Source organism: Equus caballus, chromosome 9, assembly GCF_041296265.1.
Source record: "Equus caballus isolate H_3958 breed thoroughbred chromosome 9, TB-T2T, whole genome shotgun sequence".
In the NCBI taxonomy this organism is placed as follows: Eukaryota; Metazoa; Chordata; class Mammalia; order Perissodactyla; family Equidae; genus Equus; species Equus caballus.
In genome coordinates, this window is record NC_091692.1 from 82831377 (window position 1) to 82975555 (window position 144179).

Here is a 144179-nt window from a genome sequence, read left to right on the forward strand (position 1 = left end):
GACAAGAAAGACACCAAGGCCGGCTTCCCTGAGAAGGGAAGATGCAGGCTAAGCAGCCCTCATGCTCTTGAGAGAAGAGTCTAAAAAGATGTTTCCCTTTCTGTGTCCCTGAAGTGCTCACGGGGCGGGGAAAAGGGGTTTGCGAGGTGTGGGAAATGGAGTCAATCCTGACTGTGCTTCCTGCTGTCTTCTTGCAGCCCGAGAAGTAGCTGGAGTATGAGAAAATGCATTAGGAGAATTCCGCTTCAAGAGCTCTACACGGGGCCCCTGGCTGAGGGTCAGCGACGCAGTGTCGGCATTTGTACTCATCCAAGAAACCGCGTAGGCGTGAGTTTCAGCAGCGACACTCTGCAGTGGTAGGAATGCGTGGCAGAGAGAGTCCCTGGCAACTGTCAGCTGAACAGACTCCAGTTCCTCCAGGCCTGGTGTGTGAGAGGGCCTATTTTTGGTTTTACCTGGCCTGCTCCCAGGGCTTTGGGACAATTTATTGGGAAGGGAGGAAACCTTCGGAGGGAGATGCTGGGCTTCCTGCTCTTATTGGAGGTGAGTGCTGAAGAGATTAATTGGAAAAATAAGTGGAATGTGACCACATTTGAGCTCTGAATTTATGGAGCGGTTCATACCAGTTATACTAATTATCCCACAGGGCATTGTGAAATACTAAGAGAGATTTGGTCTTAATTAACTTTTGTTCTTAGGATTACAGGATGAATAGCTCTTTTGAGGGCAAGGGAGAGTCTGTTTCCTGGGCATGGAGGTGGTGAAGAAAAAGGTACATTTGGGATCTAGACAGAAGTTCTGTCAAGGGAGTAGTGGGAGAAGATGCAAATACAGGTCACTTCTGGACCATGGAAGGCCTTGGGGGCTTCGCTAAAGGGTCTGGAGTAGCTCCTGGCACACTGGGAGGAGTGAGTCTATCTGGCTATGCTGTAAGGGGTTTGGGGACTGAAATAGCCATGTTTCCTCAGGGCTGAGGCAGTCTCCAAGATGGCCACCCACCTAGGCATGCCAGCGCTGTCAGCCCTCAAACTCTTTATCCACAGTCCGTTCTCAAAAAACAGCCAACGCGGCAGCTCCGGGTGGCCAGGATTGCAACACCAGATGTGTTTGTTCCCCGTGTTTGTGAAATACCTCAGAGGCACCGTTCCAGTCCCACCTGACTAGTTTTCTGATTGCCACACGGCGCTGGCTCTATCTGCCAATACTCAACCGGGGCTGACTGGTCAGAGATTTCGAGATGGTTGTGGGTTCAGAACTTAAGAGACCTCATTTCTGTCTGCCCAAGTGAGCAGATTTTTACCTTCCTGAAGCTTCTCAATAGCACTTGTCAGGTTTGGAGGCAGCTCCGGTACCCTGCAGTTGACCTCTTGGGCCAGATTCTTGACCTCTTCAAGCTTTCATCTCTTCAACTGCATGAGGAGGATAATAATTCCTATCTTGCAAGCTTGTAACCCACAAGTATACCACCAAGTGGAAAATCAGGGTACCAGCTCACCCCAGGCTTCCTGCCCCCAAAGGTCACTGAAAGCACAGTTCACCTCAAATGTCTGAGTCGTTAAAATTCAATCTTGCATTTAATTCTTGCAAACGAATATACTGTCAATCTTTGACTGAGAGCAGGACGAAGAGGCCTGACTAATATATAACATCGTGGGCATTCAGAAGCCCCTGGACGTTGGCTTAAGAGGATGGTTTGTGGTACTTACTCAGCCCAAGCAAGGAGGCTGCAAGAGGCATGTGACCTTATGCATCATTTCCTTCATTGACCTCCTTCCAATACCACAGGGGAAAAAACTCAAGTTGAGAGGGGAGGGGCTGACAAGTACTGGGCTTCTATTTCATGCCAAGCACCGAGAGAGTAGTTGTGCATATATTTTCTCATTTTGTCATCTCCTCAACCCCAAGAAGTAAACAGCAGCACTGTCCCCAAATAGCAATCAGTCATTTAATAAATATTTATGGAGTGATTATTATTATTATTATTATTTTTTAAAGATTGGCACCTAGGCTAACAACTGTTGCCAATCTTCCTTTTTTTTTTTTAAGGATTGGCACCTGGGCTAACAACTGTTGCCAATCTTTTTTTTCTGCTTTATTTCCCAAACTGCCCCCCCCCCGCCCCCCGCATACATAGTTGTATATCTTAGTTGCATGTCCTTCTAGCTGTGGGATGTGGGAAGCCACCTCAACGTGGCCTGATGAGTGGTGCCATGTCTGCACCCCGGATCCGAACCCTGGGCCGCCGCAGCGGAGCGCACGAACTTAACCACTCGGCCACGGAGCTGGCCCCTGGAGTGATTATTATGTACCAGGCATTGCTCTAGGAACTAGAACACTTGAGAAAATCGAGGCTCGAGGTGGTGATATGACTTGCTCAAGGTCACACAGCTGGTATGTGGGTGATCAGGATAAGACCCCACCTTTTCTGGGGTCTATTCCATGGTGGTTTTCATTACGGGATGCTGCACAGATGCAGACACAAATATACATATACGTGTCTGTACATACAAACACTTCCACACTCATATGCACTCACCTGCATACACACATGCAAACACTCACCATGCAAATGCACACTTTCTCACAAATGCGCTCATGCTCACACACACACGCATGTACACAGACAAGTATACCTACAGGTGCACACACACACATCATTCTAGCACACAAACACAGATACATGTGTTCTTGCATATATATTTGCAAACACCATTCCACTCATTGGGAAGAACTTTTCCAAACTGCTGGAATCTCTGAATATATTTTAGATCACTAATATTATAGATACAGTCTCAAAGATTTCATCCTTTTTCTCTCTGTCTCTCCTTCTTTCTTTCTCCCTCCTTTTACTCTTCTCTTTCTCCATTCTGTGACCAAACCTCTCTTTCTGCTTTTTTCTAGCCATGAAGTCTTAGAGAATTCCTAGGACTGTGAGGCTTAGGGTGGAATATTGGACCAGAAAGTAAAGACTCTAAGGCCACCCAAAGTTGAACCTATTTGCCAAATTCTGCCTTGCTTGGGCTTTCCTCCCTGCAGCTCTAGTAATTTCCCGAAGACCCCTTCCAGCCCCATCGTCTGTCTCTCTACTGCCAGGCATGGCACGCTCAGGTTCAAGTCGAGCCCTTGCAGCTGGGTGTCCCCAGTCCTAGCACCTACCTCCTCTGCTCTCTCATGCATGTGTCAAGCGCCCGTGAAGGTTTCTTCCAAGTATTTCATCACGCCTCGGGGTGGGGATGCATCTATTTTCTTTTCAACACTTTGCTTCCACCTGGCATTTCATTTGCCAGCTAATAGGTGAAGTAACATCCTGATGCTGGTGGCCTTGCCGGAGGGGAGCTGTGCTCTGATCTGTAAAGTGTTGGTGGGGGCATAGCAAGTCTGACCCATGGTCCTTAGTGATCACCCAGGAGGTGGGCTGGGGGGCTGGGTTATAGCTCAGCTCATCAGTGTAGGAAATTCAGACTCTTCAGAATATTTCATCATCCAGGCAGCTTAAGGTGAAGGTGGTAAAATTTGAGAAACTTTGGCAACTCCCATGTCTCGGTCCCTGAGGAGTGCCAGAGAGTCACCTTACCCAACGCATCCATTTTCCTGATATCAGAGATCTCTATATATATCTAAAACACTTTTGCCTTTACCATTAAAGGATCTTGAAAGCGTGCTTAGGGACTCCAAGAACTTACTGAGACCTTTGGACTCCAAAATCCTGCATTTACCTTCTCCCTGGCTGTTTGGCCATGTTGCCCAACTGAATGAGTTTGCTAGAGGCAGGCTGTCAAGTTCAAGCACTCCTTAACAATCCTTGGCATATTTTGCATATGCCGAGGGACTGCATATTTTGCAGACACCCAGGAATGGTTTTAGCAATGTGTACTTTGTCTGGCGCAACACCCCTGTAAGACCCACCCCCCACCCCGACTACCACTGGAGACGATAAAATGGGAAGATGGAAATAGGAGATCCAGTGGATATGGTGCTGTGAAAGAGAACACTGCCCAGTGAGAAAGAAAACTGAGCACCCAGGTGCCTCATGGGCTTGATGCCAATCTTTGGGATGGTTCGATGATAAAGATGGAATTCTGGAGGTGGAGTTCTCTTGGGCACATAGCTGATAGTCTTATATGGTGATTACTTATGGTTGAGTCTTAGGCTGTAACTAGATTATAAACTCAGTGCATAGGGGTCAGGGCTTAAGCATAACTTCCCTCCCCTGTACCACTGAACTCTGACCCGTATGGGCAGAGAATGTTCAGTCAATGCAGGGAAGGAGGGGAGGCTAGGCTACATTTATATGATGCTACGTCATGTTCAAAACCTTCCACGGTGAGTCAGCCCTTCTGGTGGCTGAGCTCATTCTCAGGCATGTGAATCCCTCACCTTCCTTATCTGGCCCCCATTTTTGTATAACAGTGTGAGGCCTGGGTAGCTGTCTTCTGGCAGGGGAGGCAAGATTTCCCCATACAGAGCAGAGTGTGGGCATGGGCTGCGGTGGATTTACTGAAGCATTGTAACGTTCAGAGAACGTTTCTCATGGTGGCTTTTAAGAGAAGGGTCTGCTTGTGTTACAGACACCAAGGAGGGCTTCTCAGAGCAAGTGGGACTCCAGGGGGCTTGTGGGTAAGAAGAGAGGAGGCTGGTCGAGGCCAGAAGAATAGCACCAGCTAAAGCACAGCCCAGGTCTAGCACACATGTTCATTTGCTCATTTTTTCTCTTATTTACTCATTCATTCACTCAAAAATATTTCCCGAGTCCTGCTCTGTGCCAGGCATTGTTCCTTGGGGAGCAGAGCAGTGAACAAGCCCGGTTTATAAAGTTGTGCGGGAGCCAGAAAATGAGCAAATATTCCAAGTGAGAGAAGGCTTGGCTGGAAAAGAATGGGTGTCATGGGGGCGTTGACCAGGTGGGGGCAGGAGGAGGGTCAGTGAGAGCTGAACCCTAAAGGGTAAGTGGGGGTCAGCCCGAAAATGGGACACGGGAGGATGGGAGAAATGGCAATAAGTATTCCAAGCATGAAATTCCAGGCACAGAAAGAGCCAGCTGTTGCAAGACGCTTGAAGAAGTCCTGTGTGGCCAGAGCACCGCAAGTCCAGGGTGGGGGAGGTGGGACGAGGGGGAGGAGTGAGTGAACAAGATAGGGGTGGTGAGGTGAGCTGGGGGGAGAGCAAGGCCAGGTAGAGGTCACACAGAGCCTTCTGGGCCATGATAAGGCTTTTGGACTTCATCAAAAGCTGTCTAAGCAAGAGATGCTAATAACTTGAATTAGGGTACAGGTAGCATAGAGTCAAGATGTGGCAGCTTGATGAATTATTTTGGAGGGGAATGTCCTAGTCACCAGAAGATTTTCTGTAAGGCTGTTTCCAGCTCTGCCCTTTTGTGGCTGCACGCTGTGCTGGCCCCAGGGGCTTGTGGAGGAGGCCAGGGCTCTCCCTGGGAGCCCTCTCTGCTCCCTGCACCCCTTCATGCACCAACTGCACCTCCTTCCTTCCACACACAGTCCACTTCAAGTGGCCTGTGCCCTTATCCAGCCCTGCCACCAGTTACCCCATCATTTTCCCCAAGGGACCTGCTGCTCCCCTGCCCTCTGCCTGAAATCCTCCATTCTCTCCCTCAATCAAACCCTTTATTTTTGCATCAAGAGGGAGTGCCCCTCTGAGCCTGCTTCTCCAGTTACTAGCTGGGCAGCTGGGCGCTCTAGATTTTGATGTCTTCAGCAGAGAAGGAGGATGGTAGCAGCGCCTCCCTGGGCTGTTGTGAGGGTTTCCCAGGTCACCACTAGGAGAGCACCTACCCCTGGCCTGGCTCCAGGTTGGTCCTGTAAAGGCTGCCTGTGATCGTAGTCACGGTGCACCCGGCCCTTCACCATTGCCCCTCACTCCACATCGGCCTCGTTTCTATCCCTCTCCCCACTGCCCCTGCTCCCCAGCCATATGGAACTTCTCCCCACGCCCCGAGCACTCTGGTTTCTTTCTTCCCAACACATTGCTCATGCTGTTCCCTCTGTTTGTGAGGCCCTTCCTTCCCCAGGTCGTGTCTGTTTACTCTGGGAACCTTCCTCACTCACGGACATCGTGGTCCTGCCAGTCCAACCCTAAGGCAGATAGAATTCTTCCTTCTGTCGCGTTTCCCCAGCACCTGGGGCATGGCTTTATTATAGTAAACATTAGGGTGTGTTTCGGGGGAGTTGGTGGGTCCGTGTCCCCTGACAGGTCTGTTTCCTGGGGCAGGGACACGGCTCTGAGCACTGAGCATGCATGGAGCCGGGTACGTGGTGCTGTGCTCAGAGCTGGTTGGGCGAGAGAATGAAACGGCCTGCCACCCTCACCTTTAAGGCAAGGTCTAACTAAGGTGTCTAACTAATCTTGGTTTCCCCAACGCCTGGCACCCAGGAGGAGTTCACTGAATTCCCTTTGCCCTTAATTGGAGGACAGATATGGCAGGGGTGGGTAGAAGCAAGCAGAGGTATGAAGGGCCAAGGGGAAGAGGAATTTGGACAATGGGATCAGGAGCCAGGAAATGATTCAAAGCTCTGTGGGGAGTACCTGGGCTGGGGAGCTGAGTGTCCTGGGAGGCCCAGCCTCCTTCCCTGGCTGGACCCTGTCCTAGCCGTGTGGGAGGAAGGAGACACCACCCAGCCCGGAAGAGGGTATTAACACATCAGGATGACCCGCGGTGTATTGCACGGGCTTATCTGTTAATAATAAAAATGAAATTATATTAAAAATACAGCCATGTGTGGGTTGCAGGACAAGTTAATGATCCCTCAGGTAGTCAGATGCGTGTCCCTTTAATTGAGGCAGCTAATGACCGTGGTAATAATACCCTGGATCTGTTTAGGGTTTCTTTCTTCTGAGGAGCTCAAAGCACTTTCTCTTCCTATCTCATCTCTCTCCTTGACTTCCCAGGGAAGTGGGTCATCTTATGTCTGTTTCTCAGGTGTCTGTGTGCTGTGACTCACTCCGGGGCTTGGGAGCTCCCCTCCTCGTCCTGGGTGGGGCCCACATGCCTCTCTCCCCCTTGGCGCTGGGCCTGGAGCACCCCACTTCCTGAAAGATGGCCTGGCCCACTGAGAAGGGCCCTCTGAACTGCAGGGCCAAGGGGAGCTAAGGCTCCAGAGGAAGCAGAGGGATAGGGCAGGTGGAGAGGGGAGGGAGGAAAAGAGGGAGGGCTGGCAGAGAAAATGGGAAGTTCAGAGAAGGCAGAAGCCTGGAGCCAGCATCGTGAGGGCGGGCACCTGTCGTCTTGATCTTTCTATCCCCTGGACCTAGCACGGTGCTTGGCACATTGGGCGACAGATGGCGATACCTATGCTATCATTGAAGACCCAGCTCAAACGTCACATCTTCCAAGAAGATCTCCTTGGTTCCTCCCCAGGGTCCCCTCCACACTCTCACTGGACCCTCTTAGTCCTTGGAGCCTCTGTTTATCCTTCTTCTCAGGCAGTTTTGCGTTAGAGTTAGCTGTTTATGTGTCAGCCACCCCCATTCAGGTGTCAGCTCCTAGACCAGGCATGAGTCTGACTCACTGCATATCCTTAGGGTCTGTTTGCACAGGGCTCTCACACAGTAGGGTTCTCACACAGTAGAGGGATACAGGCAAGCCTGGGCTTTGAAAGTCAGAAAGACCCAGACTCAAACCCTGGTTCTGCCTCTTACCAGCTGGGTGGCTCGGGAACCCCTCTGACCTCTTGGATCTTCCCCTTCCTAATCACACAGTGGGGCTGAGAAAGCCCACATTGCTGGGCTGTGTCAAGGTTAGCTGTGATGTCACTGCCTGGCACCTAGTAGGTGCTCTGTGTTCATTTCCTATGATTAATTTCAGATGTGGTGGTTCCCAGCCCCTCCTCCTCATCGGAACCGCCCTTCTCAGGAACAGACATTCTTGGAACTCCCCGGGAAATTCTGAGCCCGTGGGTCTGCAGTGGGGCCGAAGTACCCACCTTTGAAAACAGCTCCTCTGGTTCTTCTGATGTCGAGGGTCTTAATGTTTGTCAAATGGAACATACAATTAAATATTAGATAGTGCAAAAGTCATTGACTTCTCTGGTTTCTAGGGTCCAGTGAAGGGACAGTAAAAACTCATGGATAAAATGGTCAGCAGCCTCTTCTTGATGGAACCACAAGTGGTTGCTTGTGGAGGCAGATGGCGTGGAGAGAGGAAGTTCACCCCGACTTTACCTGACACCAGCTCTGTGACCCAGGAAGCTATTTGCCATCTCTGAACTTCATCTTGCTGCTTTCTTTGGGGTATAGTCCTAAGTGCTGATTTCTTGAGTGAGCATTCTCCACTTTTTTACATTTGAGGACCAGATCTGGTGGGCAGAAGAGCCCTGTAGACACCATGACCCCCAGTCAACAATGTCACGAGGTGTTGCTTGGCCTTTGCTAAAATTTCCCAAGTTGATTAAGAATTAGAGATGGAAGTAAAAGTTCATAACCATTGACAGCTCCAGCTGGAATCTGAGAGACCTCTAAAAGGGAACTTTGTGTAGACTGAAGTGCCAGCCTAGCCTTCTTTCTGAACAGGGGCCTGGAACTCTCCAGCCCTGGGAGGGGATGACCCTATAGAGGTCAAGGGTCAGACCTGCAGAAGGCCCCCAGGCGGTGAAGCCTGGGTCCAGGCCGGACTCTGCTGCCCACTTGCTGTGTGACTTTGTATGGACCAAAAAGCCTCCCCAGGCCCTGCTGACCTTGACACATGAGGTGACACAGAGAAATTCTTTCTCTAAGGCTTATGACTCTGAAAAAGAATTTGATGTAGTGAAGAGAGACACTTGTCCCAGGGATGAGAGTGGTAAATGGCCAACAATGGAAGACCTGAAAGACCCATGCCACAGGACAAGGTGGGCATTGTGAGGCACTGGGGATGCTGAGCCTAGGAGTGTAGGGCTCATGAGAGGATCACATCACCAGAAGTGACAGCAGAGAATGCTAGGTGCTAGATATTTTCCTACATGCTATTTCCTTTAGTTTTTTCATAACCTTAAGAGACATTACTGCATCGTTTTTCAACATTGGTGATAACCAACTCCATTTTAAAGATGAGAAAACTGAGGCTCAGAGATGTGAGGGTCCCCAAAGTGACACAGCAATTTGGTGGCACCAGGATTGACTCTACTTCTGTCTGACTCTGGTATCTGTGCGTGTGTTTTTCCACACTACAGTTTGCTACCATGATGGCTGCTCCCAAGCACTTGGGCTAATTTAGATGGACTCTGGAGTGGTTCTCCAGATGTTTCCCCCAGGTGAGGCAGACACCTTCCCTTTCCTGGGAACAGGCCACCGTTGGTGTTTGGGAAGGTGTTTGGGGGGGGTCAAAGCCATCAAGGCACTGGTCCGGTCATTATAGGCGGGAGATGAGGCTTGTTCTCAGGATCCTGAGCGGGATCTGGCAGTGGCTCTCTGCAGCCAGGGCCTGGGGTGGCGGCCCTGAACGGGTGATTGTTGTTGCTACTAATCAGGGAGGGTGGACAGCTTTGAAGTCTCAGAAGGCACAGATTTCCAGACCGGGTATCGCTCAGGAGATTCAAAGGGCAGGATTGCACAAGGGCGACCTCTCCTTGGGTCCAGAGGATGGGAAAGTTGGCTTCTCTTCTGCGAAAGGTGAGTGAATCAGCTTTCCAAGAAGCCAAGCGATTCTTTGGTTCCCTGCCCCCGACAGCTCAGAGTAGTGGCCCTGCCAGGGCAGACTGGAGTGGGGAAGATGAAGAGATGACAGTGGCACCCTGCTCTCTCTTCTTTCCTTTCGCTATAGGGAGCATGGAGCTCAGAGGATTAGCCTGGGAATGGCCCCATCACACATGTGGAAGCGTCCCACTTCTGACACTGCCATATGTCACTCCATGTGGTCACAGCTGGGTACCGAGGCTGGCGTAAGGAGGATCACTGTACCCAAGGTGCAGAAGTGGGGGGTGTAAAAGCCACAGGGGCCATGGTACAACCTGAGGGGCAGAGAAAAGCCTTCCATTCCCCAGTTCCATCTTTCCTGCATGGTGTCAACAGTCTTCAGAGCCAGAGATCTGGGTTCGAATCCCAATCTCCCCTTACGTTCCCTCCTCTGCCACCTGCTCCCCAGCCCTCAGATCTCACGGTTACACAGCAACCTCAGGCAAGTCATTTCAATCTGCCCGAGCCTTAGTTTTCTCATCTGTGTAATGGGGATAGCATTATCTGCCTCACCGAATTGAGAATTATCGAGCAGATTAAAAAAAAGAGGTAGCCTGGGTTTAAATCATAGCCCTGTGCTCCCTCACTAACCCGCTGGGCGACTCCTACCCTCCCTGAGCCTCAGTCTGATTGTCCATTGAATGTACCCTCGTCGTGGATTTGTAAGGGTCAAATGAGATGATGCTCCTGACGTTTATAAGGTGCCCAGCAAAAGTGTTAATTGCCTTCTCCTCCCATGCTCATTCCCTCATGATTTTGTTGAGAAGAGAGATTTGGATCTGAAAACGTCAAATTACTCCAGACATTGATCTTTTCTATGATCCTAGTTCATAAAATGGGATAAGAATAGCGTGTATCTCTAGAGTTGTTGTGAGGTCAACTGAGTTGACACAGGTACCATGCTAGAACAGTGCCCAAAACACACGAAGTACCCCTAAAGGTCAGCTTTGTGGCTGGCTATGTAGAGTTCTTTCTGCTGGTGATGGAGCCCTGGCCTGAGTGGTCAGGCCTAACCTGGAATGGTAGTTGGCAGGAGCGGCTGGGATCTTTCCCGAACCCCCAGGAATAGCTCGGGCCTTATCTTATAACAAAGATTGCCTTTGGCCTTGACCGGTCCTGGAGATGGTGGGAAAGAGGGATGTCCATGATCTTTGGCTGCTCCTACATTTTTTCATGGCCAAGGAAGCAGATGAGGGCAGTGGCAGGGCAGGCTGTGGTCCTTTACTGAATGCTGACCATCTAGGAGGCCACAGCTGGATAGCAGCTGGAGGACCCCCTTCCATGGTACGAGGAATGGGCACTGGGCAGAGCCATAGAGCCTGTTCCTGGCAAAAGCAAACAAGATGTGCTTCTTTCACAGGAACTTGGAAGGGTGAGCTGGACAGTTTTTCAGAGTTTGAGTCCATGTGTCTAGACTCCAAGGCCAGTGCTCTTTCTAAGACATTGACTGTAGCCAGAGTCATGGACCCCTACCCGGGGAGCTCAGCCATTGATTTGTGGCAGATGGCCCCTGGATGCTCAGGAGGCACAGAGGAAGAAGAGAGATTCAGAGAAAGTTTGTGGAGGAGGTGACATTTGAGCCAGGCTTTTTAGGTGGAGATGAGGGACGAAGCAGTTGTTCCCACTTCCTCACCTCCCACTCATTTCTCCGTGTCTACCCACCGCAATTTGGCTTCTCCCACAACAGGAAACTGCTCTCATCGAGGTCATTGGCGACCTTCTTGTGACAAATCCAATGGATGTGTCATAGCCTTCCTCTTAACTAATGTGGGGGTCACATTTGACACTGAGCTCACTTCTCCCTTGACTCCTGGTTCTCCTCCTACCTCCTCCCCTGTCCTTTCCCTCCAATTTCCCTCGTGATCTCATCTTTCCCTGCTACCTCCCTATCTACTATCCATCCTCCATCCATCCATCCATCCATCCATCCATTCATCTTCACATATTTATTTATTCTCTTTCTTTCTGCCTCTCTCTCTTTATCTATCTATCTATCCACCTACCTATCATTTATCTATCTCTATCATCTTTGTAATCAAGGACAGTTTAATGAAGGCATTGTTTACAAAAGTATACAAGGATTAAGGGAATCCAACAGGAAATAGTGCCGCTCTCCAAGATGAATAATACCAGGGAGCCATTACCAACCCTAGGCTTGAAGGCCAAGTGGTTATCAAAACCCAGAGAGTGTAGCTACAAGAGGGCATTTCCTGTTAGGGGTTTCAACAGAGGGACGCAACTAACCAGGGGCATCAATACCCCTGACTCTCCTCCTGCCCTTGGGTGCATTTCACAAAGGTCAGCTTCCCATGCCCCTGACACTTTGATGTTAGCCTGCTGCTGTCTGAGCCCCTTGCTTCCTTCCACTACATTCTCACCCTGATGACTCTTCTCTGCTCTAATGGCTGATGTCCCCAAATTGCTATCTCAGGCTTAAACCTCTCTCCTGACCACCTGAACACCCAACGGTCTGCTTCCTGGACATCTGTGGCTGTCCTTCAGGTGTCTCGAACTCAGCATGGCCACGGTGGAACTCATGCCCTTCCCCGAAACTGTTTATCTTATTTACATATTTCTGCTCAGCATCAATGACATTCCTGACTCCTGCCCCTCCTTTCCTCTCTGATCCCTAACCAAGTCCTGTCAAATCCACACCCAGACATTTGACAGATGCAGTCGCCTCTCCATCTCCCCCCAACTCCCTTCACTCAGGCCCTCCTCATCTCTCCCTAGATTATGACCATCACTTCCTAATTAACCTTGTGGTCTCCGTCTCGCATCCTTGTGGCAGGGGCTGCTAGCTGCCTCTTAAGGTCCATTCCTTCTCCCTTCTTAGTTAAAGAATCCCAATTTTTAGTTAGGTACATTGCCAAAAGACAACATTTGCCAGCTTCTCTTTTAGCAAGGAATGACCACGTGCCTAGCTTTTAGCCAAGGAGACATAAGCAGTAGGTCATGTGGTAGTGCTGGGAAGTTTCCTTAAAATGGAGAGGGTGCACTCTTCTTTCTCTTGGCTCTGTTCTGCCGCCTGGACCATGGATATGGTGGCTGAAGCTCTAATAGCTACACTGGGCCATTTAGAGAGTGGCCTTCCACAGCTGGAAGAATGCTCTTCACAAGTGTACCAGCCATAAACCACTATTTCTGGACTTCTTCACGCAAGGGTGAAAGAACTGTCTAACTTGATGAAGCCACTATTCGTTTTTGTTTTTCTGTTATTTGCAATGGAACATAATTCTCACCGATGCACCTTGTACCCAGGGGGATGGCTGCAGATGTTTTTGTGCCCCACACGCCCCTCCCCCCAGCCCCAAACCACCTGGTCTCAGCACAGCCATGAGGACAATTTCATACTGTGAGTATCCTATTTCAGGCATGCAGGGCTTGTTCAAAACCACAGAAGGCCAGTCAGCCCCTGCGCAGGTACAATCTAGAAGAACGATGGGTGGGGGGACAGTTAAGTCTTCCCAGAGGCGACCCTCAAGTAGTGGGGACTGAAAGTTGGTGACAATGGGAAGTTCATTGATGGTGTCTCTGGGGGTCCCCAAGCAGGACTGAGTTCTCACTGCCCACAGAGGTAACCAGCTCAATAACACACCCCCTGTTGCCTTTTCCCCCAAGAGTAACTCAGTCCCCTCGCCCTGTCACTGCTGCTTCCTGGAGTCACCCCACAATAAACCGCCTCCACCCTCATTCTCCTTCTCGTCTCAGTCCGGGCTGCTGGGGGAACCGGCAGAGTTCTCTCTAAAAGGTAGCTCTACTTTTGCCCTTCCTGTCCCCAAAGTCCATCTCCGGAGCCCGTTAACTCCCGGATGGTGATACGATTCCTAGGCCCAGATGGCCCCACAGCTCTGATCGCCTCCTCCCCCACAGCCTATTCCTCGCCTCTTGGCCCCCTGTGTGCTTTTTGCTCCGGCCGTGCCAGGACATAAGCAGTTTCACGCTCTGGTGCCTTCTCACAGACTGGAACATTCCTTACCTTCCCCCAGTGCAAAGGCTCAGGTGCCCTTCACCCTTGCTCTCACGTGCCTCATCTTCTGGAAAGCCCTCCCTGACGACTCGAGTTCATCTGGCGTCTCCCTTGTCCAGGGTCTCATTCTTCCTTTATATCATACTCGAATCGGCCAATTAGCTGCCTCTCTCTCCGTCTTGACTTTGTGCTTCTTTCTGGAGCAGACTACACGCACCCTATGCAGTTTTATATGCCTGGCCTAGCTCTGAGCCAGGACGGAGTTGAAACTCAGTGTTTACCGTGTGGCAGCGTGAGTGGGGACAGGACCAGGTTGAGCAAGGCCCAGAGAGGGGCACATGCGTGGTGCATTCCTTGACTGATAAGCAGTCTGCACCCTTGAGGCCCCTCACTGTAGAACCCATTTCTCCGAGATTTGGTCTCCAGTCTTTTCAGCCTCAGCCCCTACAACCTCTCCTCCTGCTCAGAGCTCCAGCCACACCATTCCTTTGCCCAACGCGCATGCGCCCTTAAGCCACCCTGACTGATCACGATCTTCCCCCCCCTGCCCGGATTGCTCCACTCCCCCGACCCCGGGAATTTCTCCCTGCCTTTCGAGGCTCCTATTAAGTACTCCTGCATGCACCAGCCTTTTCCTGCTAGGAACTGTGCCTTGTATATTGTGGGTTCTTAGGAAGGTTGTTGTTGTGTTGGGTACGCTGGGTGGGGTGGGGGGTATGTATGCATATATGTATTTAACACATAGTTACATAGGGCTTAATATATTCTAGACCCTATTCTTCCTGCAGTGCACATATCAACTAATTTAGTAGATGTAACAATCCTATAAGGAAGGTCTTGCTATTGTCCCCATTTTACAGATGATAAATCTGAGGCACAGAGGGGATAAGTAACTTTTCTAAGGTTACACAGCTAGAAAGTGTTAGAGAAAGGATTTGAATGCAAGCAGTTTGGCCTGAAGTTCCCTGCTTCTAATTGGGGGCCAAGGCTGGGAGATAGGCTGCCGCACTGAGGAGGATAACGTTTCTTTTGCAGACTTGGGGGCCGTAGAAGTGCGCACACTATGGATGGACTGAGGGTGGCTCTGGAGAGGACTGGATTACACTGACATCAGCTGCTCACGTCTAGGCTGTGCAGGCTTGAAGAGGCTATGGGGGAGCGGATGCAGGGGACGTTCCTCAGGCCCCCAGGGCAGAGGTGGTGGCTCTTAGCTCCTGGGAAGCCTTTGATGGACTGAAGCAGAGCACTTGGGGTGGCAAGAGGGTCCTTTTTACTGACACTCTGGACTGGAAGAACATCGAATGCTTGGTATTTCAATCAACTTCCCCTTCTGGGAGCTCCAAGGCTGAGCTCCGGTGACCAGAAATCCCGCAGGTGGCTGGGAACAGCTCCAGAGGCCGGGGCTTCACTGCAGGTGAGGTGTGGGCATTGCCTGGCCTTCACTGATCGGGGCCAAGGTGGGGAGCTCCTGGAAGGAAATCTGCTCCTGACTCCCACCAGCCTCTCTCCTGCCTTGCTGGGGTGAGTGGGGTGGGCGCTCAGGAAAGCAGAGAGGGTGTTTACAAATGGATGCGGGATCACAAGAAGACCCCTGGACCAGCAGTCAGGAACTTTGACTTAATTTGCTGGGTGATTTTCGTGGCAAGCCTCTTCCCTTCTATGGGCCTCAGTTTCTCCATTGTGAAATGCAAAGACTGGGCAGGATGCTCATGAAGGTCTCTCCCAGCCTGATCTTTAGTGACTCTAGCTGTATGTGGGTTACTTCGGGGAGCAGGAGGAGGGAGGGAAATTAGGGTGTGTTATGGGCTGAATTGTGTCTTCCCAAAATCCATATGGTGAAGTCTTAACCTCCAATTCCTGAGAATGTGACTGTATTTGGAGATAAGGTCTTTAAAGAGGTGACTAAGGTTACATGAGGTCATTGGAATGGGCCCTCATCCAACCTGTCCAGTGTCCTTATAAGAAGAGGGCACTAGGACACACACACACACACACACAGAGGGACAACCATGTGAAGACACCAGAAGATGGCCATCTCCAAGCCAAGGGGAGAGGCCTCAGAAGAAATCTCCCTGCTGACACCTTGATCTTGGACTTCCAGCCTCCAGGGTTGTGAGGAAATAAATTTCTGCTGCTTAAGCTGTGGTACCTCAGTCTCCGTGGGGTCAGGCTGACCCAAACGTGAAGGGCGTGCAGGCAGATCAAGGGAAGGGGGTCAGTGCAGGTCATCTTGGACATTGTGCATTGAGTCTGCTGTATTGTCAGGGCTAGATGAGTAAGCCCTAGTCTTGCCTTCAAGGAGCTCTTAATTCCATGAGAGAGACAAGCAAACATTGAGATAATGCTTGGCCAATGCAGTGACGAAGCATGTACACCGTGCCATGCAGATGTAGGACTGGGAACGGAATAACCCACTGTCCGGGATGCCTTCACAGAGGAGACACTTTGAAGGGTCAGCCATGGGACCCACCAGTCCGAGAATGGAGGGAAGAGCATCTCAGGCAGAGGGATCAGCATGTGCAAAGGCACGGAAGCACATCTGATTCATGAGGGCTGTGGGATATGACACTGGAGAGCAGGGCTGGTGCTGGATCAGACAGGACCATTCAATCCAACCTGAGTTGGGGAGGCCATGGAGGGTTAGGATGAGGTTGACAATGCGTCTCAGGCTTAGAGGGGATACAATTTACAAGCCTGGGGCTCTCGAGCCAGACCATCTGAGTCCCAGCAGTGCTACTTACTAGTTGGGTGACCCTGGGCAGGTTACTTAACCTCCTGGAACCTCAGTGTTCTCATCTGCAGAATGATAATGATAAGAGGACCTACCTTATAGGGCAGCCACAAAAATTAAGTAGGTCCTACGCCATGCTCTGAACAATGCCGTGCATGTGGACGGCTCTTAACACACTCTGGCTGTCAGCTCAGCCTTGGTTTTCGCACCTGCTCTCCCACGTTGTGGCTGAAATGATTATTTCATTAACCCTCTCTGCCTGGCGCAGTGGGGAGTGAGGTCAGCGTAGGAAATCAACCGTCACACACTGGAACTGGGAACTGAGAGGCGCAGAGGCTCCTGGAAATGCAAGGAGAACTTGCCAAGACGCCTTTCTCTAGGGTTCCAGGAGGCCCAGCCCTCCACGGGGCACCCTCTGAGGCCTCATAGGTTAGTGACGCACGTGGGGGAAGGAACCGAAAAGGGGACCTGAAAGATCTGTTTTCTCAGAAACAGGCAAAGGGGGCATCAGGGGTGGAGGGGCAGTGTCTTGGAGGCTCCTTCAGGACCGCCCTTCAGGACTGAGAGGCCCTGAGAGGTTATCTGGCCTGTAGACACCAAAATGGCAGCCACTGGGCTAGCCTTGGCTTGAAGACCTGCTTTGTTTAACTTTATAGAGTTTGATAAGATTAACAGATCAAATAGTTACCATCTTTTTTTAATTCAAGATTTTTTACAGTAAATCCATTTTGACTCCCTCCACCCATTTCGCCCACTCCCCACCCCCTGCCTTGCAATCACCAATCTGTTCTTTGTATCTCTGAGCTTGGTTTTTTTTGGATTCCACATATAAGTGAACTCACTCAGTATTTGTCTTCTTTCTCTGTCTGACTTATTTCACTCAGCATAATGTCGTCAAGGTCCATCCATGTTGTCACAAATGGCATGTCCAGCTTCTGGTGAAAATCAGAACATCTGGGAACAGTGGGCTGGCATTCCCACGTGGCAACTGTCTGCAGGAAATGAATGGTAGATGCCCCCACATTAGGTCCATTGAGCTCATTTTCATTTCCTGCCCTGTCCCAGTAGGCATTCCCTTGTAAGACTGCCAAACCTAGGCTGGTATTCCCATTTTACAGATGGGGAAACTGAGACCCAGAGTGGCGACGTGACTCATCCAATTTTACACAAGTGAGTGATCATGCTCGGATGGGACCCCCAGATCTCCTAACACTCGGTCATGTGTTCCACACCTCTGGTTTCCTTCCTTTGCCTCAGTGCCCTGGTGGGAAAGACAGAGAACCAAGGACTACTACGAAGTAGACCATGTCACTTTAATGGATAATAACTTTAATAATAATAGCAGCTATCTCCTAAAAGTCTACAAAGTAGCAGCAGCTTCACACACATTTAATCCTCATAGTGACTCTGAAAAGTAACTATTACTATCCTAATTTTTCAGATGAGGAAACTGAGGCTCAGAAAGTTTTTTAAATGCTTGCCTAAGGTCACCAGGCCACTGTGTGGTGGAAGCGGGACTTGAATTGTGGTCTAGCTGACCCTAAAGCTCCACAGCTGGGTTGCAGGCCGATTATCAATTGAGTGCTAAGTGAGGTTCTGAAAGATGAAAATCTTGGAAATTTCTGGAAGCCACAATCTGAGTGGTTTACCAATGGCCAATTTGGACAGTTGAGGTCATGTCAGGGGGAGATTTCGAGTTGTTGAGTGTCTCATGAGCTTCATGAGAGTGGGGTGACTTGATCCCCTGCCCTGGGACTGCCCCCGTCTTCCCTCTCGGGCATTCCTTGTCATGAGGAGGGGACACCTCGAGGGGAGAGTTGGGGGAGTTGGTCAAGGCTCAGGAAGGAGGAAGAAGCTGTGAATAGAGAAGCCCAGCTCATCTTCAAGACCTCCCGAACATCCCTATGCTGGGTTAATGGCCCCGGCTGAGGGCCCCCCAGCGCCGTGAGCTGACCTTGACCATGGCAGTTGTCACTGGGTCTTGAGGCTTTCTTTAGTTCATCTGTCTCCCTCTATAGATCACCTGCTCCCCTTGGCTGGGACCCCAACTCCACTTATGTCTGTATCCCCATCATGCAGCATAGTGCTTGACTAAAAATGGGCACAATGACCATGCGCCTCTGGAATGAATTAATGAATGTATAATGCAGGCACCATTTCTTCCCTCTGGGCTTAGTCTGCTGGGATTTGAATCTTGGCTCCACACTTACCAACTCAGTAACTTGGACAAATTATTTAACCTCTCTAGGCCTCAGTTTCTTCATCTGTAAAGTGGAGATGATAATCGTGCTTACCTCATTGTTTATTGTTAGAACTGATGCATTACCCAGAGAGTAGTTAGCACAATATCTTGTATGTGCTAATATGGTAGCCATTAGTCACATGTGGCTATTTAAATGAACTAAAATTAAAAATTCAGTTTGCCTATTGCACTAGCCACGTTTTAAGTGCACAGTAGCCCAGATGCAGAACATTTCCATCGTCACAGAATATTCTATTGGACAGAGCTGGTCTAGAACATAGTAAGTTACTACTATTCCTATCGCTATTGTTGTTCTCTCTCAGCTCAATGTGGAGCAAGATACCGGGGCTCTCTTCAGCACTAAAGGGGGAGATTTACCCTCAGGGCACGCCAGGCTGACACTGTCCCCTGCATGTGTCCACTTCCTGGAATGCCTTCCCCATGACCATTACCTGGTGACATTGCACTTATGTGGATGCCTGAGCCTCAGGCTTTGGGACCCCTCCTAATGGGAGAGCCCAACAAAAGAGTCCTCCCCTTCTCCACGAGGCTAGGCTCTCTTCAAGGGCTGGGCTTGCATTTTATTCATCCCTGTCCCCAGGGCCTGGCATTTGGCAAGCAATCAAAGCAAGATTGTTGGGGAATGAAGGAGCTGCGCCTAAAGGTTTCCAAGGACCCAAGACAGTGTGTCTGCTCAGCTTTGTGGCCACATCAAGGGGTTTCATACCAGATGACTTCCAGTGTGGAAGAGAGAGTGGCTGGAAGCAGGCCTGGGTGGGCGGCCAGGAGGCAGGAGCGCAGGAAATACTGGCAGGATGAGCAGCCTTCGTGAACGGTGGCGGCTGCCATGGAAGTGACTGGAAGCACAGGCGAGTGGCAAAGGAAAGGTGAATGGATGTCACCAGATTAAGGGGAGAACTGTCTTGTGCATGGGAGGCACCCCAAGCCCTCCTTAAAGCTGAAAGGAGAGACCCAGGTTTCAGCAGACCTCTGGCGGAGGGCGAGCCCCCAGCATCGCTTACTTTCTGTTACCGTATCCACAGTTGTCTTCGTTTTTATTCTGTACTCACGGGATCTGGGGACAAGAAGTTTAACCAGAATCAAATATCTTTAGTCTGTAACCTGAAAGACTCTTTAGTTTGACTTCTCTCATCAATGGAGACTATTTCGTTTATAGGCGTGTTTTCTCTGACAAGTCTCTCTTGTTTCAAGGAGAAGTGAGCCCAGACGTCTGAGGTAAACTGTTATATTTAACTTGAGGTAATCAGGCTTAGTCTCTAATCAACCTACAGATCTAGAAGCCCATTTAGGGGAACAGATGTGCCTTTTGCTCCCTACAGTCATTGGAAGCCACCACTCCTTTCCACGTCTGCTCCTGCTCAAATCTCTATGTGGCCCTCCCTGGCTTAAACCCCCTCAGCGCCTCCCTGGGTCTGCTCCCCTTTGACCTCAGAGTAAACCCCAATTCCACATTAGGGTCCACATGGCCCCATGGCATCCGGCCCTGCCATCTGTCCACCTTAGCTCCCACCCTTGCTATCTCATGTTTCCCCCACCAGCCTCACTCAGCTGTCTGTTTTCCTAACCGTCTGGCTGTCAATCACCCATTGAGCTTTGCTCTTTCCACTTCCTGTTTCACTCTGTCCCTGCCTTGTCATCTGGCCAACTCCTACTCCTTTGTGAGGCCTCAGCTTAGATGTCACTTCTCTATACTGCCCCTATCCTCACCCCAGGACTCCCACAGTGAGCTGGCCCACACCTGCCACCTGCCACCTGTCTTGCAACTACCAGCTGAGGCCCCTCTGCTGTCCAGGCTCTGAGCGGGCAGGGCCATGACTGTTGACGTGATGATTGCGCCCTCAGGGTCTGGCCCGAGGCAGAAAGGGTGCTTGGTAATACTTGTCGAATGAGTCCAGAAGGTGAATTAACGAACGTTATCATCAAGTTCAGAAGCCAGTCTCTGAACACTGGCTCTGACGGTCTTGATGATGCTTTTTAAGCTGAATGTTGAACTGACTTACTCACCACAAGAGTTGATTCATTTACTTGCTCCAAAAGGATAAAATTATACCGATGGCTTTGTGTTCTTTTGCTTTTACAGCACAAAGGTTAATACCATCAGCTTTAGAGCCAGACTGTCTGGATTCAAATCCGGCCCCACCATTCAGAAGCTATGTGACATCTGGCAAATTATTTAATTTTTTTGTCCCTCAGTTTCCTCATCTGTAGATGGGGATACTAATAATATTTATCTAGTGAGGTTGTTGTGAGGATTAAATTAGTTTATATTTGTAAAGATCTGTATCCTCTAACACATAGATGTACTTTATAAAATTTGTTAAATGACATAAATAGAGAATAAACCTCATAAACAGTATGGAGGTCTCTTAGATGATAACAGTTTTTCAGAGTAAAGCTTTGGCATGGTCTTAGTACAAGGCAAATTCATGAGAGAGGTAAAGTTTATTATCAGCATGTGACAACCCTCTGTTCCTAGCCCTTTCACACCCTCTGTGGTATCTTGTCCCACTTGTAACTTCCAGAAGTCTCATCTTCTCCACTTTCTCTATCTAACACCAACTGCTTTTAGATCGGTTAAAAAGGCCAATTCATACTCTAGTGTAAATGACTGCTGGGTTTTAATGTTCCTCTTCTCCGAAATTACTGTCTTAACATGAAGTGTTCTGATTCTGGGAATCCAGAAGGGCAGAAAATGCATGTTATACACCTTATACGTGTCTAAGTGCAGGAGACCTCCGTCAGCCTCGTTTATCATGTTCCCCTGAACAAGGAGTCAAGAGTGGGAAGGTTAGACCCGTGTTGCTTAATGTTGAGAATTTTGGAGACTCATTGGAGGAGAAGGGAAACACGCCACTGGGCATTCGATACTAATGGATGAGTTAAAATGAGAAATCAGCATCCTGGCTAGCCCACACTGCCATTCCAAGGCTACAGAGCCTCAGATGCCATGTGACGGGACCTCAAAGGAGAGCTGCGGTTTCAAGGTCAGAGGGGCAGCAGCCAAGGATTTAGAAAGCAGAGCTCAGCGTGGGACCCAAGGCAGGAGGCCACCAGGGGCCGGTCAATGACGCCATTGTTTGAAGTTACATGCAATCAAAGAAAAAAAAAATTGGGCAAAGAAAGAAAGAGAGAAAGAAAACCAAAACACTTAAAAATTTTTGGGACAACATCCCTTGCCAAACTTTTTTTTAAAGAAAAAACCAACCTGAAGCCAATGAAGCGAATAGGACAGCGGCGTCTGGGCCTGCTCGGAGGGCAGACGGCAGCCTCTCGGGTTTCAGCAGGAGTCGATCATTGCATAAACAAGGTGACCTCTGGATGGGGACAGCCATTCTGTAAGAGCTACCCTCTGAGCAAGCCTTGGGCATTTCCGTGGCCACATTCTTCACGCCTGGAGTTGCCCCATCCTGCAGCCCCCTGATTTTGGGCATTGTTGGGTAACTCACAGCGCGCTGTCATGTCCGTCTTGTTGTTCTTTGGGATGACCCTGCCAGGGTGGCGCAGATTGTTAGGTTCCGTTTATGGAAAAGGTGACGCTGAGTTTGAGAAAGGTGACCTTGCTTGGCCAAGGTCAGGAAGTGAGGACCTGGCAGAGGCAAGTGCAGGACACAAGTCTCTGCTTTGTCATTTAGCCAGGAAAATGCAGACAGGAAGGAAAGAGGGAGGCATGCCTGACCTTGGGGCAGGCTGAGAGCCTTAGCAATAACGTTACCTGGGGTTTGTTGAGTGTGCCGAGGGATAACAAGCACAGATTCTGGAACAAAAGAGTGTGAACTCAAATCCTAGATCCATATCCTACTAGCTGTGCAAACTTGGACAGTTACTAAATGTTTCTGAGCCTCCGCTGCCTCATCTGCAAAATGAGGTAAGGGCAGGACTTGCCTTATAAGGCTGTGGGGGCATTAAATGAGCTACAGTGTGTAAAATGGCAGAGCCACTCCTGGCACACGGTGCGCGTTGGCTCTTATTACAGCATCCTTCAACATAAACTCTTTTGTTTTGGGTTTTTTGGTGAGAGGGAGTTATTTATTTTCATTCCCATTTTACAGATTATGAAGTGAGGCACAGAGAGGTTAAGTTATTTGTAAAGAAACAGAGCTGGGGGTTGGTCCTGGGCTTTCAATGCTAAACCCACGTCACTCCTGGCTTACCACCGTTCATTCCCTGCGCCAGACGTCTTGGACTTTCCTGCCGTTCTTGACCCCGGCTGTCTCGTTAGGAGCTTCCCCGGGACCAACACTGACCAGAGTCATGACCGGAGCATCAGCGTCCCCAGACTTCTCTTCCTGCCTAGTCTCCTGTATTAGCAGAAGCCGCCAACCTCCCCTCCCAGGTGCTCGGTGTTCTGCAATTGCCTGTTCTCCTGCTCCAATGGATATGAACTTGTTCCCAAGGCCTAGAAAATATTAACCACCCCTCAGCAGTCAGGAGGCTGTGGCGGTGGGCCAAGTGAGAACTGACAATACCTTGGACCAAGGGGGAGGTGGTGGTGATGGAGATGAATGGATTTGAGGGCCCTTTGGCAGGTGAAACAGACTCTTCTAGGAACTGTGATAGGCACTGAGATACAAAGATGAATAAGACATAGAAACTCATCTTTAAGGGGCTTAGAGTCTAAAAAGAGGGAGGCACACATGTAACAAATACATACACACAAGTGCAACTGGCTATGGCGGAATGACTGTGGAAATGGCCACAATTCTTTGGCCTGTGCTACATCCATATGCTTTTTGATGTTACTTCCTAGCTCCTGCTATCAAGAGACCTAGGCTGTTTCCCTACGCCTTAGATCTGGGCTGGTCTTGTGGTGTGCTTTGTCAACAAAATGTGATGCCAGTGTTGGTGGACCAGTTTTAAGCCTAGAACTCAATTGGCCTTGCGTGCCTCCACCATTTCTAGGAACCCTGTAGAGCTTCTAGGAGAATAAACCCAGGCTAGCCTCCTTGACGAAGAGAGACACATGGCCCAGTTATCTGTCACCTTTGCTGATAGCAGGCCAACTCTTAAGTTTGCAAATAAGCACCTTAGACAAGCTAACCACTAGGCATCTGGCCAGTTGACCACAGATGCCCAAGTGAGCTCAGCCAAGATCAGTGGATTCTGGCCCAGGTGAGCAGATTGGTTCAGGCAACTCATAGACTCATGAGTAATGATAAATGCTTATTGCTCAAAGCAGGGATTGGCAAACTATGGCCTGTGAGCCTGCCAGCTCCTTGTTTTTGTAAATAAAGTTTGATTAGAATACAGGCACACCTGTTTATTTGTGTATTGTTTATAGTTTCTTTTGAGCTACAAAGGCAGAGCTGAGCAGTTGCAAAGGAGACTGATCTGCAAAGCCTAAAATGTTTACTATCTAGCTCTTCAAGACAATGTTTTCTGATTACTGGTTTGAAGCCATTGAGTTTGGGAGTGGTTTGTTACACAGTGATAACTAACTGATACCTGGGTGCTGGGACCAAGGGGCCAATGGGAGCACAAAGGACGGACTGCTTAGTTCTCCATTGCCTATGACATGGAACAGTTGGGAGAGGCTCTGTAGGGAAAGTGATGCTAAATGTGTCGTGCGTCAAGTGTAGACTTGGGCTTAGAGGGAAATGATGAGAAAATCAAGGGTCAGAATGATTGTGACCAGGCCACAGTCACATGGGGGGGGGGTCTCCTGGTTCCTGTCCAGGGAACTGACCCCTTGTTCAAGCAGACCATTTAACCTTTTGGGTCAAAGTCAAAGGGCCAGGGGGCCAGAGAGACCTGGGCTTGGATTCCAGCTCTACCGTTTCTGAGATGTGTGATCTTGGGCAACTTAATTTTTCTTAGTTTCCTCATCTTTAAACTGGGGAGTTGTTATGAAATTAAATGAGATCTTGGGCACAGGTTCTGGTATATCACTTGTGATTATAAAGAAAGCTGTAGAGATAAAGACAGCTTAGACGTCCACACCATGGGGCTTTCCATTCTAATCAGGGTGAGAGATTAGAGCTAAAGGAAAGTTGATCTACTGCTGGGATTCCTGGTGGGATGGATGGTTTTGGACCCATGAAGCCTACAGCACATGGGCCACCTGCTTCCTTGCTGGAACCGTCTTGCCCCAGGGGCTCCCACCCCTAACAGCTTATGGGGCCCCACTCTAGGCTGCCCTCTCTCTGTTTCACAACCCACCACAAAAGGTGGGAGAGCCTGTGGGCTGAGGGGATTGGGTCTCTTTGTACTTATCTCCAAGTTCCTGTTTCTCTGGTGCAGGGGCTGCGCCAATTCACATGAGGATGAGGGCGAATGAAGCATATTGAGCCAGATTCCAGAAAGTGGTCCCTGGAGCACCCATTATATGTCAGGCCCTGTGCTGGGCTCGAGGAATCAGGGAGGAGCCAGACAAGGTCTTCCCAGACCTCAGAGTTTACTGTGGGAAGTAGGCCAGAGAGCAGATGTTTTCAACACAAGGTGGTAAAGATTGAGGTGGAGGGAAGCATGGGGCTCCAAAGGGGTGCAGCATAGCTTGGGGCTCAGGAAATGATGCTCAGGGTGAGTCTGAGCTCTGTTTTCCAACTTAAGTAGGAGCTGGCCAGAGAAAGCCTGAGGGAGAAAGGCATTCCAGGAAGACGAAACAGCATAAGCAAAGGAAGGATGATGTTGTCTGGCACGGAGATTGAGTAAAGGAAAAGGAGGTGAGGCTAGCCGAGTAAGCAGGAGCTTATACCCTGTAGTCATCGAAAGGACTGAAGCACAGAGGGCCTAACAGCTTGGTGATAGGGTAAATGTGCAGTATAAGGGACTTGAGGGACTCTGTCCATGGGCCACCATAACAGGTCATGGTTTCTGTTTTCTTGGTCCCCAGGAAGGGCAGGGAGTAAGGAAGTTTCCAGCATCATCGTGGGCCCATTCAGCTCTGAAGCCCACTATGGTTTCAACATCAGGTTACATTCTATTTCTTACCAAACCCAACAGGAGATTTTATCATGTTGCTTCATAACGTATGGGGGTACATGGAGGGGCTGATAAACTGCGCTGAGTGCGTGAGTCGGGGATGGGCAGAGGAAGAGGAGGTGGAAACATCCCGTCCTGTGGTTCCGAGAGGTGACAGTCAGGGTCTGGGACAAGGCCAGCCTTCTGTGCTCAGAGGAGATGTTTGGTAAGCATTTGGAAATCCTTTCTGCTCTTCCAGATGAATGAAGAAGTGAATCCAAACCTGGAAGTGGAAATTTAAAAAAAAAGTCCCATCATCACTTTGGGAGCTAAGACGTCCAAGTGTCACAAAAGAGAGTTTCTCAATGAGGAACTGGCCAGCAAGGGAGAAAAATACCCTTTAAAAATACTTCCTGCTAGAAGTCAAATGGTAGGCAAACAAGAGTTGCACCATCAAGGCAGTGTTCTTTCTGGGTTCATTTTCTGAGTTTTGAGTAGGTTGGTTTCTACGAACCCAGCATTGTGTCTCCCATCACCAACTCCCCCAGACTCTAGCCACAGGAGTGGGAACTTCCAGCTGATCAGCTTGTGCGGGGGCCCAGGCCAGCGCCGACAGGGTCCTCAATGATTGTTCTGTAGGGAGTGGGGAGGGAGGCAAGCACATCACTGGTTATCCCAGAGTCAGAGTGAAGCCTGCTTGTGGGGACCATCTCAAACCAGCCGAGAACAATCCGTTTTGCATCCAGTAACTTTGGACTGGAGACAGCTGCTGTGCAGAACTGGGCTCATAATCTCCCACCCGCATGGAGACCGTAGGGAGAATTCCCTTTGGCCACTATTTGATAACTTCCCATCACCTGGCAGGCCCCATGTGAGGCTCAGGGATGCAGAATGTGGTGCTTGAGGGCATAGACCTTTGAGTTATGCTCGCCTGGGCTGGGGCCCTGGCTCTGCCCCTCACTATTTGAGTCATCTTGGGAAAGCTATTAACATTTTTGAGGCTCAGTTTCCATATCTGAAAATTCGGGACAGCAAACTCACCTGATAGGGAGTAAATGATACCATGAATATAAGGGGCTTAAGCCATGCCCAGCACATAGTAAGAACTCAAGAGGAGTGTGGGTATGTGTGTGTCTGTGAAAGCTTTTAAGCACCTTTGGTGCTTGTGCTGAGTATTGAGGACAAAGCAGTTTGTGGAGGATGCTGGGAGTTGGGGCTGGGGGATGCCTGGCAAGCATTTATTAACTCAGTCATTCAACAAACACATACTGAGGATCTAGTCTGTGCCGGGCTTTGCACCAAGCAGTGGGAAAAGCTCTGCTGGTTCTTCTCTGTGGTTCACCCGGATCCATTTCCCACCCTGCTCTGTGCCCTGGAGGCTGACCCTGACACTGCATCTCCCCTGCTCCCTGTCAACCAACCTGGTTGAGGTTGGCCTTGGAGGCCTCTGGCAGGAGCCCAGAGGGCAGAGAGGGAGCCTCGCATCTGTGGCGGCAGCCGTGCTTCTCCACTACGGCAGTTCCCACCACCCTCTTTGAAGCCTCCAGCATCACTGCCTCCTCCCCCTGCTCCTTTCCGGGTGTGATGGCTTCACACCACCGCTGGCCCCGGGAGCCTCAGGTCCCATCCACATCTGTAAATGGGCCCTTTATTAAATGCTCTTCATCTGCACCATCTGGGGTAGATTCTGTTTTCTGCTGGGACCCTTATGGCTATGTCTGCTGTTCTTGTCGTGGTCAATGCTCTGTTAGGCTTGAGTTTCCTTTTCTTGGGCTGAACTCCCAGCGCCCTCCTTTCCTTCACCTCTTTGTTGGAGACAAAGCAGTGAATCAGCCGACCAGAGGCTCTCTGAGGCTTGCTTCACCTCTGAAGACTCCAGGTCTGGCTTTCGGTTCTCTTGCCTGCTCTGGGGCGGGGCTCAGCTCTGGGTGGTTCCGGAGTGCTCTCCACTTTGGGGAGGAGAAGCGGGAAGATCAGCATCTGCACCCAGCTGTGCCGGGCCAGGGGCACCCGCGGGCAGCTGTCAGCAGCCCTGGCCGTTCCTCCTTCACAACTGCTCTGCCTCCCCCTCTCGCCCCTTCCCGCTTTGCTCAGCCCCTGCTTTCTGCGTTCTTCCTCCCTCTGCCCACGATGTGCAACAGAGCCTAGTAGTTCATTTTCTTATGCAACAGCCATGCATAGGACACCTACTGTGTGCCTGGCCCTGGTCTAAGCAATGAAGATGCAGCAGGTGATAAGGCAAGCAATGCCCCTGCCCTCAGGGAGCTAATATTCTTACGGGAAGAGATGGATGACAAACCAAGAGATGGACGACCCCAATTTATCAGGTGGTGGTGCTTGTTTAGATGAAAAATGAAACAGGGTAAGGAGATAAAAGGTGATGGGGTGGGGTATGGGAGCTATTTGACAAAGGGGGTCAAGGAGGGCATCACTGAAAAGGTGACATTTGAGCAGAGACTGGGAGATGTACGGGGAGAGGAACAGCAAGAGCAAAGGCCTGGAGGTGGGAGCGTGCATTCCGGGAAGAGTGGCTGGAGTGGAGTGGAGCAAATGACAGGAGAGAGGAGGAGGCGAGGTCAGGGAGGCAGCAGAACAGCTCTTGAAGGCCGCGGGAGTGGCTTTGGATTTTGATCTGAGTGAAATGGGAAACCTTTGGAGGAACAGAGAAGTGATAACGATTTAAGGGTCACTCTGGCTGTTGAATGGAGAACATGGAAGGCAAGAGCAGAAGCAGGAACCCAGAGAGGGACCATCACAATGAGAATAGACCTACCCCACTGCTACCACCGATGTATCTGAAACACAGGACAGGTTACATAATTGGCTCAGCGTCCACATGAGATGGTGGTTGCTATTGTTCTCATAATCAACAACGTCATTATCACCCCACGGGCTGTGCAAACTCATGGAAGTGATTGTTTCTGTCTGAGATTCAGTTTCTTCATCCTTAAAATGGGAATAATAATATCTACCTTTTAGGGTTGCTGTGGGGATATGCATCGCTCACATCCATAATCTTCGTAGAAAGTGAAGGAGATGATAACTGTTATTCCTATTGTAGCCGTGAGGAAACTGAGATTCGGTTACTCGACTGAGGCCATAACTTGCCCACCTGATTCTAAAAGTTCAGGCCTGTTGGGAAGGAATGGCCATAAATCTGGGGCTTAACAGAGAGATGCCTCAGATCTGCACCTTATGTTCCTTTGGGGCTGAGGTGACTGCATGACCTTATTCTCCTAGTCCAATGAAATTCCAGGCTCCTACCCCCTTAAACTAATGAAAGCCCAGAGTCCCACTCTCCTTGACCACTGTAAGTTCCCAATCCCTTCTTGTTGGCTCTGAAACAATGCTCATCACCTCCAGAGGGGCAAGTCCACCTCCCCTGTGCTCCGTTCCTCACATGGGCCTCATGGGATGAGTGGCCTCATGGGATGACCACTATTTGTTCCATATTTCCCGGGTGTCAGGAAACATCTTACACGCGCTGTCTCATTTAATGCCCACAGCACTACGAGATTAATATTCTCGTCTGCATGTTACAGAGGAGGAAATGGAGGTTTAGAAAGGGTAAATAATTTGCCCAAGATCATGCCCTCGGGGCAGAACCAGGGCTTGAATCCAAGACTTCATAACTTCAAAGTCTGTGCTCTTTCTGCTAATCTCCTTTGCTTATCATTCCTCTGAGTGCCTGTCTTGGTCAGAATATTCATATGTGGGTTAATTAATTAGTTAGTTAATGAATTTGTTTGATTGAATGAATAAACTTTGCTGACTTGGTACCATAGGGAGAGTGGAATAGAGCAGGGAAAGAATGACCATGGGAATGAGATAGGGGCCCACCTGGGGCTCCCGAACTCATTAGCAACGTGGTCCTAGGCAAGTGTGGTTGGCAGGATGAAGGCCCTCCGAAGATGCCCACAGTTGAATCGCTGGAACCTATGAACATGCTGCCTTATGCGGCAAAAGAGACTGCAGATGCGGTTAAGGCTACAGACCCTGAGACAAGGAGATTATCCCAGACGATCCTGGGGGTCCAATCCAATCATATGAGTTGTTAAAAGTGAAGAATCTTTCCTGGCTGTGGTTGGACGGAGAGATGCCAAGAGAGAAGAAGAGTCAGAGATACACTGTGAGAAGGACTCAGTTGCTGTCTTTGAAAACGGAGGAAGGGGGCCATGCGCCAAGCAGCGGATGGCCTCTAGACCTGGGAAAGGCAAAGAAATTGATTCTCCTCTGGAGTCTCCAGGGAGGAACACAGCCCTTCTGACGCCGCAAATTGATCTCCAAACCTACAAGAAAATAAATCTGTGCTATGTAAACTACTCAGATTGCGGTGGTTTCTTATGGCCACAATAGAAAACTAATACAGCGACTTATTTCAGGCCTTGAGGCCTCTGGTCTCTCCTTGGCAAAATGGGCACCACAAACCCTGCATTCTTGGGGGACTGTGACAATCACATGAGACTGGGTGGGGAAGTTATCTGACCCGGAGCCTGGCACATAGTAGGTATGTAGGGACTGTCGGCTAACCTGGAATTTGAATGATAAGATGCTGAGCCTTTCTCCTCTGAAACCAGACTGTGGTTGACAAGTGTCCATCAGGGTGTAGACGGCAACCCCTAGAAGTGTTCAGAGGAAGATAGAGGGCTTGGTGGACTGGGCTGGTCAGAGAAGTTTCCTTAGAAGGTGGGACTGGAGACATGAGCTGGAGGGACATTAGGAGAGAATGATTTTGTGGCTGTAAGAGATTGAAGTCTATGGTGAATCCAAATAGTAGAGTTATCGTCCTATGCACGTAGGGTGGGCAGCTCTGGGTCAGGCGCGGCTCACTGGAGCAGGAGTATGGAGTCAGGAAGTGCTGACTTTGGGTCTTCTCTGAGCTGCTGACCAGCTTGTCATTAACTTCTCTGAGTATCTTAAAAAATAAGGATGACAGGGGCTGGCCCCGTGGCCGAGTGGTTAAGTTCGCGCGCTCTGATGCAGGCAGCCCAGTGTTTCGTTGGTTCGAATCCTGGGCGCGGACATGGCACTGCTCGTCAGACCACGCTGAGGCAGCGTCCCACATGCCACAACTAGAAGAACCCACAACGAAGAATATACAACTATGTATCGGGGGGCTTTGGGGAGAAAAAGGAAATAATAAAATCTTTAAAAAAAAAAAAAAAAAAAAAATAAGGATGACAACACCTACCCTGTCAGTTTGATAGCAGGATGCCATTAATTGAGATGATGTTGATGGTAAACATTTCAAAGGCTGCACAACAAATCATCATTGTTCTTTCCGTTGCCCACGGTCAGACAGTCTCGCACTGCCGCGATGAAATGGCCCAACGGAACACCATTTGGTTTTGGACCATTTTCCCAAACAGCTGTCCTCTGCCCTCCTGGAGCGCATGCCAACTTCCTGCCATTCTCTCTAAAGACCCACTTCCTCCCCAGGAGCCTGCACCGTCAGGGAACGGTTACCCAGTTTTTTTCTACATGCTTCTTCCCTTCACCTCTCACTTGCCATGTGACCTGGGGGAAACCACTTTCTCTTTCTGGACCCCGTTTCCTTGTCAGCACAAAAAAGATGTTGCTCTGGACCAGCACCTCTCAGGTACCCCTTAGCTCTAAGAGTCTGTGAGTCTATGTGTTTCCAAAAACAAACAAACAAACAAACAAACAAACAAACAAAGGTAAGAGCAAAAACACAGACATCACCATTTTAAGACTAGAATAATCAGGGCTACCTCTACTTGCTAGAAGACAGCCATTATTCACTTAATTGTTCATTTAATCCTCACAAGAATTCTAAAAGGTCAGTGCTATTCCAATTCCCAGGCACAGAGAGGTTAGGTTTCTTGTCTTGGATCACACAATGTGCATGTGGCGTGATGGGCTTTACTCTCCGCAGTTGTCCTCCACAGGCCACGCTAGTTACCGAGAACCCTGGACTACTTCCGTCCTCTCTTCCATTGTTTGGGAGTCATCATGTATCACCACCAAGAGCTGCTCATGTCTTCCTTACACCCCATCTTTTCTTGGCTGTACCTCTACTTTCCGAGTATCATCACATTACACTTTGTTTCCCAGAAATTTGGGGCTGAGCTGGAAGAATATTCTGAGATGTTTAATACTGTGTCTTCATGTTGTTAGGTAATATGCGAGCCCTACATTCTAAACAAGTGTGTCCGTAACTGACATTTATGGAGCGTTAACTGTAGACAGAATCCATCCTGAGAACTCTCCATGTGTTAATACTTTTAATTCTCACATCCACCCTGTCTGATGAGGTGGGTTGTCTTATCATCAACATTTTGCAGATGAGGAAATGAAAGCACAGAGCATGGGTAGAGCTTAGCGCTTGTGTCACAGAGAGGGAGCGACATTGCTGGGACTCAAACCCAGGCTGTCTGGCCACAGACACCAGGCTCTTACCCACTTCATTTTACTGTCTTTCTTGAGATAGCCTCTTCTGGAAAGGAATTCTATGGAATGTTTTTAAAAGTTCTGTAATAAAAGAGTTCTGTGGCCAAGTAAGTTTATATCAATGAGGTTAAATGAAGTGAAACAAGTTGCTTTACTTTTGGGTTCTTTAGAGTCTTGAATAAACAAATGGTGATCAAGATCTTTAAAGGCAGGACAGAGCATGCACACTTTTTAAACTCATTTGATCATAGGAACTCTTTACTTCCGGTGGATCAGCTCAAGGCACATATTTTGTGAAAATCAACTCTAGAGGCATTGCATAGGAAGGTTTTTGAGGGGAGGAGTCAAGTTCCAGATTCTCAGGAGCCCTCCCCAGTGCTAGTTCACCTCAACATCACTCCACCACCAACTCTGCTGACCCTGCAGTGCACCTGGCATGTGTTTAGGGAAAAACAAACTTATGTGTTGAGTCTTTGAAAACTGTGCACTTTTAGCGCACCATGTTGGTAATTTCCCATTTAGAGAATCTTTTTTTAAAGTAAATGATTTCTGGCAAAGCAAATCATTACTCCTAAATGACTTATACTCTTGGTGAATCTGGATTTTCACGAAATAGGCTTTTAAGGTGAGGTACACTTAGATTTTCTCCTGTGGATGGGGGGAAAAAGTTGGATGGGGAGGGAATGGCAGAACAGGGTGTGGAAGACATAGGAATAGAAGCTGTGGTTTTCCCCAACAGTTGCACGAAATAATAATATGACTTCTGCTTTTCGTCCACTGTGCGTGGCAACTGGGGAATCCAGCAGCTTGAGAGGACAGTTGGTTAAGTTGGAGGGCAAAGTCTGCTAAATCTTGGAAAGTCTTTGTTGTCTAACATCCTGGCCTTTCTTGCTCCCAGTACTTGCTGACGTCTCCTTAGCATGCTTCACTCCGAGATGCAAGTGTTTCCCCACACGGTGTCTCATTTTGTCAGTTTCCACACCCAGTTCCATTCTGCATATGGCTGCCAAGCACCCACCATGGGCTTGCTATGAGCCAGGCACCGTGGGTTTAGTACTCATTTAATCCAGACATGAAAGCCAGGCCCTGGAGATGGAGAGTTGACTAAAGCACGGTGTCTGCTTTGGAGGAAAACTCACTGAATACAGGCAAATACACCAAATACACAGCCAATCCTAACTTTTGGTAGAATGTAAGGGTCAACAGAGATGGACAAAGACAGAGGTTTGAGAGATCATGCCTAGGTTTCGTGGTGGGGGAATTCTGGGAAGTTTTCTTGATAGAGGCGGCAGTGGAGTTGGGCTTTGAAAGATGAGTAGAGTGTAGCTACGCAGAGAAGATGGTGGGAATGACCTTCTCGGGGAGAGAACAACCTGTGCACGGAGAAGGACATGAGAGGGTCTGGGGGTGTGGGGGGATTACCAGCTTGACAGCAGCAAAGTGCCACCGGATTTAGGTTCTTTTGCTATTTCTATGACAACCAGTGACCCCTTTTATGTTAGATGCCCCCCAACACCAGGGGCAACAATGGAAAGTTTTCCAGATAGAGAGTTTCTAAAGAGGCCAGAGAAGTTATTTACCCTCTTGGTACCCCAATGTTTTCATTAGCAGAATGGAGAGAAAGTATTTATCTCATGAAGTTAAGATAAGGATGAAGATTGAATAATGTATGTAAAGCTTTAGAACTGTGGATGACACTTAATAAGTGTTCAGTAAACATTATTATTATGGAATGCTTGAAGATTTCAACAAATTGCTTGACCATGAGATCGCTAGGGGCAGGCACACTTAATTCCTTCTGCATTTCCTGCATTTTCCAGTTTCTGAGCTGGTACTTTCGCAAATGTCTTTCAGATGACTTGAATGGTTGCATAAATAAAGATGAGAAAAATATCCCTTCTCTCTAGGATCCATAATGTGCCAGTTGCCCTGTATCCTTGAGGCTCCAGACATCAGACCCCAGCCTGGGTGAGAAGACCATGCTCCTAGGCCGCCCCTCTATCTTCATGTGCATCTTCTGCAAGTTACTCTCGGGTAAAGAAGAACATTTGACCCCTGTTTGGAAAGATTGGCTTTCACAATCTCCTAGTTCCCTAGATGGGACTTGCTGAGCTGACAGAACACACAGAGAAGAGCCAACTATATTTAGGACGAAAGAGAAAGATTAGAACTTTGTTCCCTCCTCAGATATCTAACCTGCAATCTGTAGGAATCCAAACCGAAAAGATTGGGGAGTTAGATGCAGAAAGTTATTCATTGTACCCTTATTGCTTAAAATACCCGCATAAAAATAATAATAGACCATCGATGTTGGATGCCTACCATGTGCCATGCACTATGCGAGATCCTTTACGTGCACGATGTTGGTTAACTCTTACAGCAACCTCGTGAGCTTGGTTTAATTCTTCCTATCTTGCAAGTAGGAAAACTGAGGCATAGAGACATAAAGGATCCTGACCAAGGCCACAGAGAAAGGGTTAGTGAAGCCGGAATGCCATCCCAGTCTGTCTGGCTTCAAGACCTGTGCTGTCTATGAGCACAAACATAGGAATGACACAAATCAAAACAAAAGGGAGAAAAGAACCAAGGGCCACTGGCTGAAGAATGAAATCATTCAAGTCACAACGGGTTTGCTGAGCGCATCATCGTGCTGCAGATTCACGGATGAGAAAATCTGGGGTTCTGTCTCTGGAGAGCTCACATCCTAATAAGAGACCTAAGGACTTGTTTCTCATCTGCCCAGCTCTCTCATTGTCTTTTTGGGATCTCCCCTTTTCTCATGCGTGACACACTAGGGGGCTTGTCAATCAAAGTCCCTGTGCTCCTCTGGCCAAGGGGTGGGCATTTGCCTCAAACTGGAAAATCACACTATGGGAGTGTAAATTGTGACCCAAGAACTGAAAATGGCTAGCACTGAGCGAGCTGGTGAAGATAACCGCTCATTAGTTTCCTCCATCTGGGTGTTCAGTTTTTCCTTCTTTCTGAGAGCTTCCTTGCGGCAGATACTATAGGTTGGTTCACTCAGCACGCATTCCAACTCCCTTCAAGATACGCTTTCTCTACTCGAGAAAGCGGAAAGCTCAAAGCTCCCTTTCCCAGACTTCTTTGCAGTTAGAGGTGGCCATGTGGCTTAGCCAGTGAGATGCAAATGTACTGGGGACATTTCTCCTTTTTCTCCTTCTTCCTACTGCAAACCTGATGGTTGCTGCTGTGGCAGATATCTTATGAGCATGAAGATAAGTTAAGAGAATTGAAGAGACATCAGTCTTGCTTAGTGACATGAGGCAACAACTTCCCTTTGGACTTCCTGCTGAGAATTCCTTGCTAATTTAAGCCACTGTGTTTGGGGGTTCTGTTACTTGCAGCCAAATGTACCTCTTAACTGATATGCAATCTCTATATTCCCTTTGCATTTTTTTTTTTATAGGGAGTGTTCTTGAGGTAGGCAGAATTTCTTTGTGCAACCAAAACCACCCTAATTGACACAAGGAAGGGAGGAAAGTACACAGCAAACCACAGTATCAGTCAGAGTGAAATGTGCTCTCCTGAAGGGAAGAACTGTCACAGTATGAATTCATGTTGACACAGTCTGTTACACTTTTCTCAGCATACTCTCACACATTGTTTCCGTTCACTCTCTCAGCCACTCTGTAAAGTAAGAATTACTATTACCTATCTTATAAGTGAAAAAAAATCTGAGTTTGAGTACTATGAAGTGAAGAAAAGGAAGTGACTAATCCCAGTTGAAGAAACTGTGGCAGCCTCATGAAAGGGGAGGATTTGAGCTTGGGTTTGAAGGATGGACAGACTTTCAATACATAGAAGAGGTGGTGGGAAGGGCATTCTTGGCTAAAGCAAGAACTGCAAAGCCTGGAGGCATGAGAGGGCTGGGCGAGTTTGGCAAATGTGACTGGTGTTTGGGGCTGGGGCCTGAGGAACTTGAGAAACAGATAGAGGAGGTAGGGTTGGAAAAATCAGCAGGGGGACAGGTCATAAAGGCTTGGTGTGTTGGCAGCCTTTTTGGGCTGAAGAGGCATTCTGGTAATTTCAACTAATGGGATAATTGTAAGGATACCTATAGAATAAAGGTGCTTCCAGAATTAGGGCGAACCTTCTTGGGGAAACAGGAGTATACCACAACCAGCATCACAGAATGAACAAGATCCTCAGGGCAGCCAGACCTCATGGAGGCTGGAAGATACTTTGGCAACACAAAATTGTTCAGAATCGAACCCAGTTCCTGTAATTGAGTATCTCATCTGCTGCTCAGTAGTAAAAACATGAAATACTTTTGTGTTCAATTCTCTGTGTTTATCTTCAGTTCAAATTCTTGAGGGCCTCCCTTTGGGTCAATCACTATTTGCTGATAGGTGGACCTCAATGGTTGGCTTAGCCAAGGTCCCACTCCTGGAGTGGGAATCAGCTTTCCCAGAACCCCATCAGTGGAAATCAGCAGGAAGGCATACAAGGAATGAGTATGGGGAAGGACCACAATTGTCCACGCCACTTCTTCCCTCAGTATCTTTTTTCTTTTTTTTTGAGGAAGATTAGCCCTGAGCTAAGTACTGCCAATCCTCCTCTTTTTGCTGAGGAAGACTGGCCCTGAGCTAACATCCATGCCCATCTTCCTCTTCTTTGTATGTGGGATGCCTACCACAGCATGGCTTTTGCCAAGCGGTGCCATGTGCACATCTGGGATCCGAACCGGCGAACCCTCGGCCGCCAAGAAGCAGAATGTGAGAACTTAACCTCTGTGCCACCAGGCAGGCCCCTCAGTCTATTTTTATTTCTCTGTCCTCTAAGCCTGTTTTAATAATGAGGGATCTTAAGTCGGGCTTTGGAGTGGGTATGTGAGCGCTTGGTCTTTGTTTTACTAAAGAAGGACTCCAAAGAATTGTTCCTTTCGGTGCCTTGCCTCCTCCATCTAAGACTCTGGCTCTAGGAGACCGAGGCTGGATTTGGACCTCACAGAAGCAGATCGTCTGCTAGAAGGGACGTGAAGGTGGCCTTGTTCTGGTGTGGAAACTGAGGCTCAGAGAGGAGAACGCTTAGTCCGGGGCCCCAGAGTCACAGAACCCCAGTTTCCTCTGATACGCACACGCTAACATCCCTGACGAGAAGCTTCTCCTCTCTGGGACTCAGTTTCCCTCCGTGTAAAATAAAACACCTCCTCTGGCTCTGGGTTCTGTGGTGAAGCAAGTGCGAGTTAGCTGGAGAGCTTGTCCAACATTCCTCTGCGCAGCTCACCCGGAAATAGGGATGGATCTGGAAGCAAATGTGGTGGGTACATGCATTTTAAACAAGCTCCTCAGGTAACACTGAACCCGGCCTTCCACAACTTTGAAACCATCACGTTGGGACCCTTCCACTCTGGCCCCGAGAACTTTGACATTCGCCTCGGCCTGTGGGCTCTGGGACTCAGAGAAAGGGAAAGGCAATGGATACCCCAGGGGAAGCTGCATCCCAGGACCCAACCACAGAAGGCAGACAAGAGACCTGGGTATGTTGACGAGGGGCCAGAGCGTCAGGCCAAGAATTCGCAAGGGTGCCGCTGGCTGGGCCTTGCTGTTCTGATACCCTGGGCAATGCCGTCATGCAGCAAGGCTGCACGCCTGCCAGAGCCCTTTGGCTGACCAGGGGAGTCTGCGAGGCAAGGCCTTTGTGTCCCTGCCCGCCACTACCCCCGCTTACGGTGCTCAGGTTACTGGATGTTTATGGAAGGAAAGGGCTTTAGAAGGAGGACTGGAGTTGGAGTGAGGACCCCCAAGTACAAGTGCAGACGCTGCTATCTATGTGCTCTGTGACCCCCAGCATCTGTGAGCCTGTTTCTTCATCTGTAAAGAGAACTAACAACCCCTCCCAGCCTTCTTTCCCAAGACATGAAGGTTTAAAAGGCAGTGCCGCCGTGTAGTGAAAGGACTGGGTCCACGATTTACGTGTTAGAGGATTATTATTGTTTTTAAAAATAATAGCCGGCTTCCAAGTTGAAACCCGGATTCTCCTGCAGAACCCAGCCACTGCCAGCAAGCTGCCGCCTTTCAGATGGAGAGGAAGATAGGCGGAGAGGCAGCGAGGAAAAGCTGCTCCTCGAGGCTTCTTTCTTGAGACCTCTTTGTCTTCTTTTTCTCCTCGAGGCCTGCAGGGAATCTGGGAGAATTCCAACTTCCACAGCACTGCCTGATAGAATAATTTGTACTGCCTCGGCACCTGTCATCACCTCGGGGGAGACAGCGGCTGGAGGTGGGGAAACAGAAGCCGCACACCAAGCGTGGCTCTCCGCCCTGCCCTTCCCTTTGCTTGGGTTTCTCCTTGCTTGTTGACTCTTCTGGACTCTCCAGTTCTCGGTTCTCGGTCTCCCCAGCCCAGGCCGTGCAGGTGCTCCCTGTACCATGTTGGCCACATCTGTTTCCCATCTGTAACATCGCTTACTTGATATTTGAGATGAAGTCACGCCACTTTTTCATTCTTAAATCAATGTCTTTAACAGAACCATTGCTGTCATAAAAGTAAACCCAGCTCACTTGTGAGACAAGGCAAGTTGCCATGCGCACATAAATACATAGTTGCTAAAGTGGAAGTGTGTGCACCCTCATCAAAGTGGTCTCAGGTCGTTCCAAGGGTTCCTGCACTGCCCTTTGGGAAGCCCTGAGGCAGCAGATGCCATCGATGCTTCAGGAACATATGCAGGCATCGAGATCTGTGCACAGGTGCTTACAGCCAAGGTAATGGACTCTGATTCAATCCAAGCCTTGGGGCTATTTTGCAGATGTTAAGTGACTTTTCCAAGGTCTCCAGCCAGGAAACAGTTGGAGTGGAGACCAAGTGGATCCGCAGACCCCAGATCAGACATGCTTGGCATCATGAGCAGCATTTAGCACCGAGCTTGACACAGTGGTGGCCAAGAGGAATGAGGAAGGCAACCTCGGGGAAGTGGGGTGCTGCGGATTAAAAGGCAGATGTAGGAGTTCTGGACTGTCTATCTGGATCAGTGGCTTTCCAATGGCACTGACGAACCCTCTCTCCTCCTCCTGAGGGCGGGTTGAGGTGCTGTGCTGACTGCTGTTCAGTTTTCCTACTTTTCCTTTATCAAGAGCAGGTCCTCCCCCAACCTTTCTATATGATGGTTTTGAGTCAGATTTCATTAGGGAAAGGAGAAAAAACAAAGATTCCTTTGCTAAAAGCAGATGTGAAGAGCTCTGTTTTGGATGGCCTTCAAGGTCTCCCCCTCATCTCATTCCATCTATGATTTTGTAATTCGAGCCTGGGCACTACCCTTTCCTGGCTGTGTGGTGTTGGATGAGTGGGTCAGCATTCTGAGTCTCAACGCCTCCATCTTTAAAATGGGCATAAGGAGAGACTCACCACTTAGCTCTCGGGGTTATTGTGTGGAGGATGCACGTGGACGTGCCCCAAGAAGGGCAAAGGATTCTGCAGGAGGATGGGGTTGGTAAAGTCATGCAATCATTCAACTTTTCTTGAGTGGCAGCTCTGTGCTGCACCCGGGCTAGATGCTGGAGACACAAAGAGCCATGGGGCCCAGAGAATCCTGGGAAATAGAGAAATAAACATGAGCACAGTGTCTCCTGGGAGAGAGAGAAATCAGCAGACAGTTTCAACTCGAAAGAGGTGTGGAGGGTCATCCAACCCAGCCTGGGGTTGGGGCGGCAGGAAGAGGGTGGGGGTGGGGTAGGAAGTGACGCACAGTATGAGTCTTAACGTGGAAACAAAAAAACAATAGTGATACTGGGTGTGTATGTATGTATTTCATTCACACGAGATTTCAGTCCCACAGAATGAAGACTTCTGAGTTTCCACTTCCCCTTCTGTGCAAGGATCTTTTAGAGACAAAAGTAAATGCAAAGGAGACTCTTGGGTCAATGTTATAAACTCTGTTAGTGAGTTTTGCTCCACCTTTTTGCAAACAAATATTATTCAACTGACAAATGTGCTCGGCCCTGTCCTTTTGAGAAAATTCAACACATTTTTAGTACCGTCATCTGTGGGAGCCCAGAAGATGCTCTGAGTGGTTTCTGTTCGACAACATGTTTGCCCAAATGAGAAAGATGGGACCTGAACAGGCGAAGGGTCTTTCCCAAGGCCAGGAAATCGAGGGGTCGGGTTCAGATCTGGGGGCTCCTGGGTCACCACAGGCTCCTAGGGTCTGGAATGGGAGTGATCGTGTGTACAAGGGGACATGCTCAGTCTACAGTCTGGGGCCAGAGGTTGAGTTCATCACCGATTTCATCCAGGGGCTGCATGTGTGGATGTCAGTTAGCAAGCTGTGTGCTGAGGGTACCCTCCTTGTTTTAAGGAGCTCATAGGGCAAAGATACGTAAGGTGTCAATTAAAATCCACCATGCTAAGTGCCAGTGGAGTAACGTGCAATGTGCTTTGAGAGCAGTGTTTGCATACGATGCACTGGAAGAGACACAGACTTTGAAGCTGGGCACACCTGGCTTTCAGTTCCAGCTCTGCCACTCACTGCATGACCTTGGGCAAGTTACTTAACCTCTCTGAGCTTCAGTTTCTCTATTTAGAAAAGGGGAGGAATAATAACCTCTCTGTTGGCATCAGCGAATGAAGAGCATACCATTGAGATACCACTTGGCTCAATCGATGGAGACTATCGTCATCAGCTATAAGAACTTTGGCAAGACTTTCAATTTCTCCAAGCCCCCAGGAGCTTCGGATGTTGTCATCTCTACAACGAGGTGATGGAAGTGAAGTGTGCTTTGTAAAACTGTGACACTTTAAGCAAACGCTAGTTTTCACTCAGAATTCTTAGCCAGCGCCAGTTGAGATAGAGAAGGCGATGTGGCAGGGTGGTTTGTCAAAGTTCAGAGAGTAACTGTGGGCCAGAAACCAGGGCAGCCTCTCTGATCTTGAGACCCTCTCACCCACTGCCCTCCAGAGCCCCCAGCATTTCCCCTCCCATCGTCTGAAACCTAACCGTATTCTGGACCAGGACCTGCAAATCCTGGGCTCGGTTTCTTCATCTATCAGCAAAGTCCTTCTGCTGGGAAGGGGACTTGCCATCAGGCCTGAGAAAGAAGTCAGGCGTGCTTGGAATGCAATTGCAAAAGAGATTACAAGAGCCTGGCGAGAATGCTGAAATCAAGTGATGTCGAGAGGGTTTGTTATTTTTGAAAAAATGACTCATTCTGAGAAACCCTAACGGCCTCACAGAACGTTCACCTAGTTGCCTGTATGTATAACCCGGAGTCCACTGCAGAGAAAAACAAATCCTGTTGTCACAGCTGAGGGGGGGGGGGGTGGTGAGGGCAGTGAGGGTTGATGGTGGGAAGAGGGATGACAATTTGATGGAGGAAGAGTTTAAAGGTAACTCTTGCCCTCTGAGTGGATTGTTTTAATTTCCCAAGTCCTTTTCCCTAAATTGTGCCATTCAAACCATCACCAAAACATCCCTTTGGAGGTAACGTGTGTTCTTGTTCTCTATATTGACCTGAGCTGGCCAGAGGAGGGGAGGTCATTCCTGTTTGACCTGCAAAGAACATAGATGCCCAGAGAGCTTAACTATTTCCTCAAGATGCGGTGATTGGGAGAGAGAGGAAGAGGAAGGAAGGAGGAGGTGGAGGAGGCGGAGGAGGAGGAGATCCATGAAAGAGAGCTAAGGTGAGAACTATGCTTGTCGCGTGGAGAAGCACTGTAAGGCCTGGTGTCAGCGAGGGCTCTGTTGGCCTCCTCACTGTGGGATGCTCAGGAGAGCACAGGATCAAGAGTTAGGAGGTGGGCTCTTGCCCCCCCTCTGCCCTTAGCTAAATGTGTGACTCTGGGAAAACAAGTCCCTTCACTAAGCCTCCACTTTCCACCTGGAAAGGTATGGGGGTGGTGGGAGTCAAATAGACTCAGAGGTTCTAAAATTAGTAGTCATAAGAATATTCTGGAAAGCTTGTTACAATACCGATTGCTGGGCCCCATGAGGCCAGGGAATCTAGGTTTCTAACAAGCTCCTAGGTGAGGCTACTGCTGCCAATTGATCACAGCCCCAGCTTTGAGTTTTCTGGAGCTGGATGATCTTGAATGTCCCTGCCATTTCTGCTGTTGAAAGACTCAAAAAACTCAACAGCTCTGGGTCATCGAGAGCTGTGTCAGGTGCTGGGAATACAAAAACGAACAGGACCTGGTTTCTGCCTTTTGGGTCTGGCAGTCCAGTTGAGGAAACAGACAAGACAATGAATCCCGTTATCACACAAGGTACCCGGGGATGTGCAGACGTCAGCTGCCTGTGTGGAAGTCGGGGAGGTCTTCAAGGATGGTGCTGGGTCAGCCTTTGGGTCTAAGTTGTCACCAGCCAGACGATGTGCTAGGGGATGCCTTCTGGGCAGAGGGCAGGGTAGGCTGCTTTGAAGAGTCCACAGAGAAAGCTCTGGCTAAGCTCATTGCACGCGGTGCGGCATTAGCGCTACTCAGAGTGTTCTTCCAGCTGTCCCCTCCGGGAGCTGCCCAGCACAGCTGCAGCTGTACCCAACCTCCCTGGAGGGCCCTGGGGAAGCCACAGGAGGGAGCTCCCAATGGGCCAGCATCCTTGGGGACCACCGTCAAGTATAATACACACACACACATACACACACAGTTGATCCCCATTATTCGTGGATTCCGTATTCGTGAATTTGCCTACTTGCTAATATTTGCTTGTAACCCCCCTCAACCAATACTTTCACAGTCATTCGTGGACATGTGCAGGACAGTGAAAAAGTCAGACTCGCCCAACACTCACGTTCCCAGCTGAACGATGCTCTGCCTTCTTGTTTCAGCTCTTACACTGTAAACAAGGGTCCTTTTTGTGTTCTATTTAGTGCTGTGTTTTGAATATTCTTGTACTTTTTTCCCCATAAGTTTGCTATTTAAAATCACCCCCAAGCAGAGTGCCTTAGTGCTGTGTAGTGTTCCTGAGCACAGAAGGCCGTGACGTGCCTTATGGAGAAAATGTGTTAGCTAGACTTCTTTCAGGCACGAGGTATGGTGCTGTTAGCTGTGACTTATAATGAATCAATAATAGAGATTAAATAACGTCTCCTGAAACAGAATCACACGCAAACAATTTTGTCTGTTGATGGGTTGATGGATTGAGCCCAAATGTCTCTTTGCCCCATGAGCAATGGTGCAACCTTCACTAATTTACTGTTCGTGGCAACTTTATAGAACGTAACTACCACGAATGATGAGAATTGAGTGTGTGTACCATTAAACCACTGCCAAGTCTTTCTGTTGCTCAATATTACAAGTTAGTATATTTAACAATATAATTCAGTTACAGCAAGTTTAATAAAATCTGAACATCCTAGGTAAACTTCGGAAATTTTCTTACTAATCCTGTTAGCAATCCTTATCCAATTTATCCCTTCCCTTTTCTGCTTAGATTTGAACAGAAGGGTTTTTTCGACTCATCCTGATGGTTTGCTCAGCTTTGTACCCACTTGAATTCACATCTCACCAACTTGTTTTAGATACAAATTTACATCTAAAAGACCTTGGCGTCACAATGTAGCTGAACGTGACTTCAATGTGGATCATAGGATGATTTTAACTTGGAGATTATTTTGATTTTACCACTAAGATCCTGACACCAATTCTGATGTGTGTTTTTTCCAACACCACCAAGCGATTCTCCCAGACACCAGCCAGGTGTCCTACAATTTAACCAAATTCTGACACTATCTACTGCTATCTGAGGCAGCTTCAGACCCCACAGGCTAAGAGCTCAGACCCACAAGACTGTCCTCTCTTCAGATGCCAACTGCAAGTCCAGGTTGTTACCTGTGATTCTGACCAACGGGCTATAAATTGGAGGTTCCCATGACCCCCTCCTCAGGTTTCATTAATTTGCTAGAGCGGGTCACAGAACTCAGGAAACCAGTTTACTCTTAGATTACTGGTTTAGGATCTTAAATCAAATATCAAAGGATATGAATCAACAGCCAGATGAAGAGAGACACAGGGCGAAGGCCCAAACACAGGAGCTTCTGTCCCCATGGAGTTTGGGGCCAGCACTGCGGCTCCTGGAGGTGTTCTGGTTCACCAGTCTGGAAGCTACTGAAAGCCAGTCCTTTTGGGTTTTACGGAGGCTTCATTACATAGGCACAATTGATGAAATCATTGGCTGTTGGCAACTCAACTCAAATTCCAGCCCCTCTCCCCTCCCCGGAGGTCAGAGGGTGGGGGAGGAAAGTTCCAGCCCTCTAGTCCTGTGATTGGTTCCCCCAGCAACCAGCCCCCAGCCTTAAGCGACTCTGGGGTTTTCCAAAGGTTACCTCATTAACATAACAAAAGACATCTTGATCCCTCTCTTAGCAGATTCCAAAGGTTTTAGGAGCTCTGTGTCAGGAACCAGGATGAAGATCAAATATGTGTATTTCTTATAAATCACAACCTCGCAACCACCTTTGCACTGGTTAGTTCTTGCATTTGGTAGACTGACAATTTTTGCTGTAGAGGAAGAGATGGGCACAGGCTTGAGGAGATCGCCTTTGGGATTCTAATTTGTGAGAAGGAAACTGAGGCATAGTGACTGTCCCATCAGGGGCAGCCAGGAACTGGCCAAGCTGGGCCTGAGCCCCTGCAGGGAGAAGCAGGAGGCCCTGCTCGCCAAGCCTCGGCTGTCCTGCTCCTTGTGCCTGGGTCCTCAGCCCCGTCCCCTAGGCCGCGTCAGACCTTCCTGGCTTGTCTTTGCACGAAAGGCCCCTGTGCAGGCTGTCATGGGGCTGGAAGGGGACGTGATTTCCCAGGGAACAGGGGCCCAGGGCTCCGAAGCCTTCCTTGATTGTGAAATGCCTGCCTCCCGAGGGACGGGCCATGCTGGAGCGAGTCTTTGGGTGCTCCCGGGCCCCTGACTCCTCCCCGTGGGTCCTCGGGGACCTTGTTGGCAAGCAGAGCGAGAGGAAGCACTGAGGCCGAAGAAGCCAGGCGGCTGGCTGCCATCCCACATAAACACGCTCTGTCACTGTAAATTATTTACGCACCATATGGAGGCTGGACGGGCTCCTCAACAGGGTGCGTTAATTAGAAGCCGGCGGATCCTTGGCCCAGATTCCTAGGGGCGACTGCGGAAGTGGAGGGCAGTGGAGGGAGGCTGTTTCCTTTTCCTCAGCACCCCCCTGATTAGAAACTTGCAGTGGTTCCCTGTCTTCTCCAGCAACAGTCCAAACCCCACGGCTTAGCGCTCCAGGCGTCTTTCCAGACCTCCCTCTCAGACGCCCCCTTGGAGGAGTTCTGTTCTCTGCGAATGACTGCACGTTCCCACCTCCAGACCTCTGCCTCCTGGGCTCTCTCCCCAACCTCGACTCCCTTCTCTCCTCTCAGCATCCTTCAAGGCACCGGCTCTAATGTCACCTCCTCTGTCTGCATGCTCCCCCCACCCTCCCACAGGAGGCCAACCTCACTCCTGCCTTGTGCCCCCAGAGCTCTGCGCATCCTACTCAGCCGCACAGCCTCGGGTCTGAGTTCCCACGCCAGCTGCACCCCTTGCTGAGGGATCTTGTGTTTTCTGTGGAAGCCGGAGGCGATGAGGATGTCTCCCTAAATCTCTGTGGGGAGGTTCAGATATGTGCCAACTTTAAACAGTGCTTGGCACCTGTGTTTCACCCCCAGACGCTAGCTTGCCTTTGTTATTATTATTAAAATGGCGCTTATTTCCCTCTGTTGTAATCACTTCTCTTGTCAGCCTCATTCTTACTAGACTCTGACCTACTGGCGTGCAGGGGCCATGGTCTCACCCAACCCTAAACCTTCTGCTTTTAGCCCAGTCCTGGCACTTAGTAGGTGTCTGACAAAGAGTATATATTCAATGGTGGTGCACAGGTGTAGTACCCAATAGTGAGTGCTTACTATCTGCCAGGCTGTGCTCTGAACCCTTTCCGTGAGTTAACTCGTTTAACACATGGTCCTTTGTGATAGCTCTTATCAGTATTCTCCTTTAACAGATGAGGAAACCGAGGCACAGAGGGGAGCAATAACTTGTGCAAGGTGACGTGTCTGGTGAGTGACAATGCTGAGATCCAAACCCGGAGAGGTTCACACCTCGAGTGTCCCACTGCCTCTCAGAGTTCGGCAACAGGAACGCAGGATGGATGCTCAGCAGTAAGGGCCTGGCACACAGTAGGTGTTTAGTGAATGCTGAATAAGTTTTTGGGGCCATTGTGTGTTTCGATTGCTCAGGCTAAAGGCGAGTCAGACAGATGGGCTCCTTAAAAGGGTGAAAGTTTCTATGTGTTAAACTTAGCTCTATAAAACGTTTTCCGGAGTCTCCAGCCCTGGACATCTTTTCCTCAGCTGGGCCCCTCTAGACACAGCACTTGACCTTCCAGAGCGGAGCAGCAACCTGTGTCCCCCACACAGGCTCTGTGTCGCATCCTCGTCGCCATCTTCCTCACAGCCTGCTAGACCTCATCTCTCTGCCTAGAATGTTCCTTCCCACTTCTTTCTTGCACGCTCCCTGTTGCCACCGTGATCCTATCTGGAAAGCTCCTCCTGTCCTTCAAGGTCCCGTTCACACTGACTTGCCTCTGGGAAGTCTTTCCCAACTGCCATTGCTATTCCTTAGCTCTCCCACACTGGACACACGTCTCAATTATCTATATTCACATACGTGTATGTTCACGACAGAGTCGGGAATGGCAAGGGCTGCAGTACCACACACCTGGCTTTCCGTCTGGCTCTGCCACCTTGTGCAAGTCTCCCCGCCTGAGCCTCAGTTTCCCCATCTGGGAAATGGTGCTAATCGTAGTACCTACCTTGCAGAGTTTTTGTGAGGATAAGCGGAAGAGTACATAGTGAGCACTTAGCCATGAGAGATGAACATACCAAGTACTGCATCAATGCTCTCGTACTTTTATTCTTCTGGAATGAGCCCTCTAGATCCTGGATTGCCCCCTACGCATCTTTGCTTCTCCAGGGCTCAGTGTAGTGCCTGGCACACAGCAGGTGCTCAATAAATGAAAATGCAATTCGATTTCAACAAAGTAAGCATTTACTGAGGACCCATCATGCACCAAGTGCTAGGTATGCAAAGATGGGTGGTAGCTGAATGGTCCGGTTGCATACATAGAAGGATAACCAGTAAGAGACTGAATGAATGCCAGTGTGGCACTTTCATTGGTTCATTTCTTCATTAAAGTGTCTGTTGCATCAGGCTCTGGGGAGACGGATGAATAAAATGCATTCCTGGTCCTCGAAGGGACATAACCAGGTACATGAAATGTCCAACACGGGCAGGTGACTGCTGTCATAGAAGGACAAACAAGGTGGACTCGGAGCTCAGAGACAAGTGTCTCAGCTTGTCAGGGATGAGGGAGGGGAGATGGATGAGATAGGCTGTGCCTTTGCACCTGCTGGTCTTTTTGCTGGGAACATTTCTCTTTCTTCCCATCCTTCCTGTCTCACTTGATATGGCCTCTCCTCAGTGAGGCCCCCTTGGAAAGCCCACCTGCTCATCACTCTATCACCACACCTGCTCATTTCTTCTCAAGCACTAACCATGTTCTGTTCATGAATGAAAGGAGGGGAAGGAAAGGGAACTGACATTTCTTGAATCCCTACTATGTGCCAGGCGCTGTGCTCTTCAATGGACGAACGTTATATTTAATTAATTTTCCCAGTGCTCCAGGGGCATCGGGATTAGTATCCTCATTTTGCAGACTACAAAAGAGGCCCCAAGAGGATGAATGCCTTTGTCCAAGGTCACTGGCTGCGAAGTGGTGGAACTGGACTTGGAATTTAGGGTCAGCTGCCGCCCCACACCCATGGCGTTTTCATGGCACCGGGAGAGGCCAAGTAGGCAAGAAAGGAAATGGAATGACTCGTTCACTGCCCCAGGCATTTTCAGCAACCAGTAAGTGATTTCTTTAATTCCCAGCCTGCTGTTAATACCGACTCAGCAGCTGGCAACCAGGCTGCAGAAAAACAGGTTTTCTTCTAAACTCAGCAGCACCACCTTCAGGATCTGAGGAAACACTGCAGAAATGATCAGGAGTGAGACCACTGTCTCTGCTGGAGGGGATCCTGAAGAAGCGAACTGAGACATCATCTAATGACTCTTCATCCTAAAAAGAAGCAAATCAAGACTGAGAAAGGAACTTACTTAAAGTCATCCTGTTAGTGATGGTAGATTTGAAGCTGTATTCTTCTGACTCCCAGTTCAGTACCCTCTTCCCTCCCACTCTCCCTTCTTCCTTCTCTCCCTCTCTTTCATCTTCTCTCTCTCTTGTTCAACAACATTAATTGAGCACTTACTATGTCTTGGGCATATTCCTTCTTTGGGGATATAAATATTGCTAGCTAAAATTTGCCTTTTAGGATTATTGTGGCATTGGTTAATTGCCATTAACAACGTACTCCATAATTACAACTAAGAGAGATTGACCATCATCAATATCTCTAGGCAACAGGCTCTACTCTAAAGTGTCATCTCAGCTGGGGTTCACAGATGAGGAAAACAAGGCTTAGAGAGGTTTAGGAACGTGCCCAGCACGGTTCAGTAGGCTGTGGAGGTGGGATTCAAATGCAGCTCCTTCTGAGCCCAGAGCCAGAGGTCTTAACCACTATGATGTCCTTACTCTTTCGAGTCTCTATGGTTAGTTTAAGAAGTCTCATTCCTCTAATTAGGATTTTGCTCTTACTTCAGATAATTGCTTATTTCTTGTCTAAAAGTGGTGCTGACTCTTTTCTCAAATTCATTGCTTCTTGGATCCCTAGGAGTTTATGTTGAGGTTCCACTTAGTACCAGGACACTGTGCTAGGTGCCGGGGCCACAGAAGTGACCGTAACTCAGCTAGGAGCTCGTGGCCTTGTAGGTGTTAGCCTTAATTCAAGGCGATCAGCAACACGTGTTCTAATAGTGGTGCTGCACAACTCCAGGAGGCGCTAGTCACCTTGCAGCTGACGGAGATGGCACCTCCTGAGTTTTATGCAGTGTGCTGCCTGTGCGGCCATATAGGGTGGCCCTGATCCAATGGGATGAGAACATGGGAGAGGACGAGGGGGTCAGGGATGGGGAGTAGTCACTTCCCGCTCCGCAGGGTAGGAAGCTTCACAGCAAAGGCGCTGGAGCGTGAATGCCGCTGAAGCTGTTCAGACTTTGATTTCCTGTTCTCTTCAGCTGGGAGGTAGTGCCAAGCTTTGAGGAAATACGTCTGCATTTCGACCTGCAGAGCAGAAAATGTATTTCGGTTTCCATTTCTGCATTAGCTACCAAGTAGCATTTTGTTTTAAGTTCCAGGAATCTTGCCTTCATTCTCATTTTTGGAGGAATGAGTAGTTTCTCTCTTTTGGGGAGGTTGGTTCCTAAAATTGGGGCTCACCAACTTGCAGGTCGTATGTCTAAAACCAGAAGATGAAGTGTTTGAGGAGTTCTCTGCCCAAACCACGGGAGAACGAGTCCGCTGCAGACCCAGAGAATGGAGACCTCATCTCGTATACATCAGCACACCAGTCTCTCCCACATTTTCCCTAACTCTCCTCTCCATCTAAGAGCACTTGGTGTGTGTGTATTCAAATTTAACATCATATGAGAAAAGAAGAGATTTTTTTCATTTTCTAAATATGAAATTATTCTATAGCAAGGACTATAGTTTTCCCCATTGTCCACCCTGAAGGTGCTAATTCAGACTCTTCTAGGGATGGTGTGGTCATGGGTAACACTGACATATTTGGGTTGGGCCAGTTACTAGAAGGGTATCGAGGGTACAAAGATATAAAGGACCAAAAAAAAAAAAAAGCTTCCAGCCCTTCAGCAGCTCCTGGTCCGTTTGTTGCTGGCCCTGCAGCCAAAAGAACGACCACTGTGGGAAAAGGATACAGTGATGAAGGAGACTCTCCTCACCACAAGGAAGGCAAGGAGGTCCCCCTGCCACACGCGTTTAATGGTGGAGCAAAGAGAAACATCAGCCAGTGTTGCAGAGGGAGGAGATAGAGGAGAGATTTCTTGTCTGTTCTGCCCTGGGAGAGACATGCTGATCAGCCCCTTGATTTCTCATTAATTCAGAGTATGGAGGTTCCTTTCTTTCCCATGTTGTGGGCTAAATAAGCATCCGATAGCCACTGGGAACACAGTCAGCCAAGATAACCTTGTTTCTATGGGAAACTGAGTTCTAAGGTCCAAAGAGCTGTCTTAGAAACCAACCATTGGCACACATCCCCTTGTGAGGTTGAAGCGCCTCTGCTGTTCATCATTGCAAAGTTAATGTGAAAAGAGCCATGAACCGGGAATTCAGAGGCCTGGGCTCCAGGCTGCCCCTAGCCAGCTGTGTCACCATCTTGGGCAAGTCACATCATCTTCCTCTTTGAGGCCTCCCCTGTAAAATGAGGGGTTGGACTAGATGAGTCCCCATGCTCTTCTGGAGTCTGAGGCTTTGGGACTTCGAGTCTCTTCGTTATCCTACCTTTGTTTCTAGCGTATTATTGCTTACCTTGCTAAATAGAGTGCTTCTTTGGCCCAGGGCTTGTTGGCTACAGGTCCATTTGTCCCTCCTGTGTCAGCTGGTTTCTGGCTGAGTCCAGCCAATGTGAGGCACTGGACCAGTATGGAAGGGAGTCAGGAAAAGAGAATCCAGGGTGTTTCTCCTCCTCTCTGCCTTCAGGGGCGTCTCGGGCAGAGGTCGCATTTCTTCCTTGGCCCCGGCTTCCTCATGGTAACAGCTTCTTATAGGGTGACCCCAGGCCTCGGGTTCCTATGATCCTTTCTCTTCCTCCTGTCCCTCCAGCTAAGAAGTGGCAGGGGCTTCCTTCTATTATTAGTCTCTGGGTGGCCTCATTATTTCCTGGTGGGCATTCCAGCCCTTCCATCACCTGTGTAACCCATTCCTCATATTAATTTCCCCTTATTCCCAATACTTAGAGTGGTTTCTGTTTACTTGGTTGGACTTTGACTGAGACGTTCAAACTGCTGTTGGTTTTACCTTGTAACAGCCAGCAATAAAGATGATGATGATAATGTTGATGATTATAACCCCTTACTTGGTATATAACCTCACATATTACAAAGCTTTCATTCGGGTTCTGTAATTTGAGTCTCCTAATAACAGTATGATGTAAGAAAGGCATTTATCATTAATTCCACTTCGCAGAAGAGGAAATGACCTCACCAAGCTCACACAGCTGGTGGGTCTTGATAGAGCTGAAACCAGAACCCAAGGCTTTTGATTTCTCATCTAGTTTTCTTCCCCAAATTGTCTTCCTACTTTTCATCATGATCCCACCTACCCTATCAGAGTGGTGCCTTAATGCAGTTCCTTTAGGATCTTGTTTTCTAAAGTGTGAGGCTCAAACCATCAGACAAGGGTATAATGGTTATCTATTGCTGTGTAACAAATTACTCCAACACTTAGTGGCTTAAACAGTATCACTTATGGGGCCAGCCTGGTGGCATAGCGGTTAAGTTTGCACGTTCCACTTTGGCAGCCCGGGGTTTGCGGGTTTGGATCCCAGATGCAGACCTAGGCACCACTTGTCAAGCCATGCTGTGGCAGGTGTCCCTCATATAAAGAAGAGGAAGATGGGCACGGATGTTAGCTCAGGGCCAGTCTTCCTCAGCAAAAAGTGGAGGATTGGCAGCAGATGTTAGCTCAGGGCTAATCTTCCTCAAAAACAAACAAACAAACAAAAAACAGTATCACTTTTTATTTTGGAAATGGTCCATGCATGCATTGATGCTTTCCCCTGTCCCACATTTTCTGAGTTGGTTGTTCATCCGAAACTTGAGGAGTGAGTTCAGCCTGGGAGGCCTCTGAGGTTGTACTTTCCAACAATTTGAGCTGGGGCCTGGCTGTGGGATGATGAAGAGGAAGGTGGAGGGCCGACGGTTGCACTGTGCAGCACTGAACATGGAAGCTCCTGTCCTCGGCGCACCCTGCAAGAAAGCAGCCCCTCGCCAGGGCACAAGGCCAAGAGGGTGAAGCATAGACTTATCTGTATTAAAATCATTTAATAGGAAGGACCACTGTGTCCTTCTCTCCATCCATATTCTTCACCGAGTGTCTAGTGCACAACATCACGTGAGAAGACAATGTGGATCCCTGTAGTGTAGGGACTTATAATACCATTATTCCTAATGGTATCCCAGGGACCCCAATCTTTGGGGAGGATCAGGGTCACTTTATCCATCAAACTGTCCACTTTGTCAGTCATCACTAAATATTTGTATTTGTCTTATGCTCACCTTGTGCCAGTTTCTCACCCCATTGTCTAAGATTCCCTGCCGAGGATCCCACCTCACTTATTTCTGGAAGTCCTAGGGAATGGTTCATGTGTACACGTGAACTTCATCTTTCTGGATCCCTTGTAGTGTTTGCTTTTCTCCTTCTCGGCTCCAGCTTTCTGCTCTGATGTTTACAGCCAAGCTGTGGCGGTCCTTGTCAAGGCTGGTGCGGCTGCCGTCTCCATCCAGCATCACACTGTGTTCCATGTGGACCCAAGGAGAATGCCCGTCTCTGTTTTCATCTTGTCTGCTTACATATGCCCCAAGCAGGGCCACCTCACCTCTCAGTAACTCATGGAGATTCTAACAAAATAATTCTATTTTTTTGTTTTCTTCTATTTCAACCTCTACTCTCACAAGTTCTGGTACAAGCTCCCAGGAAGGCGTGAAGAGGCATATAGGGAAACTTCTGAGCCATTGTACTCAAGTCGTCCCTCTACTTTTCACCCGTGACCCCACCTACCCTGTTGGAGCGTTGCCTTAACATTGTTCGCTTCGGGTGGTGTTTTCTAAAGCATGAGGCACAAACCACGGGTAGAGGGTATATATATTGTTTTATCTAATGCTGTGTAACAAATTGCCCCAACATACGGTGGCTTAAAACAGCATCATCTAGCATCTCACAGTTTTTCTGGGTTAGCATTGCAGGAGGGGCTCAATGGAGTCCTCTGGCTCTGGGTCTCTCCCCTGGCTGAAGTCATCTTGAGGCTTGATTGGGAAGATCTGTTTTCTGGCTCACTCATGTGGTTGACGGCAGGCTTCAGTTTCTTGCTGGCTGTTGTGCTGAGGATCTCAGGGCTTCAGGAGCTGTTGGCTGGAGGCTCTCCTTGGTTCCTTGCCATGTGGGCCCCTCCACAGAGTATCCCACAACATGGCACTGGGCTTCATCATAATGGGCAAGTGAGAGGACAAGAGAGAAGGCAAACAAGACATAAGTCACAGCCTTTTGTAACCTTGCCTTGGAAGTGACATCCCATCACTTTTGCCAAATTCTATTACTTAGAAACAAGTAACTAGGTTCAACCTATGTGCCGGAGGGGATTACATAATGGTTGAGTAAGAGAAGGTGAGAATCACTGAGGACCAAATGAGAGGCTGCCTACCATGGGTGGCAGAGGTAGAGTGAAGTGAATGTATTTATTTATTTAAAGTATATTCTTTTGGTGAGGAAGATTGGCCCTGAGCTAACATCTGTTGCCAATCTTCCTCTTTTTTTTCTCTCCCCTAGTTGTAGGTCATTCTAGTTCTTCTATGTGGGATGCCACCACAGCATGGCTTGATGAGAGGTGTGTAGGTCAGCTCCAAGGATCTGAACCAGCGAACCCCAGGCTGCCAAAGCAGAGTGCGTGAACCCAACCACTCGGCCCCTGGGCCGGCCCCCAAGAATGAAATGAATTTTGATGTTAAGAAAATTATGATTAAAAACATTTAGTCATTAGTCATTTATTTTGAAATGTGGTGGGAAAAATGGAACTGGATGTTATTGCTGGAGAAGACACTAAGTAAAAAAAAAAAGGGAGTCAATGAAAAGAAAAATAGGAAGTCCAGGTGGTTTTTGAATATGATTGCCCATAGAAACTGTGACTTGCTCCTAACCAATAGGATATGGCAAAGGCATTGGGATGTCACTCTCATGGTTAGGTTACATCATATAAGGCTCTGTCATATCAGAGATTCTCCTTGTGGGCTTGACGAAGTAAGCAACTGTGTTAGAAAAGTCCATGTAGCAAGAAACTATAGGTGAGTCTGGGATCTGAGGTCAGCCTCTAGCCAACAGCCAGCAAAGAGCCAGGACCCTCAGGGAAAGAACTACAAGGAAATGAATCCTGCCAACAACCTAAATGAGCTTGGAAGCTTGATTCTTTCCCAGTTGAGTCTTCAGATGAGAATGCAGCCCAACTGAAACCTGGATGGCAGCCTGGTGAGACCCTAAGCAGAGGACCTAAGCTGTGCCTGAACTCCTGCCCCACAGAAACTCTGAGAAAACAAATGCGTGTTGTGTTCAGCCTCTCAATTTGTGGTAATGTGTTCCACAGCAAGAAAAAAAACTAACATACCCGCTCCAAGACACGTATGAAAATCTAAAAAACATTTCAGGGCACAGCAAATTTTACCATGTCATTTTGTTTAAAAGTTGTCATTATGTTCCAAATATTTATAAAATTTTCAGAAGGACAACCTTCAAGGCCAAATTTAGCAATTCATGCTGGAAAATAGGTCTATCAGAGACCTCTGAGCAGTGTCTGCAGAGCTGAGCGAGGGGCACCTTTTGGACGGAGATGAAGTAGGTATGCAACTAGGAGGAAGAGGGGGTCGCTAATGGAGGAAGTGGTTGAGAAGATGCCTTGCCTCAGCTATGTGAAGACTTTCTGAGGATCACGCAGGAAAAGGACTAGAGAGTGCCCTGATGGTTTTTTTCCTTTTTAGTTTGTGAGCTGGGAGGAAAAGCATGAAAGAGAATGACAGGAAGTTGACATCGAGTAAGCCAAAGAGCGGCTGTCTCTTGGCCCGGGAGAGTCTAATTAAGTTATTTCTGAGAGCTTAGCACTGGCTGGCCACAGGCTTTGGAAAGACTCACATCATACTCACGGCTGGGACTAGTATGACTAGTGACTGAGGCTCTGACCTTGAGTTAACCGGTGGTTGGTGTCAGAGGAGTCTGTGAGACAGGGCACCACATTGTAATCGGGGGTTTTATTCTTCTTGGACTTGCTCCATATCATATTTCAGTACCAATGTCTATCTAATGTGATAGTTATAGTTAAATGATTTGTGCTCTTTTAATAGAAAAGCTATTTTCCTTGAAGAATTTGCCTTAATTTGAGTTCCCCCAAAAGCAGACCCCACGAAGAGATTTGGGTGCCAGTGGTTAATCTGAGGTGATCCAAGGAAGCTCCTTTAGGGGAGTGAGGAAGTGAGGCAGGGGAGAGAGGAAGCCAGTGAAGGTGTATGAATGAGTCGGTTGCCACTATGGGCGACTGGGGCTCAGTTGTGATGGGGACCCTTTAAGAGGCAGTATTGGCTTCTCTCAGAATTGCCCCACTGAGGGATGAGGCAACTGGGGTAGTTATCTGCTAATTCTTGTCCTGTATTAGTTGAGAGTCATTCATTGAAGCGTCACTTCCCTGGCCTGCCCTGAGAGAGCGCCACGTGTACTCTTGTGGCTGAGGAAGAGCTCAGACCAAGAGATGTAAGGGTCTGGAGTAGGAAGGCAGACAAATGTATGGGAATTGTCACCACACTGAAGGTGACCTGTGGGATAGGCTGATGAGAAGAGAGCAGGACACTGGGCTATGTGAGGTACAACCATAATATCCAAAGGGATTACCAGCCTATAAAAGGACGTGCCTTTTCAAGCATACTGAACGACCAGGGCTCATTTAGAGAGACAGCCTCCCAGGTCTGCAGACATTATAAAACTGACCCAAACAAAGATGCTTTTGAAGTTAGGGACCAGAGCTGCACATGTCGCCTTGCATCAGAGTACCAGCCTCTGGCCTCTCTTTGTTGGCTGCCTTTAGTTGGTTGGACGCTGGACCCACTGATGACCAGGTAGCAATGGCAACACTAGGGAGGGTACAAGGCAGGACCCCAGACAGACTTTTGAAGCCATGACTAGCTAGACATTTCTCTGTGACTCTTGGAGTATTCTTGCTGTAACAAGTATCCTTTACATTAGGAGTAATAAATCACCTTTGTTTAAAACATGGCTGGTAGTTGAGATTATTAAGAGTGAAAATGAACTTCCTTGGCCCAGAAGAGAGGGAGCGGTCAAATACTAAGATTTGGACTTAATTCCTTAATAGCCAGACCATGAACAAACAGAGAATGGAGAATTACTTTGCAAACTCAGATCGTTCATATGATCATGCTATTAATAATTGCTGTCATTTACTGAGTGACTACTACATGCTGAGCCCTCTGCTGTGCTCTCTATATGCCTGACTTCACTGAGCCCTCACAACAACCCTGTCAGAGACGTATTCTGAATATCTCAGGTTCAGGTACACAGGCACTGAGACTCAGTGAGGTTAAGTCACTCATCTAGGTCCTGGGACCAGCAAGGGCAGAACTGGGATTTGAAGCCAGATATGACTCTACGAACTTGGGAAGAAATTATCTAAGACGAAAGCTAAGATCGCGTACGTCCTCTGAAATGGTTTGCGTACAGGGGGTCCAAGGAGTAACTGGGTTGTTATTGTTAGGTTGGGGTCCTAGGTTTCATAAAATGCTAATGTGACGAGGCTGTCAAAACACGTTATGTTGCGGTTCCCCGTGGTGTCTTCCCGGCTTTCTCTCTTTGTCTCATAACCATGTCCTCCAACGAGAATGCTAATTCCCTGGCTGCCCGCCTTAACAGATTCAAGAACAAGGGGAAAGACAGCACAGAAATGAGGCGGCGCCGAATAGAAGTTAATGTGGAGCTGAGGAAAGCTAAGAAAGATGACCAGATGCTGAAAAGGAGAAATGTAAGCTCCTTTCCTGATGATGCTACTTCTCCGCTACAGGAAAACTGCAACAACCAGGGCACTGTAAATTGGTCTGTTGAGGATATTGTCAAAGGCGTAAACAGCAACAATTTGGAAAGCCAGCTCCAAGCTACTCAAGCTGCTAGGAAACTGCTTTCTAGAGAAAAACAGCCCCCCATAGACAACATAATCCGGGCTGGTTTGATTCCAAAATTTGTGTCCTTCTTGGGCAGAACTGATTGTAGTCCCATTCAGTTTGAGTCTACTTGGGCCCTCACTAACATCGCTTCCGGGACATCAGAACAGACCAAGGCTGTGGTAGAGGGAGGTGCTATCCCAGCATTCATTTCTCTGTTGGCATCTCCCCACGCCCACATCAGTGAACAAGCCGTATGGGCTCTAGGAAACATTGCAGGTGATGGTTCGGTTTTCCGAGACTTGGTGATCAAGTATGGTGCAGTTGACCCGCTGTTGGCTCTTCTTGCAGTTCCCGATATGTCATCTTTGGCATGTGGTTACTTACGTAATCTTACCTGGACACTTTCAAACCTTTGTCGCAACAAGAATCCTGCACCCCCATTAGATGCTGTTGAGCAAATTCTTCCCACTTTAGTTCGTCTCCTGCATCATGATGATCCAGAAGTATTAGCAGATACCTGTTGGGCCATTTCCTACCTTACCGATGGTCCGAATGAACGGATTGAAATGGTCGTGAAAACAGGAGTGGTACCCCAACTTGTAAAGCTTCTAGGATCTACTGAATTGCCAATTGTGACTCCTGCACTAAGAGCCATAGGAAATATTGTCACTGGGACAGACGAACAGACTCAGGTTGTAATAGATGCAGGAGCACTTGCCATCTTTCCCAGCCTGCTAACGAACCCCAAAACTAACATTCAGAAGGAAGCTACGTGGACAATGTCAAACATCACAGCTGGCCGCCAGGACCAGATACAGCAAGTTGTGAATCATGGATTAGTCCCATTCCTCGTTGGTGTTCTCTCTAAGGCAGACTTTAAGACACAAAAGGAAGCTGTATGGGCTGTGACCAACTATACAAGTGGTGGAACAGTTGAACAGATTGTATACCTTGTTCATTGTGGCATAATAGAACCGTTGATGAACCTCTTAACTGCAAAAGACACCAAAATTATTCTGGTTATTCTGGATGCCATTTCAAATATCTTTCAGGCTGCTGAGAAACTAGGTGAAACTGAGAAACTTAGTATAATGATTGAAGAATGTGGAGGTCTGGACAAAATTGAAGCTCTACAAAACCATGAAAATGAGTCTGTGTACAAAGCTTTGTTAAACTTGATTGAGAAGTATTTCTCTGTAGAGGAAGAGGAAGATGAAAATGTTGTGCCAGAAACTACCTCTGAAGGCTATACATTCCAAGTTCAGGATGGCCCTCCGGGGACCTTTAACTTTTAGACTGTACAGCTGAGGCAGAAAGTTGTTTGTTGTGTGCTGTGTTTGGTATAAGTTTGTCTTAACTGTTTCTCTACTAAGAACTCTTTTTAAATGTGGTTTGTTATTGTAGCACTTTTTACAACGAAACTATACTTGAACAGTTTCAAACTGTGTACATACTGTATGAAGCTTCTCCTCTCAATGGGTTTCTTATTTCTATGTGGAATTTCATATCTTGCAGTGTCCTGTAAATAAAGCTTAAATTCCACCCTTAAAAAAAAAAACAAAACACGTTATGTTGCATAGGGCAGACGCCAAGTCACTCTATGTGCATGCAAGTATCTGTGTGTGCTAAGTGGCCTGGAATAGCCCCTGTGCACCACCCCACACCCCAACGTTCCAAACGTGGGTCCTGACTTCCCAGAAACAGTCTATCTTCCGCGGAATGGGAGGCTCTGGAGCGATGGTGTCCTGGGAGTCGGGTGACCGAGATGCTTATTTTGGGTTCCACCCTCGCTGGCTGTTTGACTTCAGGCAAGGGACTTAGTCACCGGCAACCTCCTTTTCTCATCTGTGAAATGAGGATAATGAGCCCTGACTCCTGCCTTCCTCACAGGGAGGGCAGGAAGCTTCCTGGGATCACCTCACCAGAGCCTTTTGATCTGCTTGAAAGAATCCTCCTTAATTGCCCAGCCAGGCACTTGAGCAGCTGGGCGAAAGTTTTATAACCCGAGATTCCCACAGCCCATAATCCACACGCTCCCAGAAAGCCCTCAGAGGTTTTCAATGATAGATTTGGCTGGCGAATGTTCTGCCAGGCCATCAGCAGAGATTTCTCAAAGCCTTAGTCATACAATAGGCGGTTTCCCAGGGGTGTTCTTGCCAATGCTTCCACTGATTTACGTAGGATTTCTTAAGACTTATGCACCCGAGACAATTTCTCACCCCTCCCCAGACTCGTCCAAGGCAGTCATTTCTGGCATCATGGAACACTGCCAACCCTCAAGGACAGCTCTTGGCTACTTAGCTACAGCTTGGATGTGCTTTCTGCCCTCTGGTTCCAGTTTTTAAAAGTCTTCTTTAAGTAAGTTGTACGTTCACCTCGTTTCTGGTCTGGACCATCACGTACGCGTCCTGTGGAGTCTCCTTGCCTCCAGCCCTGCTCTCTCTCTCTGTTTGTCACACTACAACCTGATACCCAGGACAGATTGCTTCTCTCCTCAAACCCGGCAGTCTTTCCCCATCATCCACCCAATACAAATGGAACAAATGAACCTAATTTAAAAGGCATTTAAAGCCCTGCTCACAGCCCAACTCAAAATCTGGCTCCAAATTTCCTTTCTTCCCTCCTTTCTCATCTCTTCCCATGGTTGGCTCATTTATTCAATCAACTATTCCACTTTATTTGCTTACCGCTTCCTGTACGCCAGGTGCTCTGTTGCACTCTGGGGAACAAAATGAGGCAGGCCCCTGTCCTCAAGAAGCTCCCAGCCTCATGGCAGATACAGATGCATGTACTGGCGAGTGTCGTGAAGTTCAATAAGCACCGTGACTTGGGAAATGGAGAGTCTACAAGAACCTGTTGGAGGGTTGCCTAACTCGGCTTGGGCTGAGGGTACAATGTCTAGTGCTCAAGGATGAATCGGATGCAGCCTCACAAAGAGTCAGGGGTAGATGTTGGGCATGGAAAACGTGTCCCATCGAGAATGACTTAGATGTGAAAGACAGTGTGGGGAGCTGGGGAGACTGACATGACTATAGCAATTCATGGCTTGGCGAGAAGCCCAGTTTCTGAAGGTCCTGGTGAGCTTTCTTCAGAGGCCTGGACCTTATTCTGGAAGAAAAGGAACTAGAAAAGCAAGACGGTGATGTGGTCACTGCCCTCCTGACTTGGCAACCTGTCAGATGCTCTCAGACTCCCAGGCCTCTGCCAGGGCTAGTCTTTCTTCCTGAACACCCCTCCCTTCTCCCCCTTCCTCTCCTCATTCTCCTCCTGCTATGGTCTAACCATCTTTCATGGTCTCTTTCAAATGCCGTCTGTTCTTTGAAGATTTCCTGATCCCGGGTCAGAATTTGTTGTTCCCTCCTTTGAGAATCTAGAGTCCATTACTTGTATGTTACCACTTACCACATTCTATCTTGTATTTTATGTTAGTTGTGCCTGTTCCATCTCCCTCACTGGACTGAAAGCAACTCAAAGGGCGTATTTATCCAGCCATATTTACCTCTGCATTTCCCACAGCACTTAGTGTTCAACGCTTTGAGCCAGGCCTCCCTCAAGCTCTGTTCCACTGCTTATTAGCAATGTGATGTTGGACAAGTCACTTTATCTCTGAGACCTTGAGTTGTCTCATCTATAAAATGGGATAATGATTTTTTATTGCATAGGATAATTGTGAGGCTTAACTAAAGTACCTAGTTAGCACTCAATAAACATCAGTCGCCTTCCTCCCTCCCATGGTGGCTGGCTCAGAAAGATTGCTGCAACCTCTTGGGAGAGCCTCCTGAGGGAGGAGTGCCTCACTTTTCCCATGGGTCCAGAGGAAGCGTCGGGTACAGGTGCGAGATCTCATCTTCACTGGCTTGCTGAGCGCCCAGGTGTAGGCGGGATATCAGCATCATTGCACTGAGTCTTGGTTATCAGAGGCCGTTGTCCCTGCCACCCATTCTAATCTGATCATTTCTTTGACACTTTCCATGGAGCACTCATCCTTACGGTAAACAAAAAGAAAATGCTGGAAAATGATTTGCAAAAACCAATTAAATAATATGAGTCTCCTTGTCTAGGATTATGCCCTAGCCCAAAGAGTGCTCCTAGGGAGAGGAGAAACGGGGATCTGCCAATGAGTCTTTCTGTTTTCCATCTGGTCTCTGCTCAGCCTGTGTACAGAATCTATGAGATTACAAGGGTCATGGCTGTGGTCATCCTTGTCATCACCATCAGCAGCAGCCCCTCCCCCATCATCATCCCTGCCATTGGGTGGGGTTCAGGGCAGATCCCCACCTCCTCACCTCCCATGCCAGGCTGGATAGACCCCATCTGCATGCATAGCCTCATAGGTCGCCATACTGCTTTTGTACATGCTTGATTCTTATGGCAACCCCATGAGGCAGGTAAAACAACTTCCATCATCTTAATCGGCAAGGAATCAGGTGTAGAGAGGCTAGGTGACTTGCTCAAGCCACAGCCCAAGCTGGGAGTGGAGTGGGGGCTGTGCAGGGCTGGGGCTGACCCTCAGGTGGTTTGAAGCCTGAAGAGGTTGTTTGAAAGAGAGAACAGCCTTATTTCTCAGCAGCCAGCCCTGCTTCCTGTTGACATAATGTAAATAATGTCTGAGAAATGTTTTAAGCACTGGTGGAAGTCAGTTCCTTTTCTACCTCCTTTTGGTTCTTGGAACACCCACGATATGTCTGGGACATATAAGTGTTGGTTGCATGAACAAAGATTGAAGGAGCACATGAGGAATAATAAGGAGATAAGGGATTGCCCTTGAGTTTATGAGGCTGCTGTGATTTCTGCAATATTGCGCAGACGCTCCCTACCTTCCTGCGTTGACACACAGACGTGTGAAATTGCAAAATATTTGTCCTCCGTGGAAGTGCTAGGGACAGACGTCTCTCCATTGCTTTACCAATGTTTCATCACGAGAAGAGCAGAGATGTTGTTGAATTGAGGATATTGGGAAAGACTGATGTTCCTGGGGTCATGTTTGTCTGCTGAGCCGGGTTAATATTCTAAACCTTCATGTCTCTTTCTTCCTTCCGGACCTGCCTGGATTCTGACACGGTTCCTTGCACTTTTACTTTTCATGCTATAAACCTTCCTCTCCCTGTAGGTGTTTCAGGAAAATTTTTGGCCAAAGAACAGAAAAGACTCCCCTTTTTTGCCAGCCTCTTAATTAGTTAAAAAAAAAAAAACTTTAGGGGCCAGCCCGTGGCCAAGGGGTTAAGTTTGCGCGCTCCGCTTCAGCGGCACAGGGTTCACCGATTCGGATCCTGGGTGCCGACATGGCACCACTCATCTAAGCCATGCTGAGGTGGTGTCCCACATAGCACAACCAGAAGGACCCACAGCTAGAATATACAACTATGTGCTGGAGGGCTTTGGGGAGAAGAAGAAGAAAGAAAGAAAGAAACTGGGCAACAGATGTTAGCTCAGGTGCCAATCTTTTTTAAAAAAAATCAAAACAAAAAAACCCACTTTAATCAGGCGGGATGTGAAAGGTTTAGAATTCCAAAAGATGTACATCAGCGAATGGATTTTCAACAAGATCCTTTCCTTTTCCACTTAAGATAATATTGAGCTATAATCAGGGGCACCTGCATTGCCTTCTCAGCTCTCTGCTGGAGAGATTGCTTTCTTGGGATCGTTTCGATCCCTAAACAGTGAAGATTCCCCCACAGCCCACTCACCACACCCCTGTGCTTCGGAGGGGGAGATAGAGGGGAGACAGGAGGCTCGTTCATGGTCAGGTTCCTGGGACATCACCTGGTCACTGCTTGCCTGGGGACAAGGTGACCCGCCCCCCTGTTTTACACTTGAGATCATTGACAGCAATGACATTCGACTGGTCTTTCTTCTATCTCATTTCGGGCCCCGGGAGCTCGGTTTCCTCTAATCTCTAATAGATTTATTATGAAGTATGAAGCCTGGAAAAAGTCTCAGGATTTATAACAAGATATAAAGAGTCTGAAGAACCTCTCATCTTTCAGTTCCTTCTCTTTTTTATAACATCCATAAATTACCTCCTGGGAAAGGAGAAGCCCCAGGCTTGAGGTCCCATGTTCTCCTAGATGGAGTTTGTCCAATCCATATTTTTCTCAAGGGAAGGATGGAAAGTTACATGGCGGGCGGCCAAGACACTTGGCCTTCGAGGCTGGGACTTCCAGGTCTGGATGCGTGTGGGATGGGGAGGCTGATCAATCTCCAGCCCCTTGGTCTATGAGTGCTGTGTGGGCGGGCTCCGTTAGGTGGGAGGTAGGAGGTTCCCCGGCTGTGTTTCTCGAGCCCAGCTGCACATAATAGTCACCCAGCCCACTTGATGCAGAATCCCTGGAGATGGGCTCACGTATTGGGATCTTTTGAAAAATCTTCCCATATCCAGAATATGGATATGGATCGCATATCCATACTCTAATGCACAATATGAATCACTGCACCAAGGGAGTCCCCAGTTCTAAAGATTAGTACAAAACATTTAGATAAAGTGAATGTTTTCATTTCTACAGACAGGTCCTTCTATCTATTGTTTAGTAGGAGTAAGCACCTAGTGGGAGAAGTACCTAGTACCCTGAGGAAGAAGTACTTGGTAACCAGTGGAAGAAGTACTAGGTATCTGGAGGGAGAAGAAAGAAGGAGAAATAGCACTCCCAGCTCCAGCACTGCCTGAGAGCCTGGAGTTTACAGACCTTCACCGTTTAATCCTCACACCAATCCTTCAAGGTAGGTGCCGCTCTTCCAATGGAATCCAGATGAAGAAGCTGTAGCTCAGAGAAGTTTAGTGACGTGTGCAGGTTCACATGGAAGGTAAAAGATAGAACCAGGATTTGAACGCAGGCTTGCTTGACCCCAAAGGCCAATCTCTTTGCTCCCTACCTGTGGATGGCCCCAGTCAATCCTTCTGCCCTCTTTCAGCCCCTAGGGTAGCCGTTTAGAGCCCCTCCTTCTCCAAGCTTCTGGACGACAGGATCTGTTATAATCATACCCTCCAGATTGTCCTGGAAACCGCAAGGATCCTTTCCTCTTGACCCAAAGGACCACCCAATATTTTCCAAATTCCCCGGTGTCAGCATCCAAATCAATCTCCTAGCCTGTTCCTCACGGAAGTGGCACAACATTTTAATCCGACCTGTGTTCTGATTTTCACCTTGGAAAAACAGTCCCCATGACTACGGCTCCCACTGAACTCTCATTTCTTGGAATCTCTCCAAGAACTTGGGACCGTCATATGCAAGAAACACAGAACTGTGGACTCTTTGCAGCACTTTCTCACTCTTCCTCCCAGTTTGTCCCGTCCTCTTCAGCTGGGTGATAGCTTTTGAGAGGCTGGCATGCCTACCTATGAGCAATGTAGCAGGGCCTTTTGGTCTCCATTAAAAGCCAATTCCACAAGAACTGTATGAGAAGATGGGCTTCACAGAGGCATGGTGATATCCACTTAGGGTTTTGGTTCATGGGAAACTCCATATGCGTCAGCAGTGTGATGTGAGCTTCCCCCCCAACACACACCTGATGTGACTCCAAGGTGTATCGGTGCAAGTGGGCCCATTCTGTTGAAAGTCAGGCCCATCTGGGGATCATGGTCAATTCTGGGCCTTGGCTTAGAGAAGAGCATGCACAGAGTGGAAGGTTTAGAAGATGGCAGCTGGCATGGTAGAGGGATTTGAAACGGTATACGAAAATGAAAAGAAATTAAACTAAAAAAGTTTGCATAACTTGAAGTGGACCCGGGAAAGAGCAAAAGATACATTCTTTATGGCCTCAAGGGCGGCTCACTGTGTATCAGCCTAGGCCAGGCTGTGCTGTAGCAGCAAATCGAGCCACAAGGCTCACAGTGGTTTAATACAGTAGTGGTTTCTCTCTCACTCTGCTCAAGCGCAATGAAACTTGTGAGCCTCCTTAATTTTTAGTAACACCATGTGCGACATGCAGCCTTTGGGGCAGCTGCAGCAGCGGAAGAGAGAGAAAGCGGAGGCCTAGCAGCTTCATGTGGCCTTAGCCTGGATGTGAGAGAGCTCTATGACCAGTGAAGCCAAAAACATGTCCTCTCTGGCACTTTGGAGAACAAGTCTGCCAGGCTTGACATAGAGAATCAGCTGGCTTCTGAAGTCTTTCCCTTTTCTTTCTTTAATGTTACTGCTACAGCACCATATGCCAAGCACTGTTTTAAATATTTTATAAATATGAGGTCGTTGAATCCTTGTAATAACTCCACGAGGTGAATATTATTATTCATTCTTCGGATCAGGAAATTGACATCTACCAACGTTAAATGAGTGGTCCAAGGACACGGGATTCAGTCCAGGCATTGGGGTTCTGCGATCCTTGCTCTAACCACTACACTATGCAAGTTACACAAGCTTGCTACAAAAACACAGGCCTGAGGTACTTGGGGGTGGTAAGGGTTGGAATCTGTGGCGATCATCAGCTCCTGGGGAAGCAGAGCTGGAAAACGGCTCACAGAGCTCTGGAGCCAATGCCCTCCTTTATCAGGAGATGGCTAGGCTTCTGGGGAAACTGAGGCCCATGAGGGGAAGTGAGGGGTTCAACCCTTCCAGCAAGATATGGATACTCTAGGAGGTTAAAGGCTAGTGAGAGGTGACTGGATCAAAGCTCTTTAAAATGACAACAATAAAGGTTTTTTATTATGGCAATTTAAAAATTGTCCACAAAAGTAGAAAGAATGGTTTAAGGGACCCTTGCTTCCTCCATTCAGCTTAATAATTATCAATATTTTGCCAATCTCATTTCATCTATCACCTCCTGACAAGTTTAGAGTGGCAAGTAGAATTTTAAAAATAAATCCCAGAATCCAATTATTTTACACATTACACTCCAGAGTCCAAATTCATTTTTTAATTTTTTTTAAAGATTGGCACCTGAGCTAACAACTGTTGCCAATCTTCTTTTCTTTTTTCCCCTGGTTTTTCTCCCCAAATCCCCCCAATACATAGTTGTATATTTTAGTTGTGGGTCCTTCTAGTTGTGTCCAAATTCGTTTTGATGGAGGATTCTGGGGAGAAAATGAGGCCGAGATCAGTCCTCTGCGGCAGAACCAGCTGCTGTGGCTTGGGGAGGGTGCTGCTGTTTCCTGCAACTTTTGAAGGAAGGTTTGCACACATCCCTCCATCCCCGGGCCTTGAAGTCAGGTTGCAACCTCCCTCCGCCATGAGTAATGCTGGGCCCGCCAGACTCAGGCAGCTCCCGGTGGAAAAAAACACCTTGTGAAATACTGTCTGTAACCAGGATGAGAGAAAAAAAATCTTTTGTGGATCCCTTATTCACAATCATCCTCCTCTTCTAAATGCAGCCTCCTTCCTGCTAGGGGCCTTGGAGCCCAGCCTGTGTCATTCCTATTATCTTATTTACCCGTGTTTGTCATTTTCTAGCAGCATGACTCACCCGGCCTGGGGGGAATCTGGGAGCCTGAAGAGACGAGTCTGTTATCAAACCCTCACAGCCACTCCTTTGGAAGAAAAATTCTTTCCCTTTGAACTCTGAGCACCCAAAAGAAGGGGTGTGACAGGCCGAGGGAACATTTGGGACTTTTGGAAGGGCTGCCGGTCACATGGTGCCAGGCTCTGGGTCAGGTCTAGGCAGCCTCGTGGAATTCTGGGAAACTCTCTGCTCCCGCTCTTCAACCTGGCTGCTGGGTCTTCCCAGAGGGTGTGCCATTCTCCATCACGTGGAACTGGGCCCTTCAGTGGCCGAGGAGAGAAAGCTCTCGATCCAGCACACAAAGGCGCATCCCCCATGGGAGGCAGACAAGGTGACAAGCAGGAAGAGGACCGTTTCCTCAGCCCTCAAGCATCCCCACTCTGCCCACTCCCAGATTTGATAATAACAACGACCCCTGTGCACTGTTGGCCTCCTATGCTGGGCACAGGTGCTATGCTTGCTTCCCTGCATACGTTCCTGCTTGGAGAGAGCAGGGGAATCCTTTTATGTCGTCTCTGGGCCACAGCAGACACTGGGCCTCCCCTTCCACTGTAGCCCACCACCTCCCTGCCACCAAAGGCTTTGTCCTTTACACAGCGGCAGGGATGACCCTTCCATGTGGTAGGACAGCTCACAACACTGCCCTGTTTCAAACTCTCCAGGGGCTTCCCTTGGCCCTTAAAATAAATCCACATCCTCACCATGACCGACAGCCTTGGTAGTCAAAGTGTGGTCCACCAGCCTCAGGTGGAGGGGTTGGGGAGGAGGCCTTGTTAGAAAAGCAGAGTCTCGAGGCCGGCTCTGTGGCCAAGTGGTTAAGTTCGCGCGCTCCGCTGCAGCAGCCCAGGGTTTGGATCCTGGGCGCGGACATGGCACTGCTGGTCAGGCCACGTTGAGGTGGCATCCCACATCCCACAACTAGAAGCACCTGCAACTAAGATATACAACTGTGTACGGGGGGGTTTGGGGAGATAAAGCAGAAAAAAAAATTGGCAACAGTTGTTAGCCCAGGTGCCAATCCTTTAAAAAAAAGAAGATTGGCAACAGTTGTTAGCCCAGGTGCCAATCTTAAAAAAAAAAAAAAGAAAAGCAGTCTCGGGTCCCACTCCAGACTTGCTGAATCAAAGCTGCGGTTTAATGAGATTGCAGGTGATCCATATCACATTAAAGTGTGAGATGCCCCTGCAACCTACAAGGGCCTGGTGGATGGAGCCCAAGGTTACTGCGTAGGAGAATCACCTGGGGAGTCTTTAGAACAATGATGCCCAGCCCCCAGGCCCCTGGGATCCTGATTCAATCGCTCCTCAATACCACCTAGAAAGTAGGTATTCTTGGTCCCACATTTGCAATTGAGGAAGCCAAATCTCAGAGAAGTTGAGTACGGTGTCCGAGGGCACCCCACCATGAGGAGGCTGAGGCTGTTTGCGCAGATTCATTTCTGGCTGCAAAGGCAAGAGGAACGGGGATGTGGGCTCTGGATTCAGACTTGCACGGGTTTGATTCTTGTTGCACCACACGCAAATTGGGCAAATCATTTATCATCTCAGCTTTAATTTCCTTATTTGTAAAACAAGGATAAAAAAGAACTCATGTCACAGAGATGTTAAGATTAAATGAGATAACATGTTTTAGCATGGTGCTTGCGATGTGCTAAGAGCTTAGTAAGTGCTACCTGGTACTATTGTCATTGTTATTTATTACTCCTCGCTCTCTGTTTTGGCCCTTTTATGCACCAGAAGCTCTGAGTTTCCTGGCTCTAGGATTTTTCTCTAGTGGTTCAATGTCCAATATGGCACAGTGAAAAAGGCATGAGATGTAGAGTTCTCTAGTTTGTGGTGTGGTTTAAACAGGGCACTAGACCTCTCTAATCCTCTCTGTTCCTTGTCTGTGAAATGGGGACATGAACACCCACCTCTAGAGTTGGGGTGAATGTAGAATGTGATGTCAACACAAGGCCTGATCATACCTTGATCACTGAAATGGGTTGATCCTGTTAGGATATGAGTCATGGGTACACCATCAAAGCATGTCCTTTCAAATTTTACCCTACATATAGCAATAACCTTGAGCAACAGATCCCCAGAGCGTAAGACTAGTTCCTGCCTCCTGACAGGAAGACAGTGCTGGCATTCTAGGTAGATCCCACTCTTTTCTAGTGTTGAGGGAATTGAGGATCCAAAGGTGAAATGCAATGGGCCATCAACAAGTGACACTTCAGCCCCATGGGAGAGGCAGAGAGCACAGGTTCTGGAGTCCTCCTGTCTGGATGCCCATGGATTCCACCCCTACTGGCTGTGTGACTTTAGGCAAGTGGTATAACCTCTCTGTTCTTCACTTTAAATGGGGGATCTACTATCTACCCCATAGGGTGCTTGTAGGGGTTGAATGAGTTAATAAATGGAAGTGCCTGGAGTCATGCTTAGCACATAGGAAGGGCTCCGTAATTGTTCTGTACTCACCCTCCCCAGTTAGCTAAATTGTCTCCTTTGGCCTCCCACCTAATAGGACTCGCAATGTTCTATTTATTAACCTCAGTTCCCCATGAGCTCATCTCTGTGTTCCTGGTGCCTAGCAGCAGAGAACTGGACACGTATTTGGTGCTTATTATTACTATTATTTTTGTCAGAAGGAATGAGAGAACTCAGTGATCAGCTGACATGAGCTAGAGGCCTGCAGACTAGTGTTACAGAAATTAGACATGAGTCATCGAGACCTGTGGCCATAGCCTAGGAATGCCCGGTCCCAGGCTTGGAGTACCCCCAATCACTTTAGAGGGGAGCGCTCGGAAGCGGCGGCGAATTCCTCAACCCCTGTTCTGAGCCAGGGGCTGGACATATGCACGCCCCTCACTTAGGCCAGGATGTGGGGAAGACGGGCGGGTAACAATTCACCGCCAGAAAGAACACACTCTGACATCAGCGCATCGCCAAGCCCTCAGGGCATCAGTTTTCTCATCAAACTGTCTTCCTGTGCCCGCTGAGTCAGGCCGGAGGAGGCTGCGGACTTTCAGAATCTTCAGACAAGAGCATCTGTCAGAAAACCAAACTTTTCTCCTGCTAGAACTGACTGATGCATTTTACGCAATCAAATTCTGTCTGTTTACAAAGTTCTGCGTGTTAGGAGCCCCTTCCTGAGAGGAGGTGAGAAAAATCTTCTCCTTCCAAAGGTCCATTTTCATGTCAATTTTTAATTTATCAAATGCTCATATGGTTCTACTCTGACAGGCACTGTTTAAGTACTTTAGAATTATTGGCTCATTCTAACCATCTTGATGACCCTCTGTGGCAGGCAGCTTTATCCCCATTTTACAGATGAGGAAACCGAGGCAGAGAGAGGTAATTGCCCAAGGTCCACAGCTAGTCTCATAGAGATGAGAGTTGACTGGCTTGGCTTCAGAATCTGGGTCAGACTCCCTAGGTTATGTCATCTAAGTCTCACAGCCACCCTGCGAGGTAGCTATTGTTCCCATTTACTCAGAAGACGCGGAGCCTCAGAGAAGTTAAGTTTGCTCAAGCTCGCACAGAAGTAAACGACGGGGCTACAGTTGGAATTTGCTTTTGTCTGACTCCCAGTGACAGCAGGCTTAGCCAAATGCTCAGTTCACGGAGGAAGAACGTTCTGTCCTTGCAGGTGTAGACCATGGACGCTTTCCTCAAATCTGTAGGTGATGAGGAGAACCCCTGGCTCCTTGAAGTCTCCTTCTTTCTCCTTTTCCGTTTTCCTTCTTTGTCTGTACTTATCGCAGTGTTTACAGCCTCTAGTTGAATGGCAGTGCTCTTATTCAAGGGCGTCTTTGTCCCGTCTTTCCCTGTAAGGGGAGTGCTGCTAATGTTTTCCTCTTTCTTTTCCAAGGACACTGATTCACTGGGGGCCCCTTGGTGTCTGGGTGGAGCTCTGCATAGGGAGGAAGAAGATGGCGGTGCTGACTGTGGCTCTGCCTCTTGCTTACAAGAGAACTCGGACGAGTTACGTAACTTCTCTGATCTGCAGTGTTAACATTTAGAGCTGGATAAGATTTAGGGTTGGTTGATTCGATTTTTCATTTAGTTTTTTTAAGCTGCAGAATAGTTTCATTGCAAGAAGTCTTAGAAGTAACTTGTACAAAGTAGGTACCATACTTCTTGTATCGTGGGGGCCATGGGGGGCTCTGCAGAGCTTGAGTTTGGAAATCACTGGATTAGGTGAAAACAAACAGTACTTACTCCAAAGGCTCTAGGGGAGAACCCTTCCTTGCCTCTTCCTGAGCTTCTGGTGGCTTCTGCAATCCTCGGCATTCCTTGGTTTGTGAACAGCGTCATGCTGATCTCTGCCTCCCTCTTCACCTGGCCTTCTCCTCTGCGTTCTGTGTCTTCTTATTTGTGTCTTACAAGGACAGTGTCATTGGATTTAGGGTCCACCTAGAAAATCCAGGATGCTCTTAACGCAAGATCCTTAACTTACATCTGCAAAGACCCTTTTTCCAAATAAGGTCATATTCACAAGCTTCCAAGGATTCAGATGTGGACGTATCTTTTGGGGGCCACCATTCAACCCACTACAATCAGCAATTGTGTTCAAGCATCTACGATGTGCCTGGCCCTGTGCTAAGCACGCCGGGGATACAGAGTTTAAGACAGAGATGCTGCTCTGGGGGAGACTCTAGGCTTGTTTGAGAATCTCTACTTAATTTCAGGCCTCAGCATTGAGGCTTGCCTTCCTTCCTTCCTTCCTTTAAAAGAGGGGTTTATGGAGATATAATTTATATACGGTAACATTTGCCCTGTTTAGGTAGACAGCTGAGGAAACAGGCTTAGAGAGGCAAACACAGAGAAGAAGTGGCAGAGGCTGGGATTTGACCCTGTGTTCTCTGTCCCCAGGGCCTGCACACTAAACCAGCAGTCTACATGGTCTCCACTCTTCCTTTGGGTGCCTCCAACTCCTTACCTGTCAAATGTGGAGGCTGACAAGATGCTTTCTAGAAGCTCTTAGAGCTCTGACGTTGGACACTCCCATGGCGAAGCACAGGGGAGAATTCCTTATTCAAAAGAACCCTTCAGTGCAAGGAGAATCTTCCAGAAATGGAAATTTGTATGCCTCCTACAAGCGTTTAGCCTATTTGTGTTTATGTGCCCTGTTAATTGGATCTGCAGCCTATGATATCTCGTTTTAATTTAACTAATCCTCACAAAATAGACAAGTGATTTAAATGATTACTGAGAAGAAACTGCAAACTGGAGATAATATTAATGACACAAGCCCAGGGGACCAGCAGAATGCTGATGTGCTATTTCTGCAACTCCTAGTGCTGCCTCTTTTCAGCTAATTACAGGATAAAAAGAATGGCGGGCTAATTACATCAATCACAACATTGGCCAAAAGACTGGAAAAATTAAGAAGACTATTTGAAGCATGGTCTTTCATCCACTATCATTAATGATGACTCTCTCCTTGAGTGAATATTGGATCTTGACGTAGCTAATGAGAGTGTGCAGCCATTGCAATGAACAAAATGTTTAGAAACTTCTTTCAGCTACTTAAAGTCATAATATACTCAATCCAGCCCTTTACAAAATTTGATTAAATTTTTGATAATTTTGAATTTACTACTTAATTTTGAAAGTGAAAGTCCATAGCCCATTGGTCAAACACTTGCTCTACATGCTATAGTGAAAATAGCTGAAGAAATATCTGAAAACTATATAGTGACACATTAAAATAGACTCCTTGGTCATTAAACATTTTTGGAAGATGCATAGAACTTGTTGTTAAAGAATTGAAGAAATGTTAAAACAAATAATTCATTGTGAGAAGTTTACCCTACAACTGTTGGAAAGTAGTACAGATGTTTCAACATATTTTGGCTTATGCTATTTCCAGATTCTTCATGGCAATAATAAAATCTGTTGGAGGACCCTTTCTTATGAGTTCAGAAAAAAGCACTTTCTCAATGGTAAATGAGTTTCTTAACAAAAGCAATGTTTTGGTTTTATGTTGACAGGAATGAAAAAATAGGTAAATTTCACAAGCTAGTACCTTATGTGAAATTTATTTGCTGCATTTTCTTTTTAAAGATTGGCACCTGGGCTAACAACTGTTGCCAATCTTCCTTTTTTTTTTGTTTTTAAAGATTGGCACCTGGGCTAACAACTGTTGCCAGTCTTTTTTTTTTTCTGCTTTATCTCCCCCAACCCTCCCGTACACAGTTGTATATCTTAGTTGCATGTCCTTCTAGTTGTGGGATGTGGGATGCCGCCTCAACGTGGCCTGATGAGCGGTGCCATGTCCGCGCCCAGGATCCGAACCCTGGGCCGCCACAGAGGAGCGCGCGAACTTAACCACTCAGCCACGGAGCTGGCCCCTTGCTGCGTTTTCTATAGCAAGCTATTGAAGTCAGGAACAAAGCCACAAAAGCACAGGGCACGATAGGATGTCACTGATGGGGATCATTATACAGAGACAGGAACTTTACAATATAGAAGAATCTGTGCAATACTTCATCATTAGATAGGCAGTGCACCTGAAAATATTTCGTTCAAGCAGAGACTCCTTCATTCTCTTTTGCAAAGTATTTGAAGCAATGAGAGAACATAAAATCAAGGTTCTAAATGATTTGATCTTTTCAAGGATGACAAATGACTGTCAGGAGTCTAAGTTTTCCCTTCAGGGTAAGTGTCACGATTTAATAATAAATGAGATGGTAACTGCCTTTCAAAAGAAACGTGTAAACCACAGAGAGAGACCTTCATACATGCACCAAAATGGCCACAATGAAAAAGACAGACAATCCCAAGAGTGGATGAGAATGTGGAGCAGCCAGAACTCCCACAGTGGTGGGAGTGTAAATTCGTGGAACCGGTTCAGGCAACTGTCTGGCAGTATCTGCAAAAGCAGAACAGAAGGAAACCCAAGGACCCAGCAATTCTACCTTAGGAGTGCACCCAATGGAAATAGAAATGTGTTCACCAAAAGTCAGGCAGTGAAACGGGCATAGCAGCGTTATTCCTAACACACGAACCCTGGAATTTACCCAAATGCCCACTCAAAGCGAAATGAATAAACTTACTGGTGTGTATTCCCACAAGACAGTACTACATGCAGTGAGAACAAATGATCTGTGACAACCTCAGTGACATGGATGAAACTCACAAATGACATTTTGGGCAAAAGGAGCCAGACATCAAAAAGGGTGCCTCCTGTATGATTCCACTTACATGAGGTTAAAAAAAAAGGCAAAACTAATCTGAAAACTACGATAGTGGTTACCCTTGGGGGGAAAATAACTGGAAAAGGTACAAAGGGGCTTTTGACAATGGGTCTGCAAATAATGTTCTGTTTCTTGAGCTGTGTCTCTAAACCAGGTGTGCTCACTTTGTAAGAGGGCGTTGATCTGCATGCTTACGAGATGTACATTTTCCTGTATGTATGTTATTCTTGAATTAAAAAAAGATACTTTTTCTGTGAAGACAGTGTTTGAGCACTGATGATTTAAAACATTTCCAGTTAACATTGTTAAAAATACATCTTTATTCCTGGAAAGATGGAAACAGAATATTCTAGCCTGTTTTAAATTTCCAAATGAAATGTTATTGGATATTTAACAAGGTTTTTTTTTTAATTCTAATAAACTGAGAAAAATGGATTGTCGTCAGGGAAGTTGGAAACGTACTAGCTAAATTTTACCAAAAATCTTTGCATAATTGGTAGGTGAAATTGAAAAGTGAGTATTATGACTGAATAAGGCAAGAATGCTGCATTCTTTTTCATTTGAATCTTCATATTTTTGTGAGGCATCTTTTCCAGAAATGACAGCCTTTAAAAGCAAGTATCAGAAAAAACTGAATTTAGGACCAAACCATCGATCACTACATCATAAAGATTAAACCAAAGTTGAAATAAATTAGGAAAGCATATTCAAAATCACATTGCTCTCTCTAAAGTAATTTTTATTATTATCAATCATTTTTCAGGAAAGCAAAAAAAGTTCTTTGATATTGCCAAATAAAATAAAAACTATTAAAAATTTAGTTCATTTTGATTTTGACCTTTTAAATTGCCATTGTATGTATAGTTTATATCAATAATATATTAGAATAATAGTATGTATTTACAAATTAAAAATGTATATGTGTACGTCAGAGGTGCATGCTCGAAATTTTGTTATTGATAGGGTGTTAGATCAAAAAAAGCTCAGAGACCGCTGGTTTACACCAGCATTTAGCCTTTAGTACTACACATTATTTTAGATGATGTGGGTCAGGAGCCAAGAAGATAAAATTTTGAATCCTAGCTCTGCCACTTAATAAACGTATGATTTTGAGGAATTAGTCCATGTATCTGGATCTGGGTTTTTCTCATTAGTAGAATGGGAATTTAGCATCTGTCTGGCAAAGTTCGTTGAGATAATTAAATGAGCCAATATATGTAAATTTCTTAGTACCTCGACTGGCTTATGGAGGTTTAATCATAGTCATTACGTACAACTGTCATATAACTGTTTCCTCGTTTTTTCAAACTTGCCTCATAATAAGGATCTCCTGGGTGCTTGTTCAAAATGTTCGAGTCTCACCTCAGATTTTCTGTTAGAAACTTCACAGGTGGGGCCTTGAAAGTTGCACCTGTGGCAGGTGATTCTTAGAACAAGTAAGTTTGAGAAAGGCTGATTCACAAGGTGTTCAGGCTCTCTTTCCTTTCATGATCATTCTCCATGCACGAGTCTTATCTTCTAAGAGCCATGAACCCCCCAGGACCATCTCTGACCTGCAAGGTTCTAGCAGGGAGTGCTGTGAGCCCCTGGGCGGTGAAGCCCAAGGTGAAGGCTCCACGTCTGGGATGGTAAGCAGAAGGTGGGTCTTAGTTGGCAGAGCATAGCAATGGGGAGACTGGGAGAGCTCAGAGGCTGAGACCTCAGCAGGAGAGGGGCAGCGTGAAGAAGCAGGAGAAACCTCCCCCTCGGGCCTGGGGCTCAGAAGTAGGACTAGGTCTTTGGGGGGGCAGAGTGGGAGACGTTGGAGGCAAAGCACGGTGCCCAGGAACACAGGGCAGGCTCTGAGTCATTAAGTCCTAAGTCCGAGGTGGGAGCTGACCACAACTGAGACAGAAAATCAGATGGGTCCAGGAGTAGGACAAACTTGGTGCTTTGCCATTTGAACTTCTTGACAAGGATCCCTACATTCCATTCCCACTGACTTAGGAGAGAATGGTCCCCAAGGTGGGGGCTTGTCCTAGGCATGAGGACCAGCCAGGCTAGAAGGAGGCGCCTGCTTACACATATTCACCCATTCTAGTGCTTACTAAATGCATGCACAAGCAGTGGGCCATTGGGCAATCACACCAAATCTTGTCATTTTGTCTTCTGTGCATCTACTTATTTCCCCCATTCCTCACCTTGCTCTCCAGGGAAGACTGCCCTGATGAGCAGCACTGAGCACGTGCTGTCCTCTCGCACGGATGCTTTGCTGTGTCCTGACAGCCCAGAGTTGCCCTCAGTCCGAAGGTGTGGATAATTAAGCTAATGAAGACTTTTCCTCTAGCTGCCGAAAGCCTCATTAATCTACACACATGTTGCCACAGGCAAATTATGGCGTCAAGGGGGGTGGATCAACAAAAATAACTTCAGAAATTCATTAATCAGACTTAGTCAAGCATGACGTTTGGAACTGAGAGTTCTTATCCCGCAGTGGCCAGAGGGTTAGATGGTTTTTTTTCCCCAATGACATCAAAGGGACTTCTTAAGCATCGGAATATTTAGGTTATTGTACTGGCAGTTATGACTCCAGTGGATGCTAATGGAGTCTGTCCAAACTTCAGTGTGGAGGATTCTAGAAATGTTGAATCGTTAAAGTGATGATCAAGGTTTCCAAGCCCAGAAGAGGGAAAATTTGATCATGGGATCACACACAGAAACATACCCAGCTATGGCAGAGATGGTTCGTGCCACCAGATAGTCATTTTCTCCTTGACATTTCAAAGGTGCCCTTGGAGTCAGGTTGGAGCCACGTGACTATTTCCTGTGAGTGGATGGTGAGCAGGGGCAGGAGCTGGCGGGGTTCCGGTGGCCCTCTCTTTTACTCAGAGGCCACTGTTCTGGATGGCAAAATAATAAGATAGAGAACAGTTTGAACCATGCTGGAATTCATGTGCATGAAGAATAAAGTATTAGGATAAGCCAAGGAGATTTCCTGAATTATCTGTTACTGCAACCGAGTCTGCTCCATCCTGACTGATATGCTGACCATTAAAGCTAAGGACTTTTTTTGGAATATGGTGATTAGGTTAGTTATCTTATGATATCCTCATAAGTAGAGCGTCTGGATTTCAGCATGGCCTGCAACAGGATGTTGATGGGTAAGTTGGTTCTTTTTCAGACAATTTGGGGTCATGGGTGTTAGGTGGTAAAACAGGTATATGGATTCTAAGTTACTTGAATAACCGTTTATCCTAAAAGTGCTCACTGGCAAATCAGCATGAGCCTTAGGAGCAGACATTAAGAGCATAATCTCTGCTCTGCATCATTCAACAGTTTAGTCAATGGCCTGGAGATAGTGATCCCCTGCTTTTCAAGTTCCTGTGGGCGACAGAGAAGGAGGCACAGTGAGTGTCTTGACTAACAACTTAAGAACACAGATAAGCTCTGGCAGGTCAGGACAAGGGGCTTAATATGACAGGATGGAAGAAAAGCATCACATACGAGTGTGTGACACGTGGATTTGAACTACAGAATCGCAGGAGAGGAGGGATAAGGTTCAAGAGCATTTTGAAAGTAGCTGTAAGTAGATCATTATTATTATTATTATTATCATTGAGAATAACTGAATAAGTCAGTAAGGTGGACCAGAGACCGACTAAGCGTCCTCTAGAGCTCTAATAATGTCTTATTCACCAATAATCCCTCCACCTAAAGATCTGTTTTAAAAGGCTGGGGAAGAGATGGGATGGAGAGAAAAAGGGAAAGAATAGGTGGTCTGGGATTTAGTTGAAAAGTCTCCAAATCCTTTGGTAAGGTTGAACCTAGGTCCTTCAAAGTGGGCAGTGAAAGGAGAATCTTCATGAAGACAGAGGTGCTGGTTGTAAGAACAGCTAGGAATTAAATTCTGCATTACTCTAAATGGAGTAGCACGAAAATATACAGTGGTGGGAAACAAGACTGGAAGATGATTTGGGGTTGAAAGATGGAGAGCCCTGAATGCCACGCCTGAGAGTGTGAATTTCATGGACAGTATTCGAGAGAGGGAATGATGTCATTTGATTTGGCTATATTTACTCTTCTTTCCATTACCAATACCCGGTCTCTCCTTTCTTTCTATCTGGTTGGAGGATACCTGTGAGGAGCATGGTCATTTGTCAAGTTTCAGAGACTAAATACATGCATTGACTCATTTAATCCTCACAACAATTATGTGAGGTAGGTATAATTATACCCATCTTACAGATTAACAAACAGGCTCAGAGAAGTTACGAAATTTGTTCAAAGACACTCAGCCTTTTTCTTTCTGGATAATGTGGTGTGTGAATGGAAGCCTCAAAAGTACTATAACCCTTGTGCTGCCATGAAGGAAGCCATATGGAGGAGGATATATTTGGAAGAATTGTAGGGAAGGGGAAAGCAGAGCCCTGAACAAGCCTTACCTGAAGGCCATCCTACTACTGGTCTTTTTAGTTGTGGTGACAGTGAGCCAGTTTGAGTTGGGATTTCTAGACAAACACACTGACTGGTGCAAGTGCTTGGCATCTCTGCATTTGGGTGCTATTGATCACTCTCTTTCCTAGAAACTCTCTTTCTTCTTGGCTTCCGTGACCCCACACAACTCCTGTCTTTGCTGTCTTAGTTTTCTTTGCTAGATTCTCCCCCTCTTCATATCCCCTCTGACTCCAGTGTTCCTCAAGGTTGTGTCCACAACCTCCTCTCTGCTCATTCTATGTGATATATTGTGTCCACTTCCTGAGAAATCTTGTGCACTCCAATGACTTTAAGACCATCAATTCCCATAATTCCAAATCTATAGCTCAAGATCATAATCCTCCTCTGAGTGCCAAGCCTGCACATCTAACTGCCAACTGGCCATTTCCTCCTCAAATGCAACTCACTGAAAGCTGAACTCATCACCTCTCCATGACTTCTATTGGCCAACTCTGAGAGTGGTGCTGGCATCTAAGAGAAACTCTGTGTTGAAAACCTGATTTGTGCTCCTCCTGCTCCCTGTACCACTCCCAACCCACCTGCCCCAAGTGCTACTGATTACCTCTCCTTCTTATTTAAGCGTTGAGTCCTCTTCTTTCCCTCCTGCCCATGGCCAGTCTTGGGGTCCAGGTCCCCATTGCTGATTCCTGGATTGCCCCAACAGCCTGCTCGCTGTCTCTTTGCCTGTAGAGGTGACCCTTCACAATCTTTCTCTCTGTGCCCTCTCTTTGCTTTCTATGCTCCAAACGCTAAATTCTATCATGTCCCTCCTTGCTTTATATTCTTCTGTATATCTATATTCTTCTACTGCTACAGAGTAAGTCCAGGCTGCTTAGCACTGCCAGACACTTGCGACCTCTGTGACTGTGCCCCATCTAATGCTCCTACCTCTTCAGCATCATTCTTCCTACTCCCACGTTGCCTGTAAGCTTTGGCTGTACTGAACCTCGGTGGTTCCCTGGAGGTACCATGCCTTCTCTCTTTGCATACACTTTTCTTTCTGTTCTGCTAACTCTAATTTCTTTAGTAACCCTTTAGTTCAAGTGCCTCCATCTCCAGGAAGCATTCCCTGACCCATTCTGTTTGGGCTAGGTGCCTTTTCTGTGCTCCCATAACACCCTATGTTTATTCATACCATAACTCAACTCTTTTTATGATTTCCTGTTAATTGGTTACTTACCTGTCTTTCCCACTCAACTATCAGGTCCCTAAAAGAAGGGAGTAGGTGTTAATCTTTGCAGCTCTCTTGCCTAACACCTGGTGGATATTTACTAAAGATGTACAGAAGCAATAAAGTATGGTGCTTAAGAGTGTATGCTGGAGCCAGACCACCTGGGTTCAATCCTAACTCTAATATTTACTATTCTCATGACCTCAGCACATTATTAACTTGTCCATGCATCAGATCCTCTATCTGTAAAAAATGAGGATAGTGGAGCAATAGCATGATGGAGTTTTGTGAGAATGAAATGAGTTAATATATATAAAGTTCTTAGAGTCGAGCCCAGCACATAGATGACACTCAACAATTGTTAGTTATTATTATTTGCTGAATGATTGATGAGCGTCACAAGCAAGATGCTAGTGTTTTGTGTGCAGGTTTCTTTTTTCACTGATCCCGTGGACAGGTGTTAGTACCCTTGTGTTACCAATGAAGAAACTCAGGCTGGGAAGTAAATTCTATGTTTAATCTTGTCCTTTAGCTAGGATAGGTGATCTGCCATTCAGTTGAAAAGTCTTTTAAATCCTTTAGTGAAGTTGAAGCCAGGTCCTTCAAAGTTGGCAATGAGAGAAGCATCTTCATGAAGACAGAGGTGCTGGTTCTTCCAAGCTCTAACTTCAGCTCTCAGAGACTGACTTTCATCCATGACCGACCTCAAGGACATGAATTTGATTTATTAAGATGGCCAGAGATCTCCTTCCACTGGTGGGGGAACTGAAGACCACAAGTCCAAAGTTACTTTTTGGGAGTTGGGAGATCGTCACTGTACATAGACATTACGCCAGCTCAGAGATGCTGCAAACGTGCAGTAGATCTGAATTTGTTGGAGATCTAGGTCCCAGTTGAAGTTTCTGGTGGCTTTCCTTAGACACAGATACTTTCCTTTGTGAAACTCTGTCTTGAAAAATAACAACAACACTACTACTAACTACTACTAAAACAACTAGGGACTCAGGGTTTTTTTCTTAGAATTTGAAAGGTCACATTTCTCTTCTCCATCCTCTCTTAGTATCTGATGCCGTGGTGATGGACACGCCCCATTCAGAAGAAAGGATGCTCTTACAGTGGAGTTGAGCATCAAGAGCCCAAGCACAGTTCCAGCTACAGCTTCGGTGTGTCCCTGTCTCCCCGGCCTCCAGACTAAGTGCAAGTATGGTTTAAGCAGTGAGCTCGGAGGTGGACTGAGCAATTCTAGAGCGTAAATTGACCAACCAATAGCAAAATGAGACAACCCTCCAAAAAATCATTAGCCCACAAAACAGCAGGAAAATAAAACTCTAAGTCAGAGATAGAATGACAGATAATTGTCCTAACTAATTCATATGTGAAATTTGGGACCACTGATTGAGTCCCAGTATAAAAGCAACACGTTGGTTTGGACACTTCAGAGGGCTACTGGTTCCCTTTCTTGGCCAAATGAGGGACAATGATAGAGAAAAGACCTTCCCCTTTTAATGGAGATTCTTGGGAAAATCCTCAAAATGGATTGAGCCTGAGATCACTGGCAACATGTTGGAATGTTTGGAATGGATCTTTTCCTTCTTGTGGGACCTCAGACAAGATGGAAGATCATGGCCACTGTTCTTAAGCTGGAATGTCAAGTCTATAGCACCATTTCCTGGAGATGGGCTGGGTACATGCAGCTGGGGACCAATGAACACCAGACAAGAAGCCCTTGCTTAAGGCCCTTCTCTTTAGGAATCCTGCTTGCTGTTCCTTTTGATATGTATATTTCTATCAGTAGATCGAGGGAAAAGTGTCCCTTTGTTTTCTGAGTGAGACAAAAGAAAATTGCAATTAGATTTTTCATGGGTTCACAATTTGTACTTCAGGAAAGTGATTAAATGATCACGACATCTCTCTCCTCCATCCCCTGGATCCCCACCCTGCATCTTTGCTGGAGCAAGCCCAGCGATTCCCATCTGTCCTTCTCTGTAGGCTGCCTACCCTACCCCCATCCCTGGGGTAAGCTGAGAGCCAGGGCATCTCTGGGGCTCAGGATTGTGCAGGCATTGAAGATTCCTGCTTTTAGTGAAAGGGCTGGAAGCAGCGTGGGAAATGTCAAGCAAAAGGCATGGGACATGTGTGACTGGTGTCTTTCTCTTGGTGTCCTAATATTTTCATCTCCAAGTTTGGGGATCTTGCAAAGCTCCTTAAACAGATGGGTAAAAAGCAATATGAATGGTGAGCCTGCGGGCAGAGCAGTAGCTACAATCCGCACCACAGGCAGAGAGAGCTTGGTCATGCCCTTCGCCTCACGTCTTTATTGGGGTCAATGTGATGTAGTTGTCAGACTTAAGCTCTTATTTCTGCTTTGCCATTTCAGCTTTGTAACTTTGGATACATTGCTTTTAGGCTCAGTTTCTCTGCCTGTAAAGTGGGAATAATATCACGAGGGGTGTTGAGAACATTACCTGTCATCACGCATATGAAGCACCTGGCATGACCCCTTAACATGGCTGACACCCCCTTTCCTTTACTCCCAGCTCTGAGGATTTGTTTTATCCTGTTCAGTGGAAATGTATAGAGTTCAAGTTTGAGGAAAGTTAAGGAAGTCCAGCCTCCATTTATAAATGAGGAAACTGAGGCCGGAGAAGTTACGCCACTTTCCTAATGTCATGGCACTGAGATATTGACTTCTTTCCAGCAATTATTTCGTGGTTTGATGCTTCTGTTGAGATTGTGCAAGCCACTAATGCATAGGTGTTTGTGAGCAAGACAATTGTGCAAAGTAGAAAAGACCAATCAAAAGCATTTGTCCGTGGACAAGCATAGCTGTGTGCATGTGTTGTGGTAGGGGTAATGGTGGGATGTCGGTGAATTAATTACTGAAGATGCTTCAGAAGCATGGCTTCCTGGGGACAAAGGTGGACAGGGAGCCCCCTTGGTATTCTCCAGGGCTTGACCATATCTGTGTTTAGTGCACAGTAATTGTGAAGACATCTCCTTGAAGAATATTTACCAGACAGTTAAGAATTACACAGGAGCTTTCTGAAGACAAAGCTAACGTGGGTGCCATTAGACATCACAGGACCTCAAAGCCGTGTTGACCAAAAAATGTTCCCAGGATCACTAGTCCCATGTGATTGGCCATGAGAAAAAGGATCCATGGTCATCAGAGTGACCTCTAGGAGATTTGTAATTGTACGTTGCCTATTAAAGTCATATTTCCCAAAGTGACTTGAGGCTCATCTTTCTTATAATTATCGTTCCCTGAAGCTAGTGTTCTACTGTTGTTTTAGGGGACTGTTAGCCTGAAGACATTGAGACGTGTAGACCATCAGGCAATGCTGATACGTCGGCACCTACTCTATGAAGTGAGATTTGCACTGACCACTTCATGAGGAGAAACCATGTGATAAAAAAGGCAAAAGCAAGTGGAACTCCCCAGAGGAAGGGCTCCACAGGAAGAGGAAGCTCCCGGTTCTGCACAAATGTGTGCTAACAGTTGAATATGGGTCATGTTCTTCAGAGGAACCAATGTGCCCCACAACCCTTTACCAGTGGCTCGCTCATATTAATCCAGTTGAGTCTGGGATGGGATATTTCAGCTAACGAAAACATCCTGATTCGCTGCAAGTCACTGTGGAAAACATGGGTGCTTATAAATTTACAAGGATTCCATTCCTGATTTAGTCTCTCTTGAGTGATTCAGAAGGTCCTCCAGGAGCTGAACATGCCTTCAAGGTCACAACTGTGAACACTAGTTCTCAGTAGGTGGCCCATAGAGGGAGAGCGTGAGCACAGATGGGCAGCCCTTACCAAGAGCAGGCTGTGAAGTCTGTCTTTGAGTCAAGGTCTAGGATGCTATTTATCACATCTCCATCGGGATGACAACTCTCACTGGAGCATGCTCTTTACAGGCTATGCCACTGTGAGGTTGTCAGGGCATGCACTCTTTTTCCCACTTTAGATGAGGAATCTGAGGTGAAGTGCTTTGCTCAAGGTCATGGAGTGGGCAAGTGGCTCACCTTGGACCACCAGCAGATTCTCTTGACTCCTAACCCAGGGCTCATTCTCATGTCCTCTGACAGAGGGTTTGGGGTATCTTGGTCATTTGGATTCCATGAAATATCCAGGCAACAGACACAAGCTGCTGCTTTAAGTCTGTGGATCTGTTTTAGAACCCCGTAGCCATCTCCCAAGCAGAGCAAGTCTCTAACTAAAGACCCAGCAATATTCACAGTAAAAGTGAAAAAAGTTAACATTTTAAAGTTACAATAATACATACTTGTTGTTGAAATTTTAGTAAATACAAAAACATATACAGTCGTGTGTTGCTTGACGACGGGGATATATTCTGAGAAGTGCATTGTTAGGCGATTTTGTAGTAGTGTGACCATCACAGAGTGAGTGTACTTACACGATCCTAGATGGTATAGCCCACAACATGCCAAGGCTATACGGCACTAATCTTATGGGACCATCATTGTATATGCAGCCTGTTGTCGGCCAAAAGGTCATTATGTGGCACAAGACTATATACAAAAGTCAAGTCACACTTAATTCCACCACCCAGATTATCCACATACTTTTGTGGTATTTCCATATAGCTTTTCCTTAAGCATAGGATTCTGTTTCCTTTGATATCTTTAGGATTCTGTTAATTGTTTTGTATCCTCAAGTTTCATTTATTTATGATGATCTTTTCTTCAGATAATTAAATATACTTAAATATATATTTAATGGCTGTGTAGTATAGGTATACCATAACCTCTCCGAGTCAATCCCCCATTTTGAATATTTGGATTACTTATAATTTTTGCTATTATAAATTACATCTTAGTAAGCAATATCATTTATAGATATGGCTATATAATTTTATAGAAATCTTTATATAATTGTCCGATTAGTTGCTTTGGACAAATTCCTGAAATGAGCCTTTTGAAGATACGCCTTTCCAGCGTAAGTTTTGAACTGCATCTGTAGCCCCCGAGCTATCTTATCCTTTATGTTGTTCTCTGGATCTGCTGCCTTCCTTGCTCTTGGCCTCCTTTCCAATCACTATCTACACACCTCTTTGTCATCCTGGATCATAAATCTCTCAGCCAAATCCTCCTTACCCTCTGCACCTTGCTGAGTTTATCTTCCCTCCTCTGGTGGGGAATCGGATGAGAAGGAGAAATTGGGTTCCTTTTGGAAAATCCCATCTGCCCTTTAATCCAATAACATTTTATGAAATGCCCACTGTGTGGCCGACTCTTGTAATGCTCTCCAGAGACCCTGTCCTGTTCCCACCCCGTCATGGGAACAACCAGAGGAAACGTCTGCCAGGTATGTGTCTCTGTCCTAGGGCAAACGCCTGCTTTGTGGGGAGGCACTGCAGGCCTGGATCTTCCAGAGTCATCATTTTCCTTCTTGCCACAGCTCCTTGTTTGCTCAACAGGCGCTTAATAGCTCAGTCTCTTCAGAGGGCAGTTGCTTAATAGCCCTTCCTATCAATTTTCCCATCTGCAGAATGGGACTGGGTTCTGGGCCGACAGGGTGGTGTTGTGAGCGGTAATGAATGTTTTGAGGCACGTTGAGATCTGTAGATAACGAGCCTCGAGAAGCACAGAGTGCTAACGAGCCTGCTATTGAGCAACCTGCTCTGAGAGGCAGCTTTGTTTCCCACAAAAGAGAGATCAGTTCCTAATCCGTGGGCAGATGGCTGTCTTCTGGCTTCTTCCGTATGAACCCAAACCGTGGACACCAAAGGAAATTTTCCCTAGACCTCTGCAGCTCTTGGGTTGACTGGAAACTCAAAATCAGATCTGGGGCAACACCAAAGTAACTCGCAAGTCAGCCTGTCCAGTGAGGGAACCCCTTGATGTGGTTACCTGGCACTTTCTGGAGAAACGTTTACCTAAGCATGAAATGTATACTACTGGTGATGCACAGACGATTTCGGATGTTTTATAGATGAACTTTGAATAACTTTCCAGTTACACATGTATTTCGGTGATTGTTTTTTAAATTTTTTTATTATTATTTTTTGCTGAGGAAGATTCAGCCTGAGCTGTTACCTGTTGCCAGTCGTCCTCTATTTTTTATGTGGGTTGCTGCCACAGCAGGGCCGCTGATGAGTGGTGTAGATCCATGCCTGGAAACTGAACCCAAGCCACCAAAGTGGAGTCCGCCAAACTTAACCACTAGGTCACGGGGCTGGCCCCTTGGGTGATTATTTTTTATTTGTAGCAAATAATACTGCTATTTTCATCAATCATAAGAAGAATAACTATATTTTCTGGGTGCTTACAATATGCCAGACACTGATGTAAGTGCTTTATGGTAAAACATTTAATCATCCACAGCCTTATCATGGAGCTACCCTTTGGACACATGGCACATTGAGACACAGAGACTTTAAGGAGCCGGTCCAAACTGACCCAGCTGGTCAGCAGCAGAGACGGGATTTCAATCGGGCAATTTTTGTTCCAGGGCTCAAGCTCCTGTTAACTGCCTGTTGTATTTCCTTTCAATATGGATGTGCTTAAGATACTGATATAACATGTCTTTTAAAAGTGGATTTATCTAAAGTTACACATCATGTCGATGGGAATGAAACTGATGAACAAAAAGGTAAGTAAAAAATATGGAGACGGAATGAGGATACGGCGGACATTGCGATGTTGGAGTCCAGTGGCCCAAGGGCAGTGTTCCTTAGAGGGTGGTCTGGTGACCACCTGCGTCAGTATGCCCTATAAACTGGTTAAAAGTCCAGGTTGATTGACTTAGAATCTCTATGGGCGGAGTCCAAGCATCTCTGTTTATAACAGATTCCTCAAGGCATTCCTGTATGTCATGAGGCTGTGATGCACCTCTAGCCCACACCCCCAATCCCTACGTAGGTCTCGGAGAATCAACAACAACAACCACCGTTGATTGGCTGGGTGTCCCACTGGGCTGTCATTCTTTTGGCCTAACGTTGGGGAAAGGCTTAAGCGAAGGGGTGGAGAGCTGCTGTTTAGGGAGCATAGCTGTGTTTACGCCTGTGCTGGGTTTGTACCTCATCCTCACAGCTAACTGTGTATGTGGCTATGCCCATTTCACAGAAGGGGAGACTGAAGCTGACAGGGGTGAAGTGACTTGGTGAGTGGTGGGGCCAGGAGTCAGACTTGGGCAAGTGGGGTTTTTAAGCTGTGCCCTTTCCATTGCACCAGCCCATCGAGGCCAGACCTTTGGGGTCAGTGCATCCCACACACTACCTAGAAGATGCCCACGTCAGGGAAATGAGCTTGCATTTGGATAACTGCGCTGACTGGTATATCCAGCACTTAGTGCTAGAATTTAAAGTAAAAAGACCAACGTTCAAGTCAAAGAAATGTGTCTGCTTCATATGTGCCCAGTGTTGGGTGAGAGGCTCAAGGATACAGGATAGAGAGGAGCTGCTGACACTTATTAGCTGTTGATTTTGAGCAAATTTCTTTAAATCTCTAAACCTCATTGTCCTCATCTGTCAAGCGGGGATCATAATCGATTCACTCTCTGATGGTTATTTTCAGCATTCAATAGAATAGAGACACTCAATACATAGAATAAACAGTCACTGCTTTTTCACAAAGGTGAAAATGTGCTGGCTGTTGCGCAAATATTTGTCACCAGGATAAAGACCCCCTAGAATCCATAAATCGATGGAATGTACCCAGCGAAGACACTTTGTTCTCAAATGAATGTTTGCGGATTGGGGTTGTTAATATTTTCCTTATTTGGGGGTAAAACTGCTCTACTGACCGCTGATTGTGGGGTTAGAGAGAAAACACAAAAGTATCTGCTGGTCACGCCCCACACATCCACACTGATGTGCTCAAAGCACTTAGGGAAGAAAGCAGCCTTGGCTAAGTAAATAAACAAGCCAGGAATGCTAAATTGAGAAAAGAAGAGTGAGCACAGCTGACACTGAACCAATTCCTAACCAGCTGCAATATCTAAGTAAGAACAGAGCAAGTAGGAAAGAAGAACACATGTGGAACTTTCACTTCCTTGTAATATTTTAGTAATAGACCACGTTATAATATTAAACATGGCGTTTTCTAATAATGACTCTGTGCTAGGGGCTGTATCTATGATGTGCACATATTATCTCCCTTAATCCTTGAAGATAATAGTTTTTAGTGAAATTTCCAGTATTTAGTGAAAAAAATAACTAATTTCCCCATTTAACAGAGGACGAAAAGAAGGCTCAGGGGAGCAGAGTGGCTTGTCTCAGTTCCTACCGTTGGGTGGAGGAGATGGGATCTGAATCCAGGTCTGTCTCCTTCTGGGGATCATCTTCTTCACCAGTATGTTCGACTGCACCTGAGAATGTACTCTTTACTTAGCACTTACTGTGTGCTGGGTATTAGACAAATCATATTCATATTCCCTTTTGCGTTGTCACATCTTAGTCACTGAGCTCTCCAATACCTAGTATAATTTGAGGTACCTCGTAGGAGCTCAAGAATGAGTTATTGATGACCTAAAAATGGCACAATTTCCTAGCAGTGAAGTACCTATTGAACTTCCACTGTATTAACAAGAGCCATGTTAATAACAGCAACTTTAATGATAATGGTGATTGAACTCGTTTAGGTTATGGGTGGTATGTTTGTCGGAGTGATAAACTCTAAGTCTTGTCACAAACTACCCTCAGACCTCAGTAGAACAACTGTTAAAGATTTATTTCATAATTTGATGCTGGTTGTTGGCTGTCTGGGGTGTCTCTTCTCCAAGTGATGATTTGGGGATCTGGCTCCTTCCATCTGTGACAATGTCTTCTTAGCTGAGTAGCCTCTGGAGTCCCTGCGGAAGAGGAAGACAGAGTGTGGTGATAGCTCAAAGGGATTTATGACCACCCCATTGGCCAGAACCCCATCAACTTAACTGCAAAGGGGACAGAGAAAAATGGTCTTACGTGCTTAGGAGAGAGGAAAGGGGATTGTTGGGCATCTAGCCAGCTTCTGCCACAGTTTGCAAGCTACAGAAGCAGACTCTGCTTAAGTTTAGAATTCACTGGAAGTATCTTAATAGTTTACAGAACACAGAATTGATGGTGAGTAGGATGCTGGAGGACCAGGCTGAGAACGCAGGGAGGCTGGGCAGTGGCAACCACAGCCCAGGTCCGCCCTAGACAGTACCACTAGAATGTTGTCTCCGCTGTGACAACTCCTCTGACTCCGCATTATTGCTGAACTCTTGACACCACCTAAACTCTTCCTGTATCTTTTTTCCAGTATCAGAGTTGCAGACAGACAGACAGACAGACAGACTGACTCTCAGGTCCTTACACTTAGGTCAGTGTCCTAGAGTCAAGAGTTAGATTAAGTGTAATCTTTCCCAGTAGGCCTCCAAGGCGGAGTGACTGTGGGACATCCTAATACTATGGAATGCTCCTCAAAAGGCAGGGTTGATTTTGGGGAAGAAAAAAGAGAGAGAGAGAGAGAGGGAGAGACCTACTGTATTTCATGGCCTGTTAAAATTCACAAAGTGCTTTTTTGTTGTTCAAATTTGCACAGTGGAGTTGAGGGCAGGAAGTTAGTAGGAAGCGGTTAAGCCAGGTCCCAGAAAGAATCTGGGTAGAGAGTGCCCAAGGGAGGAGATGTATCAGTTTGCTTGTTTGTTTATGTTTTCATTTATTCTGAGCATATTTTGAGTTCAATATGTGTGAGGTTCTGTGCTGGGCTCCAGGGATGTGATGGTGAATATGACGAGGTTCCTGTCCTGAAGGAGGTCTTAGATGAGTGATGTTCAAACACAAAATCCCAAGAGGCAGGAGCAGGACAGAGAACTGGAGGGATCCTGAGTCTGGGACCTATACCAGGACCAGAACTGACAGATGAAGCATTTGACCTGAATCTCAGGGAGGTGAGGTGACCTGCTCAAGTCTCACAACTAGTCAATCTTTGACCAGGGACTCAACCAAAGTCTTCAAGTTCATGTTCTGAGGACTTTCTTCACTCTGGGTGCAGCTCTATGCAAAGCAGAGGGGGAGACTGTAGCTTAGGGCCATGGGGAGATCACAGGCTCCAGGGTCCTGCGTATTCTACTTGCTAGCTAGGTGACATTGGTCTACAGTCATGTAACTTCTGAGACTTAATCTTCCGTCTTTAAAATGTGGAAATACTGCTTACTTCCCAGTGTTATTGTGAAGACTAACAGACAATGAATCTAAAGAATGAGTTTGCGTTTGATAATGCTAGATATGGTAGGTGCTCAATAAATGGTAGCTGCTGGAAGGAAGAATGAGATAGGGTCACTGGCTTCAAGGAACTTACTCTTTACCTGTCTGGGGTGGGGTGGAGACAGGATGGGAAAGTGGAATTTACCTGTGTGTGTGAGAGAAGAAATCAGTACAGATCCTGTCATTGGCCTGACTATAAATGAGATCAGAATTCAGAGAAGAGAAAGCACAGGGTGGGCATTAGTCCAAGGTTTTGTGGAGGGACCAGCAAGGTGGCCAGTGTGCAGCTTTGGTTCTCTACAGTTGTCCCCCCTTATCCATGCTTTCAGTGAGCAGTGGTCAACCACAAATATTGTCTGCTCCTAACATCCAACCATCGACATCATCACAGCTCCATGATCCTCCTGACGTAGCATCAAAAGGTCAACAGTAGCCTCACCCTACGTCACAATGCCCATATCATTCACCTCACTTCATCTCATCACGTAGGCATTGCATCATCTCACATCATCACACGAAGAAGAAGGGAGAGTGTAGCACAGTAAAATATTTTGAGAGAGAGACCATATTCACAGAACTTTTATTACAGTCTATGGTCATAATTGTTCTATTTTATTATTCGTTACTGTTGTTAATCGCTTACTGTGCCTAATTTATAAATTAAACTTTGTCATATGTATGTATAGGAACATAGTACCTGTACATATCGGGTTTGGTACTACGCGCAGTTTCAGGCATCCACTGGTGGTCTTGGAACGTACCCTCTGCGGATAAAGGGGAGACAACTGTAACCAGACTCCCTGGGCTCATATCTGAATTCCATCCTCCTTATTAGCTCTGTGTTCTTGGGCTAGGATGTTACTTAATTTCATCAAGCCTCAGTCTCTTCTGCTGTAAAATGGGAATAGTAGTACCTACCCAGTGGGTGGTACTGAGAGTTAAATGGGCTAATTCATATCATATCATAAATATGATAATTATATCCATAATTCACAGCCACAAATATCATTCCTGTTGAATTGAGTCTTGAAAATAAATATACAAAACCCACCTCATTGTAGTCATGAGGATTAAATGAGACAGGTTTTCTTTGGTGTCCAGCAGAATGCCTGGCACACAGTGGGCACTCCTTAAATGCCCTTGCTCTCAAGGGTAAGGGAGTGCTGCCTAGTTCTTTGTATCTACCATGGCCCCTAGCACTGTGTCTGGCCAGAAGTTACTTTGAATATGAAGAAGTCTGCTGGAAGGTTGACAAGAGGTTAAGGGGATAAAAGGGGGCCATTCTAAGTAGGGGAAATAGCATGAGTGGAAACGAAGCGGCGAGAATAGCCCCAATCCTCCAGGAATTTGAGAATACCTTTCACTCTTGGTAAGGCCAATTAAGTCCCCTTTGTCTCCCCCTGGTGGCCATCAAGAGCATACACAGCGCACTTCGTGGGGACAGGAGTCTGCAGCTTGAACCACTCACCATCACACCCCTCACCTGAAGGTCCTGGCGAAATTGTGCTCGGCTGTGATTCAGCCCTGTGGAATGATTCATGACCTGTCTTGACCGCAGTGACTTGCTCTTGGTGACATTTCCCAAGGAGTAACAAACAGTGACATAAGAACCAGCCCAGAAACTAAAGAAAGAGCTGGTTTTTAATCTCTTCTCTCTTTATCCACCCAGATCCTTTGGAACTCTGCCCTTTGGTCTCCTCCTTCAGGAACCAGAGTATCAAATGTACTGTGACTCTTTCCTGCGTCATTTTTGGCAATTAATCCTGTAATAATGACAGCTACATTTTGGATGCTTACTCTGCGGCGGGCGCTGTTGTAAACTCTCTATGCATTTAATTCATTCAATCCCCCAAACTACCCTGTAGGTATGCACTATTTTGAGCCCCATTTTTCCAATGAGGAAACTGAGGCACAGTGAGGAATGTGACTTGCCCAAGGTGACACAGCTAATATTCAGCAGAGCCAGGTTTCAAACCCAAACACTCTGGCTCCAGAGACCATGCTCCTAACTGCCGTGCCATCAGCCTCTCATGTCACACACAGAAAAAGTGAATCCTAAATGCTTTACTTCATTCACGAGTACAGTGAAATATTTATTATGCCTGAATGAGACCCCAGTGCTGGGTGGTCAGTTTCTTGCTGGTGATGGAGTTTTTCTCATGCTCCTGGTGACAATCCTGCTCCATTGTCTAGTACAGGAACTTGGAGGCGTAAGGGCCTTGACTCCCCAACTTGAGGCCCTTTGGTGTACGACAGTGTTCTCACACTTTACCAATCAGAAAATTAGCGAGGGAAAAGGTTTTAGAAGCATGTCACTGGGTCCCATTCTCTGAGATTCCAATTCAGCTGGTTTAGAGTGGGGCCCAGGAATCGGCCTCATTCCCAGTGATGATCTCTGGTGTAGCAGAAAGAGCATGGGTTTTGGGATGGGACCTTCTATAGTCATGCACCACATAACAACATTTCAGTCAATGATGGACCACATCCATGGCAGTGGTCCCATAAGATTAGTACCATATAGCCTAGGTGTGTAGTATGTTATACCACCTAGTTTCATGTGAGTACACTCTATGATGTTCACGCTACGATGAAATCGCCTAATGACACATTTCTCAGAACGTATCCCCGATATTAAGTGACGCATGACTGTATTGACCTGTTCTCAGATCTTTGACAAATCACTTTTAGCTTCCTCAAGTGTGTTTCCTCGTCTGCAGAATAGATATGATAATCACTACCTCATCGTGGTTGTAAGGATCACTGTTCAAGATGATTCATGTTACGTACCCAGCACAGGACCTGGTACACAGCAGGTACTCCTCAGATGCCCTTGCCCTCGAGGGTAAGGCATGCCCCCTATTGCCTTGGATCTCCCATGGCCCCTAGGGCAGGGTGGTATCCACTGCAAGGCTGATGATGAGTGTCTTCAGTCATACATGTCATGCCAAAATGGGACTTTTGGGATCAGGAGTGGATACCTCTTTCTCAGAGCAGCAGTGGTATAATGACAAGAGTGACCCTGACTTGGTGTGAGCCTTGGCACAATTCTTTCAGACCTCAATTTCTCATCTGAGCAGGGTAAATAAGCATACCCTCCACAAGGATTGTTGGGAGAATCCTCACACAAAGCAATATGTGATGGGATGTTTCATCCTCGTAAGCATCATCCCTCTTATTACCTGGACCATTTCTACTTGGGGGCTCAGCCGAGTTCCAGTCAGGCCAGGGGCTGAGTGTGTGAGCAGTCCAAGAAGACATGAATTGTGTCTTGCATTTCTGGGAGCCAGATCCTGGGGCGGCAGGACAGGGCAGGGACTGACTCTCGGAGACTGTGAAGGTGTGTCTGAATACTCTGTAGATGGGGACGCTTCAGTCCTGCCATACAAGAAAGGGCAAGAACATCTGGGAAGGCTCTATGGATGTTCCACTCGACTCCTGGATTGATGTAGCTGTGGGACTGAGACTCTCTCTTCAACGCGGTGGGTAGGCAAGCGGGTAGAAGGCCCAGCTCTTGTGTTGTCTCCAAAAATGGAATCAATAATGCTCGCTTCTTTCTTGCTTGACCCACAGCTCCCTCTTCCTGCTTTGGGCACTTTGATATTTTCTCACTTTCCATCTATAAAGCCTGTCTGTCTCATTACTCACCAGCAATGACCCTAAATGCAGAAGCTGTCTCTGTGAAAAACCACCCGGGAGCCCACAGCAGTCCCACGTCATCCTCTGAGTCACCCTGGAAAGTGAAACCTGGGGGTGCTGCTGTGTTCCGAAGGCTGACAGGGCTCTCCTGGAGTGGCTGCTCCTTCCAGGTGTCCCTCTGTGGTCTGTAGCAGGTGGGCCCTGCTGGGTGCCTGCTCTGGGTTTCCACAAACATCTTCTTGCCTCTGCACTTTGTGCTCTGCCTGGGATGTTTTCCTCACTCTTCTATTTCTGAATAACTCCCTTTATCCATTAAGACCAAGCTCAGATATCTCCTCCAGAGAAACCTTTCTGGATTCTCCCTTTGCTTTTTTATCAGGATGCCTGTGTCTCTCCTCTGTTGTGTTCCTGTGGCACCTCAAACATCTCCGTTATAGCACAGACCCCACAGTGTTATCATCATCTGTCTCCCACCAGATTGTGAGCCACTTGCAGGCAGGGACCACATCTTAGCTCCCTTATAGCCCGAGCATCTGGCATCTAGTAGGTGCTTTGAGAAAAATATTTTGCATGAATTGTTCATGAGATGATTGATTTCTGTCATGGATCCTACTATGCACATGGGTCTCATGCCCATTGGATCACTGGTCCTTGGAATCCAGCTGATGGAAGATTCTGTTCTATAATAACCTTAACAGAAATTGGTACAGTATTTTCTTAAGTGTCGTTTGTGGGAGTTGACTTTCTTACTTGTCCATCCCATTCTTTGGTATGATGCCTGTTGTTAGAAGGGCCATTCTTGCATGTCAAGTCATGATAGCAAACTATATTTATATTAGTTAGAATTAGGTTCAGCTGGAGTGACAAAAACCTCAAAATGACAGTAGCTTAAACAGATATTTACTTCTCTTTCATGTAAATATCCATAGGCAATCCAATCCAGAACAGCTGTGACCTTTCTCCCCACAAAGTCCTCAGAGACCTGGGCCATGCTCACCTTCCACTCCACTCTCCCTAGGGTTTGACCACTGTTCTCATGGCCCAAGATGGAGCTTCAGTAGTCTCACCCGCATTCCGAACACAGCATGGAGGAAGGTGGAAAGAAGGGGCTGGAGTGCTCGGATCACCTGTCTTTAAGAAAGGTTCTCAGAATCTACCGCATGACACTTTGTTTACATCCCATTGGCAAAACTTAGTCACATGACCACACCTAACTGCAAGGAAGTCTGGGAAATGTAGTCTTTATTCTGAGCAGCCATGTTTCCAGCTATGGATGAAGGGGAAAATGATATAGAGGAATAGTCTCCATCTTTGTCACAATATTTCCTTGGCAATTTGCTGTTTACATATCATCTTTTATATCCATTATCTGGGCTGATACTCATATGGCAGACATGATAAGTAGTTTGTTCAAGGATACACAGTGTGTAAGTGGCAGTCAGAGGAACTGACAGGTGACTCAATGCTGCCCTGTTGCTGATGCAATGAGTTGCTTCCCACGCTGAGCTGGATGTGGCCTCTTTGCAAATACCCGTTGGTCCCCGTTGTGTCAGCTTGAGAGAAATGGAAGGAGTACAGTCTTCTTACTGGGTAGTGAGTGCCTTAAGCCCAGGACCATGGAATATTTTAAATAGCCTCCCCTCCCTCAACATGGTGTCTGGAACACAGAAGCACTCAATAAATTGTGGGATTGATGAATCGCTGTGGAACCCCAACTCTTCTTTTCGAATAATGATCACAATGCATATTCTTACAGCTTATTACAGTTAGTCTTCACATCTCTGTGGTTTCCAACTAGCTTCACAGTTTATGGAGGAGCCTATGGTCCCCCATGGCCACAAAGCCATATTGTTCAGGAGGTGTATGTGTTCTTGAGCACCTACAAAGGGTTTAATACCTGATGAGGCACTTTCAAGTGTGACGTCCCTTTAACATTCACTGAATTTTTCTGAGTTTGGGATTATTCATCTCATTTTAGAAATGGGGAAACTGAAGTTTAAAGAGGCTTTAAAGCTTTCTGTAAAAGGCGGAGCTGTGCCCCAACCCTAACTGCCTGACTCCAAATGGCTGTGGTCTTGGGATTGCTCTGTCTTAGTCACTCCTTAGACATGGATGAGTCACCAACAATGTGTGCAAGGCACTCTTTGGGAGACCCCAAGAACAATGAGCTGTGTGATGCCTGCTGTTCTTGGAGACTCAGGAAAAGCTAACAGCTGAGCCAGTCAGCGCTAAGGAGTGTGTATGTGTGTGAATGTGTGTGTGTGTGTGTGTGTGTGTGAAGAGGGTGGCCTGCCAGTATGCTGAGGTTCTGAGTAGTTCTCACCCCAGCAGGCATGGATGTGGAAGGCACAAACGGGGTGGGGGGAGGGGTTGGGGGAGGGGCCCCCTTTCTGGAGGCGGCCAGGCCCAGCTGTCACATCTCCTGCTCTGAGAACCTTCAGAAAGTGAAGCATTTTCATATTTGCCTTCTGACACAGGGCCTGGTCCTGCTGGACCCCGGGGAGGGGAGCATGAAGTCCGATTAAGATGCCTTCCTTTACAACACTGCGTGAAGGATATGACCTGGGATCCTAGTCAGCAGATCCAGGTTCAAGTCCTGTTTCTTCTTTGAGTGTGCTATTTGGGCGAGTCTCTTAACCCTTCTCCCCTTTCTCTGCTTCCTCATCTGCAACACGGGACGGTGACACAGCCTCTCTGATGAGGTGGGTGAGAGGACGGCATGAGCTGATGGACCTGTGTGTGCTTTGCAAACTGTGACTCATTCTATGGACTTTAAATGCTTTTCAGTCTCCTTCTGCTAAGCTTATCGTACAACACTGGTACAGAATAGAAGGCAGGCCGGTGGGAGTTCAAATCTTGGCTGTCTCATCTACTTCCTAGGCAAGTCACTTTCCCTCGCTGTGCTTCCATTTCCTTCTCTTTAAAATGCAAATAGGGGCTGGCCCCATGGCCTAGTGGTTGAGTTCCTGCGTTCCACCTCAGCGCCCCAGGGTTTCACGGGTTTGGGTCCTGGGCGCGGACATGGCACTGCTCATCAGGCCATGCTGAGGTGGCATCCCACATAGCACAACCAGAAGGACCCACAACTGGAATATACAACTATGTGCTGGGGGACTTTAGGGAGAAGAAGAAAAAAAAGAAATATTGGCAACAGATGTTAGCTCAGGTGCCAATCTTTAAAAAAAAAGTAAAATGCAAATAACAGAAGCCAACAAATAGCAGTTGTTGTGAGGATTTAATGAGACAATATATAGAACAATTTCTATGACATTCATGATGAATATTTTAGAAAATTAATTATGCTATGCAGATTAAGGCACTTAACAGAGGAATTAGATGCATAAATGGTATTTTCAAATCTTATTTTGAAATATATTATTATTTTTATTACCATTCTTTTTTTATTGAGGTTATGATAGTTTACAACCTTGTGAAATTTCAGTTGCATGTTATTATTTGTCAATCATGTTATAGGTGCACCCCTTTACCTTTTGTGCCCACTCCCAAGCCCCTTTCCCCTGGTAACCACTAACCTGTTCTCTTTGTCCACGTGTTTGTTTATCTTCCACATATGAGTGGAATTGTACAGAGTTTGTCTTTGTCTGGCTTATTTTGCTTAACATGATACACTCAAGGTCCATCCATTTTGTTGTGAATGGGATGATTTTTATCATTTTTTATGGCTGAGTAGTATTCCATTGTATATATACACCATATCTTCTTTATCCAATCATCAGTCGATGGGCACTTAGGTTGCTTCCACGTCTTGGCTATTGTAAATAATGCTGCAATGAACATAGGGGTGCATGAGTATCTTTGAATTGCTCATTTCAAGTTCTTTGGATAGATACCCCGTAGTGGGATAGCTGGATCATATGGTAATTCTATTTTTAATTTTTTGAGAAATCTCCATACTGTTTTCCATAGTGGCTGCACCAGTTTGCATTCCCACCAGCAGTGTACAAGGGTTCCTTTTTCTTCACAACCTCTCCAGCATTTGTTATTTTTTGTCTTGGTTGTTTTAGCCATTCTAATGGACGTAAGGTGATAGCTCGGTGTAGTTTTGGTTTGCATTTTCCTGATGATCAGTGATGATGAGCATCTTTTCATGTGCCTATTGGCCATCTGTATATCTTCTTTGGAGAAATGTCTGTTCAGCAAGATATTTTATTCTTTTTGTTGTAATTGTGAATGGGATTGTGTTCTTGACTTCTCTTTCTGTTAGTTTGTTATTAGAGTATAGAAATGCTACCAATTTATGTAAGTTGATTTTGTACCCTGCAACTTTGCTGTAATTTTTGATTACTTCTAGTAGCTTTGCAATGGATTTTTTAGGGTTTTCTATATAAGATCATGTCGTCTGTAAAGAGTGAGAGTTTCACTTCTTCATTGCCTATTTGGATTCCTTTTATTTATTTTTCTCGCCTAATTACTCTGGCTGAGACCTACAGTACTATGTTGAATAAGAGTGGTGAGAGTGGGCACCCTTGTCTTGTTCCTGTTCTCAGAGGGATGGCTTTCAGTTTTTCCCCGTTGAGTATGATGTTGGCTGTGGGTTTGTCATGTATGGCCTTTATTATGTTGAGGTACTTTCCTTCTATACCCATTTTATTACCCAGTTTTTATCATAAATCAATGTTGGATCTTGTCGAATGCTTTCTCTGCTTCTATTGAGATGATCATGTGGTTTTTGTTCCTCATTTTGTTAACGTGGTGTACTGCATTGATTGACTTGTGGATGTTGAACCATCCCTGTGTCCCTGGTATAAATCCCACTTGTTCATGGTGTATGACCTTTTTAATATATTCTGTATTCGATTTGCCAATATTTTGTTAGGATTTTTGCATCTATGTGAATGAGTGATATTGGCCTGTAGGTTTTCCTTCTTTGTGTTTTCCATGTCTGGTTTTGGGATCAGGGTGATGTTGGCCTTGTAGAACGTGTTAGGAAGTGCTCTATCTTCCTCAGTTTTCTGGAATAGTTTGAGAAGGATAGGTATTAAATCTCCTTTGAATGTTTGGTAGAATTCTCCAGAGACGTCATCTGCTCCTGGACTTTTATTTTTGGGGAGGTTTTTGATTACTGTTTCAATCTCTTTACTTGTGACTTGTCTATTCAGGTTCTCTATTTCTTCTTGATTCAGTTTTGGGAGGTTGTAAGAGTCTAAGAATTTATCCATTTCTTCTAGGTTGTCCAATTTGTTGGCAGATAGTTTTTCATAGTATTCTCTTATAATCTTTTGTATTTCTGTGGTATCTGTTGTAATTTCTCCTCTTTCATTTCTGACTTTATTTATTTGAGTCTTCTCTCTTTTTTTCTTAGTGAGCCTGGCTAAGGGTGTGTCAATTTTATTTATTTTCTCAAAGAAACAGCTCTTTGTTTCATTGATCCTTTCTATTGTCTTTTTTGTTTCGATTTCATTTATTTATGCTCTATTTTTTATTATTTCCCTCCTTCTACTGACTTTGGGCTTTGTTTGTTCTTCTTTTTCTAATTCTGTTAGGTGTAGTTGGAGATTGCCTATATGAGATTTTTCTTATTTATTGAGGTGAGCATATATTGCAATGAATTTCCCTCTTAGGACCACTTTTGCTGCATCCCAAATGAGTTGGTATGGTGTGTTTTCATTTTCATTTGTCTCCAGATAATGTTTGATTTCTCCTTTGACTTCTTCAATGATCCACTGAATTATTGGTCATTCAGTAGCATGTTGCTCAATCTTGACATCTTTGCCCCTTTCCCAGTTTTATTCTTGTAATTGATTTCTAGTTTCATAGCATTATGGTCAGAAAAGATACTTGATATTATTTCAATCATCTTAAATTTATTGAGGCTTACTTTTTCTCCCAATATACGGTCTATCCTTGAGAATGTCCCGTGTGCACTTGAGAAGAATGTGTAATCTGCTGGTTTTGGATGGAGTGTTCTATATATATTTATTAAGTCCATCGGATCTGATTTTTCATTTAATTCTACAATTTCCTTGTTGACTTTCTGTCTGGGGGTCTATCCATTGGTGTTAGTTGGTGTTGAGGTCCCCTACTATTATGGTATTGTTGTTGATATCTCCTTTTAATTCTGTTAATAGTTGCTTTATGTCTTTTGTGCTCTTGTGTTGGGTGCATGTATATTTATAAGTGTTATGTCTTCTTGCTGGAGTGTCCCTTTTATCATTATATACTGCCCCTCTTTGTCTCTCTTTACCTGTTTTTCCTTGAAGTCTACTTTGTCTGATATAAGTATGGTGACATCTGCTTTCTTATGCTCACTATTAGCTTGGAGTATCATCTTCCATCCCTTCACTCTGAGTCTTTGTTTGTCTTTAGGGCTGAGGTGTGTTTCCTAGAGGCAGCATATTGTTGGGTCTTATTTTTTAATCCATCCTGTCACTCTGTCTTTTGGTTGGAGAATTCAATCCATTTACATTTAGAGTGATTATTGAATTGTGGGGGCCTACTGCTGCCATTTTCTCACTCGTTTTCCAGTTCTCCTGCATTTCCTTTGTTTCTTGTCCCATGTATTTTGGACTACCAATTCAGTTATATAGTTTTCTATGTTGGTTTTCTTAGTTTTCTCCTTATTTACAATTTGTGTCTCTGTTCTAATTATTTGTTTAGTGATTGCCATGTGGTTTGTATAAAACACCCCATAGATGAGATAGTCCATTTTTGATAGTCTCTTATCTCCTTAGACTAAACTGGTTCCATCCCATTCCTCTTCCCCTTCTAAGTTGTTATTGTAACATTTTTTTTCTTCTTATGTTGTGAGTTTGTGGTTAAATTGACAAGATTATATTTATTCTTGGTGCTTCCCTTCCCTTTATCTTTAATGCTATACTTTAAGCATTTGCTAACCTGTTCTGATGCAGAGCTGCAATTTTCCGATTTTGTCTTTCTACTTATCTCCTTGCTCAGGGTTTTGTAACCCCTTTCCTTTTTTTTCATGTATGAGGGCCTTCCTGAGGATTTCTTGTGGGGGGTTCTTGCAGCGATGAACTCCCTTAACTTTTGTTTATCTGGGAAAGTTTTTATTTCTCCATCATATTTGAAGTATATTTTCACTGGATAGAGTATTCTTGGCTGAAAGTTTTTGTCTTTCAGAATTTTGAATATATCATTCCACTCTCTCCTAGCCTGTAAGGTTTCTGCTGAGAAATCTGCTGACAGCCTGGTAGGGGTTCCTTTGTAGCTCATTTTCTTCTACCTTGCTGCCCTTAATATTTTCTCTTTGTTGTTGACTTTTGCAAGCTTCACTACTATATGCCTTGGGGTTGATCTTTTTACATTGATAAAGTTTGGAGACCTATTGGCTCCTGTCACATGGATTTCCAGCTCCCTCCCCAAGTTTGGGAAGTTCTCAGCTATTATTTCTTTGCACAAGCTCTCTGCTCCATTCTTCTTCTCTTCTCCCTCTGGGATACCTATAATTATTGTGTTGCATTTCCTAATTGAGTAGGATATTTCTTGGAGAGTTTCTTCATTTCTTTTTAGTCTTAGTGCTCTCTCCTCCTCTATCTTAAGCTTTTCTATATTCCTATCCTCCAGACTGCTAATTCTGTCCTCCATATTATCAGCCCTACTCTTCAGAGAGTCCAGATTTTTCTTAATCTCTTCCTTGTGTTTTTCATCGCCAACATTTCTGATTGGTTCTTCTTTATAGTATCAAGCTCTTTTGTGACGTAGTTCCTGGACTCATTGAGTTGTGTATCTGTATTCTATTTTTAACTCATTGAGTTTTTTAATGATGGCTATTTTGGATTCTCTGTCATTTAGGTTATAGATTCTGTGTCTTCAGGATTGTTTACTGAGTACTTGTCATTTTCTTTCTATTCTGAAGATTTAATATATTTTTTCATACTGCTTGATGGCGTGTATTTGTGCCTCCTCATAGAGATAGAGTTTGGTTACTGCTTCCACTTTCTGCCATTGGGGGCAGGGGGTGGGAACTGTGTAGCCTGCTCCTACAAGGATCCCTGTCAGCTGTTGCTGACCAAGCCTGGGCCACTCTTTGGGATCACAGTGGCCCTGTGGGGTCTCCCATAGACTGTGGGAACAATCACACACAGGGGCTTTGGGTTGCTGCTGCCTGTTCCCTCAGACTCGCCTAGACACACTCCTTCCTTAGGGATTGCAGCGGTGTTATGGGCTGTCATGGCAGCTGGGAGCTGGTTCACCCAGACTCACAGCTCTGCCACAGTCTGGTCCTGCTGGATCTCACTTGCCCCCTCTGGGCTGCAGCAGAGCCATGGGCATCTAATGCAGCCAGTGGTTAGCTCACCCAGCCATGCCACATCTGCTCCTAGGTTGCCCAGCCTTTGTCCTTGGTGGGCAGGGGCCTGTCCAGGTGGATTGAGCCGAGACTCTCCCTGGGGCTGCTGTGGGACTGTGGATTTTCTCGCTGGACCAAGGAGCAATCATGCTGGGGCTCCAGGTTGTCATCACCCACTTGTGTGGTCCTGTTGGATCTCACTTGCTCCCTCAGGGCCACAGCAGAGCTATAGGTGTTTAATGCAGCCAGCAGGTAGTTCACCCAGCCATTCCACTTCTGCTCCAAGGTCGCCCAGCCTTTGTGCTTAGTGGGCGAGGCCTCTCCACTATGGCTGAGCAGAGACTCTCCCTGGGGCTGCCATGGGAATGTGAATTTTCCAACTGGTCCACAGAGGAATCACGGGGGGCTTAGGGCCATAGTCACCTGTTTCCACAGTTGCACTGATGCACGTGCCCACCCTTGGGGCTGTGGCAGTGCTATGGGCATGTCAGCCAGGAAAGAGTCACTTGCCGGTACTTGGCTATCTGCGGGCTGGAGAGTTCTCACCTGTCTCCACCTCCTACCAGGGGTAGTCCATCCACCTTCTGATGTATAACAGCATGGGTCTCTCAGGCATCCTGAGGTGCTGTGTGAGAATCCTCCATTGATCAATGAATGTCCATTTAGTTGTAGTTTGAAGGGGGAGAGACAAAGAAAACCGCTCATTCCGCCATGTTGCTGAAGTCACTCCATTATCATTAGTTTTATTATTATCAGGACATTCAAAGTTGAAACTATAGGAGCCAATGCAGATGTTTCTCATTTTAACCAGCAGATGGTGCTCATGCTGTGTTTAAATTCTGAAAAGTCTTAAAGATACATACATATTCATATTTTCTATTTTTACCACAAAGAGTCAGGAAAAAAATCTTTAAAAAGGCCATTGTCTGTGCCATGGGGAGATAATTAGGGTATGTAAAACAGCTGATACAGTAATTAATAAGAGCAGTGACTTGAGAGTCTTGAAAAGCTTTGCTGCACAACTGCAGGAGAGTAATTGACCTCACTGACATAAGAAAAAAGTCACGAGCTCACACACAGCAGGGAAAAGCTGCGTTCTTACCTCTGTGGGTTTAGAACCAAACCAGGGAATCCTGGAGCTGTGCTTTGGAGCAGCACCTGGGAAAGCTTTGAAGCAGAATGTTCTGAGAGGCAGGGTCTCTACTACCTGTTCTTATATGTATTCCCGGGGCCTCAGGCAATGATTGGCACATAGTAGATGCTCGATAAACATGAATGCCCAGTCTTGCAATCCAGGTCTCAGTGTCCTCATGGAATCCTGGATAGACTTGGAAATTCTGGGGTCTTATCTCCATTAGATGCTGTGGCCCTGGATCTGGCCCTCATTGTCTGGGTATCACTTGTCCTTCATGTAAAATGAGGAAGTGAAGTAGATATGGTGACCCTGGCTGGATTCTATTTGGATACATCCTCAAGTCAGGAGGAAATGGATGACCATGGGCAAGAGCTGCCAAGTTCACGGCGTTTTGGTTGGAGAATCTGTGGAAGCATCCTGGCAGGAAGCAGTGGCTGTGAAGGGATTACATGAGCATCACCTGAATTCTGTTCCTGCCTGGTCTTGCTGCACAACCTTGAGTATGTGACTTCATCTTAATGTTCCTCCTTTTTGATGGAGCAGCTGTGCCTTAACATTTGCTTGAATGGGTAATGAATGACATAGTCCTCAAGTAGTTTGTAGAAATAGAAATATATTCTAGGCGCTGACTCTATTACCCGTGTTAGAGGTGGCCAGTAAAGAGTTACTGGGACATGTTGTTTGGATTTTATCTCTAATATATTCCTCATCTGGACCATTTTCCATATCTATCCGGATCCATGGAGCCCAGGCCTTGTCTTCCATCCTTGCTGAGGGTGGTGGCCATGGAGATATACCACTCAGGTCTCCTTCAGGAGAACCTGCTGCCTGCCGAGAGCAGAGTTGGCCATGACACTGAGGTCATGCTTCCTCCAGGCTGCTCCCAGCCTGTGACTGAGCCTGGCAGGGCTGCCTGCTTGCTGTGAGGTCCTCTCACGAGCAGCTCTGGCTTTGAGACTCCCCATCATCCGGGTTCAGCTGCAGTCTGAAGCTCTTCTTCCCTAGTCCTTCCTTCGCTCTCCCGTTTCACAGGTCTCGGACCTCATCACTGTCTGCAGGGCCTCCCAGTCTTCTCCATTCCTTCCCCCTCTATCCTTCCCTGGTAATGAGTCTTTTGTATATCTAATTCCATCATGGCATTTGCTTCCTGCAGGACCTGAACTGGCATATCAGGCCACTGCCGGATTAAGTCCTGGTCTCGTTTTTGACCCATTCTCTGTCCTCCAGAGAATGGGGTTAACTTGTCCTCTTTGTGGATTTGCAGAAAGCAAAAAGTAAACTTCCAACAAACGACTATTTAAACAAAAGGGGTTAGTTACCTTTAACCATCAGGGTATGGGTTACAACAAGGCTACCTATTCATCACATTGGGGAGTCTACAATAGTTAGCTTTTGCTTGGTTTTGCTGCACTTTTAAACCTCAAAACTTCAATGGCTTCCAAGCCCAAAGGTATAGTTCTCATTCACATTACATGTCAGCTGCGACCCAGGTGTCGTCTTCACATATGTCATCCTCCAGGATCCAGGCAGAAGGAGCAGCCCCATTTGGGATGTGCTGTTGTCTTGCAAGAGGAAAATGAGCAAGAAAAGTAGGTAAAACCATGAGATGGTTCTTAGAGATTCTCCTGGGCCTGGCATATATCACTGCCACTTGCATTTCATTGGCCAAAGCAAGTCACCCGACCAGGCTGATTGAAAGGACGGAGACGTATAATCCCTCCCATCCTGGAGGTCCTGTGAGTCACATGACAGGGGGCAGGGATGTATAATCTTACCAGGAGGACAGTGAATAACGATAAGCAATAATACAATGTACTGTTGATCCTCATTATTCACAGATTCCATCTTTGTGAATTCACCCACTTGCTAAAATTTATTTGTAACCCCAAATCAATACTCCCGGAACTTTTGCAATCATTTGCAGACATGCGCAGAGTAGCAAAAAATTTGAGTTGTCTGATGTGTGCGTTCCCAGCTGAGGTGGAACAAGGCAACCCTTGGCCTCGTGTTTCAGCTTTCATGCAGAGATGAGCAGAGGATGGAGAGAGAAATGGGCAGGGCAGTGTAGGAAGCTCTGACACGGGCCAGTAGGACCGGATTTGAATCCCAACTCTAGCTCCTGTTAGTGGGGTGGTCTCAGGCAAGTCACTTAACACTTCTGAACTTAATTTTCTCTTATGCACTAGTATTTCTCCTGGGAGTTGTGGTTCACTAATTCACTAATTCAGTGTTCTCAGCAACTACCACCCAGAATAATGGGAATCGATCGCATTTGAGTGTTACTGGGGGCCGGAGGAAGTGCATCTTTCTTCACTACCCAGGTTCTGAACCAATTGAGAAATCACACAAATGGCTAAGATGTGGAGACTAAAATGTCACCTTTATTATTGATGAAGATGGACAGGCTACAGTGAGAACCCAAATGGGCTTGCTTATTCCTTGTCCATGGTCTAGTCTCTTACGGTAAGTTTTGTATCTACAGGGCAGACACTTTCTCAGATCAGTGCTACCCATAGGTCTGGGTGGAGAGAGAAGGAGAAAGAGACCAGAGACCCACACTCCCCGCCTTTCATGGATTAACTCGTCCCTATTGAGAAATATGGACCAATGGCTGTTGCACACGGACCAGGAAACTCATCCCACCTCTGTGGGGGCAAGCAAGGGGCAGGGGCTGGAAATATTTGGGGAAGAATTTTTCCCCATGGCCAGCAGGTGTAGGAAGGGGCATTCCCATCTAACACACCAGAAGAAGATGCAGACCCAACTGTGGGCTTAGTGGATGTGTTGGGGCCTCCCTTCTGTCACTGCTGTATGCTGACAGCTGTCCTAGTCTCTGATCTCTAACATATAATCAGGAAAGGAAAATCATAGCTGAGGTCCTGCTGGGGAGGGGACGTGTAGATACCCTGATCCAAGACATCTGGCCAATTTCTCCTTATGGATCGTTTTTATAGAATCTGCTTGCCTAGGGCTGCAGATAAAATCATTGCTGCCCACTTATTCTCCAGTCAGTCTGAACCTGTGATGGAATTGTTCCCCCAGTGGTGGGCAGTAAGGAGGAGGGGAAGCCAGATGTTGGTTGGACCTCGGGCAACGGGGAAAGCTGAGGTTGACTTCTGTTGTTATGATCTTGGTTGGCATTATATGCAGGCAAGGAACCGGGGCATTAAGATTGACAGGTATCATCCACGGAGCAGGCAGTTCAAGAGAACAATTCATCTTTATTCTTTATCTTTTTCTGCAAGATCTTCCTGGTAGCTTTTTAAGGCTAAGCACTAGGGCTGTTTCCTTGGTTACAAAAGCTCACTTACTAGGGCGGAGGTGGGGTGCATGCACCACCTTGTAGGTACCCCAAGTGGCAAATTGCAGGGGTGTGCTTATTAGTTTCTTAGGGCTGTCATAACACAGTACCACAACTAGGTGACTTACAACAGCAGAAGTTTAGTCTCTCACAGCTCTGGGGGCTGGAAGTCCAAACCAAGGTGCGGGCAGGCCTGAGCTCTCTCTGAAGGCTCTATATAGGGAGGAGCCTTCCTTGCTTCCTTGCCTCTTGCTAGCTTCTGGTGGTTTTCCAGCAATCCTTGGCTTGTAGATGCGTGACTCCACTCTCTGCCTTTGTCTTCACGTGGTCTTCTCTGCTGTGTCTCTGTGCCCAATTTCCTCCTTTTTATAAGCACACCAGTCATTGGATTAGGGCCCACCGTCATCCAATATGACCTCATCTTAACTTGATTACATCTGCAAAGAATTTCTTTCCAAATGAGATCACCTTCACAGGTTCCAGATGGACATAAATTTTTTGGAAATACTATTCAACACAGTACAGTGCCTCTGTAGATATGTGTGTGGAATGCATGCAAAACAGGCCTTATATAAAATCCGTTATTTCATCTGATCCTATCAATAATTTAAAATTGTGTGATTTTTTTTCTGATTGACCTGGAGTCTAAGTCCAGCAGCAAAGGAGACAGATAACTCAAACAAATAAAAAGATCAATGGATACAAATTGGGGTGGTTATTAGGGGAGAAAATGATGGAGTGAGGGTCTGGTTTAGATTGGGATGGGGATTAGCAAGAACTCTGGGAAGGTGACGTAGGAGCGGAGGTCTGAAGCGTGAGTGGGACTTAGCCAGGAGAAGAGGGGACGTGGAATGTTCCAGGCAGGGCAGGCTGCCAAATTTGAAAGGAGCCTGGTGGGTTTGAGGGGATGAAGGGAAAATTGGTACAGACGGCAGGGCAAGAACAGAATCAGGGAGATAAGTGAGGAGGAGAGTTTAGAAGTCTGCCTGAGAGATGATGGGGGCTTAGATTTTGGCAAGAGAGATGAGAAGATGGGGTGGAGTTTGAGAGAAATTTGGAGGACGGAACTGAAGCGAGGAAGGTGCTGTCCTGGCTGCGTGCACAGATATGTGGGCTCTGACCTGCCGTAGCAAATTTCCTTTCTGTCGATGGCTTACTTCTCACGTTCACTTCTCCAGGTGAGTACGACAGGTGGCATCAGGGAGGAGTGCCCTGGGTCCTGACCACAGCTTTTGGGACCTGCTCACCATCATGCAGCAACTCTACAATCTGCCGACTGAGGTCACTATCTGTTTTAGCCGTCAGACCTCGGGGGACCACTGCCAAATGAAACCAGCTAGAACCACAGCCCCCAAACCCAGGACAGTCTGTCCATGTTCCCCATTCATTTCTAAAGGTGAGTAGATTTCAGAGAACTGTTGGAAATCTCCTCAATCCTGGTGAGAGAAAGAAAGTGCCTGGAGATGAAGCCATTTGTTTCTCAGCCAGGTACCTCAGGGCACATGTCTGCTACCTCTGACGGGACTTTTTGTGGCACTTTGAGCTGCTGCTGGGCACTGGGCAGTGGAGGAAGTTGATGTTTCCTCTGATTGGCGGCAGTTCAGGACTTTGCAGATGGTATGGGAACCCAGACATTTATGGAAATGAGAGAAAACGACCATGAACACCTTTGAAGTTTAATATATGTCTCCTTCTGCTGTCTTCCTCCAAGAAGCCATGAGCAGTAGCATGTGTGTATGTGGTGTTTATGTGTGTCTGAGTGCATGCGTGTAACGTGAATGAGGATGGAGACAGAGTGTGAGAAGCTGCCATTTGGGGAGCTTTCCTGGAATATTCATGCTGAGAATCGGATTCAGAATTGGGTACCATTTGTTGAGTATCTACTATGCCCTGGCTTTCTAGGGGCACATCCATCTGTGTTATTTTTTTTTGGTCCTATGTAACTCAGTGAAATAGGAAACATCATGCGCATTTCACAGGTGAGGAGACCAAGGCTCTGAGAATGCACCAGGTTGCATTCTGTGCTCGCCTCCGTCACTGCTCCCGCCCGGTGCTGCCATGCTGTTGTGTTTGCTCAGCTGCCTTCTGTGCTAGGCTTCCAGTCCTGGAGGCCCCTACCATCTCTGTGTTCCTAGTGACTCTAACCCTGCATCTGGCACATAGGAGGTGCTCGCTGCATTCTTACAGTAGACTTTTTGTTGAAGTTTAACATAAACAGAAAAGTGCATGAATCATAGGTGTATAGCTTGATGAATTTTCCCAAATCCCCGCACCCTATGACCAGAATCAAGAAGCCGAACTAGTGCTATCCTAGAAGCCTCTATAGTGCTCTGTTCCAGTCGCCAAACCCTCCCCTCATCCCCACCGATGGTAGCCATATCCTGATTCTAGCACTAGAGCCTGCTTTTGCCTTCTTCTGAATGTTATAGGGATGAAATCACATCTACACCCTATATTATGGATGTTCATTTATTCTCCCCGCTGTATAGTATTCCATTCCATGAAGATAGCACAATTTATTTGTCCATTCTACTGTAGGAAGACATAAGGTTGTTTCTAGTTTTTGGTTATTATAAATAGGGCTGATGTAAATATTCTGATATAGATCTTTAGGCGAAAAAGGCCCATAAACATTTGATGAAAGAATAATTACTTGCTGTGTGAGAGATCACTCATATTAAAGTATTTTATGAGTGAAGCCCCTAAATCTGTTACATGGAGGGAAGTTCACACGAGTTTGGGGTGAAGTTGGAAATGGAGGAGGATTCCTGAAAGGGAAGTCCTTAGGGAGCAAAGGAGGAGATGGTGCCATGAGTGAGTCCACAGAAAGGCCTGGAAGGGAAGGAGCGGGAGCCGGGGCAGAATCTGAGTGGGAAGCTAAAGGCTTGAATGGCCAACACCAACGCTTGGTCTTCGTCTGATTGGTGGGAGGGCGTCCTGGATGGCTTTGAAGCTTGAGAGCATGGTTAGTTTTTTTTTTTTTTAATTTTTTAAGGGAAATCAAATTGTCCGTAGTTGTCATGGTGAGCTGGGGAAAAAAGACAGGAATCAGGGAGGCCGGGGAAGAGTTTGCTGCGTGAGTTCGGATGTGTGTTAATGACGTTGACAGAGTGGAAAGACCTGCTGGGAGAAACACTGAGAAGAAATAACTTAAAATACTAGTTATGAAGAAGGAGGCCAGGAAAAGGCATCTTTAAACGTGGTTGCTGGGGTTTGAGCTTGTAACAAGAGGAGTCTAGGCAGGTGGGTCAGTGAATTCAGGAAGTGAATGAGGGGCTGCACCTAATGGTTTCGACGTCCTCACTGACTTTTGGGGGCAGGTTATCTATCAGCAGAGCTTGATGGGGGAGGCTCAGGGGAGCAGGAGAATGGAAGGGAGAGAATCAGGTATAACACAGTGGATTCTCAACAAAACACAAAGAGTTATCAGTACCTAGGTAGATGGCTGAGAACCTCCGGAATAAATCCTAATGGTTTGCAATCATTAGTTAACAAAACATTATGTTCCTTTTTAATCTTTCGAATCTGTCATTTGTGGCATTTTTAATATGAAGTTTCTTGGTTACTTTCCATCCAGGCTGTGTGGGTGTTAACTTGTTTTCCTGCTGTGTCTGCTTCATTGTTCTTTTCAAATAGTCAGATTTGGGCTTTCCTTTTTTTCTGTTGTATATTTTTGTTTCCAATTTATTAACTTTTCCTCTTTATTGTATATTTTCTTTGGATTTATTCTGTTGTCCTTTCCCTAAATGTTTGCAAGCTTAGCTCATTAATTTCCAATCTTTCTTCTTTTCTATTACATTTTTTAAGGCTATGATATCCCTCGAAGTGCCACATTAAATTCCACAAATTTGACGGATACTGTTTTTCTCATCATTTAGTTATAAATATTTTCCACTTTCCATTTTGATTCTGTCTTTGATCTTCAAGATTTTTTAGAAGTATATTTTATAATTTCTTTTATAAATTTATAAAAATTATAAATTTTATAATTTTCTTTTGCTATTTTTTTTTCAGTTAGCTGCGCTGTGCTTGACAACATGGTCAACATGGTTGACTGTCTTATGTGATGTTAGCAAACACTGATGATCACTACTGAGGTCAGCAGGCTGCAGGCGGTGAAGTGGTCAGCGGCCACCGGGAGCCAAATCCCAATGGCCCCAGTCTTTGAAAATAAATTTTACTGGGATGCAGCCATGCCTATTCATTTGTATATTGTCCACATCTGCTTTGGACCTACAACAGCAGATCTGAGTAGTCGTGACAAAGACCGCACAGCCTATGAAATCTAAAATACTTATTCATCGGTCTTCTACGAAAAAGTTGACCACCCTTTGTACTAGTTCCATTATTTTAGTAGGGTTGCAGAATGGTGATACTGTATTCCTTTTGAAAGTAATTTTAGTTCTGTGACTCTTTTTCATTTAATAGCTGGGGTCCTTCTATAAGCAGAAACTTATGCCATTCAATTATTTGGTTTCCCTGATGTATTGTTTATACAGGAAAGGTAGGATCAATGCTTGATTTTTTTCCTTTTGTTTGGTAGGTTTTAAAAATGAATTTATTTCCTTAAATACGACCATTTAAAATTTACCATTATGATGTATTTGACATGTTTCACAGCACTTCAGTTCTTTGCTTTATATCTTACGTATTTTGATATTGCAAACATATTTTCTGTGTTTTCCTCCATTTCAGCCATTATTCTTACTCATGCTCAAATTGTCCCATCTTTGGACCATGGGAACCTCTTCAAGTGGGCTCCTGAATCCTTTTAATGAGACCCCTGTCATCTTGGATAACTTCTTTGCTCTCTGGTATAACAATATGTTCCAGGCTTATCTCACATATTTCCTGTCCCAGACCTGATAACCATATTTCCTCTTACTAGAGGGTTTCATCTAAATTTATTTTGGTTACTGATATATATTTGGGTTCAGTCCTATCACTTTATTTGACATTTATTAACTTTTTTTATGCTTCTTCCCTACATCCATTTCCTGTGTTTTAATTTAGTTGAGTTTTTTTTAGTCCCCCCTTTCTCTCTGTAACCAGAAGTTATATCTCATATCTCTAATCTTTTAGTGCTTACCCTTAATTTTAACATAGATCTTCACTAAACAAGTCTAAAGTTAAATTAATCTCTGAACTCCTCCTGAAAAAGGCAAGGTCTTTGGAGTATTGTGACCCAAAGCTCCCTCATTTATCTCACATGTTGCTGTCCATTATTTGCATTCAACCTTGTTTTTATCCCAAATTAGTAACCAGGGTTTAATTGAATAATTGATTTATTATTGACTTGTAAATGCTGGTTTAGATACGACTTTTTTTTTTTTCTTCTGGTGAGGAAGACTGGCCCTAAGCTAATATCTGTTGCCAATCTTCCCCCTTTTGCTTGAGGAAGATTGTTGCTGAGCTAACATCTGTGGCAATCTTCCTCTATTTTGTATGTGAGACACCACCACAAGATGGCTAATCACCACAATGATGAGCAGTGTGTAGGTCCATGCCCCGGATCTGAACCTGCGAACCCTGGGCTACTGAAGCAGAGTGTACAAACTTAACCACTACGCCCCTGGGCTGGCCCCATTTTGCCCATTTTTTAAAAAGACCAATTTCCTTGCTCATTAGTCTTTCTAGAACATTCTTTCTGATTTTTCACTTTCCTTCTAGAGGGAACACGTGTGTTAGTAATTTTTTCAGTGAAAATTTGTTAGTGATAAACTCAGATTTACCTCCCTTTTTCTGAAAAGATGTTAGTTTGGCCTGAGGTCTCTGCCTTTCTTAGCTCTACTCTTCTCTGTTGCCTCGTTCTCTGGTGGACCCTCCGCCCATGGAGGCCACGATGTCTCCAGGCTTGCCCTGTCTTTACGGTTAGTTCTCCCAGAGACACGAGAGCATCTGTTTCCTGACTTTTTCCTCACAGGGCTTTGATTTATCTGGCTAAGATCACAAGCTTATCTCTCAATTCATCACTTAGCCTGGGGCTGAAATGTCCTGCTGGGCCAGGCCCAGGGGACCTGCCCTCCAGAAGCCCCAGGATAGTGCCACCAGAACGACACAGCCGAGAATGACACAGAGGTGGCCCTCCAAGTAAGTGCTGGGGTGACCACAGCATCTGTCCGCTATGATTGTCATATCAAATACAGTTAGCATTACATGGCAATGATTTTGTTATGTGTGCCTTTGCTAAAATTAAATTAATCGCTTAGTGTTTAGTTGGGCAAACTTCTGAGCCCATGAAAAGGAGCAACAAAGCATGGACTCAGCGTCCACTCCCTGCTTACCCTCCTCACCCATTCATCTGAGGAGAGGGACCCCAGGTTCTCAGAGCTGCAGTTTGCAGCTCTTTCTCCCTACTTTGCTTTCTTCTCCCCTCTCCCTTCACAGATGTCATACTCTGAAGCTTTTCTCTGCCTACTCCTGCTCCCTCTACCCTTTAACTTATGCAACTTTTCCCTCCAAAAAATCTCTCACACTGTTGACTCTGTGTTGGTGTCATGGGAGGACCCAGGCTGACATGCCTGTCTTGGCTGCCAGCTGCTGGCTTCCTTTTCCTTTTCTTCCTTTCCCTGTTGAGAAATCCTTTCCTTTCCGTCCTTTTCTAATTCTCTATCCTTCTTCCTCTTCTACCTCTGGATTACATAAAAACAGAACAATTGATCTTGTGAGAGGAGAGAGAAGTGTTTCAACCCATGCTCAAAAGTTTCCTCTTGGAAGCTGGACGAGTCAGTGTTCTCTAGAGAAACAGAACCAATACAATGTGTGTGTGAGTGTGAGCATATGTGTGTATACATACATATGCACACATCCTATTGGTTATATATATATGTGTATATATACCCTATATATATCTTTATATATAGAGAGAGTGAGCAATTTATTTTAAGAAATTGGCTCATGCAATTGTAGAGGCTGCAAGTCCAAAATCAGCAGGGTAGGTTGACAGGCTGGATACTCAGGGAAGAGTTGATTTACAGCTCAAGTTCGAAGGCCATCTGCTGGCAGAATTTCTTCTTCCTCTGGGGTGCTCAGTCTATTTTCTCTAAGGCCTTCAACTGATTGGATGAGGCCCACCCACATTATAGAGGGTAATGTGCTTTACTCAAAGTCTACTGGTTTAAATATTAATCTCATCTAAAAAGCACCTTCACAACAACATCTAGATTGGTGCTTGGCCAAATATCTGGGTTCCAAGGTCCAGCCAACTTGGCACATGAAATTAACCATCGTGGAAGGTTTGCAGCAAACTGGCAGCCATGCCCGTCTCGCATGGAGCAGGAACATAGTGGGATTTGTTGAGTGGGGGCAGTGGAAGTGCAGAGAGGGGGAATGCTGACTGGCACCTCCAGGGAGCCCCGGGTGGGGTGGGGTGGGGCTGGGATGTGGGGGGCAGTGGGATGTTCTCTGCAATAGCGTTTGACTTCTGTTTTCCTTGTTTTGAGTCACTGTGGGCCCAGTGTTGCCTCTCTCTGTGGCTGTGGAGAGAGCAGCATCCTAGTATTGTAGATGGGCAGGGACAAGTCCAAACTGGGGCTTCAGATGCCCATGGGCCTTTCACAGCTAATTAGAGAAACTCTTACAATGAGGCTCAGGACCATCCCACCCAGAGTTGGTGCGCTGTGGGGCACAAATGGGGAGGAAGGAGATGACATCAGAGGCTAAGGGAGGCTGGCGAAGACCTGGACACTTTCACTCAAGGTCATTAACATGAGATTTCTTCATACTCAATGGTCCAACCTGCTGGGCAGTTTAGAGACTGCCAGGCGAATTCCCAAGGGCCAAGTCACAGAGTCTGTGGCAGGGGAGCAGCCAGGCTGTGACGGTCCTTGGAAAAGAAATGGTGGCCTGTCCCTCCCGCAGCCTGGATAGTTCCTGGCATCTGGAGACCGAAGCATCGTAATGATGATCCCACAGTTAACTTTTGTCTCCTCAGGCTGGACACCCCATTCAAAGCAGGGCTGGGGAGACTCCAGCCAGGGCTCAGCCTCCGAAAATTTGCTTCTGGTGCCTGCTTGCATCAGCCTAGAATTACCACCCCCCCTGCCTCCACAGTCTTTGCACGAGCCATTTTCAGCTCTGCTCAGATTCACGTCTTCTGAGAAGGCTTCTTGGATTCAAACTTTCTGGGAAATCCCACGTGGCCCTTCCTTTGCTCAGGCCCAGAACTGCCCTCTTTTCCTTCTCTCTTTCATGCTCCAAGGCTCAAGGATTTGACCTGCTTTCTTCTTGCTCCATATCTGCTACATTCTGGGAGTCCTTTGGGTTCTTCTCACCTAAAGATAGAGGGAGGTTCAAGGTATGGAGTTTCCTGGCAAATGGAAAAGGAAGAGGGGCTGGGCGCAGCTTGGAGGTTTCGTGGCAGGTGGGCTCTGTGCCCCAGCCCTGCCAAGGGGTGTGACTGTGGGGTGCACCTGGAGACTGGACCAAGGCCCTGGACTCCTGGCCTCGGCGAAGGTCCCTGAGGCCAGCCTCGAGGTGGTCTTGGATGGTGAGCATATCCGAGGAGCCACATGGCCACCAGAGGATCCTCCTAGGATGCAAGGGACTGAGTAAAATTCCCGGGACCCTCACCTGACCTCAGAGGAGGGATGTGGGAGGGGGTTCCTACTGGGGACTAGGATTGAATTCTCTGCCATCCTGGCGGGATAGTAGCTTAAAACAGATTAAAATCTGATCTAGAAATGTGACATTCCTTATACCCCATCATTAGAGTGTCTGTAATTTACTTTTAAATCCTTCAGTATCTCAGTGTGATTTTGCACATGTGCCAATTAGTTTAAACTACACCCGAGGTGTAGTCAGTTCCATAAATCAGGGATTCATTTCCAAAGGGTGGCCAGCAAGCCATCTAATCAGAAAGCTCACAGTCTGCAATGGCTGGGATGGTCTCTTTTGTTATCTTTTTCCTTTGATCAATACCAGGGAATTTGCTAATTAGGCAATGAGTTTAGAAATGGGTTTTCCTTGGCAGCATTTGTGGGATATTAATTAGCATAATGGATACTAGAAATGGGCTCTTATTGGCCAAACAGGGGCTACTTAGAATATGTGGATTGGTTTAAATATTTTAGACAAAATTCCTATACTTGCAAAGACAAAGTCTAAGAATCTGGCAAGCAAGATATACATAGATATATATGTGTCTACATATACACATATGTGATATATATGTGTAGACACATATATATCTATGTATAGACAAGATATCTCTATGTATGTATGAATGTATGTATGTATGTATGTATATATATATAGAGAGAGAGAGAGAGAGACAGAGACAGAGAGGCTGCAAGTCCAAAATCTGCAGGGTAGGCTGGCAGACTCAGGGAAGAGTTGATGTTGCAGCTGGGGTCTGAAGGCCATCTGCTGGCAGAATTCCTTCTTCTTTTGGGGGTCTTCAGTCTGTTTCTCTTAAGGGCGTCAACTGGTTGGATGAGGCCCACCCACATTGTGGAGGGTAATGTGCTTTGCTCAAAGTCTACTGATTTAAATGTTAATCTCATCTAAAAAATATCTTTATAGCCAACATCTAGATGGTGTTTGGCCAAATACCTGGGTACCTCGGCCTAGCCAAGTTGACACATAAAATTAACCATCACAGGCACTCTCTGGTCTGAGTCCTGCTCTTGGATAATCTGGTGGTGAGCCTATATAGTACAATAGCTTAATCTGCATCGACCTTTAACCTTTGGTAGCTTCTGAGTTACTATTATCTACCAAAGCGAACCTAAAGGTCGTGCATTTCCAAGTTGTCAGGTAATAAATGGCCTTACAGTCTGTGCAATCTCTGATGCAACTACTTGACTCCACTGTTGTACATGAAAGTAGCGTAAACCAATGAGTGTGCCCTGTTCCAGTAGAACCTTATTGAAATGGAAATTTAAATTTTGCTTAATTTTCATGTGTTGTGGATCAGTATTCTTCTTTTGATTCTCCCCTTTGCCTCCCCTCTCAACCATTTAAAAATGTAAAAGTATTCTTAGCTCCCAGGCCATGTGAAACAGATGGTGGGACACCTGAGTTTTGCACTCTTGTCTATACCATTGCTGTCCCCGTGGAAGTTCACTTATCCTGGCTCCTGTTCTCTCAGCATCCTACTTATTTCCAGGTGTCAATAAAAGTATTTAATAAAAAAATCTGTTCTGGTAGCTCAAGACTTCTGATAATGTGCATTTTAACTGAGGCCCCTGGGGAGAATTCCTTCTTCAAAGAAGGTTATAATGGTAAAATTTCCTTTTAGGGTGTTGGGAAATTCTTTAGTCTGGAGGGGGATTTTAGTAACATACCATAGAAAGGTGGACATATAGAGTAGTAGAGATAGAAGATGCCTTAGATTATCTTTCTGTTTAAATCCTTTATTTATAGTCCCATTCAATACAGACTTATTAAGCACTCAGGTGAGATATATCTCTGCTCATAATAGAAAGTTTTTAGCAAATGGCAGAGTCTTGCCTTTGGTCTTTTCTATTTTTTTTGATAGAGTTTTTTTCTTTTTTTTAATGAGGAAGATTCACCGAGCTAACATCTGTTGCTAATCTTCCTCTTTTTTTTTTTCCTCCTCAAAGCCCCTGTACGTAGATGTATATTCTAGTTGTAGGTCCTTCTAGTTCTGCTCTGTGGGATGCTGCCACATGGCTTAATGAGCAGTGCTAGGTCCACGCCCAGGATCTGAACCAGCAAAATCCTGGGCCGCCGAAGTGGAGCACACAGACTTAACCACTGGGTCACTTGGCCGGCCCCAGCCTTTGGTGTTTTCTGAAACAAACCTTCCACCTTGGACCAGGCTTCCCAGCTCCCGTGATGCTAGAAAATGCTATTTATCCTTCTACGCTCAGAGCAGGAGTCAGTCCCTCGGGAAGCCTCTGACTTTTCCCTCCTCCAGAGAGAAGGAGCTAGCTCTTCCTCTGCATTGGCCCTGAACCCATCGTCCTTGCATTTCTGCCCTTGTTTTATTGATTGATGGACTTATTTCTTCCCTTGTCTTTCCTACTAGGCACTTAGCATCTTACACATTTCTATATCCCAGAGCCTGATGTATAGTAGGTGCTCAGTAAACACGTGTTAAAGTCATTTACTCAGTCAACAGATATTTTTGAGCCCCCACTGTGTGTGAGGCACTGTTCTGAACAGTGAAAAAGACAGACGAATTTCGTGCCTCCTAGAGTTTCCATCGTAATGGGGCAGGAGGCGCGAGACAGATAACTAGATACGTGAGCGTATTACCTAGTACGTTAGAAGGTGGTAAGTACTGCGGAGAAAAATAAAGCAAGACAAAGGAGGCAGGAGTGCCAGGGAGTGGAGGCGGGGTTTTCATTAGAAAGAGGATGATCAGTGAAGACTGAGAGGCGGGGAGGAGAGAGCCATGCTGTGATCTGGGAGAAGCAATTTCTGGGAGAAGGAAAACTAGCGTGAAAGTCCTGAAGTGGGCGTGTGGCTGGAATGTCCTAGAAGCAGCACAAAGACCAATGTGGCCAGGGCTTGAGTGAGCAAGGCGAAGAAATGAGTTTTATTGCCTCGATTTGAAAGATGAAGAGAACATAGATGCCTTCTAGAGACGAAAAAGGAAACTGACGCACAGAGAGGAGAATGATTTTTTTCAGGATCATGCAGTACAGCTGGTCAGCTTAGATCTGGGGCCCTGGGGCTGAACCCTGATCTCTGCCACACAGGACATTGCAGAACCCCTTCCTGGTGAATGCAGGCCCACACGGAGACCAGCACCCCATCACAGAGACAAAAGATGGCTTTGTCTTATAGGGGCCACGTCTTTATGGCTTGTCCTGAACAAAAGAGAGGAATAAAATTCCCCCAGACACTGTGTCCAGGGAGACAGTGTCAGTCAGAGCTTTTCCACCGCCAGCAATTTTGAAGTGGCCCATGTTTCTCTCAGCTGGGATGTTGTCTTGCTCTGAAACCTTTTAGCAGATGACAAGGTATTGCCCTGGGTGTATTCGGGAACACAAGTCTTTGCTGAGGTGGTTAGGCAGCCACTTCCCTTCAAAGCCGGGGACTGCCCTCGGGGCTGAAACCATTTGGAGGACATTTTATATTTGCAAAATGTTGCTCTGACATGTTGTCATTTATTTCTCACAACAGATCAGTGAAATTGGAGAGCTTTCTCAGATGTACTGTACCTACGGGAGGAAGATGAGGGCCAGGAGACCTGCCAATTTAATTGTCATCATTCTCATTGTCCCTGGAGTTATCATCATCATCATCATCATCATCATTTTTGTTTGTGGCAAGTTATTGAGAAGCATAAGGCATGGCTCCTGCTTGTAAGAAACATACAGTCTAGCTGGGTAGACAAGTTCATTTTCATTCAGTCACTATTCCTTCAACAATGCTTTCTTTCTGCAACCTTCTCTTGAGCAGCTGTTATACTCCACATAATTATTGGAGATCAGTATCTACTCCCTGTCCAGGGGCAGGTGTTAGGAAAGGCTTCAGAGAGGAGAGAAGATTTGCTTAGGAACGAGACTGCATGTGGAAGGCAGAATAAAGGAGAGATTTAGTTCAGGCTGAGAGAGGAGCAGGTGCAAAGAGGAAGAGGAAAGAAAGGGCGTGTGTGTCCAGGGAAAGCCGGGAGCCTGGCGTGGCAGGAGCACAGGAGGTGAGGGCTACAGTGGCTGGAGGTGAGGAGCACTGGGCCAGCCTGAGGTCAGATGGGTGTGCCATGCTAAGCTGAAAGGCACTTTTTCCTCCAGGAGACTAGGAGCAGGGGAGTGACGTGATTAGACATGGTTTTTATGAAGACCACACTGATTGCAGTGCAGAGAGTGAGCAGGGGAAGGATCAAGTCAGAGTGGTCCTTCTGGAAACAACACGGAGCAAGATGCATGGAATGTGCAGTGTGATGGGGACACAGACAAGACACACAGATGGAGGATAACGTGGCGAGGCAAAGTTACATACAGGGGTTGGAGGGGAATGCTTCTTTCTATGCCTCATATTTCCTTCTACAAGGAGGCTGCCTTACAGAAACACCGTGGGCATGTGCCCTGCTCTGTGCCTGCAGAGGTGGTGGGGGCCTGGGGCCTGCCTCAGCCCCATGAAGCTGAATGATCCTTCTGTCTAATTCTGGGCTTTGGGATAGGAACCCCGCTTGCTCAAATTTGTAACACGCAATCTCCAGCATCAGTTTTTGTCAGTAAAAAGATTATGTATCAGTTTTCTATAGGTTGACTCTTTTGTCCTATTTCTCAACTAATTTAGAACTGGGAAGGGAAGAGAGTGTAATTATTGGACCTCTTCAAAGAGTTAAGAGAGCAGCCTTGATGCTGACTTTGACGTTATCGAGTCATTGAATGATGGCCAGCAACCAGTTGCTTCTGGATTACCTGATATGTGAGCAAGATAAAGCCCTGTTCATTTAATTCAGGGTGTGCATCAGGCTTTCTGATAAACTGAGCGAATGTTTTCCCAGCTGATACAGGAAGGTCGTGACACCATTAACTCTAGACCTACAGAGAGGATGGGGCTGAAGACTGAGGCTTGGGAGCCATCAATGTTTAGATGGAAGTGGAAGTCATAATACTAGGCATGATGGAGCACAGAGGAGGGTCACCTAACTAACACGGGGAGTCAAAGAAGGCTTCCTGGAGGAATGGTCATCTAGGCCATGTTGAAGGATGAGAAGAGGAGAACAAATATGTTGGAGTGAAAGAGTGGGGATTTGATGGGGTAGGATGGGGTTGGGTAGGGCTATTGTCAAGGTGGGAAGAGGGGTGATGCGTAGAAAGGAATGAAGCCAGTAACAATGTACGTGCATATTGGTATGTTTGTGGGTTTGCTTATAAGCAGTGGTTTCAGTGAAGACGAATGAAGATAGAGAGGTAGGTGGAGGCCAGACAACAAAGGACGGCCAGACAACAAAGGAACTTTTCAGTATTATTAAGGTAATCAGATGAGAAATGGTGAAGATATGAACTAAGAACCTGATGGAGGAGATAGAAAGAAGAGAATTGATTGGAGAGGAGCTTTTGAACAGGAAGTGTAGAACATGATAACCATTTGGACGATGGGTTTGAGAATGAGGTGTGGTCTGAGGCAATTTATGGATTTCAGGGGATAGACTGGTATGGCAGACATTGTTAAGCTCTGTGACAATATCAGGGCCCCACACCTTCCTAGCTAACATCACCTCAATAGGGCATACTACCTCTTGCAGTAAGGGGGCTCTATTCATGGCTTCTGAATCCGCCAGGTGCCCTGGGAAGCATTATGCTTTTCCTGATAAAAGGGAAACGTACAGCAGGCAGTGTATCTTTCCTCTTTCTTATGGCCTCATACTCAGTGGCTTCATGAAACCCTGAAGCGATAAGCAGGAGAAAAAGTCAAGAGAACAGCCTGGATGCTGGCCTTGACATTATCGAGTTATTGAATGAATGCCAGCAACCACTTCCCTCCTGATTGCTTGATAAGCGAGCAAGATAAAGCCCTGTTTGTTTAATCCAGGGTGTACGTCAGGCTTTCTGATAAACTGTGTGAATGCATTCCCAGCTAATACAGGAAGGTCATGGCACCATTAAATCTGAACCTCCAGAGAAGACAGTGCTGAAGATTGGGGTCTGGGAGCCATCAGTGTTTAGATGGAAGTGAAAGTCATGGGTGGGGATGAGTGTAGAGTGACAAGTGAAGAGAATCCAGAAATAAATGACCTTTCAAGGGTCAGAAGATTGGGACAAAGAAGCAGAGGAGGCCAGGTGTGCAGTCTCTCAGGTAACATGATAGATGCCATGATGCTCTCCTCGGGGCATTTAGCCCACTCATTCATTCAACGCTTGTTCACTGAGGGGCAACTCTTTGGTACACACAGATATGACTTAAGGCCATGGGCAGTGGCAGTCTAGAAAGCAGTGCACTTGGGAATGGGGTTCTCTGGTTTCTGAGGATCCTCATCCAGCAAGGTCATGAATAGGAGAGAGGGCCAGTCCCGTTCCTGAATGAACTACTGGGCAGGGGTCTATGCAGAGGGTCCTTGTGGAATCCTACACTGGGCGTAGTGTGGGAAAGCTTAGACACAGCTTGGCCTTAAACAGCCCAAAAGTTCAACTGTGTGCAACAGCCACAATAAAAGCCTCTCAGGCTCCAGTTTTTGAGTCCATCAGGAGGCAGCCCGAGGTTGTGATCAGAGAACACTGAGTGTGGCACCAACACACCTGAGCATGAGTTCTGAGACCTGAGCCCAACAACGGGGCCTCCATTGTGAAGTGGGGGCAGTAGTAACCTATGTTAGCATTACTGCTTGGCACAGTGATCGCGGGGGTGTTAAGCCCCAGCTCCTCTTTCTCTTTCTTTATAACTAAAGAAAAACAAGTTTGCTTTCTCCAGCCTTCTGTGCAACTCCTTCAGTGACAAGCTTGGAGTCTCAAATCCAAGCTTCCCCTCGGGGCCTCAGTTTTCTCCTTTGTCAAGTGAGGGACTTGACCTAGAATATGGCTTCTGAAGCTCGGGTTTGAACTGTGTGGTTGCTTCTGTTAAGGTTGGTTTCACGTTCTGCTGCTTATAGTTTTTCTTTTTGCCAGAAGGTGGTGCTATTGAGTTCTTTATGTTACATGGAGCCCTTCATTTGCTTCAAGTTCTGGGAGACCCACGCTGGCCTCCCGTAGATGCTCTGAATGTGCCCTTTTGGTTGAAGGCGGGTCTCTTTACAGGTCCTGGCTATTCTTCGCTCCCCTTCCCATTCCTGCTGACCCAGGCTGCAATCTGGTTCAGCTCTTTTCAAGTCTTAAAATGCTGGTGAGTGTGGTCCCAGTTCCACTGGCCTCAGTTCAGGGCCACAGGGGGAGGCTGGGGGCCTCTGGACTGTTCCAGGGTGTGGGGATGACAGAGGTCCGAGAACTGGCCCCCAAGACTGTGGCTGGTGCAGGACTGGTTGAAGCCCTTGGCAGAATAGTTTCTTTGGTTCCACTGGGACTCCCTAGACTATTCCTCACCTCTTACCTCAGACTTCCATGTCCCCAAGTCCCTTCCACTCACTGCCTGCTGGAGCTACTTATTATTTGAACTCTCAGGTCTGGCTCTCCAGCTCCATCTGGAAGCATCAGGCTTCAGCTGTGGCCAAGAGTCCTCATGTCACCCAGATTTGGGTGGGGTTGATGGTTTGGTATCACCGAGGAACCACTGACCTCTCTTAACTATCTCCACCAGGAGCAAGCCCCAGGAGGAGTCCTGGTGTCCTGTCACAACAAGAGAGGTGGGCCCTTGATGAGGTGGGCCAACAACTGCCCATCAATAGCAATCAATGCCACTTTCTCTCAGACACATAATATTGATAAGGATGTGGCTGTCCTGCAAAGACAAAGGCATGTGGACAGCTGATCAAGTTAGGCAGTGATTTGCACTCAGGCACCAGCTCCCGGGGGTGCCTGTCTTTCTTGGCACAGGTCCCTGGTCCCATCAGCCTCCCTGTCCTCCAGGATCTGCCCTCGCCCAGCAGTTCCTGTGCTCCCTGGGCACCTTCGCCCCTCCAGCCCAGATGAGGACCATGCCATGGCCAAACCAACCTGTGCTTTCTTGCTCCCTACAAGGACAAATCGCAGGACTACTGAGTTTCAGGGTTTTGCTGTGCATCGCTAAGGAGTATCAGACAGCCGATGTCTTCAAAACAACAAACAAGGAAGAGGGGAAAGAGCGTAAGCTCCGGAAACACAGGGACAGGATAAGGCTGCAGCTCTGTTACCACGGCCTAGCTCTGCAGTGCCTACGAGTTACTGAATTTCTCTGTTACGTGTATGTATATCCACACATATACATACACGTATACATACATATACACAATATATACATATATATGCAAAAAATGTTTGGATGTTTGACTTCAGGTCATGATGGCTTGTTGTATATACAGGGGTCTGCCCTTACCCATGGGGAATACATCCTAAGACCCCCAGCGGACACCTGAAACCACAGATAGTACTGAGCCTATGTATAGGGTTTTTTAATGTAGATACATATTTTTTCCTATACCTGGGTACCTACAATAGTTGAATATATAATTTAGGCACAGTAAGACTAACAATAATAACTAATGATAAAATAGGACAATTATAACAATATACTGTAATAATACTTACGTGAATGTGTTGTCTCTCTCTCTCCAAGTATCTTACTGTGCTGTCCTCACCCTTCTTCTTCTTGTGATGACGTGAGATGGTATGGTGCCTGCGTGGTGAGATGAAGGGAAGTGAACCATGTGGGCATTGTGACACCGCATGAGGCTATTATTGATGATCTGACAATACGTCAGAAAGAGGATCATCCACCCATGATCGAGGATGTCGATGGTTTGATGTCAGGAGCAGGTGATGTCAAAGATTACTTGCACACAAGCACTGTGATGCCACGACAGCTGATCTGATGACTGAGATGGCTACTAAGTGACTAATGAGCAAGTAGGGTATACAGCATGGATGTGCGGGACACAGGGGTGATTCATGTCCTGCGTGGGACAGAGAGTGACAGCACAAGATTTCATCATGCTACTCAGAATAGCGTGCAATTTAAAACTTATGAATTATTTATTTCTGGAATTTTCCATTTAATATTTTCCGACCATGATTAACCATAGGTAACTGAAACCATGGAAAGCAAAACTGGAGATAAAGGGGGCTTAGTGTACATCATTTCATTTCCTGCCATTGGTATTTTATTGCAATTTAGGAAATATAGGATAATTATTAACCTTCCCTTTGAAAGGACCCATTTGTGGGCAGTAATTTCCTGGGTTCTGGTGACATTTTCCTTGGGTTTATTTTCCTTGGCCTTGGTTTGGTAAATCTCTTTAAAAGACACCCAATATTTCCCCAATTCTGGGACAATAATTCCCTTTTTATTCCGGAATACGTATGTCAACCACTCAACAGCATATTTGGGTGCCAACCTTCTGGTCATAATGAAGCAATAACAAGAGAATATTCTCAGGTCTTAGGGCTTCAGGCAAGTCTACAAATCTCTCTCCTTTTTCTGACTCCATGGAAATGCAGGGGACTTACTGTGCCTTCCTCTATGCAAAGCCTGAACATCAATGATCTTACTCAGAAATCACAGGGTGATAATTTGAATGATGGCAGATCGAATGGTTTTGGTTTTGAAGTCATTATCATCATCATAATAGTGCCTTTTACAATTGTAATATTTTTAATTTTTCAAAACGCTTTCATATGTTTTATCTTCCTGTGACATCACCAAAGTCCAGGAGTATGCATGTTGTATATGATTTATCACCATGTCTTAGGTAAGAAATCCAGAGTCTTGAGAGGCAAGATGATAATTGTAATAGCTTCTACTTCCTAAGCTTGCTCTTCGTGAAACTGTGTACTAATCATGTGCTTATTTACTTTTCACACTAACCTTATGAGGAAGGCATTATTATCCTTATTTTTCGGATGATGCAACCAAGCTCAAGAGAGGTTGAATAACTTCTTCAAGATCACACCACTAGCAAGAAGAACCAGGATTCAAACATTTGTGTATAAAATCTCATAGTCTTTGTCATTTCATGATAGCATGATGCTCTTCCCTTGAGAGTGGTGGGGGGAGGGGAAAGGAGCTGGCCTGGGAGTCAGGAAGCCCCTAGTCCTGCTTGAGCCTGCCCCTAACCTGTGGAGTCATCTTGGGTAAGTTGTTTCTCTTCCGTTACCTTCAGCTTCCTTAGGTAAAGCATCGAGTGTAGAAATGAGGCACCTTCTAGTTCTAAGACTCTATGACATAGTTGAATTACTCTGTAGGTTACAGAGCTGGGATAATTTGTAGTGGAGCATTAATGCCCAGGGTACAGCTCTTTTCCATGTCATTCATGTCTGAGTGAGAATTTCCCTCCAAGAAGAATTTAATGCTCTGGGCACAGTTGTTGACTCTGCAGAGAAGTGTGTTGGAGAGGAATGGCAAGACCAAGAGTTGGGGTGGCCGTGGGCGGCCTCCTTCATCCCTTGGGCATGGCAAGGATGTGGGAGTTTCACATAAACCAACTTTTAGAAGTTAGCTGGGCATGAATTGCTGTGTTATCTTGGGTTCCCTAAAGATGAGCCTACAATAAGGACTCATATGCAAGTCACTTACTTTGGGAGGTAATCCCAGAGATCAGGAGTGGAGGGGCTGGGAAGAGTGACATGAAAGGAAGGAAAGCCAATCCCATGGGTGCGGTCTTGAGGTGGTTAATTCCGTGAACAACTGGGTTACTGCTGTGGGCAACTGGGTCTTGATCCCGCTGGGCTCCTGCCTTGGAACTGTTCACTAGAGACATGGAAAACTGTTTTGGTCTTCCACGTAGTGTTCTGGGAGTGTTAACTCCCTTGCGCTTCCAGTTTGCACATACACCAGAGTGGCTGAGCAGACTCTAGCACGCAACTCATAAGACAAGAAGCCCCAGGCAAAAAGCAAGAGATGCCTGGGGCAGCAGAAGAGAGATGCTATAGCTTGTTGCTGTGACAATGGCTAAGGCAAAATGGTGGCCAAGAGGATGAGAGATGGGGCATCAAGGAGGTCTGACATAATTGTCTTGGTGGTACCCAGCCCAAGAGGGTATGGGGTGGGTTGTAGGGGGAGATCTGAGTGTGGGTATGGAGGGACTGGAAGAGATTATCCAGAGTGCATCTCCCATGTTAGGAATCTGCAGTGAAGAGACCCTGTAGGGTCTACTGCAAGACATCCAGCATTTGGATGCCAGCCACTCAAGGCTAAAGAGCCAAGTAAAAAGACTTTCCCCCATTTCTCTCTAATTCTCTCTTCTCCCCTGGAGGAGCTGGGAGTAGAGACAGATGAGGTGGGGGAAGAAAGGACTGATCATACCACTTCCCCCTCCCCACAAGTCCTTAAGGCCAATAAGTTGACCACTGAGCCAGGGGGTCAGGGGGATGGGGAGTGTGAATGCCAAATTAGACATGAACTATGTGTTCCACTGCACTGGACTGAACTGGAAAAGCTATGGGATGTCACTAAGGGATGGAAAAGATGTGACACAGCAGCATTGAAGGCAGTGCTTAGAGGGAATAAAGGTTTCATGTTTCTACGTCACCAGGTTTAGACCGTTCAAACACTGGCCACAATGACCATTTAGCTCTTTATCATTTAGGACAACTGAGTCAGCAATCCTTCTTTTTCTCAGCGGCAGATTCCTCAGGTTCAGTAATGTTGTGTATATACCGTACAAATAATGTTAAGGATAAAGTGCATTTTACGATGGTGATTTCAACCTCCAATACCTTCAGGAGCCAGATGGAGAGCAGAAGAGAGGGATGCAGGCCTGATTGGGACTGATGAACCGGAGAGTTCCTGCCCTACTTACAGGGGCAGGCACTGCTCAGCTCTAGCTGCTTGCCTTGCAGAAACAGCAGCATAGGGAGTTTGGGTCATTGGTCACTGGTGCCAAATACCTGGCTTGCTTGCCACCACCATACCCCCTCTCTGTCCCCATGGTAGGCTATTCTAATGACCCCAAATTATCCACCCCTTTCTGTATCCAGCTCCTTCTCTAAATAACTTGACAGTGATCTCCCATTGGGGTTGGGACCCTTTCTTGTCTCCAGGCTCATCTCATTCCTATGACTTGTTTTGGCTAATGGTATATTAGCAGCTGAGACACAAATGGAGGCTCGGGTGAGTGGGTTTGCCCTCTTGCGCCTCTGCCGTCACCATGAGGAGAACATGCTTGTACCAGTTGCTGATCCCATGAGGGGAGTGAGAGAAGGCAGAGCTGAACTGCCCCAGCCAAACCCCTCATCAGTCAGGTGAGCCCCAGCTGACCCACAGATTATAAAAATAAATGATGGTTGTGGTAAGTCATTGGGTTTTGGGGTGGTTGGCTATATAGCAATTTTGTAGCAGTAGTTAAACCAACAGAACATCCACGACACTGATAGCGTGGCACTATTTCCTGCTGAGCCTCTAGGTGGCCTCAGATTCCTCCCCAACACAGCCATCCAGGCATCCACTCTTAACCCATGGGAATAGCAAGCCAGGCGAACTGCTGGCCAGACTCCAGGGGGTGACAGGGAGCCTCTGAAGGCTGCTCTGGGTGTTTGGGTGTGTTCACAGCGCCACTGGGTGCCCCTTCATCTTTTCTTTTGTTCTGTCTGTGCTTGTCCTCAGAGAGCTGGTGGCCCAGGCTCCGTGACCTATACAATATTCCCAGGCTTTCTGATTTAGTCTGTTTGGTCCCTTTTCTTAGCATTTGTACTCTGGGCTTTTCACAGCTTCAAAGAGCTTCTCACCCACGTTCACTAATTAATTCATTACTCCTGTGAGTAAAACCTGAAGCAGTGAGAGGAGAATGTCATTAGCAAGAGCACCGGAGGCTCATTATTCAGAATAGGCTGCCCAGAGCCAGGTTCCCTCCGCCAGAGCTGTTAGCCCCCTCCAGGCTGACGGGGACTGGGCAGGCAAGTGTGGACCAGGGTAGGAGGCTATAAAGCACTCAGCAGTCGTCAAGCACCCACTGTGTGCTCAGCTAGTTGTGCTAGGTGCATGAGGACAGAAGTTGTAAAACGTGATTTCTGACCTCAAGGCCCTTCAGTGTAGTGAGAGCACAGGCTCTGGAGTCGTGTAGACCTGAGTTTGAATCCCGGCAATTTATAAGCTGTGTAGCCTTGGGCTAAGGAGCCCCTCTGAGCCTCAGTTTCCTCATCTCTAAAATGGGATTCTAATACCTCTTTAGGGGTGAAGAAGCAACATTTGCAAATAAAAGGTGCAGTGGAAGGCCTGGCACACAGTGAGTGCTCCCTAAACTGCGGCCATTACCCAGATCCCCCAGACCAACGCCTTCCTCTGCCGTCTAGGGTTTAAGACGCAGCACTCTCACCGCTGCAGCCCTGGGGTCGTTTTCCAGTCAGGGAACCACACCACCATCTGTTGGTTGTCATACTGGTGGCTGCCTGTTGCTGCAATGCTGAAAGCTATGCCACTGGTATTCCAAATACAAGCAGGGTTGCCCATGGTGGACAGGTTTCAGAGAAACTTCCAGACTAAGATGGACTAGGAAGAAGGACTTGGCCACCCACTTCCCAAACAATTGGCCATGAAAACCCTACGAACAGCACATGAATACCAGTGGAGCGTTGTCTGATAAAGTACCCGAAGGTGAGAGGATGGTGCAAAGAGACCAGGCAGGGTTCCGCTCTGCTGAACACAGGGTCACTAGGAGTCAGAATCGACTGGACGGCACTAACAACAAAATGTCTTCATGTGCATCTCTCATCCCAAGCCTGGCGGGGACATACAGGACAGTGTGTCAGAAGAAAGGAACCCGGCAGAGGGTCGAAGTCCTGAGGATGCATTTATTTCAGGGATGAGATGGGGACGAGGGAAATCAAAGGGCTAGAGGGATAGGAGGAACACCAGGAAGATGCAAGCACGCAGGGGCCAAGGGAGAGGTGCCAGAACGGTGAGGGAGAAAGGTGGCAGTCTGCAGTGCCCTGTGCTGAGGAGAGAAGGAGCAGCACGTAGACTGAGGGTGTTCATCCATTCAGTCGCCCAACAGTTGCTAAGCGCCTGGGGTGGCCATGAAGCTGCTCCACTCAGATCTCCTCGTGAGGGGAACATGACTGACAGCCCCTCTGGGCCGCCCATGCATTGGCATCAAGGGTACGTTTCTCCTGGGCTGTTCCCAGCCAATGATTGCAGAGGGCAGTCTGTTCCTGTGGGGTGTGGGACTCCCCTACTGGACTCCTTATTGGCCTGGCTGGAACTTTCTTAGAACAGCACTGTAGTCTAAGACTCTTCCCACCCAGTTCTTCCTCCCTGCTCTCCTTTCACAGATGTCAGACCTGTATTACAGTCTTACCTCTCCTTGCTCCCCGTCCCCTTTATCTTTCACAAGTGGCGTCTGCAATACATCCCTTACACTTCTAGCTCCATCTTTGCATTGGCTTCCTGGAGGATCCAAACCAACACACTAACACGGTACCTAATATGTGTCATGCGCTGCTTTGTGTACTGGGGTGGCCAAGGCAAAGTCCCTCACATAATGCAGCTGGTGGTGAGCTATCTTCTGTTGGAAGATAAATAGGCAAAGAAATAAATATGCTAATTTTTGACGGTGAAACTTACTACAAAGAAAACAAAATGGGAGACTACCTTAGATCAGGGGGTAAGAGAAGGCCTTTGAAATGGTGATGTTTGACCTGAGACCAGAAAGCTGAGGAGTGAGTTATGCAAGTGACTGGAGTTGAGGTGTGTGAGGGTTAATTTTATCTGTCAACTTGGCCGGGCCACAATGCCCAGATACACGGTCAAGCATTATTCTGGATGTTTCTGTGAGGATGTTTTTGGATGAGATTAACATTTAAATTGGTGGACTTTGAGTAAAGCAGATTGTCCTGCCTAATGTGGGTGGGTCTCATCCATTTAGTTGAAGGCCCGAATAGAACAGAGACTGACCACTCCTGAGCAAGAGGCAGGCTTTTGGACTTGAACTGTGGCATCAACACTTCCTGGGGCTCCAGCCTGCCGACCCACCCTGCAGATTTTGGACTTGGCAGCCTCCATAATTGTGTGAGCTAATTCCTTAAAATAAATCTCTTTAAAACACACACACACACACACAAATATACACACGTATGTACATTGCACCCTCCCCTCCCTCTGCCATACATCATATTGCTTCTGTTTCTCTGGAGAACCCTGACTAATACAGGATGGGAGAGCACTCTGGGCAGAAAGAACAGAAATTCTGGAGACAGAAGTGAGCATTCAAGTCAGCAAGAAGGCTGGTGTGGCTGGGCCTGAGGAAGGGAGGGGGCTATGGGGAGAGATGAGGCCTTCTGGAAACACTCCATGGGAAAAGACAACTGGAAAGTTGTTGGTGACCTTTGAGAGGACTGGCAGTCAAGGAATGAGGGTGGAAATGGGATTCCAAGGGATTAAGGTCAAGGTAGGTGGTGAGGAAGTTGGAACTTCAGGTACAGACAACTCTTTCAAGAGGTTTAGTGTTTACAGAACAAAGAGAAGCAGGAGGAGGGGATTTTTAAGAAAGAGAATCTTGCTCATGGATATGGGCGGGCTAATGAGAGATCAAGATGGCAAGAGGAAGAGAGGGATAATCGGTGAAAGGAAGTCTCAGACATGGTAGAACGTTAGGACATTGTAGTGGGTTGAATGGTGGTCCCCAAAAAGATATGTCCATTTCCTAATACCCAGACCCTGTGAATGTGGCCTTATGTGGAAAAAGGGTCTTTGCAGATGTGGTTAAGTTAAGGATCTCGAGATGAGATCATCCTGGATTACCTGGATGGACCCTAAATCCAATAACAAGTGTTCTTATAAGAGACAAATGGGGACATATGAAGACAGATGGAGAGAAGTTGGCACCTTGACCACGGAGGAGGCAGAGATTGGAATGATGCTGCTAATGAAGCCAAGGATTGCTGGGAGCCACCAGAACCTCCAGAGGGAGCATGGCCCTGCCGACACCTTGATTTAGGACTTCTGGCCTTCAGAACTGTGAGAGAATGTTTCCGTTGTTTTTAAGCCAGGGAGTTTGTGGGAATTTGTTATGGCAGCCCCAGGAAACGAAGACAAGCATGAGCAACCCAAAGTGACAACCCTTCCTCCTAAAAGCCTGGGGCTCTCCTCTGTCTGGGGAACACGTGCTGCCTTGGAACACCTTGCTTCCTGGGGCCTCTGTTTCCTCTCCTGTTTTTGTACTTTTTACATGTTTTCATCTTAGGAGACCAAGTGTGTAGGAAAAGGACATGGCCTTGGGAGACTGACATACCAGGCTTTGAAATACATCTTCTTCATTCCCTTGCTGTGTGGTTGCTGAGTCTGTTTATTTCCGGGCTCCTGAGGACTGAAGATTCTCATTTACATAGAATACTTAGCACAGGCCCTGGGTCTTAGTATGTGCTCAACAAATGGCCCTTCGCTTATCTCAGCTGGAGACTCTTAAGGTCAGAAACTGGGTGGTAAATGTCTTTGCGCTCCCTTAAGAGTTCCGGGATACATAAATTTGCCATGAAGATTTGTTATTTGTTGTCAGTTGACCCATGGTAGAAATACCTATTTGTTGAGTAACTGCTGTCTACCAGGCATTCATCTCAGCATTTAAACTGCTTGTTTATTTAATCCTTGTGAGAATTCCAAGATAGCCATATTACTGTCTTTGCTTTACAGGTGAGAAAAAAGAGGTGAAGCTGTGATGGGTGCTCAGTTCTGGTCCCTGGGTCTACTATATCATCCTGACCAACAGGCCCTTTAGTAAAGAAGGTGAGTCCGTCTATGTCCTTACGGTCAGCTTCCTGACAGCTACCCTGAGTTCCTCCTTGTTCCCCTGCTGGGCCCCCAAGCCACACTCTGCCCCGGTTCCAGCCCAGCTTTCTGGTCCCACGTTTGTCTTTCTTTTTCTTTTCCCGCAGCGGGCGTAGGGTTAAAGTCTATTGCTAAACTGTGTCTCTTCATGGATCTCTTCGCATAACATTTAATCGCTGGTAATGACTGTGACCCCAGCGGCACTCATCCAGTGAACTTCAAGTTGGCATTTCAATTAGCTGTGCTGATGGCTGGGTTTGGGCATTTCATATATTTGTGAGGAAGCTTAGCCTAAGAGCAGCCAGCGAAGGGACTTATTACTACAGAGCTTCTCGCGGGGAAGAAATAACCTCATTACAGCTGCTCTGGCTCTGGTCGAGAGAAGGGAAGCAAGGTGGAATCTCTCAGGCAGCTATTTGTGCAGGGAGGGGCTTGATGCAGAAGACTTAAAAACAACCAGGAGGGTTTCTCTCCACTCCACTCTCCCCCCCACTTCTCTCCCTTCCTCCTCTTCCCTCTCCACCCCTTCTCTCTCCTCCTTTTTCACCTCCCTCTCACTCCCTCCTCCCCTTTCTCTTCCTTTTTTTTTTGCTTTGCCTCTTCTTTTCTTCCATCCTTCATTTTTTGCTTTCATTAGCTAAATAAAGCCTTTGCTAGAAATAATAGTAACTTAGTGTCCTCAGGCCTCAGGGGTTCATGGTTATGGATAGGATCACATTAACAGTTGAAATTGGAGTTTACACACACACACACACACACACACACACATACACACATACATGCCCCCCCACATACATGCCCACACACACACTTGTGCAAAGTCCAAGTCCTCTCTTGCTCCAGGTATCCTGAGGTTTTGGAATGCTCTTTTTCCAAATACACAGTAGCCAATGCGCATGAAGTAGGAGAGAGGGAAGATTATAGGCTTTAATACTAAATATACCTGCATTGGAATCCCCACTCCAGTGTTTTATTGGCTCTGTGACTTTGAGCAAGTACCTAAACCTCTCTGGCCCTCAGTTTTCTTATCTGTACAATGAGAATAATAAATCCTATATCTTGGAGTTGTCACAGGACAAGAGAGTAAGTGTGAAAGCTTAGCACAGTGGAGGAGCAAACTAATTGGTAGGTATTGTTATTATTCTTGCTTTAATGCCATGGAGTTCTGTGTCTTCAGCAGATCACAGCTGTATCTGTGCCCAGCAGTCCATCTGTCTTTCCTTCCTTCTTTCTTCTCCTCTTCTCTGCTTTCATTTCTTTCTCCTAGAAATCTTTACTGATACTTTTATTAAGTTATTACCTCTAAGCACAAACACCTCCCTTCTACGCTTAGCCTTGAGATTCAGGGGCTGGAACTCTGCAAGGCTGGACAGGCTGGGAGAGGGGATTGACTTCTTCCCATGGGCTCCCTGGGCTTCAACAGCTTCCGATGGCTTCCGGTTCCTGAGAGCATCAGCCTGGAGGCAGCAGCGCCCCCTGGTAGCGGCAGCTGAGTCCAGCTTACAATTGGATTGAGCCTTGTCATGCCCCACCTTGAAGACATCAGCCAGGCAGTGCCCCTCCTCAGATGGGTGTCTGAGGCCAAGAGGTCTTCCTCTGAGCTCAGAGACACCAGCCCCAGCCCAGCAGTGTCCCCTTCTCAGAGTGCCAAGTGTCAGCCCCATGGAGCCTCTTCTCCAAGTTTTAATAATTAATCATTTCAACCTCTTATCTTGGTCAACCCAGCCCTAGATGGTTACTTTAGAATTCTCTTTTTAATTAACTAACGTTATGGCTGGTTAGCAAATTTTTATTTTAATTCTCTCTGTTTAAATAACTGGTGTGATTTCCTGATTGAATCCTGATTATACAAATGCCTAGCATGGACCAGGCACTGTTCTGGGCTCTGTGGAGACAGCAGTAACCCAAACAGGAAAAACACTGCCTCAGGGAGCTTATATCCTGTTTAGGCAAAACAGAAAAGAAACACATATATTGGGAAAATATGATATGTCAGAGAGTCGTAAGTGCTATCTAGAAAAATATACCAAGAAAGGGATGTAGGAGTGCCTGGGTGGGGGTGGTTTGCAGTTTAAGCTGTGATGTTTACATGACCCCACTCATCATATATATGAAAATACTTTGTTGCCCAGATATTGAAAATTATTTTGTTTCTTTCCTTCATAACATAGCCTTTTTGAAAATCTTGCAGATTGTGTAAAGCTAGGGAGAGTGTAGAATTAACAGGGCTCTAAATGGATGTCATACCTGGAAAAAAAAGCAAAATGTTTTATTTGGGTGGCTAATGAGTGTGTGCGTATGAGTGTATGTGTGTGTGTGTGTGGTATTCTCCTGCCTTTACAGCATAATCACTGAATCCACCGGTCTTCCTTAGAACAGATTCTCAGGCTCATTTTAAACCATAGATACTACAGCCCAGAAGGGGACTTTAGTTTTCAAATAAAAGCTCTTAGAATTTTCTTCCTCATTTCACAATTCTCAGAGGATTCTAATCATATTTGTCTGCACATATTCCTCATTTCTTTCCTGGGCACCAAGTAGGCCTCTTGAATTGGAGAATCCCACCACTGGGGGCTTTCATTTGGTTGATTTTCCTAGAGTAGCAGCTTTTCACTTCCAGGTTTCACAGAACTGAGTCCCGAGGGAAGATCTGAGCAGTCTTTGGGACAGAAGGCCATGGTCACGGGTTGTAATTAACTCGACAGGCTGGGAGAGGGGGAACAGGGCTTGCATCTCAATGACCAGCCTAATTTCTTGCTGACAGGTGGTGTAATAGCTTTTTTACAATGCTTTTACTTAGGCTTGGAAAAAAATCTGGACTCAAATTGGTTCTTCTTTATATCTTTGCAGAATAATCTTTTGTGTTGGTCGAGACACACAGGGATGAAGTCGAAAAAATGAAAGAGCAGATGTGGGTTACCCAGAGAAAGGTACCAGCCTGGGCCCACAGAGACTGGGTTTCCCTCTGAGTGTTTACATAGCAGAGGATTCCTCGTGTCCTGACCGCGGAAGTCACACGATTTTCCTCTTTGACTTTCTGAAAATGTCTCTGGACTGCAAGGAATGCCTTGATTATTACTGAGGAGGAGAAATGGATTCATCTTTTCTTTCCTAGTCACAGTCCTTTTGGCATCATTCAAAGTTAGAGAAAGTTTATTTCATTACCTTGTGAAGGATCCAATTAGTATCTAAGTTACGCCCTTAATTAGTCTCTAAGTTACGGCCACTCCTGACATTCGGAGACGTCAGATAAGTTGGTAGGCGGACAGGGGCCCGCAGACAACAAAATTATCGAGCGTTTGGTTTGTGCTAGGAACTGTGCTAGGGGCTTTATGTACATTTATCTCGTTTAATCCGCAGAACCACTCTGAGATAGATGTATTATTATTATCCTTATTTTACACAGGAGGAAAGAGAGGCTTAGAGATAGTAAGTAACTCAAGGTTATGCAGTTAGTAAGGGTTGGAAGCCAGGTTTCTACCTAGATCTGCTTGACAATGATTTGCAAGAGATCTTCCCATGAGCTGGGTGGGGGGAAAGAGTTTCTGAGACAAACCACTTCCTGTCCATTTAAGTTACTCAATATTGAAGGAGGTCTGGGAGAAAGGTCATCTTTGCTCTATATTCTTGAAACAAACCAGATTAATTCTACCATAAACATATTTACTGAACAGCTGTACTAGGCCAGCTAATATCCTAAGTACTTTTAAACTCCTGATCTTATTTCATTTTCTCAATATCTTAAGGGGTAGAGACTAATATCCCCGTTTTACATGGGATCACTGAGGTTAGGGTTGAATTAACCTGTACTGTTTACTTAGTTCCAGTCTTTCTGAATCCAAGTTCATGGTTTCTAAGAGTTAATCTCTTCGATGAGTTTGATAGGCTGCTGTTTGTTTGGTTATCTGTTGCTGTGAACAAACCACTCCACAACTAAGTGACATAAAACAATAATCATTTTATTAGTCTCACACTTTTTTTGGTCATAAATTTGGGCAGCACACAGTGGGGTGGCTCCCTGGTGAGTGGGACCTCAGCTGGGGTGGCTCTAACTGCTGGAGATGTCTAGATTGGCTCAACTGGAGGTCTGTGGGTTCTTTGGTTCTTTTTCACATCGCTTCTGCTGGAAGTGAATGTCCAAGATGGCGCCATCACTCATGTCTGGCATCTGGGCTGGTATGGCTGGAACAGTTGGAACTGCTGAGTCATTTTCTCTTTCCATATAGCCTGTACAAGTAGTTTCCTTCACCACATGATGATTTCAGGGTAGAGGGAATTCTTACAGGGCAGCTGGCTTCCTCCAGGGCAGAGTTTCTCAGTCTTAGCACTGTTAACACACTGGGATGGACAATTCTTTCTTGTGAGTGGTTAAGTGGGAACCAAAGTCCAGGTATGCTAACCTCCAGACTTTCCAGTTTACTGAGCTACACTTGAATTTGAATGACTCGTTGTTGAAAACCTGGGCTCAGTTGCACCGGCCACACAGTCTTGCCCTTCTCTCCAGGCCTCCTTTAGAAAAGTAAATACCTGCTATGCCAGATATTATAACATTTAGCAATGCTGCAGAGGAAAATGTAAAAGAACACCTATTTACAGGAGCCTATGAACCACACGTTATTCTGGGGAAAAAATACATAGATATATTTATATACACATCTACATATAAATAATTTTTTAAAATTTTCTAAATTATCCTGTTAAGGTAGTAATAGCCTCCTTTTATAGTTAGCAACACTGAGACTCATATTGGTCAAGTGACTTACTCATCTTGGACAAAGTAGCGAAGATCTTGGAGGGATTGGAGCCCTAAACATGTTAGCATCATGAAGAACATGTGGGTTACGCTTGAACTAACTCCAGAACTGTTCCATCCCTTTCCACTTGTATGATCATATCTATTTTATTGTGTCCCTTTGAAAATCATGCCTCTTTACAACTTTAGCTTCTCTCTCCATCCTACCTAATAACATTTGGGAGCTTGGGAAAGTCTTTCTGTGATATTTACCATGCCCATCAGAATTGCTAGGCAATCCCGGTGAACCTCTTTGCAAAGAGTGAACCAGGCTGGCAACTTGAGGGAGCTGGATGCAATATTTTCAGGACACTTATTTCTTTGCACCTCTTGTTTCTTGGTGTTGATCTTCACTGATTGCAAATGGACAACCGCTGCATGTGAGGTTTCTGCTGATGTTCAGGATGTCCGGTCCATGAGCCACTGAGGGATGGGTGGTAATTTTTTCTGGCATCTGACAAGACTTAAGTATAGAGTCATGATGGACTGTCACTACAGGTTCAGCTCAAAGATATTTTTATAAGGAAAAGGGAGGCGTCCAGGAGAAGGAGTTTGAGTCATAAAGAATGAAAGCTTGATGCTTTGCCACATCAACTGCTAAACAACATTTACACTTTCTCCAGATTCCCAAAGTCTTTAAGTCTTTATTTGAAAACAACAATGCCATTTATGGTTCACTGGGCCGGACTTTTGGATGTCTTTGTGAGAATTCCAGAATCATCTAGTAATTCCGCCTTCAGGGATTGCAATTCAATAGATTTTTTTTTTAAAGATTGGCACCTGAGCTAACAACTGTTGCCAATCTTCTTTTTCTTTTCTTTCTGCTTTTCCTCCTCAAATCCACCCAGTGAGTAGTTGTATATTTTAGTTGTGGGTCCTTCTAGTTGTGGGATGTGGGATGCTGCCTCAACATGGCCTGATGAGTGGTGCCGTGTCTGTGCCCAGGATCCGAACCAGCGAAACCCTGGGCCGCTGTAGTGGAGTGCACAAACTTAACCACTCGGCCACGGGGCCGGCCCCTCAATAGATCTTGACACCCAGTAGGTGTTTAAGAAATGTTCAAGAAATCAAGAGCTATGATTTGTCCTAAGAGCTGAAATTGCATGTTGCAGGTGTCGACAGTGGAGAGAATACAGTATATTATCAATTGTAACCCTCATTATTCCAGGGACTCAGATGGTCCAGTCTCAGAGAGGGTTCATGTTAACAGACACGTCATCCCAATAGCAAAAAAATACCCAAAGGAAAAATGATGAAAAGGTAATTCATGTTCATTCTTTATTTGACTCCCTGAGAGAATATCAAAGAGGGAGGATCCATTTAATCCAGGGAAACACCATGTAACATCACTTTTCCCTTTTTCTCCACTTCTCTCATACCTGTGGCTGCTTCAGAGTCTCTCTCCATGCACCACTCCCAAGAATTATTTTTTTTGTAATTCTTAAGCAGTTTTACGTCTCTCCCCATATGCCCTAGGTTTTTTTTTTTTTAATGTGTATCTCTTTGGCCTCTTTTCCTTCAAGCAAGAATCTTGTTTCTTTAGAGGAGAAGAGGAGGAGAAATGGGAAAACTAAATGGACAAATACAGGATTTTTCTTTGTGAGACAAGGAAGAGTTAAAGGCTATGAAGCCTTACATGATAATTTTTATTCCATATATTCTTCACTTATTAATTTGCTTTTTGAACAAATATTAGGTAGAAACTATATGTACCACAATTTTTTCATACATTCATAAACATAAATAGAATTTGCCTACTTTCAATTTTAATATATTTTACCAGATTACATCCCTCCAAAATTGTATCAATTCACACAGTCAACTTTCAAAAGTGCTCATTTCTCCATATTTTTGTTGGCTCTGGATGTTATCCCCATTTTAATTATTATCAGTCTGATGAGTTGCTTTGATTTGCGTTTCCCTGAGTACTAGCAAAGGTGTGCTAAGAATATCCTTAGACTTATTATCCTTTTGGGTTTTCTCACTTGTGATTTGACTGTTTTTATAATTTGCCCATTTTTCTATGAATTCTTTTCTTTGTAATAGTCAATTTGTAGATGTTCTTTATATATTCGTGATAATAATCCTTTGCTTGATAAATTTGTTGAATTAGTTAGGATAATTGTAGCTTCAATAACAAATAAACCTCCAAATTTCAATGGCTTGCTACAATGGAAGATCATTTCCTGCTCCTCTGACAATCCAGTGGGAGTGTTCCTGGTTCACAGGTGGACAACTTTCTTCTAACTGGTGTTTCAGGGACTCAGATTCTTACTGTCTTACAGCTCTATCATCCCTTGGGCCTTGGAGTTCTCTGCATACAACTGAAGAACGGGGGAAGAAGGGTGGAGAATCCCTACCCACTTCTCAAAAGCCCTGGCCTGGAAGAGCTACACGTCATCCAACATTGATGCGACATCAGAGCAGGGGGTGCAGAGGAGTGTAGATCTTGGCTGGCCGCTGTCTCTGTGTGTGAATTTTTGGTGGATGGCTAGCTATTCCTCTGCCACATATGTTACAGATGTTTCTTCCAGTCTAATACTTGTTTTTTTGACTTTCCTTGTGATATTTTTGTCATAAAATAATAATCTGTGTCTATCTCTATCTATCTAGCTATCTATCTAGCTATATATCTATATATCTATCATCTTTTATTTTCTTACTTCTAGGATCCCTAACTTGCTTACAATGTTGCCTCCACCTCAAGGTTATACAAATTTTCCTCATAATTTCTTAATACGTCTGTAATTTATATTTCAATATCATGCGAGTCAGTTTGTTTTCAAAACCACAGTTTTCCAGTGAATTAAGTTGCCTTTTGTTGGTCATATATTGTTTCCTTTTATATTAACCTCATTCTAGTCTCTGTTCAGTTTCACAGATGTATTTGTCTAGTGTTAAAGAAATATCAGACTATGTGACTATAATGGATTTATACTAAGTTTAAGAACGGCTTTGTCAAGTCTCTCATTACTATCATCTTATCTAAGAGTTATGTGGCCTTCCTCCTTACGTAAGTTACTCTCATCTTTCTTAGTCTCAGTTTCTTTCTTCGAGAAGTAGAGATAATATTTTCAGATTGCCGAAGTGGTTTAAGGGGGACACAAATTCATTGACATTCCTCCAATTGAGAAATGGGGTCTACATCCCATCCCCTTGAATCTGAGGAGGCTCTGTGTTTCCTTTGGACAAGAAAACATGGCAGAAGAGATGCTGTACCAGTTTCTGGGCTGGCGCATTAAGATAACGGCAGCATTTTCTTCCTCTCTCCTGGAACATTTGCTCCTGGAGCTCTGAGCTGCCATAGAAGAAATCTGACTATCCTGAGATCACTGTGTTGTGGAAATCCAAGCTACATGGAGAAGCCCTGGATGAAATGGAGTGGGAGAGACAGAGGTAGGGAGGTCAAAGAATATCAATATGCCAGAGACGTAAGTGAAGAAACCGTTTTTTTTTTTTTGAGGAAGATTAGCTCTGAGCTAACATCTGCCACCAATTCTCCACTTCTTGCTTAGGAAGATTGCCCCTGAGCTAACATCTGTGCCCATCTTCCTCTGCTTTATATGTGGGACACCTGCCATGGCATGGATTGATAAATGGTGTGTAGGTCTGCACCCAGGATCCAAACTGACGAACTCTGGGCCACTGAAGTGGGACCTGCGAACTTAACCGCTGAGCCACCGGGCCGGCACCCTGTGTGTCCTTGTCTTCTTCTTCTTTTTTTTTTTTAAAGATTGGCACCTGAGCTAACAACTGTTGCCAATCTTCTTCTTCTTCTTTTTTTTCTCCCCAAATTCCCCCAGCACATAGTTGTGTATTTTCAGTTGTGGGTCCTTCTAGTTGTGGCATGTGGGATGCTGCCTCAACATGGCCTGATGAGCGGTGCCATGTCCGTGCCCAGGATCCGAACCAGCGAAACCCTGGGCCGCTGAAGCAGAGTGTGCAAACTTAACCACTCGGCCATGGGGCCGGCCCCTGTGTGTCTTCTTAATGTTGTCTTTCTCTCCCTTTTTGCATTCCTTCTTCTCACCTTTACACTCCCTGTCAAACCTTGGAAGGCACCCCTCTACCACATGCCAGGCACTATTCTCATTGCTGGAGATAGGGCAAAGCAGAAAACAGACCAAAAAAATCCTGTCTTAATAGAGCATAAGTTCTTCTGTGGAATAACAGATGTCAAACAAATAAATAGGTTATATAATATATTAGGTGATGACAAATGTAGTGGAAAATTCAGCAGGGAAACTAGACAGCTAGAAGGGAGTTGCAATTTTTTTTGGTAAGTGTTATTATTAACTGTTTATTATAAAATAAACCATAAAGCTGAGTTTCACCAAAAAAGCCTTACAAACCAGCCTTGTGACTAGAAACTAATCACCCTAGTTCTCTGAGATTCTTGTGTCACATAGTAGGTAATAAGCATTCTTTTCTTTTCCTCTTCTTTCTTTGAGACCTTAAATAGTGCTATAACTGAATGTTTGTATCCCCTGGAATTCATAAGAAGTTGCTATTTTAAATAAGGTGGTCAGGGAAGAACTCTTTGAGCAGGTGACATTAGAGCAAAAACCTAAAGGAGGTGAGGGAGAAACTCATGTTAATATGTGGGGCAAGAGCATTCCAAGCAGATAAAAGAGCAAGTGCAAAGGCCCTGAGGCAGGGCTCAGTCATAAATGTGAAGGGACAGCAAGAAATCTTTTCTCTGTCAGATCCTGAAGGGTTAGAAGCATGTGCTATATTTCCTTATGTCCCTCCCTGTAGCACTTAACTCAGGACTGGGTATTTAGTAGACATGAAGAGAACCACAGAATATTAGAGCTTAGAAGTAGTTTCTAATGCCTTCATTTTGCAAATGAGGGGCCCGAGGTCCTAAGAGTGAAGGCAACTTGCAGAATGCTGTTTCTGCTCCTCTGGCTGCCACTGTTCCTACTACGACTTTGACTGCTCCTATTATCATTACTTAAATCTCCGGGCCCTACATCATTCCTCCCGTACACTGTCACATTCGAAGAAACACACTTCAACAAAGAAAAGAATTGCAAAGCACTTACAAACTTTCCCTATATTCCTTCGAAGAACGTTTACGAGAATCCCTCTCAAAAGGCAGAGCACATCCTCCTTTCCTTGCTCAGCCTCTCATCCTCTCCGTCCCCACAGCCGACGCATAACACCCTCCTCCTCGCGCCCTTTTCTCTCTCCCCTCTTGCTCGAGTGGCTTTGGCCTGTCTTCTTCTTGCCTCTTCCTTTGACTTTGATCCTTCTCTCCTCATCCTCCCTATTCTGTATGAAAACACACAAGCAAACAGCCCCGAAGGCAGACGAAGATAGAACAGGGAGGGATAGGGAGGAGCTAAAGGGGCAAGAGAAAAGTCTCTTTAGCTGTCAGGAGGAGAAGAAAGGGCTGAGAACTCTACTTGGTTATTAATATTTGTCCTTGTCAAACTGCTCTTGTTTCTATTTCTACAGGAACTATTGACAACCGCTAGCTATCACTTGTATTCCATTTCTTATTTTACAAAGAACTTTTATGGCCAAGATTTAATTGGAATTGGAACTCACGTCTTGTGAAGGCCAAGCCTCTGTTCTTTCCATCACACACCAGTTGAACAAAAGGGCAAGAAAATAAATAAAATAGGTGTCTTTGCCCAGTTTATTTAGCACCTCCCAATCAAACGCAAAGAGGAAATAACCCAGTTTTCTTCTTCATGCCTTTTCAATACTATGACTGATAATATGTTTTTGTTGTTTGTTGGCATGAAAGAAGTTCATGTCAACAAGCACAGTGAGAGAGTATATGAGGGGTCAGCTCCGTGGCCTAGTGGTTAAGTTTGTGCGCTCCGCTTCAGCAGCACAGGGTTTCACTGGTTCGGATCCTGGGCGCAGACATGGTACCGCTCATCAGGCCATGCTGAGATGGCATCCCACATGCCACAACCAGAGGCACTCACAACTACAATATACAGCTATGTACTGGGAGGCTTTGGGGAGAAGGAAAGAAAAAAGACTGGAGACAGATGTTAGTTCAGGTGCCAATCTTTTAAAAAAACGACAGAAAAAGGAGAGCAAATGATTTCCATTGAGAAACCGTGATGGTTAATTTCATGTGTCAACTTGACCAGGCCCTGGGGTACCCAGACATTTGGTTAAACATTATTGTGGGTGTATCTGGGAGGGTGTTTCCGGATGATGTTAACGTTTGAATCAGCAGACTGAGTAAAGCAGATCATTCTCCCCATTGTGGGTGGACCTCATCCAATCTGTTGGAGTCCTGATGGGAACAAAAGCTGGGGTAAGGGAGAATTTGCTCTCTCTGACTGCTTTTGAGCTGGGACATTGGTTTTCCAGCACTAGGACTGAGACTTACCCATAAGCCCTTCTGGCTCTCAGGTCTTTGGACTCAGACTGGAACTATACCATTGGCCCTGCTGGGTCTCCAGCTTACAGACAGCAGATCATGGGACAGCTCAGCTTCCATAATCATGTGAGGCAATTCCTTATGATAAATCTCATCTCTCTCTCTCCTTTTGATTTTGTTTCTCTGGAGAACCCTGCCTAATACAGAACTTTTTTATATGTTTGTATACACATATGTGGATAACTAGGGCATCATAGTGCTAATGTGTGGTCTCTAGATAGAGACAGAACTGGATTCAAATCCTACATCTGCTACTTACTAGCTGTGTGACCTCAGGCAACTTACTTAACCTCCCCAGAACTCAGCTTCTTCTTCTGCTAAATGGATCTAGTAAGTATCTTACTCCTAGCTGAGGCTGTTGGTTGCTATCCAATGTCCATTTGCCCTTTGATGCTTTCTAAACAAAACCTGTATTTGTTTATGTAATTCGTCTTCTGCATGGCCATGTGTTTCTTGTTTATGCCAATAGCTAGGAATTATTAAATAAGGAGCAGAGAATGCAATTTTGGTCAAGGAGCATGGAGATATTTCATTTAGAGACTTCTGTGTTGATGCGAGGCTTGGCGCTATGGTGACCACCATCTTGTGACCACAAAGGATCAGGCTGCCTAAGGGTGGCAGAGAGGGTGATGTGAGCATCTGGGTATTTTCTTAATGGCACCACTGAATTTATCAATCATGGAGTCACCTGCCTCTGGATTTCTTGTTATTATTATAACTTTCCTCATGGTTTAAGCCAGTGGAGCTGAGATTTCTGTTTCTTGGGGTTGAAGGAATCTTAATGATGTACTCGTTGTTTGTGTTGTGAATATTAAATGAATTAGCCTGTATAAAACACACCATGCACTGCTCGGCATTTATTAAAGAAGCAATAAATGCTAGCTGTAATAAAAAAAATATGATTAATCCATTATATTTGTCACCACGAATAGCCAAAAGTGTAATTCATGTCTTACTTGGTTCTCCAGAAGTTCTTACAAGACATAAAAATAAAGGAGATGGAGGCCAGCTGTTGTGTAGAGCAAAGTTGACAGCTTTTTCTATATTTATGATAATTTCCTTAGGCTAAATTCCCAGAAGCGATATAACTGGGCACAAGCATTTTTAAATTCTCTTCACACATATTGCTAAATTGCTGTCCCAAAGGTTGAACCATTTTATACTACAACCAGCAATTTTGGCAAATGCCTTTCACGTCATCTGGGTCAGAATTTGGAACTATTATTTGAATTGGTTTTTCTGATGGGCAAATTGTGGAGTCATCATATTAATTTTATTTCTTTCACTAGTAGTAACTTTTCAAAATCTTGTTGAGGTACTAAAAATCTTCTGAGGATGATTGAGATTTAGGAGTACTTACCAATGGGGGCTGTGGGGCAATTTCCCGGCTATATTTCTCTTGAACTTCTCCAATCCTCTTCTGGGGTGTTAAGGATAGCATCTTATTATCAGGGCTGCCCCTAAGGTGTGTGGGAGCCCCGAAAGATATTTTTTACAGCCCCCTGTTTACATAAACATTTTGAGTCACTCCAAATCAATATGTCAGCATCATTTTGATGGCCAAATCTTGCATGATTCCCATGAAAGAAAAATCACACTGGCCAGCAGGAACAATCCTTTTGCCAGGACACCCTCATTAGGCTCAAGGACAATTTAATAGACACAAATCTTGGAGCTCCGTGGGGCACCTGGTCAACCCCACACACAGTAAGAGTGGGAAGAGAGAGTTGGAGAGCACCCGAAAATGGAGAAAGGAGCCCACGATCTATTCAAGGTCCAGGCCTATTGCACCCCACCTGATGGCGTTACTCACCCAAGACCCAGTTTAGGTACCAGAAGTGTCTTTAGAGAAAGAGAGCACTCTAAATCATGTGCCCCATCCCTTGTCTGGGTCTCAGGGTAATTATTGTTATCACTACACTAATAACTAATTATAATTATGCATTTCTCATGCACCGGGCCCTATACTGGATGTTCTACATTGAGCTCGATATTTCTATTATCCCATTTTACGGATGCAAAAGTAGTGCTTAGATGCTAACAGACTGGCTTGCTCAGGCAGTCCGACAGAAAGCCTGTGCTCCAAGGAGCTCTGCTACAGAGGGAGGGCCCCTCCAGCCTGTTTGTCTCCTTCTAGGAGTTCCTCCTTCCACTTGCCTTTCAAATCTGTTTTACTCCTAGAGGTTTTT

The 144179-nt window shown here is 46.2% G+C and overlaps 2 long non-coding RNA genes and 1 pseudogene across 2 annotated transcripts; 2 read left to right on the forward strand and 1 right to left on the reverse strand.

The window, feature by feature from the left end:
- Window positions 1–368: 368 nt before the first annotated feature.
- On the forward strand, window positions 369–73625 carry LOC138915614 (uncharacterized). Its single transcript, XR_011421675.1, has 2 exons — window positions 369–543; window positions 71041–73625. It is a non-coding gene; the product is annotated as an uncharacterized lncRNA (long non-coding RNA).
- Window positions 17042–22984, reverse strand: LOC106780992 (uncharacterized). The gene is made up of 6 exons (XR_011421674.1): window positions 22779–22984; window positions 22074–22114; window positions 21833–21941; window positions 19629–19681; window positions 19334–19463; window positions 17042–17356 (listed from the first exon to the last, which is right to left on the reverse strand). It is a non-coding gene; the product is annotated as an uncharacterized lncRNA (long non-coding RNA).
- Window positions 56440–58315, forward strand: LOC100057745 (importin subunit alpha-1 pseudogene; annotated as a pseudogene).
- Window positions 73626–144179: the final 70554 nt, after the last annotated feature.